This window comes from Rattus norvegicus, chromosome 1 (genome assembly GCF_021556685.1).
Source record: "Rattus norvegicus strain SHRSP/BbbUtx chromosome 1, alternate assembly SHRSP_T2T, whole genome shotgun sequence".
Classification (NCBI taxonomy): domain Eukaryota; kingdom Metazoa; phylum Chordata; class Mammalia; order Rodentia; family Muridae; genus Rattus; species Rattus norvegicus.
The window spans coordinates 63976496-64120664 of NC_141534.1; the positions used below are offsets into that span (position 1 = coordinate 63976496).

A 144169-nucleotide genomic window follows, 5' to 3' on the forward strand; every position below is an offset into this window, starting at 1 on the left:
AAGATGCTCACCTCTAGCACATATCAGCTTTATATGTCAAAGATATCATAATAAAGCTGTTTAAAACATAAAAAGTTATAAGGTAGCTCAAGGGTAGGATTACTGACCCTGAGTATTATATCTAATTACACACACACACACACACACACACACACACACACACACAGAAAGAGCTACAAAAGTTGGAAAAATAAACGAATCTTAAAAATATATAAATAAATGTATAATTATTAAAATCTATATGAGAGTCAATGTTTATCACCCAGCATTGAGGAAGGGGCTTAGAGAAATGAATTATCCCCCTCCAACCTCAAAAAACATACGCACACACACAATCAATGACATGTGTAATTGTACCAGGAAATACCCGTATTTTATAGAATGCCATAATAGAAAGTAAGAACCATCTTTTTTGTTAAGGGTTGCCAATACATTCTTTTTCCAAGGTGTGTGCAGCTGTGCCAGTCTTGTTCACTATGGGATGGAAGAGGTCCATGACCTGTGAGCCTAGAGGTGAGCAGGGGATCTTTGCTCCATTCTGAGACTGAGAAAGGCAGGATGCCCACTCAAGGGTCCATAGCAGGGAAGGTTTTCAAGCTATGACAGTGTTGGAAAAGCCTATACAAGGCACACAGTTAGCAGTGATGTGTTTGCAGGGAGTCCAAGGAACGAGCTTTGTACTGATGCAGGTGGGCAAGCATTTATCATCCACCTCCCACTATGACAGCAATGAGAGTATTGCTTAAGTTTCATTTCATAGATTTGATCCCTGACCAAAATACCAAAAACTGCACCCTTAATGATGTAGCAAATAGAATAGTGGATGCTAGGCCAGGAACCTTTGACTCTTCTAATACCATTGTGTATTTCCGAGCAAGGAAGGAGAGGTATCAATGGACAGCAATCTGTTTCCCCACGAGTACTCTACCACTGAGTTAGTAGCCTTAGCCCTCCTCACCTCTAGAAAAAGGGTGTCACTAAGTTGTCCAAGCTGATCTTAAACTCATGATGTAGACCAGGCTAGCCTTGAAGTTCTGATCCCCCTACCTACTGTGTGTCTTGAGTGTCTGGTATTACAGGCCCATTTCTGTATGGATTAGTAGCCCATGGAAGAGTCCATGATCCCATGAACCTCTAGTTCTCACCCTGTGGAGCTATTGGCCTAAGGGGGAGATGGAGTCCATCTGAAGGGATGGGTCAACAAGACAACTCTGTAGAGTGGGGAACTCATCATTCATATTGGGTCCCTGCTGGGAAGAGGAGAAGTCAAGAGGAGGGAGGAGATTGGTGTTGGGGAATCCTCCTCTTCCTCCTCTCTCTCCTCCTCCTCCTCCTTCTGCTGCTAATGCCGCTGGTGCTATTGCTGTTTCTCCTGTTGGTGCTGTAGCTTCTGCTGGTGTCTTTTCGTTGGCCATGTGTCTGAAATCTCCTCCTGTTTATTCTCAGGACATGACAGAATTTCAAGATGGCACTGTGAGAGAAAAAAAGTCAATTTATTCTAAGCAAAAATCTTATGCGGTAGAATACTTAGATTACCATTTGGAGCTTTGATTGCCTTATTATTTTATTAAATCTTCTCTTCTACTTCTCAGTTAAGATTTTTGAAAGAAATCATTTAGAAATGTTACATATATATATATATATATATATATATATATATATATATATATATATGAATTGCTAGGTCTTAGGAATGAAAAAATCAGTATGCAAACAATATGCATGCATGCAGGATTCTGACCATCAACAATAACCCACAAACTAGGTTGTTGATACTTATTCAGTGACAAACCTTGTTATTAATTTTAAGGCTTACTGGAGTGGGATGTTACATTTGAAAACATAAGACTCTGTTCTGCAGCACTTGTGATTGATGACCACATGTGCTAGAACCAGTAGCCCATGGATGAGTCCATGAGCCCATGAATCTCTAGTGCTCACCCTGTGGGAGCTATTGGCCTAAGGGGGAGCTGGAGTCCATCTGAAGGGATGGGTCAACAAGAAAACTCTGTAGAGTGGGGAATTCATATTGAGTCCCTGCTGGGAAGAGGAGAAATCAAGAAGAGGGAGAAGGCTTGGTGTTGGGGAAACCTCACAAAAGAACTTAGAGAAGATACAAGGTAAGAATTGTGGGGAAAATGGAAACCAGAGACAAGAGGAAGGACCAGCATAGAACAAACTAGAAAGGACAAAGCACGAAGGTACCTGGACTGTGCCTGCTGCTTGTTATCTGGACTCTCACTGTGGCTCATTTCTGGGGTGAGATTCTGTTCTGCCCCAGGCGAGGTTTCTATCTCCTTGGCAAGCAGCAACAAAGCTTTATCAGGGCATTTGCTATATTCCTGGTCCACCCCTTAAAACCTCTGTGCCGGACCCTGCTGGAGATGGGCTTATCCTCTAATGGGGCTCTGTGGGAGAGTAGATTATCTTCTTTTATTTCCTTGTTGCTACTCTTCTCACTGAAGATGCTTGTTGTTTGAATGTATGGGACACTCATGGCACATTTGTGATAGTGGTCCTGTGTAGGTGTCATCGGTAGTGGCCTGAGAAGACCAGCCACAGTGGACCTTCTTCCTCCTTTTGGATGAACCTTCTGGCAATAATGAGATACGTGACCTTGGGAGAATGACACCTGCAAGGTGCCAAGGACTGGCAGGCTTCCACTCCTCTTTCTTTGTAATCTAAAAGCAGCAGCAGGGTCAAGGCTAGGAAATGGGGCTGCAATGGGACTCACTTGCTGTGCCTGGGCTGTGCAGCCATACCCCGGGAGAGCCTGCTGTTGTAGGAAGTAATAAGTTGCCATTTCCTCATTATATTTTCTTTTTATTAGGGAGTATTTTATTACAGAGGCTTGAAACCCCACAGGGAGCAGGATATACCCCTGCAACAACTTGTTTTTGTAATTCTTGGATGATCACAGAATCAAATGGGAGCTTTCCCACTACCATATAATACAAGACCACTCCTATTGTCCACATATCATTCTTCATCCCGTCATACAGAAGTCCAAGGAAGCGTTCCGGGGAACCAAAAGAATACACACCGCAGTGCTGGTTTAGCATTTGTCCAGGTTGTGTTTCGGTGCTAAGCCCAAAGTCGATGACTTTGACCTTTTTGTTTTTATCAATCATTATATTGTCCACTTTCAGGTCTCGGTGAACAATCCCCTTTCCATGGCAGTAGCTCACTGCTGATAATATCTGTTCAAATATTTGCCGGGCCTCATCCTCCTCTATGTGCCCTGACTCTCTGATGTACTGGTAGAGTTGTTGGCCTTCCACCAGCTCCATTATGAGGTATATTCTAGTTTTGTTTTCAATGACATGTAAGAGAGAAACAATGTAGGGGTGGTTGATCTTTCTCATTATGTTTGCTTCTGTCATGGCTGGCCGGAACCACTGCTTGTTCTTTCAGAGAACTTTGACCGCCACTCGGGTTCCTGTGAGCCGGCGGTGGGCCAGGAGGTCCTTGGCATCGCTTCCTTTTCCAATAGTCTTCAGTATTTATATTGGGAATGAAAGGTTCCCTCCTGAGAGATACTGGGATCGGGACTAGAAGGTGGTAACTCCTCCTCAGTCTCTGTAGGCATTTTATCAGTACTAATGCTACCTAAAATAACAAACAAATGGAATGAAATAATGAAAAAGATGGAGCAATTCAGGAACTAAAATTACACATGTGGAACCTAAAAGAAACAAATGAAACAAAAAGAAAAAAGTAATAACAAAGAAAAGACTAGACTAGAAAAATAGAGTAAAATTATGAACAGGGGGAAATATGAAGAATCATAAGTAAAAGCCACCCAAATAACCAACCCCAAAAGAGAAAGCCAAGAGCACACCCATACTAAATGCAATGATGAAAATAAAAATCGTCATACTACAATAGGATTGGGCAGCCAAAGCTGATCAATACTGTGAATGGATTGTTTGAAGAAAAAGGTCAGATGAAAGAAATGAGAGGAGAAAGACTGAGTATAAGACAAAACAAACAAATGTAAAAAGCCAACACTTAAGGGAAAACTCCATTGAATTTCAGGACCTAGTGATCCACAAAAATCCACAACTCTCCAGAGCAAAATACTGAAAATTAAAATTAACCAACCACAAGGAATAAGGCAGTTAAATATCAGTGAACAGTAAACCTTAAACAAAGGCCGAAGAGTCAAGGTGTCACAAAGGGCAAATTTGTATCAAGTCTAAGCCAATGATTGCTTGTACTCAATAAATAGAGAAACAGGAATAATGTAAAAGGATGAAACCGCAGGACATTGAAAATGGAGATAGAGTGAATCATCCGACTGCAGAACCGTAAATAATCAAAGCAATAATATAGCATGTGAGAACATAAAAACCACCACCAAAATGAATCCAGCAATCCATAATAAATAAATAAATAAATAAATAAATAAATAAATAAATAAATAAATAAATAAATAAAACAAAACCACAATAAGGAAATAGCCAGTGGTCTTGAGAATATATGGCCTAATTCTATCTCGTAAACAAATAGAAAAAAAAATCAATCCATAAATAAGCAGCCAGCAGTCTACGTAGGCCTTTAATCTGATATTATGGGGTTGGCATATCAAATTCCTGGGAGCCACTGGAGAGCCAAGACAGGTACTTGGGCAGCTGCAGGCCAGTGAGAGAGCCTGTCTTGAAAATGAGGTTGAGGACCTGCCTCAGGAACAGGAGCCAGGGTGACTTCTAGCCTCTACATTCTTTTGCACTGAGGTGCAGGTAATATAGATACAAGGGGCAAAAGGGGATGGGCACGTGTGTGCACACACAAACACACACACACACACACACACACACAGGCACACACACAGACAAACACCCAGATTCATACAAAACACACTCACGTAGGAACGGGCACACACATACTTACACACAAGTAAACCTGGAAAAATGCACATCAAAGACACACACACACACACACACACACACACACACACAGGGACACACACACACACAAAAGAAGTGGTACACACATACAAACATACACACAAACAAACCTGTAAACTCACACAGTCCTACATATACTGACAAACACACAAGCGAAAGTGTACACACACTCACACACAGGCAAATCTGTCAGCACACACTCTCTTACACACACTGATACATACACATATATACAGTACAGTAAAATCCAATACAACCACACACAGCTCACAAGATACAAACAAGTCGCAGAGGGCTCCACTCCACACCTCCTCTCAAAGCACTCAAAGAAATCCAGGCCTGGCAACAGCTTAACATCTGTTGGCTGGGACGCCTCACAGTCGCTCCTCATTAGGTCACAATAGGACCTGTCATGACATGGTTGGGAAGGGCTTCAAGGCTCTGGCTTCTGTGGGCTATGGAGAGATTTAAGGCTTTTAGAAATCAAAGCCTGTAAGATGTTTACCTCTCCTCGGTTCTCTGTTTTGAATGTTTTCTATGCCTCCTGCTTCAAAGTCGTCATGTCTACCCTCAGGGTGACACTTTTTCATTGAATTCTGAATGATTAGCCTCAAACTGATGGTACACTGTTAAAAAAAATAAAAAAAACAAAGCTGTGTTTCTAAACTGACTCATCAAGATGACACTGATTTTATAAATCCTCAGAAAGGCTCTACGTTATCATCAAACACCTGAGACAAAGCTGCAGGGATAGGCAGAGCACTTGCCTCCCAAGGGTGAGGACTTGAGTTTGAATCCCCAAAACCCCCATCAATGTTGGATGCATCAGCAAAGCCCATAAGCTCAGCATCTGTGCAGTGGGGAGGGGTTGGGGCTTGAAGACAGGTGGTCTGACATGCAGGCGTGAGGACCTGTCAGAGGATGGCCTCTGACAGGACATGGGGTAGTGGTATGCATGGACACCTAGGCACATAAGGGGGTATGCATACACAGGCAGACACTTCCTATCACACAGAGGTTGGCATGATGTATAGAAAACCAAGTCCATCCTGAGTGTAGGGCTCACTTTAAATATTAAGGTCCAGTGATGGAACAGGCATGTATGAGGACAAGGAGCTCTGTGCAACCTGGGACCAGAAGGAACAGAGTGGCTATGCTGACACAGTTGAAATGAATTCTCAATCACAGTCTGTGACAGCCAGGTCACAGGACCCAGTCTGCTGTGTTATTTGTGAGCAGCCAGTGCAGCCAGAAGCTAACTATTGAGCACTGACTGGCCCAAGCCCAGAAAGGGTCTCTGTTTCTCAGAGTGCTGGGGGCAGTGCAGTGTGTAGCGCTTTCCTTCTGAAGACTCTTCTGGGGTTTGGAGTCCCCTGTAGAGGACTCTCATGGCTGCAGACACTAAGCCTGGGAGGAAAGATCCTCATCTGTAGAGTTCACTGAAAGGCCTGAGAGCAGAAAAGGAAAGAAACAGCAAAATGTGCCACCTCTGCTCACTGTGGTTCAGCGTCTGCCTTTGCAGCTGAGCTCAGGTGCCCTGGAGTCCTCCCTAGCCTGAGTCAGTGATCTCAAGTTTAAGTCCCTACTTCCTGGTTTGTAGTATCAAACAAAGCACAGTTTCAGGCAAGAAAAGCTGTGAACACCATCTAGACATTGTTGTCTACATTTGAGGGGGACTGTTGAGCCCCAAAGGGAGCAAGGGTTACAAGGTCAGGTATTATAGGAAGGGCCAGGGTTGGAATCCAAGTTCCAATCTCCCTTTGCTCTGGGCAGAGGGTAGGCCTGGCAATTGGTTCCTGCTGTGTACATGGGGAGAATCAAAGGGTCTTATGGGATCGCTGGCACAGACCTGCCCAAGCATGGCTTAGGGAGCCTCACACCAACTCAATATTTGATGTGTTCCCAGTTTTGTCAACCACCCTCAGCTGTGTGCCATTTTCCCTGCCTCCTGCAAGGGACCCTAAATATCTTCCTATAAAAGGCGATCAAGGAGGAGTTGCACAAGGACAGGTGGGGCTCTGTGGGGAGGTTCACATGGGCTAACACATTAGAGGGCCACAGTCCCTGGATTGATGCTGGATGGACACCCTCCTCTGACATCCAACAGGGAGATCTTCACAGAGATCAAGAGAAGGCTTCTCTGAATAGCTGTGCAGAGCACCTCCGATTCATGGACTTGGAATGACAACCATAGGATGCTTTTGAGGAGCCGATTGTGATTCAAGGGCTCATCTGCCTGGGTCCATGTGCCTCTAGAGATGAGCCCAGGACTTGGCTGTGGCTGGTTATGGGGTCAGATCAGAGGATGGGAGGGGGCTTGTCCTTGGCTCCTGGGAGTAGAGCAATATTTCTTTCCCTGTCCCTACTTTTTTTGCTTTTCTTTCCTTGGCATAAGGAGGGACTGGAAGAAGTCTGTCTATGGGGAGTGAGGCTGGCTGGGAAACTGCTCGCTGTTCTACATTGTCATGCAGCTGGGGGCTTGGGGTTGTTGGCAGGATAACCTCTGCACCATTCCAGTCTGCTTCTCTCCACTTTATCCATGCATCCCTGTCCCTGCGCTGGGAGACCTGGATACAAAAGTCCCACCTGTAGCTTCCAGTCCAGGGATGGAGTCCCTCAGTGAATGGATTCCAGATGGTTCTGTGTAAAGCTGCATCGAACAGGGTAGTTACTGAACATGTGGGTACATGGAGGAGGATACTGCACTGCACCCCACCACATTTCAGATAAAACCAATCCTCATGCTCTGGTACTAATTGGTTCTTTTTATACCTTTCACCATTTTTGCTATTCACTGTACTGTTAAGGGTGAATTTTCCTTGTTTCACTTCTGCAAAGAGACAGAGTTTAGCATTGGAGACTCCCTACAGCCTGGCTGGAAGGGAGGCCTACACCCATGTGTCCTTCTAGGAAAAAGCTCTTTCATAGGATGCCTCCCTGAGTCCCAGGATGTGTGGAGGGCTCTGTGCCCTACCCAGGGTTGACCTCAGTATATTAACAGGAGCAGAGGCTTCTCTCTGATAGAACAGTACCACCCTCCTGCAAGATGTCTATGATGGTTTGTATATGCTTAGCTCAGGGAGTGGCAATATTAGGAGGCGTGGTCTTGTTAAAGTAGGTGTGTCACTGTGGGCATGGGCTTTAAAACCATTTTCCTATCCACATGCAAGCCAATCTTCCCCAAGCAGCCTTCAGATGAATATGTAGACCTCTCACTTACTCTGGCACCATGACTGCCTGGATGCTGCCATGCTCCCAGCTTGATGATACTGGACTGAGTCTCTGAACCTGCAATCCTGTGTCCATTAATATTGTCCTCATAAGAGCTGCATTGGTCATGGTGTGTCTGTTCTCAGCAGTAAACCCCTAACTGAGACAATGTCAATGTTCCCTGCTCCAGCTTCCTGGCTATAGAAGCTTCACACATGACCGGTATTCTCTTGGGATATGGACCTAATAGGCTCTAGGCTGTCTCCATGATCTGAGAGTGTTAGGACATCCTGCTCCTAAGGGCATTGTTACTGTTCCCATGCAATACTGTGAAAACATCAGCAGGCTCATGCTTTCTTACCCCCCCTGAACAAAATGCTGCCTTTTCCAGGAGTGGATCCAACATATCTCAGAACCTCCTCAGGAACTATGTGTTACCCAAGGATTACCTGCACTTGCTTACACACCCCTATTCTGTGTCCTGAAAACTTTTCAAAGCCCATTCATCTGAGACTGGTGAGTTCAGGACAGTAGTCCCAAGTGTCTTGTCCTATGCTGACAGTTCATTCTCATGAGGCATCACTTACCCTTGACAGAGGATTTTTCCAAGGGGCATTGGATGTGCAGGAGAATTGTGTGTGCTGACTCCTGTCAGATCAGCACAGGATACCATCATGGCCCCATTTGCTCTTGATTTTGGAACTCATGGTCTTGGCACTGTCTTGTTGTTATTTAGGTCCCTGTCAGTCCCTAATTGAATTTTAACATGGGAACCCAGGGCAGTTGTCTTCAAAGATATTCCTAGTATGGGCCACATCTTCACCTTGCCAGACATAAAGCACAACAAAACACCAGGCAGGCAGAGAACCCTCAGGGGCTGGAATTGGCATGTTCAAACACTCTGGCTTGACCTTGGCCAGCACAGATTCAGAGAACATCTTCTATGTAGGAAGATCTCCTTCCTCCTCTCAGAGTTTAGGACATCTAGAGGTAGGCTAAGGTGCTGGCACAATGTGAGCAGAGGCAGCACTCTGGGCTTGTTCAGTGTCAAAGCCTCCCTGCCACCCCAGTATCACAGTCACAGCAGCCCATCTCATGAGAATTCTAGGGCTGCTGATATCCTGGATGAATAATCCATGTTCTGCTGCTAGTTTCTTTGCTTCCACATGGACAACTGAGAGAAGGGATTGATTAAGTGTAAGTGAGGAAGCCCTGCAAATATCTACTTGGTGTTAAAAAGACAATGGGTTCTGACTGGCAAGATCTTTGAATTAGATTTTGAAAAATGCCACCTAGGAACAGTTAGTAGGTACTCTCAGGAAGGTGCAGCATAGTGGGCACAATTGGACAGGATCCCTGAGGCTGGTGCAGTGGGACAGGGTCGTTGGGGCAGGTAAAACTGAGTAGGAAACGTGAGCCAGGAACAACCGGGCAGGGACCCTGGTTCAGTTACAACAGAGCAGGAATACTGGGGGAGATGCAAGGGGGCATGAGTCCTGGGGAAGGGATCTTGTATTTGTAGCCCTGTGGCATGTGCAACTGGCAGGGACCCTGGGGCAGGTGCACTGTGACGTGCACCCAAGCTGGAATGTTCAGACAGGTATGTGTTTGCTTCATGCAGCTGCTGTCTGAAGTAGAGAACACTGGCAACTGCCCCAGTGGGGATTTTGGGAACTCCTTCCAAGAATCCCTTAGCTCCTAACTGAGAAGCTATACATTCCACAGATGGACCTTTATTGAGATGAGCAGATTCTAAGGGAGCTGCCTTGAATGAACAGCCAAAGAAAGCAGAAATGAAGAACAAGCAATTGCAGCAGACATGTTCAGTGTGTTTTCGACCAGAAAGTAGGACTGGAAGAAACTGATTAAGTCAAATCTCTTCTCTGTCTATCCATCCATCCATCCATCCATCCATCCATCCATCCACCCACCCACCCACCCACCCATCCATCCATCCATCCATCCATCCATCCATTTCCCTGAGGGAAGTCAGCTTTTATTTCTGAGAAGGTCAAAGCAGTGCTCCCTTGTGGTGACAATGAGGATTGCAGGCAGTGAGATAAGTGGCTATTTATTTATTAATTTATTTATTTATTAATTTATTTATTTATTTATTTATTTATTTATTTATTTATTTATTTCATGATCTGCGATAGACTGCCACTTGTGGCCAGTCCCATCTGCATCAGCTGTACCATAAACCCAGTCTCAGTGTGACACAGAAAAGGCCTAATTGGAAAGTATGTCCTCTCTCTAAGCGACACTGTATAATAACATACTCTGGACTGCAGGTCAGTCAAGGCCTGTGTTTAGGAGACTTGTGGACAGATGAATGTCTGTGAGTCTGGACTTAGACTCTGTGGAGGGCTCAGGTCACCTGACTGTCCTGAAGCTTCCCACTGTGATTTATTTCCCTCCTACAGAGCCAGACACCTGAGCAACTGCATTTCCTGGTTATCCCCTAATCCTCTTACACTGTGCACTGTGTTCAATCTCAGGGAGGGCCTGGGAATCTGAGAGACACCACTGAGCCCTCTGGGCCTGGCTGACTCAACCTGAGGCTACTCTGTGTGTCTTCATTTTGCTCACCCTCCAGAGACCTCAAAAGTCAGCAGTGAGCTTGCTGAGAGGTCAGGAACCTCCATATTGGCCCAAGAGCAACTGTCCTCTTTTACAGGTTCATCCACAGAGCTTGTAATTCTGATTGGTGGAACAGTCAGGAAGAGTGAAAGATGTCATCTCCCAAGGACAAGTGCTGTGCTAGTGGACACTGAGGAACTTCAGGGATCAAACCCTTCCCCATTCTTCTCCAGCCTCTCTTGTTCTTCGTTGAGATGTTTCCTGCAGATCTAAAAGATCCAGGCAATCCATGACATGGGTTTGAACATAATCTCGACATTTTATTCATTGCCTGATAACTAAGACTAGGTAAAATTTATTTATTTATTCATTCATTCATTCATTCATTCAATCAATCATTCGTTATGCATACGTACAGGGTAGCTGTATTTAGAAAGACCAGAGAGGGCATCAGATGTCATTAGAGACATTTGTGAGCCTCCATGTGTTTGCTGGGATTTGAACTCAGGACCTCTGAAAGAGCATTCAGTGCTCTTAGCCACTTATCAATCTTTCCATTTTCCAGGCTAACTTTTTTACTTCCAATAATGTCTTCTTTATTCAGGTTACATCCTAATCCCAGTCACTCTCCCTCTTCCCTTCCCAGTCCCACCTTACAAATCCTTTCTACCATAATGCTCTCCCTTCTCTTTGGACAAGGGGAGAGTCCCTGGGTACCACACCACCCCGGGACATCTAGTCCCAGGTGGCCCGAGCACATTCTGCCCCACAGATTTACAATCAGGCAGTCCGGGTATGGGGATCAGATCCAATGGCAGGCAACACAGACTGAGACAGTCCTGGATCTACTTGTCAGATGACCCACATGGAGACCAAGTGCAGATAGCTAACCCGGCTATGGGGTTGGTTGCACAGGCTCTAGCATACTCCATGGTCCAAGGTATCTGACGGTAGGGGACTTCTTGTAGTGTTTTAACCCAACCAGTTTCCTTGTCACTCTCCCCCCACTCTTCCACAAGACTTCCCGAGCTCCATCTGAGGATTGGCTGTGGCTTTCAGCTGCTGAGTGAAGCCTCTGGAGACAGGTGTGCTACTTTTCTGTCTGCAAGTAAATCAGAAAGAATACCATAAATAGCGTCAGAGGTTGTGTCTGTCACATGAGACAGATCTCACTTTGTGTCAGTCATTGACTGGTTGGTCCCTCAGTATCTGCTTTACCTTTATCCCTACACACTTATTGGCAAGACAGATTTCGAGTTGAAGGTTTTGTGAATGTACTGATGTCTCCTTCCTCTTCTAGAAGTGTTTCTTGTTACAGGAGGTGGCCATTTCGTTTTCATGCTCTGGTAAGCCTGCAAGGGAGGCTTTGTGTTGGGTCCAGTAGTTAAAAGCAAGACCTGGGAAGAGGAACGGCAGAGTTGTGATCTAGGACTTCCTGTAGCAGCCAGCTCTGGGTCCTGGGAGCCTAGGCAGGCTTTGCAGTCATAGAGCTCCATCCACTGCCCAAGTCCCATCCTGACACCTTCTCCATCTCTATTACAGACCATTGTAATTCTGGCATAGTCGCTCTGTCCTGGGCCCGATAGGCCATCCTACCCTGGAAGAACAGAGAGTTCAAGGACGGCCAAATTTCACTTAAGCAAACTTGTTCTCAGACTGTGTGGTTGCTCTGTCTTAGCTCTCATAACACACTTTCCTCTACGTTGCCTTAGGCTGTATCCTCCAAGCATCCCACCATGCATCAGCTCCATATCCTGACGAACCTACCTTAGGGTCCCTGATAATTCCAGATACTTTAATGTTCTCCCAGGATGGACTGTGGCCTCTGGTGTGACTCACATTGATCCTAGAAGTTCTTGGGAGCCTCCATGCGATGGCATAGGATGTCTCTGAATCCGCACTGGCCTGAGGGATTCCATCTGGCACAGGATTATCTCCCTATTGTTGAATTTTGGCTCTTATGTTTTTCAGGAATGGCTCTGCATGTGGTCAACACACACTACCCTGGAAGACCAGAGAGTTCAAGGACGGCCAACTTTCACTTAAGCAAACTTTTTCACAGACTGTGTGGGTCCCATCAGCAGAGAGTAGCCTCCACATTGCAATGATGTGCAAACTTCTGCCTTTCAGCCATGATGGACTTTAGGATCTACCCTGAGGACCCTCCACAAGCCACAGGTGGGTGATGTGTAAATTGGGCATGTTATTGGGTCAGGTCTTCAGTGCAGTGCCTTAAGCTGACAGCCTTTTGGGAGGGCATATGCTTCTCAATTAAATGAACTGGTTCCACTGTTGGCCTGGACTCTGCTGTGTCTGCCGCTCATGCTCTCCTCCAAGTCTCTAACTGTCCCTAACTCTCCTTGACTGGCTGGTCAATCAGTCTTCATACCAGTCTAGAGCCATTCTATAAACACAGAGCCCAGACTGTCCTCTGCCGACGTTTAACAGGGCTGCTGGTTTAGTGTCCTGGGTTCCCTATGGGGGTGCAAACTCAAGTTTCTTAGGTCCCTATGTGTCTGACAAAAAGCCTTTAGAACAAGGTAGATGTGAAGAAATCAGGAAATAAACTCCTGCAGTACTTCATGTCTACCACTGGAGGGCTCTACACTTTTCTGGTTCTGGTGTGCTACTCAGCAAACCCTCTCACTGGAAGGCTCTGTGCCTGAAGCAGAGAACCTCTGCTAAACACAATGTTACCAAGAAACTGGCTGTATCTTCATGGCAGCCTGTAGAAGATTCTCCACCACCCTGAGGACCCAATTGGGAAAACTTAGGTAGGCAGGGTGTGGGAGCCACCAGGGCTGTATGGAGACCTTACCCAGAATTTAATCTCCAGCTGTGCATTCCGATTAACATGACCCACACTCCTATGAAGGTCTCTGGGTGGCTCCTGATATGAGTTGGGGGAGGGGGGAGGACAAGGAAGCTGGGTCAAGACAGAAGCACTGTCCTTACTCACTGCGTCTGGGCTTGTTCCTGCCCTAACTGGGAAGCAGGAACCAAACACCCCCTCCTCATGGGACTGTTCGTGATGAGGCCAGCTGAGGATCTGAACCCTCAGCAAGAAAGACAGGAGCTGTATGTGCCACAAACCAGAGCACAGTGTCCCGCATAAGCCCATCTCTCAAATGATGCCATCTCCTCCCCAGAGTGGCTCCAGTCTGGGTTAGGAGTGGGTCATGTATTCCGAGCTCTCTGATACTCCTGCAAACACAGCAATGGTGCCTTCTCATGCTCATCTATACTGAGCCTAGGGAGCAGCCAGAGGTCATACTCATGGGAATTCAGACTCAGTTCAATCTGCTATCCTGTAGCCCATGAGTCTGGACTCAACTTTAGTGGTCAAGGCCAGTGGTTTATTTCCTTGACAAGACTTTGAGAATGTTAGTGACACATTGTATGCCCTTGGCTGGCCTTCACTCTAATAGCCCTGAGTGACCATTCCAGCCTGCCCTCAGGGATTCAGATCAGCTACCTGTTCCTATAGCTCACCTCCACTGTAGTTCCATGTGTCCTGGCTGCTGCAGCTGCTCCAGAAGCTACCAGATGTCTTCCCACAGAATCCTGTAGTCCCTGTGGGCTCATCCACAGACATCTCACACTCTCCCTGCTGGGAGTTAGGCTGGATGCCTGCTGTGTGGGAGCTGCCTTGCCTTGTGGAGCAGAGTCAGAAGCAGTGGAGGAGATGTTGTCTGTTGCTCTTAATGTCCTCAGGGCCCAGGGCTTGCCTGTGGTGTGGTTGTCGTCCAGCTCCAGTTAATCACTGATATAAATTCAGCCCGTAGAAGCTGCGTACCCCATGTGGCACAGGGAGGACCATGACTGAGGGGGAACCATGCAATCCAGGACCCTGTTGGGATCAGGGAATATTCCAGGTCCCCTCTCACGCAGGATGCAAGGCTAGGAGCTCTGTGTGCCCTGACACAGGGGCATGGGACCGTGACTCCCATGAAATGCTCCTTCATACCTATTACATCATCAGCTTTGAGAAGGTCTTCCTCAGTAAGAACATTCCACACTGCTTGCCTCTGCCATCTGGCTCTCTTTTCCAGGGCTGCATGCCCTCAGGAACATTGACATGTCTTCTATGAAAATTAATATTCTGTTAAATCATTTTGATAAACAGTTCTCAGCATGATATCTGTGTCCAGAAGTAGTCATCAGCAATTCTCACTGGGACAGGGAATCAAAATCTTCCCCCTGCTCTTCATCCTCCTCTTTCTCCTCCTCTTCCTTCTCTTCCTCCTCCTCCTCTTCTTTTTCCTCCTCTCTTCATCTTCCTCTTCCTCCTCCTCCTCCTCCTCCTCTTCCTCCTCCTCCTCCTCCTATGCTCCTCGTTCTCCTCCTCCTGCTGCTGCTGTGCCTAATGCTGCTTCTGCTATTGTTGCTACTCCTGTTGCTGCTGTAATTTCAGCTGGTGTCTTTTCCATTGCCATGTGTCTGAAATCACCTACTGTTTATACTGAGGACATGAAAGAATTTCCAGATGACACTGTGAAATAGACAAGACAATTTATTCCAAGCAAAAAAGACAGTGAGGTAGAATTCTTAGCTTACCATTTGGGGCTTTGATTTGCCTTACTATATTATAACTTCTTTTTTCTACTTCTCAGTTGAGGTCTTTGAAAGAAACCATTTAGAACTACTACCTATAAAATTCAATAGATCACTAGGTCTTAGGAACAAAAAAAAAACCAGTATGCAAATCAATATGCATGCATGCAGGATTGTGACCATCAACTATAAACCACAAACTAGGTTGTTGATACTTATTCAATGACAAACCTTGTTAATTAGTTTTGAGGCTTAATGGAAGGGGATGTTACATTTGAAAACATAAGACTCTGTTCTGCAGCACTTGTGATTGATGACCACATGTGAAAAGATCAGTAGCCCCTGGAGGAGGCCATGAGCCCATGAACCTCTTGTCCTCACCCTGTGGGAGCTATTGGCCTAAGGGGGAGCTGGAGTCCATCTGAAGGGATGGGCCAACTAGAAAACTCTGTAGAGTGTGGAACTCATCAATCCTATTGGGTCCCTGCTGGGAAGAGGAGAAATCAAGAAGAGGGAGAAGGCTTGGTGTTGGGGAAACCTCATAAAGAACTTAGAGCAGATACAAGGTAAGAATTGTGGGGAAAATGGAAACCAGAGACAGAGGAAGGACCAGCATAGAGCAAACTGAAAAGGACAAAGCACAAAGGTACCTGGGCTATGCCTGCTGCTTGGTCTCTGGACTCTCCCTGTGGCTCATTTCTGGGGGGAGATTCTGTTCTGCCACAGGTGAGGTTTCTTTCTCCTTGGCATGCAGCAACACAGCTTTATCAGGGCATTTGCTATATTCCTGGTCCACCCCTTAAAACCTCTGTGCCGGACCCTGCTGGGGATGGGCTTATCCTCAAATGGGGCTCTGTGGGAGAGTGGGTTGTCTTCTTTGATTTCCTTATTGCTACTCTTCTCAGTGAAGATGCTTGTTGTTTGAATGCATGGGACACTCACGGCACATTTGTGATAGTGGTCCTGTGTAGGTGTCATCGGTAGAGGCCTGAGACGACCAGCCACACTGGATCTTTTGCCTACTTTTGGATGAGCATTCTGGCCATAGTGAGATACGTGACCATGGGAGGATGACCCCCGCAAGGTGCCAAGGACTGGCAGGCTTCCACTCCTCTTTGGTTCTAATCTAAAAGCAGCAGCAGGATCAAGGCTAGGGAATGGTGCTGCAACAGGACTCACTTGCTGTGCCTGGGCTGTGCAGCCATCCCCCTGGAGAGCCTGCTTTTGTAGAAAGAAATAAGTTGCCATTTCCTCATTATATTTTCTTTGTTTTAAAGAGTGTTTTACTACAGAGGCTTGGAATCCAATGCTTTTCATGGCATCCAAAATGGCCGGGTCTGGTGTGAGGGGAAGCAGTTCTTCATAGGGACCTATCAATCCGTTCCAGTGTTCTTTGAACCAAGGGTGTTTCATCGCCTTTCTTGCTGTTGGTCTAAAGTTGGGATTTACCCTCAGTAATTTACTAAGGAGGTCCTCCAGTTCTTTTGAAACCCCACAGGGAGCAGGATATACCCCTGCCACTACTTGTCTTTGCAGTTCTTGGATGATCACTGAATCAAATGGGAGCTTTCCCACTACCATACAGTACAAGACCACTCCTATAATCCACATATCATTCTTCGGCCCGTCATACCGATGGCCAAGGAGGAGTTCAGGGGAACCAAAAGAGTACGTGCCGCAGTGGTGGTTTAGCATTTTTCCAGGTTGAAATTGGGTGCTAAGCCCAAAGTCGATGACTTTGACCTTTTTGTTTTTATCAATCATTATATTGTCCAGTTTGAGGTCTCGGTGAACAATCCCCTTTCCATGGCAGTAGCTCACTGCTGACAATATCTGTTCAAATATTTGCCGGGCCTCATCCTCCTCTATGTGCCCTGACTCTCTGATGTACTGGTAGAGTTCTTGGCCTTCCACCAGCTCCATTATGAGGTATATTCTCGTTTCCTTTTCAATAACTTGTATGAGAGACACTATGTTGGGGTGGTTGATCTTTCTCATTATGTTTGCTTCCATCATGGCTGGCTGGAACCACTGCTTGTCCTTTCGCAGAACTTTGACAGCCACCGGGGTTCCTGTGAGCCGGTGGTGGGCCAGGAGGACTTTGGCGTTGCCCCCTTGCCCAATTGTCCCCAATACTTGGTATTGGGAATGGAAGTTGCCCTCCTCAGAGATACTGGGCTCGGGTGTAGGGGTTGGTAACTCCTCCTCAGTCTCTGTAGGCATTTTATCAGTACTAATGCTACCTAAAAATAACAAAAATGGAATCAAATAATGAAAAAGATGGAGCAATATAGGAGCTAAAATTACACTTGTGGTACCTAAAAGAAACAAACAAAAGAAAAAGAAAAAAAAACAAACAAAGACAAAGTAAAAACTAGACTAGAAAAATAGAGCAAAATTATGAAAAAGTTAAAGGGAAAATATGAAGAGTCATAAGTAAAAGCCACCCAAATAACCAACACCAAAAGAGAAAGCCAAGAGCACGCACATACTAAATGCAATGATGAAAATAAAAATCGTCATACTACAATAGGATTGGGCGGCCAAAGATGGTCAATACTATGAATAGATGTTCATTGAAGAAAAAAAAAACAGATGAAAGAAACGAGAGGAGAAAGAATTAGTATAAGACAAAACAAACAAATATAAAAAGCCAACACTTAAGGGAAAAATCCATTGAATTTCAGGACCTAGTGATCCACAAAAATCCACAACTCTCCAGAGCAAAATACTGAAAATTAAAATTAACCAACCATAAGGAATAAGGCAGTTAAATATCAGTGAACAATAAACCTTAAACAAAGGCCAAAGAGTCAAAGTGTCACAAAGGGCAAATTTGTATCAAGTCTAAGCCAATGATTGCTTGTACTCAATAAATAGAGAAACAGGAATAATGTAAAAGGATGAAACCGCAGGACATTGAAAATGGAGATAGAGTTACTCATCCGACTGCAGAACCGTAAATAATCAAAGCAGTAATATAGCATGTGAGAACATAAAAACCACTAAAAAATGAAACCAGCAATCCATAATAAATAAATAAATAAATAAAACAAAAAACAAAACCCCAATAAGGAAATAGCCAGTGGCGTGGCAATATGTGATCTAATTCTTTCTCTTGAAGTCATCCAAAAATCAATCAATCAATCAAGAAATAGGCAGCCAGCCATCTACATAGGCCTTTAAACTGATATTATGGGGTTGGCATACCAAATGCCTGGGAGCGACTGGTCAGCCAGCCCAGATACTTGGGCAGCTGCAGGCCAGTGAGAGAGCCTGTCTTGAAAATAAGGTTGAGAACCTACCTCAGGAACAGCAGCCGGGGTGACTTCTGGCCTCTACACTCTCTTGCACTGAGGTGCAGGTAATATAGATACAAGGGGCAAAAGGGGATGGGCACGTGCACACACAGACACACACACACACACACACACACACACACGCACACACATACACACACGGGCACTCACACAGGCACAGGCACACACACAGGCACACACACAGAAATACACAGAAGTGAACTTATACTCACACAAATTCTTACAAACACCCAGATTCACACAAAACACGCATAGTTACACACAAGCAAAGCTGGAAAAACACACGTCAGACAAATACACACATACACACAGGGATACACATACGCACAAGAAGACATACATACATACAAACACATACACACATACAAACCTGTAAACTCACACACTCCTACACATACTGACAAACACACAGGCAAAAGTGTACACGCACTCACACACAGGCCAATCTGTCAACACACACTCTCTTACACACACTGATACATACACATATACACAGTACAGTAAAATTCGACACAACCACACACAGCTCACTAGATACAACCAAGTCGCAGAGGGCTCCACTCCACACCTCCTCTCAAAGCACTCAAAGAATTCCAGGCCTGGCAACAGCTTAATATGTGTTTGCTGGGCCGCCTCACAATCGCTCCTCATGAGGTCACAATAGGACCTGTCATGACATCGTTGGGAAGGACTCTGAGACCGTGGCTTCTATGGGCTATGGAAAGACTTTAGGCTGTTAGAAATAAAACCCTGTAAGATGTTTAGCTGTCCATAGTTCTCTGTTTTGAATGTTTACTCTGCATCCTGCTTTAAAGTCCTCATGTCTACACTCAGGGTGTCACGTTATCTTTGAATTCTGAAGGATTAGCCTCAAACTGATGGTATAGTTTTCTTTTTTTAAAGACAAAGCTTTTTCTAAACTGACCCATCAAGAGGACACTGTTCCCATAAGTCTTCAGAAAGGCTCTAGGTTATCATCAAACACCTGAGAAAAAGCTGCAGGACTAGGCAGAGACTTGAGTTTGAATCCCCCAAACGCCAAATGGATGCATCAGCAAAGCTCATAAGCTTTCTCTGTGGAGAAGTTAACATGGACCAACAGATTAGAGGGCCAGAGCCCCAACCCATGCTGGGTGGACACTCTCCTCTGACATCCACCACAGAGATCTTTGTACAGAGATCAGGAGAAGGCTTCTCTGAATAGCTGTGCAGAGCACCTCAGGCTCAGGGACTCAGGACTGACACCCATAGAATGCTGTAGTGGAACCCTTTGTGATTCAAGGGCTCATCTGCCTGGGTCCCTGAGCCTCTAGAGATGATCCCAGGACTGGGCTGTGGCTGCTTATGGGCTCAGACAGGGAGGTGCCAGGGGGTTTGCCCTTGGCTCCTGGGAGTAGAGCAGTTTTTCTTTCCCTGTCCCTGCTTTTTGAACTTTTCTTTCCTTGGGAAAATGGAAGGACTGGAAGAAGTCTGGCTATGGAGAGTGAGGCTGGCTGGGAAACTGCTCGCTGTTCTCCATTGTCATCCTGCTGGGGGTTTGGAGTTGTTGGCAGGTTAGCCTCTCCACCATTCCAATCTGCTTCTCTCCATTTAATCCATGCATCTCTGTTTCTTCGCTTCGTGACATGGTTGCACAAGTCCTACCTGTAGCTGCCACTCCAGGGCATAAGTCCCTCAGTGAGTGAATTCCAGATGGTTCTGTCTAGAGAGAAATTGTACAGTGTAGTTGCTCAGTATGTAGGTACATGGAAGAGGATACTGCACGGCATCCACACACATTTCATATAACATCAATCCACATACTCTGGTACTCATCGGTTCTATTTACACCTTTCGCGATTACTGCTATTCACTGTACTGTGAAGTGTGAATTTTTATTATGTTTCACTTCTGCAAAGGAAGAGACAGTGTTTAGCACTGGAGATCCAAAGGCCTAGCTGGAAGGGAGGCCTTGACACACAGGTGTGCTCCTGGGAAATAGCTCTTTCATAAAACACCCCGTTGAATCCCATGATGTATGGATTGCTCTATGCCCTATCTAGGGTTGACCTCAGTGTATATATATATATATTAACTTGAGTAATTTTTATATACATTTCCAGTATTCCCTTTCCCAGTTTCCGTGCAAACATCCCCTTCCCTCCTCCCCATCCTCCCCCCATTGTCGCCCTTCTCCCAACAATCTAGGTCACTGGGGGTTCATTCTTAGCAGGACCCAGGGCTTCCCCTTCCAATGGTGCTCTTACTAGGATATTCATTTTCCATGTTCCCTTCCCCAGCTTCCAGACTTTAGATGACTGGATGCCCTGACTGATTTTTACACAGGATAAAAGTCGGCTACATTTGTGTTTGATTATTAACAGTGCCTCTGGAACTAAACTCAGATCATCAGCTATTCCTTTCACCTCTGAACCATCTCAAAAGCTCACACTATATATTCTGTTCTGTCCTCAGTGTACCATGTATTGCTATAATCACCAGCATTGTTAAAGCAAGCCAAAGGAGATTTATAAAATCTTCAGATTTTGAAATTTACACATAGCTTGTGCTACACATCATTAATCCCCCTTTCATGAGAGAGAAGGTCTCTTTATTGTCCAAACCACCCTTGTGTACAGGGTGAGTTTTAGGACAGCTTCAGTTTGTGGTAACACTCTGTCTCAAATTAAGCACACAACAGCAACAACCCAACCACACTCACACAGAAACACATTCATGGAACACATATACACACACACACACACACACACACACACACACACACACACACACACACACACCGAGCACTTTCCAGTTTCTAACCTTCCCATTCCTCAAGTGAGCATTCAGTGTAACTGTACTTTAATCTCACCTACCTCAGTCCTTCCAGTCTGTAGGCTTCTCTTAAACCCTCAGGAATTGGCAACTGACATCAGGCCGGTTTCTGCTTGCTGGTGGGGAAATTGGGTTGTGTTGCTTTGTTAATCTGTACTCCCTTAGCCAACCTCCCCAGGCCCTGAGAAGTTTCCATTAACCTCCTTCAGAGTACTTCAGTGTTTTTAAGTCATACTCAACAAAGTAAGAAACCATTTGCTTTGATTGCAGCATTTAGGATTGTGTTGAGTAGGTAGCAGCAGAATGTACACTGTTTATGAAGTAGGTCTGTGAGTAAGGGCTAGGTGTAATTTTATCTGCTGAGTGAGTGAGCGTTTGCTCCATATCGTTACCCATTTTGGCTTCTGTGGTATTTTTATTCCTATAGACTAAACGGTTTGAGTTTGTGTTGGCTTCTTCTGTGATTTCAGTATCCAGCACCTCTGGACTTATCCTATAAGTATGACCAGATTAACAGGGCTGTTGATTTTCCATGGAGATGCTTGTTTACATTTGTACTTAATCCACATCTTATGTTCAAGAGGAGGGAGAGCAGCTTGCTGGCTTTGCAGCAACACACATTGACCCAGAGTGAAGGTTCTCTCTGTTACTGATTCGAATTCCTGAATCACCATGACATTTTGCATGAGCTATCCTCCACTGTCTCGGGCATTTGAGTACTCCTTTCCCAGTTGGTGACTCTGTTTGGGAAGACTCAGGAGGTGTGCCCTTGCTGGAGAAAGAATGCCAGTGGGGCTGGGCTTTGAGGTTTTAGTGCTCTGCACCACTCCCTGTGCACTCTCTGCTTTGTACTTGTGATTCCAGATGTGAGTCCTCTGCTTCCTGCTCCTTCCACCGTGCCCTGTAGTCATAGAACTTAACCTATGGTAACAGGTGGTCTGTGAAATAGGATCACTAATCGCCTACATGTTTTATAGTTTGCTGTGCTCATGGCATTTCTGTCACAGAAATACAAAGGTAACTAATGCAGAAGGGGATGGAATAGAGCGGACTCTTGCTCTGTGATACCTGACCATGCCAGTTTGTACTTGTTACTTGTTTTGGAAAATATGCAAGAATTCAGAACTTTGAACTAGAAGTGGCCCAGTGCTCTAAGAAGAGTTTAATGGGGTATACTGGCAGGAGCTTGGGAGTCAGGAGTGCCAAGACCTATCCAGAATATGGAAGCCCAGGACAAGGGGATTCAGAAGGCAATAATATTTGTAACTGGTCTGGGATAATTTGTATGATGCTTTTACAAAAATGTGGCTTCTTTCAGCCCACATCGTAAAAACCTACCTGAGGCTAAATTAAAAAGTAATAAACAAATTTCTTCGATGAAAATTTGAAGAGAGCCCAGTATGGCCTCTGTTATACTGAGGTTATAGGACTTCAATGAAAAAGAGCAAATGGAGCAAATAGAAATGCAAAATATATAGTTTACAGAGAAAAAGACACTGGGAAGATTAATATTATAGCCAATGCCTAGGCCAGAAGAGAGCCTGCAATTACTTAGGAGATTAGAACCTTAATAAGAGACCATGTCTCCTCAGGTGATGACATCACTCAATTAACCTCGTAATCTGTGGTAGAAAGTGAGTTACTTAGGGTTTTCCTGCTATTAACAGACACCATGACCAATGCAAATCTTATAAGAAGAACACTGCTTTGGGTTTGGCTTACAAGTTCAGCAGTTTGGTTCATTATCATCAAGGTGGGAGCATGGCAGCATCTAGGCAGACATGGTACAGGAGGAGCTGGGTGTTCTACATCATCATCTGAAGGCCGCTACTAGAAAACTGATTTTCATGCAGCTAGGACAAGAAACATAAGGGTCACATCAACAGTGACACACTTCCTCAATCAAGGCTACACCTATCCAATGAGGGCTCATCTGCAAATAGTCCCACTCCCTGGGCTGAGCATATTCAAATCAATACAGGAACATTAGGCATTTTCAGTTCCTGAAATCACCTGTGATCAGAAGCTGCTGCTACTGTGGGTCATGGGGCCCAGGGCTTTCCAGAAATCAGGCATCTTCTCATGTACTCTCATCAGTCACTGGGAGTAAGGAAGCTCAGCAAAGGACTGCTGTGTGGGCTGAGAAAACTGAGAAAGTCTGCTTGGGAAGGTGTGTCAATCTTCATCTCCACATGGAGATAGCATGGGGGTTACCTGACCTTACCTGACCAGTTTCCATGTTTGGTACCCCTGGATCATATTCATTGTCAGGTAGGAAAGTGTTATTTGGCACCCAATGTCATGTTGTGCTATCATGTACCCAAAGTTGATAGATGACTTAAGAATGTAGGCTTGAAAGGTATCCAGTTTCTAATCTGGGAAGGAGAACAGCAGGCCTGAGAGGAACAGGCCTCATGTGCAGAGGGATGTACCATCTGTACATGGTTGGGAGAAGCTCAGAGAAGGTTAGTCAAACCTGTCTATCCAGTAGAGGTTAGTTAACTGTGAAACTATCACTAACGGTAAAGGTAAGTTTGAACTCTGAGGAAGAGAAGGTTTGTTGCCATTGTTTGTGGACCATGCTTCAGAGGTGATGAGACACAGAGAAACTGTGTCTTGGGTTCATGCCACGAAGCGTGCTAGCTGAGCACTTCACATCTTAAGTTGTGTATGTCGTCAGGGCCCTTACACAAAGGTGATCTAGTGACAGTGTCTTGCTTTATTTGTAGCAATCACATGAATTTGAATTTCCTACTTGTTCTTGTTCTTAAAAACTCACTGATTAGTTTTAGCTGAGACTCCTGGGAGAATTTTCTCTCACATGCTGTAAGTTTTAAAGATTTGGTGATTAACATAAATAACTATTCATAGGTCAACACAGGGCCCACACTGACCTCACCTTGCTATCTGGAACTGTTACTCCTGAGCCAAGGGTCTCAAGGGTCTCTACCTCAGAAAGAAATGTGGAAAAGTGATTTCATAATCTATTCACATTCCTTGTGTCATCCAGAACATCTGCTAGAATGAGAGGATCCTTCTCTGCTCAGGACAATGTAGCTAATGATTCCCCAGGAGGAAAGAAAGGGCCACTACCTGCCTCTGTGGGGCAGTCCCTGGTGTTCACGGTAATGTCACCCAACAGTCCCACCTTGAATCTGCTATTCCACTTGAGCATGGAGCCTCCCTTTTATTCTGGGAGATAAACAGGAATCTCCAGCTAGGAACAGTGGTCCAAACATGAGGTTAAGTGAAGGCATTTAGAATGGGGTATATACATTAAGGGTCTCTGATTGAATGATTCTGAACTTAATGTACTTCCTACTAGAGTCATTTGTAAGTGATATGTAAGCTTTGTATTAAAATGTACCTTTACGTCCAAGATTTCATGGTAGGTCAATGCCCTACACTCTCTTAAAGATAATTTAAGAACTGCATGAAGAAGAGAAAATACTGATCAGAAAATATTCCTCGGTGTGCAAGACTGGTTTACATGTGCAAGTCTCTGTGCTCAACTCCAAGAGCACACAATATGCATTAGAAAGTAGATGATAAGAACTCTCTTTCCCTCTCTCTCTCTCTCTCTCTCTCTCTCTCTCTCTCTCTCTACCTCACTTTCGATCTATCACTCTCTCATGGGTGTGTGTGTCTCTGTGTGTGTGTGCATGTGTTTGTGAATCTTTGTCTGTGTGTCTGTCTGTCTGTCTGTCTGTCTCTCTCTCTCTCCTGTGTGTGTGTGTGTGTGTGTGTGTGTGTGTGTGTGTGTGTGTGTATGTGAGAAGGTGAGCTGAGGGTCTGCATGCCGAGTTGGAACAAGGATCCCATGTTGATTGACTCCCACCTTGACAAGTATCATGTTGTTGGGATGACCAGCATGTGACTATTGGGACAAGATAGAAGTGTTTAAAAAGCCAACAGTTTTGACCGATTTATGCAAATTAGGGCAGATTTGAGAGTACACTTAAGAGTTTTAAACTTTGTTTGAAAAAACAAAAAACAGTGATCTTGGAATAGTTTCTTTGGAGTATACCGCCAAAGGCCAAATTTTATCTGATTGTTGGTGAGCACCTGTAGGTTTTTGTGTTCCTCATGTAGTATCCCTTAGGTTTGGGTCAGACAATGTAAACCTTATCATTTCCACTGTTTTTAACATCTCAAATGATGTCCCACGTTCTAGGTGCCAATCCACAAATGCCCACTCCTACATCTCCTCCCTCCTCCCTCCATTGTGCCACTATGATGCTGCTCCTAAACTCACCCAACTTTTCGAAACCCACCACCCCAGCCTCCTCCTACGTTCGAGCATCACATCTCCACAGGACCAAGGGCCTTCCATCCCATTGGTTTCAAATAATGCCATCCTCTGATATATATTGGTTGGTGGTCTATTTTCTGGAAGCTCTGGGTCATCAGCCAGCATATATTGTTCTTCCTCTATTGCAGGACCTACTCTGTCACAGGACATCCACTGTTTAAGCACCACCACTACCTCAGGAAGTCCACTGTCTGTGTGTCAACTCCACTGTTACAGGACCACAAGTGTCTCAGCACTTCAACTATCACAGCACTTCTACTGTTCAGGAGCTCAAGAGTCTCAGCATCTCAAGTGTCACAGGACCTCCTTTGTCCAAGAACTGGACTGTCCATGCAACACTACTATTGCAGGACTTCCACTGTAGGAGCACTACAACTGTCTCACGACACCCACTGTCCTATAACCTCCACTATCCCAGGAATTCCACTGTCGTAGCACCACCCGTAGCAACTAAAGTGTTTCAGGACATCAACTGAAGCAAGTTCTCCCATGATTCTGCAACTTCACTGCCACAGGATCTCTACAGTGACAGGAATACCCCTGTATCAGCAATTCCAATTTTGCAGGACCTCCACTGTAGCAGAACCTTCAATTGTGCAGCAGCTCCCCTGTAGGTAGATTGACCTCCACGATCTCAGTGCCTCCACTTTCAAAGGACCTTCACTGTCACAGAACCGGCGCCATTTCAGTGTCTCCACTGTTGCAGGACCTACCTCTTCACAGGATCTGCACTGTTGCAGCAACTGTAATTTCAATTTTTCAAAGTCATTGCTGGTTATTATATTTGAGGCTGAATGAAATGTGATGCTACTTTTGAAAGCATAAGAATTTGTTCTATAGCTCTTGTGATAAATGCCGTGTGTGCTAGGACCACTAACCTATGGAAGATTTCATGAGCTCATACCACTCTCCACCTCACTTTGTGGAAGCTGGTGTTTTTAGAGTGTGATAAACTTCAGGTGAATGGATGCATTCAGCTGCACCACGCTTTAGAGTGTGCTACACAGCAGTCATATTGAGTCCTTGCTGGGAAGAGAAGAAATCCAGAAGAGGGAGAAGGCTTGGGTTGGGGGAAGAATCATAAAATACTTAGAGGATATAAGAAGGTAAGAATTATGGGGAACTGGAAAACAGAGCCAGAGGAAGAATGAGCACAGAGCAAACTGGGAAGGACAAAGTACAAAGGCACGTGGGTTTTGCCATCTGCGTGTTCTCTGGACAATCTCCCTTGGCCTCATTTCTGGGAGAAAACTCTTCCTCCACCCCCTTGTAATGTTTCATTCTTGAAGGAGAGCAGCAACACAACTTCATCAGTGAATTTCCCCATTGTAATTGGTTCATCCTTTAATGCCTCTGGGAAATCCCGAGCTGGGGAATGTCCTGCTCTCTGCTGAGAGACAGCCGGAAAGTAGGTTGTCCTCTGTTTTCTCGTTGCTACAGCTCTTCTAAGTGTGGATGATTGTTGAGTGAAGACACAGGACACTTCTGGTGTGTATGTATGCTTTGTTCACTGTGGGTGTTGTCGGGAGTGTCCTGAAAAGAAGAAGGGCATGCCCAATGACTCTTTGCTTCCTCTTTGACTAGCCTTATGATCATAGAGATACACTAGGCCATTGGAAGATGAGGAGAACAATGTGTCTATGTTGTGTTCACTTCTATTCCTATTTAGTCCTAGAGGGAAATCAGGAAGGGTAGAGAATGGGACCGTAACTGGACAAAGCTGCTGAGCCTGTGTTGTGAAGCAATTCCTGTGTATAACTTGCTGTTACATTAAGCAATAGGATGCCATGTTCTGGTTATACCTTTTTGATGCAATGAATCTATAATATTTTACCTAAAACCTCAATATATTACGTTTCTTCCTCTTTTGGAGTATCTGGTATGGGAGGGATCACTTCTTCATAAGGATTTGTGAACCTCTTCCAGTTTTCATTGACCAGGGGTACATCATCACCTCTGAGACTGTCAGCCCATAGTTTGGATTGACTTTTATTAAGAGGCTAAGCTGCCTCTTCTGACACCCCACAGTGAGCAGGGTACACACCTGCTACAACCTGTCTTCTGAACTGTTGTATGACAACAGAGTCAAATACAACAGTGAAATATAAGCCTACTCCCAAGATCCATACGTTGTTGTTGTTTATTTTTTTACACCATCATAAAGTTGTCCTAGGAAGAGATCAGGTGCACCAATAGGGTAAGCACCATGCTGCCAGTTCAGCATTTGCCCAGGTTTGTCTTGAGTTGAAGGCCAAAGTCAATGCTTTTGACTTTTCCGTTCTTCTCTAACAGAATATAATCTGGTTTCAGGTCACTGTGAACTTATACAGTGCCCATAGCCATAGATAAAGACTGCTAACATTTGCCTAAATATTTCCTTGGCTCCTTCCTCCTCTCGGTGGAAAGATTTTCAGATGTATTTGTAAAGCTCTAAAATTTCAACCAGTTTCACGATAAGTTATTAGAATTGTCTCAGACTCAATTGGAGAAGCAAGATGATGTTGGGGTGGATGAAAAACTTCATTATATTTGCCATGGTCATGTTTGGCTGGCACCATTGCTTCTTCTTTGCATGCACTTTGATAACCCCTGTAGCAGAACTTCCACTGTCCCAGCACCTGAACTATCCCAAGACCTCCACAGTCAAAGGACCAATATTGTGGTAGGGCGTCTGTGGTCAGGCAACTCCTCTGTCTCAGACCCTCCAAATTGCAAGACCTTTACGGGTACTGGAAGTCACTGTCCATAAACTTCCACTGTTGGAGTACCTCAACTATAACAAGGACCTCTACTATTGTACAACCCCCTTGTCATAGCACGTCTATTGTTACAAAGTAGTCCACTGTCAAAGGACCTCCAGGGTCTCAGCCTCTCCACTGTTACAGGATCTCTACTGTCTTAGGACCACTGCTGTTGGAGGACCTCCTGTCTCTCAGCAACTTCAGTTTGTTGGAGCTCTCCTATCAGAGGACATTTACATTTGCTGTACTTCCAGTGTCACAGCTGTTATAAGAACCTCCGTTCTCACAGGACCTCCAGTGCGTCAGTACCTCCTCTATCCAAGGACTTTTATATAGTAGGACCTCTACTGTCCTACAGAATGTCCACTGTCGCTAGATTTCCACTGTCACAACACCGCAACCATTACAAGAACTGCAATTTTGGCATGACCTCCAGTGTTCCAGCCCCCCCAGTGTCATAGGACCTCCACTATCACAGGACGTCCACTGTCTCACCAAGGCCAATTTAAAGGACCTCTACTATAACAGGATATCCACTGTAGCTGGACTTACATTGTTGCAGTACCTCAACTGCTGCAGGACCAACAAGGTTGCAGGACATAGACCCTCTCAGCAGCTAGAATTTGCAGGACCTCTACTGGCACAAAAATTCCACAGTTGCTGGAGCTCCACTGTCACTGCAAATGCACTGTCTCATGATATTCACTGTTGCTGGACCAGTAGTGTGGCAGCACATCCATTTTTGCCAAGCCTCTCCACTGACGCAAGACTTCCACTTTTGTAGCACCTTCATTGTCCAAGCAAACCAACTCCTGCAGGATCTCCATTGTCTCAGGGCATTCACTAATGCCAGCTCTCCAATGTTGTAAGATATCCACTTTCACAACAGCTAGAATCTTAGCAGGACCTCTACTGGCAAAGACAGTCCACTGCTGCTGGCTCTCTACGGTCAGTGCCAATGCACCGATTCATGACCTCCATTGTCACAGGACCTCCACTTTTGTAGGACCTTCACTGTCCAGGCAAACTGCAGGATCTCCAGTGTCTCAGGACATTTACTGGTGCAGAGCCTCCCTTTATTCCAGACTTCAACTATTCCAAGGTCATCTACAATGTCTTAGGACCTCCAATATTGCAGGACCTCAAATGTCCCAGGACCTCAGGTGACATAGCACCTCCATTGTCCCAACACCCTTACTGTCCCAGAACCTCAATTTTCCCACGACCTATTCAGTTGCATGACCTCCAAAGTTGGAAGAACTGCACGGTATGAGAGCCTCAACTGTTGTAGGACCTCCAATGTTGTAGGAACACAATATTCCTACACTTGACCTACACTGTCCATCACCTTCACTTTCCTAGCACCTCCACTCTCCCAGAACCTACACTGTTGCAGGAACTCCATTGTCTGAGCACCTGCATGTCTCAGGACCTCGAATGATCCAGAACCTCTAATGGTGCAGGACCTCCACTGTCACCAGACTTCCACTGTCTCAGGACATCCACTCTATCACCAACTAGACTTTTGCAGAACTTCTACTGGAACAGGATCTCCATTGTGGCTGGTCTTACATTGTCTAAGGCCTCCACTATCACAGACTTTCAGATGAATTTGTAAAGCTGTAGAACTTCAAAGAGCTCCATGAGAAGGTAGACGTGTCTCAGACTCAATTCCTTGGTGAAGCAATATGATGTTGGGGTGGATTAATATCTTCATTATATTTGCCATGGTCTGGTCTGGGTGGCATCCTTGCTGCTTCTTTCCATGCATTTTGATAACCATTGTAGCAGTACTTCCACTGTCCCAGAACCTGCACTACCCTAAGACCTCCCTTGTCACAGGACATCCACTGTGGTAGTACCTCGGCTGTCAGGAAACTCCACAGACTCAGTACCTCCAAACTGCAAGATCTCTACTGGCACAGGAATTCTACTGTCCCTGAACATCCACTGTCACAGCACTTCAACTGTTTCAAGGACCTCTATTGTCGCAAGACCTCCTATATCACGGTTATAAGGACCTGCATTGTCAAAAGACCTCCATTGTCTCAGCCCTTCCACTTTCTCAGGACCTCCAAGCTGCAGGAACTCTACTGGCACAGGTTATCCATTTACACTGCTTTTCCACTGTTGCAGGACCTCAACTGTTATAAGGACCTCCACTGTGGCAGGACCTTCAGTGTCTCATCAACTTCACGGTGAGCAACACCAATGTGCAAGACCTCTACTAGCACAGTATATGCACAGTATCTATACTTAGACTGTTGCAGTACCTTAACTGTTGCAGGACCTCCAATTTAGAACATGCACTCTTTTAGCAGCCAGACTTTTGCAGGACCTCTACTGGCACAATAATTCCTCTGTTGTTGGACCTCCACCGTCAGTTCAATGGCACTGACTCAATGACATCCACTGTTGCAGGACCTCCAATGTTGAAGGATGTTCACTGTTGCAGGGCATTCCCTGTCAAAGGACCTCTGTTGATGCAGGATCTCCACTTTCACTGTTCTAGCAAACCAACTATTGCAGAACCTACAGTGTTGGAACAACTGCATTGTATCAGGAAATTTACTGTTGCATGACCTGTAGTGTGGAAACACCCCCATTTTTACCAGATCTCAGCTGTCCCAGGCCCATCTCCACTGACTGAGGACCTCCAATAATGCAGGACATCCAATATTTCAGGACCTCAAATGTGCCAGGACCTCAACTGATGAAGGATCTCCAATATCGCAGCACCAAAACAGTCACAGGACCTCCATTGTCCCATCACCTTTACTGTCCCAGCACCTCCACTCTCACATGACCTACAATGGTGCATAAACCCCAATGTCCGAGCAACTGCACTGTCTCAGGACCTCGATTGTTCCAGAACCTCCAATAGTGCAGGACCTCCACTGTCACCAGATCTTCACTGTCTTAGAACATCCACTCTATCACCAACTCGACTTGTGTAGAACCTCTCCTGGCACAGCATCTCCATTGTGCCTGGTCTGACATTGTATCAAAACTTCAGCTATCACAGGAATTCCACTGTAGCAGGACCTCCTCTGTCTAAAGACAACCCCTATTGCAGGACCTTTACTGTGCAAGGAACTCCACTGTTGCAGGACATCCATTCTTGCAACACCTGCATTGTCTCAGGACCTCCACTGTACCAATCCCATCTCCAATGTCTCAGGACGCCCACTCTTTCTGGAACTCCACTGTTGCATGATCTTGAATGTAAAAGGACCTTCGCTATCTCAGTGCCTCCACTGTTGCACGAACTACAATGTCTCTCAGTGCCTCCACTGTTGAAGGACCTACAATGTCACGGGTGCTGCACTGTTTTATCAACACCACTATCACTTATTACAAGGCTTTGCTGGTTATTTATTTTGAAGCTTAATGGAGAATGATGTTACTTTTGACAAAATAAGAATTTGTTTCAAACCGCTTGTGATTAATTGCCATATGTGCAAGGATCAGTTGCCCCTAGAAGATTGCATGAATCCATAGGCCTCTAGACCTCACCTTGTGGGAACCGTTTCCTTTTGGTGGTGATACCGTCCTGGTAAAGGCATGGCGTACAGGACAACTCTGAAGTCTGGGGTACACATCAGTCATATTGAGTCCTTGTTCGGAAGAGGAGAAATCTAGAAGAGGGAGAAGAATTGGCGGAAGAATCATACAGTACTTAAAAAGTTAAGACAGAAACGATTTTGCAGAAATGGATACCAGAGACAGAGCTAAGCAACACAGAGCAAACTGGGTAGAACAAAGCACAAAGGTACCTGTCCTTGCCTGCCTGCCGCTTATTTTTTGGATGCTGTCTCCAGCCCTCATATCTCAGGAGAGATACTGTCCTGTCCCAGGAGAGTTTTCTTGCTTGATTGAGCACAGGAACACTGCTTCATTTGGATATTCCTAATTTCTTGGACCATCCCTTGAATCCTCTTAGCCAGCCACTGATGGGGACAGACTCGCCCTCTCCTCATGCACAGAGAGATAATAGGTTGTCTTCTGTGTTCTCATTGATGCTTCTGTTCGGCCTGAGGCTGCTTGTTGAATGAAAGAAGAAGACACTCTGTCATGTATGTTTTGTCCAGGTCATCTGTAGTGGCCTGAGAAGAAAGCCAGTCCCAGTGGTTCTTCAGAAAGCTCTATGACTAGAATATGGACAAAGGCATAAATGAGACCATGGGTTTGACAAGTCCAATGTGTCAATGGTGGGTTGGTTTCCACTCCTCTGCAGTCCAGTCCTAGAGGGACAGCAGCATAATCATTAAGGGTAGGGAATGGAGCCATTACTAGACTCACAGTCTGAGCCTGGGTATGAAGCCCGGCATCAGAATAGCCTGTCCTTCCAGTAAGCAGTTGGATGCCATGATCTGCTTAGACTTTCTTTGATGTAAAGAATCTTTCTCTTGTGTTTTGAATGGAACATGTTGCACTACATCCAAAATTCCAGGGTGTGGCCTGAGAGGTATCATTTCTTCATAGGGATTTGGGAAACGCTCCCAATCTTCTTTGAAACAGGGGTGCATTATCATGTCTGTGACTGATATTTCTGGGTTTGACTGTTATTAAATGCTAAGCAGGTCATCTAGCTCTCTTGAAACCCCACAGTGGTCAAGATGTACACCTGCCACAACCTGTCTTTTCAGCTCTTATATTAAAACAGAGGTAACTTTTTCAGCTACCATAAAATGTAAGACTAACATTCATATGTGGTTCTTTGGACCATCATAAGTATAACCCTGGAAGAGTTCAGGGGCATCAAAAGTGTTAGCACTGTAGTACAGGTTCAGCATTTGCTCTGGTTTGTCTTGGGTACTAAGCCAATGTCGATGATTTTGACTTTATTGTTCTTATCCACCATTTTATTTGTTTTGAAGTCCTGTATTTATTCTGTGCCCCTGACAGTAGATCCAGGCTGCTAATATCTGCATAAGTATTTCCCATGCCTTGTCTTTCACTATGTAGCCATACTTTCAGATACATTTATGAAGACATTGAGCCTCACACAGCTCCATGACAAGGTATCTACTTGTTTTCGTCTCAATTATTGAAGGTGATGTTGGAGTGGTTAACCACAATTGTCATCATTGCCATGGTCATTATTGGATGGCATAAGTGCTTCTTCCTCACAAGGACTTGGAGGCCACTGTAGCAGGACATCCACTGTCTTAGCACCTGCTTTTCCCCACACCTCCACTGTGCTGACTGTCCAAGCCTATTTTGTGCTGTCTTGCCTGGGAACTTCCTGCCTTTGCAGAAGGAAGTAGGATGCCATGGTCTGGTTATAATTTTGTTCAGTTGAAGTGTCCTTAGTTTCCAGCACTTGGAATCCTATATATTCCATTGCTCTTATACTTACAGGGTCTGGCCTGAGGGGGATCGGTTGCTCATAGGGATTTGGGAACTGCGTCTAGCCTTAGTTGAACTAGGGTTGCATCATGACCACAGTGACTTTTGGCCTATATCTAGGGTTGACTGTCATTACGAGGCTAAGTAGGTCCTTCTGACACCACACCAGAGGCACCACACACTCCTGCTACAACCTGTCTTCTCAACTCTAGAATGAAGAGAGAGTCAAATGGAAACTGACTGCCATGAAATATAAACCTCCACCTAAGCGTCAAATTTAGTTCTTTGGAACGTCATAAAATTTGCCAAAGAAGAGTTCAGGAACACAAAAAGTATAAGTACTGCAGTGCTGGTTCATCATTTACCCTGATTGGAATGGGATACTAAGGCCAAAGTTGGTAATTTTGACTTTCCCATTGATGTACAACACAATATTCTTTGGCTTTAGGTGCCTGTGAAATATTGTGTGCCCAAAGCAGTAGCTCATCACAGCTATTATTTACACAATATTTTGCTGGCCTTGCCTTGCAAGGTAGCCATACTTTTGGGTGTATTTGTAAAGCTGTTGCCCTTCAACCAGCTCCATGATTAGATGTATTGTTTTGGTCTAAATTACTTGAAGAATCGAGATGATGTTGGGCTGATCAACCATCATCATCACTTCCATGGTCATTGCTGGCTGGCATTATTTCTTCTCTAATACAAGGACTTTATGGACACTGTCACAGGAACACCAGTGTGGTAGAAACTCTGTTGTCAAATCAACTCCACATTCTCAGGGCCTCCAAATGCAGGGCCTCTCCTGGCACAGGACATACACTTTCCCTGTACTTCTACTCTCACAGAGTCTCAACTTTTCAGGACCTGAACTATTGTAGGACCTTCACTGTTGCAGAAAATTGATTCTCTCAGCAACTAGTATGTTGCAGGACCTCAGCTTGCAGAGAAATTCCACTGCCGCAGGACCTGCAATGTCAATGTAAATCTAGAGTCTCAAGACCTCCACTGTTGCAGGAGCTCCAGTGTTGTAGGATGTCCAAATTGGCAGGGCCATCACTGTCAAAGGACCTCCTCTGTCACAGCCTAGACCTTCAGACTTAACTCTAAAACTAGTGGCATTCAAGTAGCACCATGACAAGGTACTATCTTGTCTCAGACTCAATTCCTTGCGTAGTGAAATGAAGTTAGAGTGGTCAAAAATCATCATCGTTACAGGCACTTTGATGTGCACTGTAGCAGGACATCCACTGTTCCAGTGTGGCTTCTGTCCCAGTACCTCCACTATCACTGGACCTCCAGTGTCATAGGACCTTCTCACTAACAGCGGCTGCATTGTCAGGACCCTCAATTTTCAGGACATCTACTGTCACAGTATGTGTACTGTTGCTGGACTTTCATTGTCACTGCACCTAAACTGTCACAAGGTCATCCAATGTCACAGAGCAGTGTCTCAGCACCTCTACTCTCCCAGGACACCACAGTCACAGGACCTCCAATAACTCAGGAAATCCAAGTTCCATTACCTCAACTGGCACAGCATGTCCACCCACTGATGTTGGAGTTTCACTGTGGTAGCAACTCAACTATCACATGAAGCCCACTATTGAACGACCTCCACTTTTCAGGACATCTATTTCCTCTGAAACTAGAATTGGCAGGACCTCCTCTGTCACAGTACGTCTACTGTCGAAGCACTTCCACTATCACAGGACCTCTAGTGCTGCAAGGCTTTCACTATTATAGCATTTCTATTGTCGCCACACCTCTACTGGCTCTCCTACACCTGTACTGTCCCATCACCTCCTAGGTCAAAGATCCTGACTCGTGCATCAATTGAAGTTTTTCAAGACCTCCACTGTAGCAGCATATCCACTGTCCCAGCTGCTACTCCACTGTCAAAGGACCTGAAATGTCTTAGGAACTCCACTGTTATAGGACCTCAACTGATGAAGCACTTCAACTGTCACAGTACCTCCACTCTTGCAGTACCTCCAAAAACTCAGCCACTCCACTGTCACAAGTCTTCCAATTTGAAGGAACTCGACTGTTGCAGCACCTCCACAGTTGTCGAAGCACCATTGATATGGCACTGGGACCTACATAGCTTCTACTCTATATTCTGAGGACCACAACTGTTGAAGCACATCCACTGTCCCAGGACCTCCATTGACAATGGACCTCATTGTGTCAGGAACACCACTTTTGCTTGGTCTGTCCCTATAACCTCTGGGCTGGCACTAGCTGAGGACAGACTTTCTCCCTACTGAGGCATACCAGGAGAGTAGATTGGCGTCTGTGTTCTTATTGCCATTGTTCTTCTCAGTGAGGCTGATTATTTCGTGTATTCAGGCGACACTGGAGGCATGGGTGCATGTTTCTCCAGTGTGGGTGTCATCTGGGTTGGCCTGAAGAGAGAAGGGCAGCACCAGGTGCTCTTATGCCTAATCATGGACCAGTTTATGGCCGCAGGGAAACAGAAGGCCATTGGAGGATGATGAGACCAGTGTGCTTAGGGTGGGGTAGCTTCCACTCCTCTTGAGCCCAAAGGGAATGAATCATTATCATCAAGGGTAGGGAATAACTGAACTCAATGTGTGAGCCTCTGTTGTTCAGCCTTGCACCTGGAGAACTTGCCAGGACAGTAAGCAACATGATCCCATGGGTTGATTATACATTGTAATATCTTAGGCTCTGGACTCAATATGTTCCATGTTGTCCACAATTACAGGGTCTTGTGTGATGGAGCTCAGTCCTCATAGGGATTTGAGAAAGCCTTCCGGTCTTCCTTTAACCAGCGGTACATCATCACATCAGTGACTGTCATCCTATATTTCATGTTGAGTATCATTAAGAGGCTAAGCAGGTTATCCATCTCTTCTAACACCCAACAGGTGGCAGAATACAATTGCCACAACAAGTCTTTTCAAATCTAGTATGAATACAGAGTAAAGATTTTAACTTTTTAAGTACCATGTAAAACTAAGGTCCAAATGTCATTTTGTGGACTATCATAAAGTTTGCTGGGCAAGAGTTCAGGAGTTCCAAAAGACAAAGCACCACAGTGCCAGTTCAGCATTGCCCTGGTTCAACTTGTGTTCTAAGGCGAAAGAAAGTCTATGATTTTAACTTATCCATTTATGTCCAACATAATCTTATATGGTTTGAGTTCCCTGTGTACTATACCGTGCTCATGGCATTAGCTCACAGTTGCTCTAATTTGCCTAAATATTTGCCTGACTTTATCCTCCTCTACCTTACCCCCATTTTCTGGTGTTTTCATAAAATTGTTGTCCTTCAATGAGCTCTTACTTGGGGAAATAAGATGCTGTTCAGGTGGTCGACCATCATCATTGTCTCTGCCTTGGTCATGAGTGGCTGGCACCATTGCTTCTTTAGAAGCAGTTTGATGGTCATGGGGCTGCCAGGGAGCTGATGGTGTGGTATTGGGACCTTGGTGTTGCTCCTGTGTCCCATGGTCCTTAAGTCTTTGTATTGACAGTGGAAGTATACCTCCTCAGAGATTCTGCTCAGGTCTAGGGTGTTGTAACTCCTCCTTACTATGTGTAAGCATTGTAGTTAAAAACTACAAATATTCCCTAGAAATAACTTAATAACAATAGAATAAAAATGATGAAAAAGATGTAGTGAAATTACTATATGTGTTAACTCAAATTGAGCAAAATGTCTTGTGGATTGCTCTTTGTATTTTTGCTTTCCCAACAGGGTGGACCTGTAGTGCAATAGATCACATATTCAGATGATGTCAGGTGAAATAGTAATTAGCCAAATAAAGGTTACTTCCTCTGATTGGACAATGGAAGGAAAAGGTAGAGCAGAATGCATTGGAAAAGGGAGAGAAAAAAATAGAGATGGAGGATGTGGGCAAGAAGGAGATGGAGGAGGAAGAGGTTGAAAATGGAGCAGACCCCTGTGGCCTGGAGGAGCCACAAATAGCTAGAGATTTCATAAATGGGCAACAGAGTAGTGTAGAGGTGTATTTGTCCAATCTAATCGTACACTTTGTCGTTATATTTTTGAGTTTTCTGTTCCTTCCATTGGCGTTTTTGGTTTGGAGATTTACCCATGTAAATCTGGTTAGTATAAACCTCTGGTATTTTCATTTCAAATGACGAAGGCAAGTCCTGTGAGAGGAACTTTACCCAGCCTTCTGCAGGCCAGCCAGAGGGTGTGGGTGGGATGAGAAATGCAACAGCACTCCAGGCACTTTAGTTAAAATTTGTTTGGTTAAAGTAGCAAACTAACAGCAGGAACCAAGACAAGATGGCTGCATAGAACTAGCCATGGAGGGTGAACCTAACCACTGATACCAGAGCATAGAATGAATTAGCATGGGTTTAATTTAAAACTACATGCAATAGATGACGTCGAGTGTGGTAGTCAACAATCCACTAGGGAGTTAGGATTCTTGTCCTAGGGATGAGAGAATTAGATTCCTGAAATAGCAGAGATGAGTCAAGGGACTCCAGCACATGGGAATCTTAAACACAGGGATAGACAGACCCATATCAGGCTCTGAGTTCTCCTCCTGTAAAAAGAATCAGTATAATGAATGGCTCCAGGCAGAGAGGGAAAGTAAAGGGTGCCTGCTTTTAATAAAGTTTGGTTTAGTTGTTGCTAATTTGATTTAATTGGATAGAAGAGGACACAATTTTGGCCTCAGTCACCTGGGGAATTCCTCCTGAGGTTCAGAGCTAACTCAGGGAAAATGGGCCCAGATTATCTGGGAGCTCCTGCTGTGCAGGGAGAAGCTGAGCTAACAGAAAAACTACAACCTGCAAAGCAGACAACAGAGATTGGATGAGGATAAAATCCTCTAGGAAAGTCTCAGTGTCTCACAGGATGCTCCTGTTCTCTCAAAAGTGGGTTCAATATCCTGGCCTGGCAGATTAGAAAAGGCCGGAAAGAAAGGTTTCTACTGTGCTTGTTTGGTTTAGTTACTTTGTTGAGAATTTAATTTTCAAAATGTGTGTGATTTTGAATTTTCTGGTTATTTTACTATTTTTCTGGGAAAGATGTCAAGCTAAAAATCTTTCTGGTTACTGGCTAAAGGACATGCTAGTTTGGGAGAAAGACCTTATGTTTCTGCTTATAGGAAAAGTAATTAGGCCCTGGACTCCTTCCAGAGATCTCTGGGTCAGAAAGGGCAGAGGGAGCCACCCTGAAGAACTAGAAAATTCTAGAGAACCAAACAAGAAAGGTAAAGATTCCTTATGCCATCCTTCACAAGGCATGAGCAAAGACTTAGGATTGGTTATTATTAAATTTGGCTCATAAAAAGACTATCTTTTCACATGCTCAAACAAAGAGCAATTTCATCTTGAGTAGTCAAGGTATTTTATGTTAAACTGGTTCACAATCGGCTTAGCAATCGAGCCTTAGGATGCAGAGTAACAAGTGCATAGAAGTAGCCATGAAGGCTGCGTGAAACTCTGATGCCTGTGTTTAGCCAGACTTAGTGCTGGGTTATTTTAAAATTGCATGTAGCATAATGTGCTTGAAATGAACTAAAATCAAAGTGAGAAAAATAGAATATATATCATGGAAAGATATCAGGGAAAAGGCTAAAAACAAAAATCCCAAGTAAAATCCAAACAAATAACCAACTTTATAATCTGTTCAGCAGAGTCATGAAGCTCTCTAGAAGGAGACAAGAGAGGATGCAGCTGTTGGGCTATCTCAGGCAAACTCTGCACCAGAGCACCTGTTCAAAGAGATTAGGGCATCATTACTGTACCATGGATGTTTACTGGGAGAGTTGAATGAATTAACAGCTGAGTTGTGGAATTCTATAGATCTATAAAATAATCCGCAGTGGATAATACAAAGTTATGAAATATCTTCCAGCTTCTTAATCAGAACTATAAATTTTCAATGTAGCCCATGGATGCTGAGGGTAACTGTGATTTCAAGGTCATTTCCAATCATCTATGTTAAGTGTTTTGACTCAAGGAAAGTGGCATTGCCATAGATGAAATCAGTTAAAGGCATATTTATTTCTGCTTTGCCAAGTAACTGGACCAAAGTCAGTTCAAAAAGTTGCCATTATTGAGTGTACTTTTTTCCTCTCAGTTACTTCATGTATTTTCTCACTTATTTAAATTTCCATACATCTATACAGTAAAATATGGTCTTATCAACCCTAACTTCTCTCCTCCAAATTCTAAAAGATTTCTCTCAGAATCCCCCTTTTGACTCTATAGCCCTGGTTAGTCTGGGACTGGCTGTGTAAATCAGATTAGTCTAGAACTCACAGAGGTCCGCCTGAATCAGATCCTGGGTTAAAAGTCAGCACCACTAAACCACCCCTCTGTGTGTGTGTGTGTGTGTGTGTGTGTGTGTGTGTGTGTGTGTGTGTGTACAGAAATACACATAAACACATTTTTTTGTATCTCATTAAGCCCTGTTAGACCTGGTCAGGCTTGCATACTGTGTGTACAGCTGTTCACTGGGAGTCGTACCAATGGCCTTCCCCCAAGGAAGAATGAATTTCTATCAGCTGCTGTTAACTGCAGCTCCTCATTTGATGCAAGGGCTTATAATTTCTTCTCCCACCCATGCATGATGTGCAGACAAATGCCACATCTGTCACTTTACTCGGTTAATATATACTAATAAAATGTTGTGTTTTCAAATTTATATGTATATGTATATGTATGTATATATATTGTGCATGTATAATGACACATCGTATATACTCGTAGTGGCTATTCCTGGTTGTGAACTTGACTATAAGTGGAATGAACTACAACCCAGAATTGTAAAGCTCACCTTTGATCCTGATGTTGAGGCTGGGAGATACAAGTTTCTGAACTGCATCTTGGCATGGAGATCATGAGGCAAAGTGGCTAGGAATCTCAGGAGCTTAAGGCAAGGAGGTCTCTGTGTTCAAGGTCACCTGGGACAAAGCAAGTCCCAGATCCAGCTGTGGTTGTATGCACCTTTAACCTGGGACACACCTTCTGCTGGGGATTTACATGAGGACATTGGAAGAAGGAAGAGTCTCTCTTTTTCACCTGCCTGTCTGCCTGCCTTGTGGGACTGAGCCACTGCTAGATCCTTGGACTCCCATTCATACCTGCTGCTGATCATGGTTGGGGAGTTGGACTACAGACTGCAAGTCATCAACAAATTGTCTCTCTGTACAGAGATTACCCATAAGTTCTGTGACTCTAAAGAACCCTATATAAGACAATTCTCTTTTATAATATATAATTTCTATTTATATATTAATGTACAATGTAATTTATTATTTTATTCATAATTTTATTACATACATCCATATATTTATATGTAAATAAAACACAGGTTGTATGCCTATGAAACAGTAACACACTGCATACTTGATGACTGCTGCCTTGTCCCTACTCCCTACTGCAGGGGAGAAAATGGACCAGTCTCACCAATGAAAAAGGTAAACTAAAATGTTAACTACTGGGTGGAAATACAGATGGTGTGCATATAAAATAACATCTTCTTGATTCCTTCTTTAGAAATTTTTCTTCATTTCTTGAAGTCACTTTTTATGATACATTATTATATGATATACTATCTCACAGTTATTATGGTAAGTTATTTTTATTGTTAGTACAAAAGTATACACATAATGTTGTGCTAATTCCAGTAATGTCCGGGTAAGGCTTCATGCACATGACTGCATTGTATAATATTTCCCTATGTGATCCAAAACTCTTTTGTTGTTATATTATGATCTCTAAGCAGAATATTGATGATCCTGAAATTATATACCATACCTAAGTTTTTTCTCAAACATTTCATTAGCTTTCCATAGAATGCTATTGTAAGTGCATTTGACTGTTCAGTTCCAGGGTATGAATTCCAGTAGAGTACTTTCTGGATAATAGTTCCTTACAAAATGCTGTTAACTGCTTCCTCCAAGAAGTTAATTTCTTGTTTTAAAATTTATAAATTATGTTTAAATGGAAGATAGAGAAGGCAGATGCTGGATTATTTAGTACCAAGCTGGTTTTCTGTCCTGATGTGGGTAAGGGCTGGTCACTTGTTATGTTTCTCATTCCTTTAGATTTGTAGCTGTTTTAGACTTTATAAATAATCATTTTGAGTATTCCAAGTCCATAGGCATTTTCTGACCCAATTGTCCATTTTACAGGAGTATTTTTCTTAGAAGTTTGGAACCATAAAATAGAAATTTTCCTAACTAGTCAAGATTCCAGGGTATATGTGGGTAGGATTTTGCTCATTTCCTGCTGTGTGATTTCATTGTGCTGTTCTGACCTTGTTTTTGCATAGGGTGCTGGCCGGTATAAACTGGAAATGTATGTTAAGTCGTTGTCCAAGGCAGTGTTGCAGATGTGGCCAGTATTTGTTTTAAAGGAATCAGTGAAGGGCATTCTGCACTCGAGCTTTGTGAAAAAGTGTGCAGATGCTCATGGCTGTGGATGCTGTGTGGTGTGAAGAACACTGCAGTTCATTGAATATGGTCTGAGGAATGCTGCAGTGCACTGACTGTGTGGTGTGAGGAATGCTGCTGTGCACTGACTGTGTGGTGTGAGGAATGCTGCTGTGCACTGACTGTGTGGTGTGAGGAATGCTGCTGTGCACTGACTGTGTGGTGTGAGGAATGCGGCTGTGCACTGACTGTGTGGTGTGAGGAATGCTGCTGTGTACTGACTGTGTGGTGTGAGGAATGCGGCTGTGCACTGACTGTGTGGTGTGAGGAATGCTGCTGTCTACTGACTGTGTGGTGTGAGGGATGCTGCTGCACTGACTGTGTGGTGTGAGGAATGCTGCTGTGCATTGATGCTGCCTTTTTTCCCCACTGTTTTTTTTTTTTTTATTAACTTGAGTATTCCTTATTTACATTTCGAGTGTTATTCCCTTTCCCGGTTTCCGGGCAAACATCCCCCTCCCTCCTCCCCTTCTTTATTGGTGTTCCCCTCCCCATCCTCCCCACATTGCCACCCTCCCCCAACAATCTAGTTCACTGGGGGTTCAGTCTTAGCAGGACCCAGGGCTTCCTCTTCCACTGGTGCTCTTACTAGGATATTCATTGCTACCTATGAGGTCAGAGTCCAGGGTCAGTCCATGTATAGTATTTAGGTAGTGGCTTAGTCCCTGGAAGCTCTAGTTGTTTGGCATTGTTGTTCATATGGGGTCTCGAGCCACTTCAAGCTCTTCCAATTCTTTCTCTGATTCCTTCAACGGGGGTCCTATACTCAGTTCAGTGGTTTGCTGCTGGCATTCGCCTCTGTGTTTGCTGTATTCTGGCTGTGTCTCTCAGGAGCGATCTACATCCGGCTCCTGTCAGTCTGCACTTCTTTGCTTCATCCATCTTGTCTAATTGGATGGCTGTATATGTATGGGCCACATGTGGGACAGGCTCTGAATGGGTGTTCCTTCTGTGTCTGTTTTAATCTTTGTCTCTCTATTCCCTGTCAAGTGTATTCTTGTTCCCCTTTTAAAGAAGGAGTGAAGCATTCACATTTTGATCATCTGTCTTGAGTTTCATTTGTTCTAGCCATCTAGGGTAATTCAAGCATTTGGGCTAATAGCCACTTCTCAGTGAGTGCATACCATGTGTGTTTTTCTGTGATTGGGTTACCTCACTCAGGATGATATTTTCCAGTTACACCCGTTTGCCTACGAATTTCATAAAGTCATTGTTTTTGATAGCTGAGTGATATTCCATTGTGTAGATGTACCACGTTTCTGTATCCGTTCCTCTGTAGAAGGGCATCTGGGTTCTTTCCAGCTTCTGGCTATTATAAATAAAGGCTGCGATGAACATAGTGGAGCACGTGTCTTTTTTATATGTTGGGGCATTTTTGGGGTATATGCCCAAGAGAGGTATAGCTGGATCCTCAGGCAGTTCAATGTCCAATTTTCTGAGGAACCTCCAGACTGATTTCCAGAATGATTGTACCAGTGTGCAATCCCACCAACAATGGAGGAGTGTTCCTCTTTCTCCACATCCTCGCCAGCATCTGCTTTCACCTGAGTTTTTGATCTTAGCCATTCTCACTGGTGTGAGGTGAAATCTCGGGGTTGTTTTGATTTGCGTTTCCCTTATGACTAAAATTTTGAACATTTTTTAGGTGTTTCTCAGCCATTCGGTATTCCTCAACTGTGAATTCTTTGTTTAGCTCTGAACCCCATTTTTAATAGGGTTATTTGTCTCCCTGCGGTCTAATTTCTTGAGTTCTTTGTATATTTTGGATATAAGGCCCCTATCTGTTGTAGGATTGGTAAAGATCTTTTCCCAATCTGTTGGTTGCCGTTTTGTCCTAACCACAGTGTCCTTTGCCTTACAGAAGCTTTGCAGTTTTATGAGATCCCATTTGTCGATTCTTGATCTTAGAGCATAATCCATTGGTGTTTTGTTCAGGAAATTTTTTCCAGTGCCCATGTGTTCCAGATGCTTCCCTAGTTTTTCTTCTATTAGTTTGAGTGTGTCTGGTTTGATATGGAGGTCCTTGATCCACTTGGACTTAAGCTTTGTACAGGGTGATAAGCATGGATCGATCTGCATTCTTCTACATGTTGACCTCCAGGTGAACCAGCACCATTTGCTGGAAATGCTATCTTTTTTCCATTGGATGGTTTTGGCTCCCTTGTCAAAAATCAAGTGCCCATAGGTGTGCGGGTTCATTTCTGGTTCTTCAAATCTGTTCCATTGGTGTATCTGTCTGTCTCTGTACCAATACCATGCAGTTTTTATCACTATTGCTCTGTAATACTGCTTGAGTTCAGAGATAGTGATTCCCCCTGAAGTCCTTTTATTGTTGATGATAATTTAGCTATCCTGGGTTTTTTGTTATTCCAGATGAATTTGAAAATTGTTCTGTCTAACTCTTTGAAGAATTGGATTGGTATTTTGATGGGGATTGCATTGAATCTGTAGATCGCTTTTGGTAAAATGGCAATTTTTACTATATTAATCCTGCCAATCCATGAGCATGGGAGATCTTTCCATCTTCTGTGGTCTTCTTCAATTTCTTTCTTCAGAGTCTTCAAGTTCTTATTGTACAAATCTTTTACTTGCTTGGTTAAAGTCACACCGAGTTACTTTGGTATTTGGGTCTATTATGAAGGGTGGTGTTTCCCTAATTTCTTTCTCGGCTTGTTTCTCTTTTGTGTAGAGGAAGGCTACTGATTTATTTGAGTTAATTTTATACCCAGCCGCTTTGCTGAAGTTGTTTATCAGCTTTAGCAGTTCTCTGGTGGAACTTTTGGGATCACTTAAATATACTATCATGTCATCTGCAAATAGTGATATTTTGACTTCTTCTTTTCCAACCTGTATCCCTTGACCTCCTCTTGTTGTCTGATTGCTCTGGCTAGAACTTCAAGAACTATATTGAATAAGTAGGGAGAGAGTGGGCAGCCTTGTCTAGTCCCTGATTTTAGTGGGATTGCTTCAAGATTCTCTCCATTTAGTTTAATGTTAGCAACTGGTTTGCTGTATATGGCTTTTACTATGTTTAGGTATGGGCCTTGAATTCCTATTCTTTCCAGGACTTTTATCATGAAGGGGTGTTGAATTTTGTCAAATGCTTTCTCAGCATCTAATGAAATGATCATGTGGTTTTGTTCTTTCAGTTTGTTTATATAATGGATCACGTTGATGGTTTTCCGTATATTAAACCATCCCTGCATGCCTGGGATGAAGCCTACTTGATCATGGTGGATGATTGTTTTAATGTGCTCTTGGATTCGGTTTGCCAGAATTTTATTGAGTATTCTTGCGTCGATATTCATAAGGGAAATTGGTCTGAAGTTCTCTTTCTTTGTTGGACTTTGTGTGGTTTAGGTATAAGAGTAATTGTGGCTTCATAGAAGGAATTCGGTAGTGATCCATCTGTTTCAATTTTGTGGAATAGTTTGGATAATATTGGTATGAGGTCTTCTATGAAGGTCTGATAGAATTCTGCACTAAACCCGTCTGGACCTGGGCTCTTTTTGGTTGGGAGACCTTTAATGACTGCTTCTATTTCCTTTGGCGTTATGGGGTTGTTTAACTGGTTTATCTGTTCCTGATTTAACTTCGGTACCTGGTATCTGTCTAGGAAATTGTCCATTTCCGGCTGATTTTCAAGTTTTGTTGAATATAGGCTTTTATAATAACATCTGATGATTTTTAGAATTTCCTCTGAATCTGTAGTTATGTCTCCCTTTTCATTTCTGATTTTGTTAATTTGGACACACTCTCTGTGTCCTCTCATTAGTCTGGCTAAGGGTTTATCTATCTTGCTGATTTTCTCAAAGAACCAACTTTTGGTTCTGTTGATTCTTTCTATGGTCCTTTTTGTTTCTATTTGGTTGATTTCAGCTCTGAGCTTGATTATTTCCTGCCTTCTACTCCTCCTGGGTGTATTTGCTTCTTTTTGTTCTAGAGCTTTTAGGTGTGCTGTCAAGCTGCTGACATATGCTCTTTCCTGTTTCTTTCTGCAGGCACTCAGCGCTATGAGTTTTCCTCTATACCACAGCTTTCATTGTGTCCCATAAGTTTGGGTATGTTGTACCTTCATTTTCATTAAATTCTAAAAAGTCTTTAATTTCTTTCTTTATTTCTTCCTTGACAAGGTTATCATTGAATAGAGCATTGTTCAATTTCCACGTATATGTGGGCATTCTTCCTTTATTGTTATTGAAGACCAGTTTTAGGCCGTGGTGGTCCGATAGCACGCATGGGATTATTTCTATCTTTCTGTACCTGTTGAGGTCCGTTTTTTGACCAATTATATGGTCAGTTTTGGAGGAAGTGCCATGAGGAGCTGAGAAGAAGGTATATCCTTTTGCTTTAGGATAGAATGTTCTATAAATATCTGTTAAGTCCATTTGGCTCATGACTTCTCTTAGTCTGTCTACGTCTCTGTTTAATTTCTGTTTCCATGATCTGTCCATTGATGAGAGTGGGGGTGTTGAAATCTCCTATTATTGTGTGAGGTGCAATGTGTGTTTTGAGCTTTAGTAAGGTTTCTTTTACGTATGTAGGTGCCCTTGTATTTGGGGCCCAGATATTTAGGATTGAGAGTTCATCTTGGTGGATTTTTTCTTTGATGAATATGAAGTGTCCTTCCTTATCTTTTTTGATGACTTTTAGTTGAAAATTGATTGTATGTGATATTAGAATGGCTACGCCACCTTGCTTCTTCCGACCATTTGCTTGGAAAGTTGTTTTCCAGCCTTTCACTCTAAGGTAGTGTCTGTCTTTGTCTCTGAGGTGTGTTTCCTGTAGGCAGCAGAATGCAGGGTCCTCGTTGCGTATCCAGTTTGTTAATCTATGCCTTTTTATTGGGGAGTTGAGGCCACTGATGTTGAGAGATATTAATGAATAGTGATTATTGCTTCCTGTTATATTTATATTTGGATATGAGGTTATGTTTTTGTGCTTTTCTTCTCTTTGTTTTGTTGCCAAGACGATTAGTTTCTTGCTTCTTCTAGGGTATAGCTTGCCTCCTTATGTTGGGCTTTACCATTTATTATCCTTTGTAGTGCTGGATTTGTAGAAAGATATTGTGTAAATTTGTTTTTGTCCTGGAATATCTTGGTTTCTCAATCTATGTTAAGTGGGAGTTTTGCAGGATACAGTAACCTGGGCTGACATTTGTGTTCTATTAGGGTCTGTATGACATCTGTCCAGGATCTTCTGGCTTTCATAGTTTCTGGTGAAAAGTCTGGTGTGATTCTGATAGGTCTGCCTTTATGTGTTACTTGACCTTTTTCCCTTACTGCTTTTAATATTCTTTCTTTATGTTGTGTGTTTGGTGTTTTGACTATTATGTGACGGGAGGTGTTTCTTTTCTGGTCCAATCCATTTGGAGTTCTGTAGGCTTCTTGTATGCCTATGGGTATCTGTTTAGGTTAGGGAAGTTTTCTTCTATGATTTTGTTGAAGATATTTACTGGTCCTTTGTGCTGGGAGTCTTCATTCTCTTCTATACCTATTTTCCTTAGGTTTGATCTTCTCATTGAGTCCTGGATTTCCTGTATGTTTTGGACCAGTAGCTTTTTCCGCTTTACATTATCTTTGACAGTTGAGTCAATGATTTCTATGGAATCTTCTGCTCCTGAGATTCTCCCTTCCATCTCTTGTATTCTGTTGGTGAAGCTTGTATCTACAGCTCCTTGTCTCTTCTTTTGGTTTTCTATATCCAGGGTTGTTTCCATGTGTTCTTTCTTGATTGTTTCTATTTCCATTTTTAATTCCTTCAACTGTTTGATTGTGTTTTCCTGGAATTCTTTCAGGGATTTTTGTGACTCCTCTCTATGGGCTTCTACTTGTTTATTTATATTTTCCTGGAATTCTTTCAGGGGTTTTTGCGATTCCTCTCTGTAGGCTTCTACTTGTTTATTAATGTTTTCCTGTGTTTCTCTAAGGGAGTTCTTCACGTCTTTCTTGAAGTCCTCCAGCATCATGATCAAATATGATTTTGAAACTAGATCTTGCTTTTCTGGTGTGTTTGGATATTCCATGTTTGTTTTGATAGGAGAATTGGGCTCCGATGGTGCCATGTAGTCTTGGTTTCTGGTGCTTGGGTTCCTGTGCTTGCCTCTCGCCATCAGTTTATCTCTAGTGTTACTTTGTTCTGCTATTTCTGACAGTGGCTAGACTGTCCTATAAGCCTGTGTGTCAGGAGTGCTGTAGACCTGTTTTCCTGTTTTCTTTCAGCCAGTTATGGGGACAGAGTGTTCTGCCTTCGGGCGTGTAGTTTTTCCTATCTATAGGTCTTCAGCTGTTCCTGTGGGCCTGTGTCTGGAGTTCACCAGGCAGGTCACTTGCAGCAGAAAAGTTGGTCTTACCTGTGGTCCTGGGGCTCAAGTTTGCTCGTGGGGTGTTGCTTATGAGCTCTCTGCGGCGGCAGCAACCAGGAAGATCTGCGCTGCCCTTTCTGGGAGCTTCCGTGCACCAGGGTTCCAAATGGAGTTTGGTGTTTTCCTCTGGCGTCAGAGATATGTGCAGAGTGCAGTCTCTTCTGGTTTCCCAGGCATGTCTGCCTCTCTGAAGGTTTAGCTCTCCCTCCCACGGGATTTGGGTGCAGAGAACTGTTTATCCCGTCTGTCCCTTCAGGTTCTGGTGGTGTGTCAGATGCAGCGGTCCTGCTGAACCTGGGCCCTCCTCTGCGGGAACCCAGAGGCCTTAAACAGTTTCCTATTGGGCCAGGGATGTGGGCAGAGGTGAGCAGTGTTGGTGGTCTCTTCTGCTCTGCAGCCTCAGGAGTGCCAACCTGACCAGGCAGTGAGGTCTCTCTCCCACAGGGTTTGGGAGCAGAGAGCTGCTGCGTTTCGGGATCTGCGGGTTTGGGACTCTCGGTAAACCCTGGAAATGCCTGGTCCTGGAGGATTTTTGCCTCTGTGTGTCCTGAGTTCACCAGGCAGGTCTCTTGCAGCAGAAAAGTTGGTCTTACCTGTGGTCCTGAGGCTCAAGTTTGCTCGTGGGGTGCTGCCTATGAGCTCTCCGCAGCGGCAGCAACCAGTGACGCTGCCTTTTTTCTTTTCTCCCTACACCCTTCTGGTGGCTCAGGTTGGACAACTAGGTGCCCATGACCAACTCCTCATTGTGGATGAATTTAGTCTGGTTGGATTTTCTCTGGAAAGGTATGACTAATTGGTCACTTAAACGCATCAACTAATTGGTTAGTTTTAGTGTACTGAAGTGATAGTTTGCATTTAATTTTGAAATTTGAATTCAAAAAGAAGTGATGTAAAAGCTCTTTGTGAAGGTAAAAGCTTACCTTCACTATAACCCTATTTCTTAGAGCACATGATTCTCATTTTGGGTTCACTCATAAGAATGTATATTAGTATAGAACATTTTATTAAATAATTATATAAATATGTACACATATAGTTAGAGCTTGTAAAATCTTTAAATATCTTAATGTTAATGTTATAGAATAGACTATATTTACCTGTTTTATAATTAATTATCATAAGTAATGTGGACAGGACATAATCTTCTGAAAGTCTGGTTTATTTCCCCAAACAGCAACCAGGCTGAGGAACCTAAGCACAAGTATTCTGAACATAGACTCCTCTATGACAGTGACCGCTGTTTCTTTATATTTTCTTCCTAGGGCAGCAGAACTCATGACTACAACCAGTTCCATGGTTACACTGGAAGTTGCAAATCAAGGCATCCTCTCTCACTGCCTGTCCACCTGTCTTACCCAGCCATTGTCCTCCATGGTGCAGAGAGGTAAGAGCTAGTGACTCAAGCCAGGTTAGCCAACATATAGTAATCCTGTATTGAGATATGGCTCCTCCTAAAAGTTATCAAAATCTGGGGCTGGAAAGATGGTTCAGTATTTTACAACACCAGTGTTAGCTCACAACTGCCTAAACCTCTAATTTCAGGGGATTTGAAAACTTCTTCTAAGTTCTTTTGACACCAGTCAAGCATTCATGTGCACACATGCTGGGCAAACACTCATACACATAAATTATTTTTATAAAGTGAGACCCTAAAAGTCCCATGTAGTAGCTCCTACCACAGCTGTTGCTCAGCTTTTCAAGGAAGAAGTTAGTTGAGACTGAGTGCATGATGCTGAGAAATACTTCTGGATCATGATACAGATCAGATCTGATGGTACGGTTTACTAGATATATTCACAGTCTGTTAGGTGCAGTATTGTGAATCCTCTTCTGCCCCTGACTCAGCTTTTATTTTTACTTTTTATTTTTTTCAGTTTTATTTTTATTACGCTACTCAAGTACATTAATACTAAATTAATGAATCTGGGAAAATGAGAATTAGTTTAAATTAGTAAATAAAATGTGAAATGTTTTTTATTGAAAGCATAGTGTCAAAATTATAATTTTTAGCATGGCATTTAAAATACATGCTTTTTAGAAAACCATTTATTTATTTCCTTTACAATCCTGTCTTCCCAGTAACCCACTGTACAAATCTTCCCTCCATCACACTTTTCCTGAAATGGCAAAGCTTGTTTCAGGGTGTCAACTCCCATGAATGCTTTTTAAAAGATTGTAAAACAGATACCTGAGGAAAAAGTATGCCTTTTATGCAGTTTTAAGCATCTGATTGTTTACTTCTTTACATTTCACAAGAACAGACCCCTCTACCTAGACCTGAAGTTAGGAGCTAAATTTCAGGAGTGACAATGCCACAAACAGTATGCATCAGTGTATAGAAAAAATCTTTTTATTCCTTTGTAGACACAGGAACAGCTGGCTACTTGGCCAGTGAGCCATAAAGCAGTGTCAGGTCTGGTTATATAACCATTCCCCAGTTTTTGTTACCTCCTCTGTGAGGAAGAAACATGCATGAAATTTTGCTAATATCTCTGGTGAGTCCCTGAAGTAGTATAGCTTCCTCTTTTCTTTTCTCAGCCTCTTACCCCTTCCAAGGAAGAGCTTCAGGAAGTTTTACCTACTTGAGCTCCATTGAGTAGAGGCTGGCAAGGGTCTCTAGTGTGACAGTGATATGTGGATCCAGAGGTCCTCAGTGGAATCTAGCACATGCAGCCAGGAGCACCTGAACTCTTCCTCCAAGTCAGTTGCCCCTGCTTCCACTCTGACCAAGAGTGGTCCTGGCCATTGGGAAACCCCAGCAGAGGTGCTGCCCACCCCTGTGACTGTCTCCCAGCCCATATGAACAGACCTCCCTCCACCACCTCCTCTACCACAGGTCCACTACACCAGATATTGGTGGCATTTCAGTGGATTTGCCACTCCCCCCTCCTTCTGCAAACAAGGCAGCATCCAAGTCTGCACAGGTGGCTGGGAAAAAAGAGTGAGGAGCAGCAGTGGTGGTCTGAGATATAGAAGGCCTGTCTGGACAAGGAAGCAGAGAGGAAGCACAGGGAGCAGGAGAGGAAAGGGCGACAGATGCACTCTCATTCCCTGAACTTGCTTCCTTCTCATCTTTGACCACACCGACCAAACCAGGAAAACCTTCCACACTGCAGAGGCCCCAAGAAACAGTCATTCTGGTGTTGTAGTCCCTGCAGCAGCCCCCCACTATTGAGCACAGGGATCTGCAGTTCATAATTATCAGAAAAGAGGTACTGTCCTCTGGGGAGTCTGTCTCCAGACCCATAAAAATAAGATGTCAAGAAGAAGCTGGAGAAGCAACAGCAAATGCACCTTGTGGATATGCTAAGCAAGGAGATCCATGAGTTGCAAAACAAGGGGGACGGTAGTGCAGAGGAGACTGACTGCCTGTGGACGCTTATGCTGGAGTGGCAGTTCCAGAAGAGACTTCAGGCCATATTTCTTGCGTTTCTCCCAGGTTCATTTCATAAAACTGTTCAAGAAGCACAACATTTAATGTTTCCATAGTAGAAATTTATAACAACAATGTTTTTGCCCTTCTGGCCTTAGACAGTTCTACAGTGGTGTCTATGGTTAAGTGCCAGGCAGTGAGAACCCAGGAGTGACATTCAGAGGTACACAGGATGACCAGCAGGTGAGGTGCTCCTGGGGCCCAGTGTCCTGAGTGCAGGTCCTCAACCTTACAGCTGCCCACTCCAGCTGTGCCTGGGATGGAGCCAGTGCTACCAACCTAGGAAGCAGCTCAGGGAGTGTGCTTAGTATGTGCCCCATTGCTTCAGTGCATGACAAGGTTAATCTGCAGGAGTAGCAAGGATTTTAGCCAGCTCGCGTTCTGTATCTGAGGAAGAACATGTCTTTAAGAACATCAAGATGCTCACCTCTAGCACATATCAGCTTTATATATCAAAGATATCATAATAAAGCTGTTTAAAACATAAAAAGTTATAAGGTAGCTCAAGGGTAGGATTACTGACCCTGAGTATTATATCTAATTACACACACACACACACACACACACACACACACACACACACAGAAAGAGCTACAAAAGTTGGAAAAATAAACGAATCTTAAAAATATATAAATAAATGTATAATTATTAAAATCTATATGAGAGTCAATGTTTTTCACCCAGCATTGAGGAAGGGGCTTAGAGAAATGAATTATCCCCCTCCAACCTCAAAAACATACGCACACACACAATCAATGACATGTGTAATTATACCAGGAAATACCCGTATTTTATAGAATGCCATAATCGAAAGTAAGAACCATCTTTTTTGTTAAGGGTTGCCAATACATTCTTTTTCCAAGGTGTGTGCAGCTGTGCCAGTCTTGTTCATTATGGTATGGAAGAGGCCCCTGACCTGTGAACCTAGAGGTGAGCAGGGGATCTTTGCTCCATTCTGAGACTGAGAAAGGCAGGATGCCCACTCAAGGGTCCATAGCAGGGAAGGTTTTCAAGCTATGGATAGTCCTGGAAAAGCCTATACCAGGCACACAGTTAGCAGTGATGTGTTTGCAGGGAGTCCAAGGAACCAGCTTTGTACTGATGCAGGTGGGCAAGCATTTATCATCCACCTCCCACTATGACAGCAATGAGAGTATTGCTTAAGTTTTATTTCATAGATTTGATCCCTGACCAAAATACCAAAAACTCCACCCCAAAAACTGCACCCTTAATGATGTAGCAAATAGAATAGTGGATGCTAGGCCAGGAACCTTTGACTCTTCTAATACCATTGTGTATTTCCGAGCAAGGAAGGAGAGGTGTCAATGGACAGCAGTCTGTTTCCCCACGAGTACTCTACCACTGAGTTGGTAGCCTTAGCCCTCCTCACCTCTAGAAAAAGGGTGTCACTAAGTTGTCCAAGCTGATCTTAAACTCATGATGTAGACCAGGCTAGCCTTGAAGTTCTGATCCCCCTACCTACTGTGTGTCTTGAGTGTCTGGTATTACAGGCCCGTTTCTCTATGGATTAGTAGCCCATGGAAGAGTCCATGATCCCATGACCCTCTAGTTCTCACCCTGTGGAGCTATTGGCCTAAGGGGGAGATGGAGTCCATCTGAAGGGATGGGTCAACAAGACAACTCTGTAGAGTGGGGAACTCATCATTCATATTGGGTCCCTGCTGGGAAGAGGAGAAATCAAGAGGAGGGAGGAGATTGGTGTTGGGGAATCCTCCTCTTCCTCATCTTTCTCCTCCTCCTCCTCCTTCTGCTGCTAATGCTGCTGGTGCTATTGCTGTTTCTCCTGTTGGTGCTGTAGCTTCTGCTGGTGTCTTTTCGTTGGCCATGTGTCTAAAATCACCTCCTGTTTATTCTCAGGACATGACAGAATTTCAAGATGGCACTGTGAGAGGAAAAAAAGTCAATTTATTCTAAGCAAAAATCTTATGCGGTAGAATACTTAGATTACCATTTGGAGCTTTGATTGCCTTATTATTTTATTAAATCTTCTCTTCTACTTCTCAGTTAAGATGTTTGAAAGAAATCATTTAGAAATGTTACATATATATATATATATATGTATATATATATATGTAACAATATATATTAATTGCTAGGTCTTAGGAATGAAAAAATCAGTATGCAAAACAATATGCATGCATGCAGGATTCTGACCATCAACAATAACCCACAAACTAGGTTGTTGATACTTATTCAGTGACAAACCTTGTTATTAATTTTAAGGCTTACTGGAGTGGGATGTTACATTTGAAAACATAAGACTCTGTTCTGCAGCACTTGTGATTGATGACCACATGTGCTAGAACCAGTAGCCCATGGATGAGTCCATGAGCCCATGAATCTCTAGTCCTCACCCTGTGGGAGCTATTGGCCTAAGGGGGAGTTGGAGTCCATCTGAAGGGATGGGTCAACAAGAAAACTCTGTAGAGTGGGGAATTCATATTGAGTCCCTGCTGGGAAGAGGAGAAATCAAGAAGAGGGAGAAGGCTTGGTGTTGCGGAAACCTCATAAAAGAACTTAGAGAAGATACAAGGTAAGAATTGTGGGGAAAATGGAAACCAGAGACAAGAGGAAGGACCAGCATAGAGCAAACTAGAAAGGACAAAGCACGAAGGTACCTGGGCTGTGCCTGCTGCTTGTTATCTGGACTCTCCCTGTGGCTCATTTCTGGGGTGAGATTCCTTTCTGCCCCAGGCGAGGTTTCTTTCTCCTTGGCAAACAGCAACAAAGCTTTATCAGGGCATTTGCTATATTCCTGGTCCACCCCTTAAAACCTCTGTGCCCGACCCTGCTGGAGATGGGCTTATCCTCTAATGGGGCTCTGTGGGAGAGTAGATTATCTTCTTTTATTTCCTTGTTGCTACTCTTCTCACTGAAGATGCTTGTTGTTTGAATGTATGGGACACTCGTGGCACATTTGTGATAGTGGTCCTGTGTAGGTGTCATCGGTAGTGGCCTGAGACGACCAGCCACAGTGGACCTTCTTCCTCCTTTTGGATGAACCTTCTGGCCATAATGAGATACGTGACCTTGGGAGAATGACACCTGCAAGGAGCCTAGGACTGGCAGGCTTCCACTCCTCTTTCTTTGTAATCTAAAAGCAGCAGCAGGGTCAAGGCTAGGAAATGGGGCTGCAATGGGACTCACTTGCTGTGCCTGGGCTGTGCAGCCATACCCCGGGAGAGCCTGCTGTTGTAGGAAGCAATAAGTTGCCATTTCCTCATTATATTTTCTTTTTATTAGGGAGTATTTTATTACAGAGGCTTGAAATCCCATGCATTTCATCGCACCAAAATTTCAGGGTCTGGCCTGAGGGGAAGCAGTTCTTCACAACGAACTGTGAACCCCTTCCCGTGTTCTTTGAACCAGGCGTGTTTCATCACCTCGCTGGCTGTTGGTCTATACATTGGATTTACTGTTAGTAATTGACTAAGGAGGTTCTCCAGGTCTTCTGAAACCCCACAGGGGGCAGGATACACCCCTGCAACAACTTGTTTTTGTAATTCTTGGATGATCACAGAATCAAATGGGAGCTTTCCCACTACCATATAATACAAGACCACTCCTATTGTCCACATATCATTCTTCATCCCGTCATACAGAAGACCAAGGAAGCGTTCGGGGAAACCAAAAGAATACGCACCACACTGCTGGTTTAGCATTTGTCCAGGTTGTGTTTCGGTGATAAGCCCAAAGACGATGACTTTGACCTTTTTGTTTTTACCAATCATTATATTGTCCACTTTCAGGTCTCGGTGAACAATCCCCTTTCCATGGCAGTAGCTCACTGCTGATAATATCTGTTCAAATATTTGCCGGGCCTCATCCTCCTCTACTTGCCCTGACTCTCTGATGTACTGGTAGAGTTGTTGGCCTTCCACAAGCTCTATTATGAGGTATATTCTAGTTTTGTTTTCAATGACTTGTAAGAGAGAAACAATGTTGGGGTGGTTGATCTTTCTCATTATGTTTTCTTCTGTCATGGCTGGCCGGAACCACTGCTTGTTCTTTCGGAGAACTTTGACCGCCACTGGGGTTCCTGTGAACTGGTGGTGGGCCAGGAGGACCTTGGCATAGCTTCCTTTTCCAATAGTCTTCAGTACTTTATATTGGGAATGAAAGTTTCCCTCCTGAGAGATACTGGGATCGGGACTAGAAGGTGGTAACTCCTCCTCAGTCTCTGTAGGCATTTTATCAGTACTAATGCTACCTAAAAATAACAAACAAATGGAATCAAATAATGAAAAAGCTGGAGCAATTCAGGAACTAAAATTACACATGTGGAACCTAAAAGAAACAAATGAAACAAAAAGAAAAAAATAATAACAAAGAAAAGACTAGACTAGAAAAATAGAGTAAAATTATGAACAGGGGGAAATATGAAGAATCATAAGTAAAAGCCACCCAAATAACCATCCCCAAAAGAGAAAGCCAAGAGCACACAAATACTAAATGTAATGATGAAAATAAAAATCGTTATACTACAATAGGATTGGGCGGCCAAAGCTGATCAATACTGTGAATGGATTGTTTGAAGAAAAAGGTCAGATAAAAGAAATGAGAGGAGAAAGACTGAGTATAAGACAAAACAAACAAATGTAAAAAGCCAACACTTAAGGGAAAACTCCATTGAATTTCAGGACCTAGTGATCCACAAAAATCCACAACTCTCCAGAGCAAAATACTGAAAATTAAAATTAACCAACCATAAGGAATAAGGCAGTTAAATATCAGTGAACAGTCAACCTTAAACAAAAAAAGAGTCAAGGTGTCACAAAGGGCAAATTTGTATCAAGTCTAATCCAATGATTGCTTGTACTCAATAAATAGAGAAACAGAAATAATGTAAAAGGATGAAACTGCAGGACATTGAAAATGGAGATAGAGTGAATCATCCGACTGCAGAACCGTAAATAATCAAAGCAATAATATAGCATGTGAGAACATAAAAACCACCACCAAAATGAATCCAGCAATCCATAATAAATAAATAAATAAATAAATAAATAAATAAATAAATAAATAAAACAAAACCACAATAAGGAAATAGTCAGTGGTCTTGAGAATATATGGCCTAATTCTATCTCTTAAACACATAGAAAAAATATCAATCCATAAATAAGCAGCCAGCAGTCTACGTAGGCCTTTAATCTGATATTATGGGGTCGGCATATCAAATTCCTGGGAGCCACTGGAGACCCAAGACAGGTACTTGGGCAGCTGCAGGCCAGTGAGGGAGCCTGTCTTGAAAATGAGGTTGAGGACCTTCCTCAAGAACAGGAGCCGGGGTGACTTCTAGCCTCTACACTCTTTTGCACTGAGGTGCAGGTAATATAGATACAAGGGGCAAAAGGGGATGGGCACGTGCGTGCACACACAAACACACACACACACACACACACACAGGCACACACACAGACAAACGCCCAGATTCATACAAAACACAATCACGTAGGAACAGGCACACACATACTTACACACAAGTAAACCTGGAAAAATGCACATCACAGACAAACACACACACACACACAGGGACACACACACACACAAAAGAGGTGGTACACACATACAAACATACACACAAACAAACCTGTAAACTCACACACTCCTACATATACTGACAAACACACAAGCGAAAGTGTACACACAACTCACACACAGGCAAATCTGTTAGCACACACTCTCTTACACACACTGATACATACACATATACACAGTACAGTAAAATCCAATACAACCACACACAGCTCACAAGATACAAACATGTCGCAGAGGGCTCCACTCCACACCTCCTCTCAAAGCACTCAAAGAAATCCAGGCCTGGCAACAGCTTAACATCTGTTGGTTGGGACGCCTCACAGTCGCTCCTCATGAGGTCACAATAGGACCTGTCATGACATGGTTGGGAAGGGCTTCAAGGCTCTGGCTTCTTGGGCTATGGAGAATTTTAAGGCTTTTAGAAATCAAAGCCTGTAAGATGTTTATCTCTCCTCAGTTCTCTGTTTTGAATGATTTCTATGCCTCCTGCTTCAAAGTCGTCATGTCTACACTCAGGGTGTCACTTTTTCATTGAATTCTGAATGATTAGCCTCAAACTAATGGTACACTGTTAAAAAAAATTAAAAAAAAAAACAAAGCTGTGTTTCTAAACTGACCGATCAAGATGACACTGATTTCATAAATCCTAGGAAAGGCTCTAGGTTATCATCAAACACCTGAGACAAAGATGCAGGGATAGGCAGAGCACTTGCCTCCCAAGGGTAAGGAATTGAGTTTCAATCCCCCAAAACCCCCACGAATGTTGGGTGCATCAGCAAAGCCCATAAGCTCAGCATCTGTGGAGTGGGGAGGGGTTGGGGCTTGAAGACAGGTGGTCTGACATGCAGGCGTGAGGACCTGTCCAGAGGATGGCCTCTGACAGGACATGGGGTAGTGGTATGCATGGACACCTAGGCACATAAGGGGGTATGCATATACAGGCAGACACTTCCTATCACACAGAGGTTGGCATGATGTATAGAAAACCAAGTCCATCCTGAGTGTAGGGCTCACTTTAAATATTAAGGTCCAGTGATGGAACAGGCATGTATGAGGACAAGGAGCTCTGTGCAACCTGGGACCAGAAGGAACAGAGTGGCTATGCTGACACAGTTGAAATGAATTCTCAATCACAGTCTGTGACAGCCAGGTCACAGGACCCAGTCTGCTGTGTTATTTGTGAGCAGCCAGTGCAGCCAGAAGCTAACTATTGAGCACTGACTGGCCCAAGCCCAGAAAGGGTCTCTGTTTCTCAGAGTGCTGGGGGCAGTGCAGTGTGTAGCGCTTTCCTTCTGAAGACTCTTCTGGGGTTTGGAGTCCCCTGTAGAGGACTCTCATGGCTGCAGACACTAAGCCTGGGAGGAAAGATCCTCATCTGTAGAGTTCACTGAAAGGCCTGAGAGCAGAAAAGGAAAGAAACAGCAAAATGTGCCACCTCTGCTCACTGTGGTTCAGCGTCTGCCTTTGCAGCTGAGCTCAGGTGCCCTGGAGTCCTCCCTAGCCTGAGTCAGTGATCTCAAGTTTAAGTCCCTACTTCCTGGTTTGTAGTATCAAACAAAGCACAGTTTCAGGCAAGAAAAGCTGTGAACGCCATCTAGACATTGTTGTCTACATTTGAGGGGGACTGTTGAGCCCCAAAGGGAGCAAGGGCTACAAGGTCAGGTATTATAGGAATGGCCAGGTTTGGAATCCAAGTTCCAATCTCCCTTTGCTCTGGGCAGAGGGTAGGACTGGCAATTGGTTCCTGCTGTGTACATGGGGAGAATCAAAGGGTCTTATGGGATCGCTGGCACAGACCTGCCCAAGCATGGCTTAGGGAGCCTCACACCAACTCAATATTTGATGTGTTCCCAGGTTTGTCTACCACCCTCAGCTGTGTGCCATTTTCCCTGCCTCCTGCAAGGGACTCTAAATATCTTCCTATAAAAGCGATCAAGGAGGAGTTGCACAAGGACAGGTGGGGCTCTGTGGGGAGGTTCACATGGGCTAACACATTAGAGGGCCACAGTCCCAGGACTGATGCTGGATGGACACTCTCCTCTGACATCCAACAGAGAGATCTTCACAGAGATCAAGAGAAGGCTTCTCTGAATAGCTGTGCAGAGCACCTCCGATTCATGGACTTAGGACTGACACCCATAGGATGCTTTTGAGGAGCCGATTGTGATTCAAGGGGTCATCTGCCTGGGTCCATGTGCCTCTAGAGATGAGCCCAGGACTTGGCTGTGGCTGGTTATGGGGTCAGATCAGAGGATTGGAGGGGGCTTGTCCTTGGCTCCTGGGAGTAGAGCAATTTTTCTTTCCCTGCCCCTACTTTTTTTGCTTTTCTTTCCTTGGCATAAGGAGGGACTGGAAGAAGTCTGTCTATGGGGAGTGAGGCTGGCTGGGAAACTGCTCGCTGTTCTACATTGTCATGCAGCTGGGGGCTTGGGGTTGTTGGCAGGATAACCTCTGCACCATTCCAGTCTGCTTCTCTCCACTTTATCCATGCATCCCTGTCCCTGCGCTGGGAGACCTGGATACAAAAGTCCAACCTGTAGCTTCCAGTCCAGGGATGGAGTCACTCAGTGAATGGATTCCAGATGGTTATGTGTAAAGCTGCATCGAACAGGGTAGTTACTGAACATGTGGGTACATGGAGGAGGATACTGCACTGCACCCACCCACATTTCATATAAAACCAATCCTCATGCTCAGGTACTAATTGGTTCTTTTTTATACCTTTCACCATTTTTGCTATTCACTGTACTGTGAAGGGTGAATTTTCATTGTTTCACTTCTGCAAAAAGACAGAGTTTAGCATTGGAGACTCCCTACAGCCTGGCTGGAAGGGAGGCCTACACCCATGTGTCCTTCTAGGAAAAAGCTCTTTCATAGGATGCCTCCCTGAGTCCCAGGATGTGTGGAGGGCTCTGTGCCCTACCCAGGGTTGACCTCAGTATATTAACTGGAGCAGAGGCTTCTCTCTGATAGAACAGTACCACCCTCCTGCAAGATGTCTATGATGGTTTGTATATGCTTAGCTCAGGGAGTGGCAATATTAGGAGGCGTGGTCTTGTTAAAGTAGGTGTGTCACTGTGGGCATGGGCTTTAAAACACTTTTCCTATCCACATGCAAGCCAGTCTTCCCCAAGCAGCCTTCAGATGAATATGTAGACCTCTCACTTACTCTGGCACCATGACTGCCTGGATGCTGCCATGCTCCCAGCTTGATGATACTGGACTGAGTCTCTGAACCTGCAATCCTGTGTCCATTAATGTTGTCCTCATAAGAGCTGCATTGGTCATGGTGTGTCTGTTCTCAGCAGTAAACCCCTAACTGAGACAATGTCAATGTTCCCTGCTCCAGCTTCCTGGCTATAGAAGCTTCACACATGACCGGTATTCTCTTGGGATATTGGCCCTTAGGCTCTAGGCTGTCTGCTTGATCTGAGAGTGTTAGGACATCCTGCTCCTAAGGGCATTGTTACTGTTTCCATGCAATACTGTGAAAACATCAGCAGGCTCCTGCTTTCTTACCCCCCTGAACACAATGCTGCCTTTTCCAGGAGTGGATCCAACATATCTCAGAACCTCCTCAGGAACTATGTGTTTCCCAAGGATTACCTGCACTTGCTTACACACCCCTATTCTGTGTCCTGAATACTTTTCAAAGCCCATTCATCTGAGACTGGTGAGTTCAGGACAGTAGTCCCAAGTGTCTTGTCCTACGCTGACAGTTCATTCTCATGAGGCATCACTTACCCTTGACAGAGGATTTTTCCAAGGGGCATTGGATGTGCAGGAGAATTGTGTGTGCTGACTCCTGTCAGATCAGCACAGGATACCATCAAAGTCCCATTTGCTCTTGATTTTGGAACTCATGGTCTTGGCACTGTCTTGTTGTTATTTAGGTCCCTGTCAGTCCCTAATTGAATTTTAGCATGGGAACCCAGGGCAGTTGTCTTCAAAGATATTCCTAGTATGGGCCACATCTTCACCTTGCCAGACATAAAGCACAACAAAACACCAGGCAGGCAGAGAACCCTCAGGGGCTGGAACTGGAATGTTCAAACACTCTGGCTTGACCTTGGCCAGCACAGATTCAGAGAACATCTTCTATGTAGGAAGATCTCCTTCCTCCTCTCAGAGTTTAGGACATCTAGAGTTAGGCTAAGGTGCTGGCACAATGTGAGCAGAGGCAGCACTCTGGGCTTGTTCAGTGTCAAAGCCTCCCTGCCACCCCTGTATCACAGTCACAGCAGCCCATCTCATGAGAATTCTAGGGCTGCTGATATCCTGGATGAATAATCCATGTTCTGCTGCTAGTTTCTTTGCTTCCACATGGACAACTGAGAGAAGGGATTGATTAAGTGTAGGTGAGGAAGCCCTGCAAATATCTACTTGGTGTTACTAAAGACAATGGGTTCTGACTGGCAAGATCTTTGAATTAGATTTTGAAAAATGCCACCTAGGAACAGTTAGTAGGAACTCTCAGGAAGGTGCAGCGTGGTGTGCACTATGGGACAGGATCCCTGAGGCTGCTGCAGTGGGACAGGGTCGTTGGGGCAGGTAAAACTGAGTAGGAAACGTGAGCCAGGAACAACCGGGCAGGGACCCTGGTTCAGTTACAACAGAGCAGGAATCCTGGGGGAGATGCAAGGGGGCATGAGTCCTGGGGAAGGGATCTTGTAGTTGTGGCCCTGTGGCATGTGCAACTGGCAGGGACCCTGGGGCAGGTGCACTGTGACGTGCACCCAAGCTGGAATGTTCAGACAGGTGTGTGTTTGCTTCATGCAGCTGCTGTCTGAAGTAGAGAACACTGGCATCTGCCCCAGACGGGATTTTGGGAACTCCTTCCAAGAATCCCTTAGCTCCTAACTGAGAAGCTATACATTCCACAGATGGACCTTTATTGAGATGAGCAGATTCTAAGGGAGCTGCCTTGAATGAACAGCCAAAGAAAGCAGAAATGAAGAACAAGCAATTGCAGCAGACATGTTCAGTGTGTTTTCAACCTGAAAAGTAGGACTTGAAGAAACTGATTAAGTCAAATCACTTCTCTGTCTGTCCATCCATCCACCCACCCATCCATCCATCCATCCATCCATCCATCCATCCCTCCATCCATTTCCCTGAGGGAAGTCAGCTTTTATTTCTGAGAAGGTCAAAGCGGCGCTCCCTTGTGGTGACAATGAGGATTGCAGGCAGTGAGATAAGTGGATATTTATTTATTTATTTATTTATTTATTTATTTATTTCATGGTCTGCGATAGACTGCCACTTGTGGCCAGTCCCCATCTGCATCAGCTGTACCATAAACCCAGTCTCAGTGTGACACAGAAAAAGCCTAATTGGAAAGTATGTCCTCTCTCTAAGCGACACTGTATAATAACATACTCTGGACTGCAGGTCAGTCAAGGCCTGTGTTTAGGAGACTTGTGGACAGATGAATGTCTGTGAGTCTGGACTTAGACTCTGTGGAGGGCTCAGGTCACCTGACTGTCCTGAAGCATCCCACTGTGATTTATTTCCCTCCTACAGAGCCAGACACCTGAGCAACTGCATTTCCTGGTTATCCCCTAATCCTCTTACACTGTGTAGAGTGTTCAATCTCAGGGAGGGCCTGGGAATCTGAGAGACACCACTGAGCCCCCTGGGCCTGGCTGACTCAACTTGAGGCTACTCTGTGTGTCTTCATTTTGCTCACCATCCAGAGACCTCAAAAGGCAGCAGTGAGCTTGCTGAGAGGAAAGGAGCCCCCATATTGCCCCAAAAGCAACTGTCCTCTTTTACAGGTTCATCCACAGAGCATGTAATTTTGATTGATGCAACATCGGGAAGAATGAATGACATCATCTCCCAAGGGCAAGTGCTATGCTAGTGGACACTGAGGAGCTGCAGGGATCAACCCCCTTTCCAGCCTCTTCCTTGTGATAGTTCCTGCAGATCTGAAAGATCCAGGCAGTACATGACATGGGTTTGAATATAATCTCATTACACTTTATTCCCTGCTCTGAATCTAAGACCAGGTAATTCCTACGTTTGTTTGTTTATTTATTCATTTATTCATTTGATATATATATATGTGTGTGTGTGTGTGTGTGTGTGTGTGTGTGTGTGTGTGTGTGTGTGTGTGTGTGTGTGTGTGTCTGTATACATATATACAATGTCGCTGTCTTTAGAAATACCAGAGAGGGCATCAAATCTCATCAGAGATATTTGTGAGCCACAATGTGGTTGCTGGCATTTGAACTCAGGACTTCTGGAAGAGCAATCAGTTCTCTTAACACTGAGCAATCTTTCCAATTTCCAGTCTAACTTTCTTAATTCCAGTACTGTATTCATTATTTAGGTTACATCCTGATCCCAGCCACTCTCCCTCCTCCTTTCCCAGTGCCACCTTACAAATCCTTCTCATCATAATGCTCTCCCTTCTCTGTAGAAGGGCAGACTCCCTAGGTACCACCCCGCCCTGGGGCATCTACTCCCAACAGTATGAAGCACCCCCTGTCCCACAGATTTACAATCAGGCTGCCCGGGTATGGGGAAGGGTTCCCATGGCAGGCAAGAGAGACTGAAACAGTCCTGGATCTACTTGTCAGATGACCCACATGGAGACCAACTGCAGATAGCTACACCTGGCCCTGGGGTTGGTTGCCCAGGCTCTAGCATACTCCATGGTCCAAGGTATCTGACTATAGGGTACTTCTTGTAGTGTTTTTAACCCCTCTAGTCTGCTCACCACTCTCCCCCACTCTTCCACAAGACTTCCCAAGCTCCATCTGAGGACTGGCTGTGGCCTTCAGCTGCTGAGTGAAGCCTCTCCAGAGACAGGTGTGCTACTTTTCTGTCTGCAAGTAAATCAGAGTAACGTAAGTACTGTCAGAGGTTGTCTCTGTCACATGAGATGGATCTCACTTTGGGGCAGTCATTGATTGGTTGGTCCCTCAATATCTGCTTTACCGTTATCCCTGCACACTTATTGGCAAAACAGATTTTGAGTTGAAGGTGTTGTGAGTGCATTGATGTCCTCTTCCTCTTCTAGAAGTTCTTTCTTGCTACAGGAGGTGGCCATTTCCATCTTCTGCTCCAGTAGGAATCTAAGCTAGAGTCACCCCCATAGACTCCCCCATCCTCTCCCTTACCAGGCATCCAGCAAGTCACCAGAGATCCCTGGACACTCCTGCCCAGACAATTTGTAATCTCACTCCTAGCCCTCTTCCAAACCACTCTCCCTAGACCTGACCAGCATTTCCATCTCCTTTCCTGCCTCTTCTCTTACCCTGTTCCATCACTTCATCCTTCTTAGACTATTTTGTTTCTCCTTCTTGTGAGATCCACACCTCCTCACTCAGGCCCTCCTTCTTCCTTCATGCCTATCAACCTGTTATCCTGCACTTTATGGTTAATGTCCACTTATAAATGACATACATTTTTCTGTGGTTCTGGGTTACCTCACTCAGGATAACATTCTCAAGTTCATCCATTTGCCTACAAAATTCATAATGTATTTATTCTTAATAGCTGACGAGTATTCCATTGTGTAGATATACAATATTTCCTGTATCCATTCTTCAGTAGGGGGACATACAGGTTGTTTTCAGTTCTTGGACATTACAGATAAAACCACTATTAACATAGTTCATCAAGTGTCCTTGTGGGATGGTGGGTCACCATTTGATTATATGTCCCAGGGTTGTTTTGCTAAGTCCAGATGAAAACTGATTCCCAGTTTTCTGAGAAACTGCCAATATGATTTCGAAAATGGATGTACAAGTTTTCAATCCAAGCAGCAATGGAGGAGTGTTCCCAGTATTCCACATCCTCATTAGCATGTGCTGGATGTCACTTTAGATTTTTATTTTATCCATACTGATGCACATAAGTTGGAATCCCAGGGTGCTTTTGATTTGGATATACCTGATGACCAAGGATGGTGACCAGTTCTTTAAGTGGCTCTTGGCCATTCAAAGTTCTGCTGATGAATTTATCTCTGCACCACATTATTAGGTTAGGATATTTGGTCTCTTGTAGTTTCAATTGTTATTTATGTAATTTTAATATTAGCCTTTTGTGCACTATAGGGTTGGTGAAGATCCTCTTCCAACCTGTATGCAGACATTTCTATTAAGTGTTTTGTTTTACTTACAGAAGCTTTTCAGTTTCATCAAGTTTCATTTATTAATTGTTGATCTCAATATCTGAGCGCCATTGGTGTTCTGCTCAGGAAGTTGTCTCCTGTACCAATGTGCTCAAGCCTATTTCTCACTTTTTCTTGTATCAGATTTGATGTATAAAATTTTATTTTGAGGTCTTTGATCCACTTGGACATGTGTTTTGCACAGGTTTATAGATAAGGCTCATTGCATTCTTCCCTATGCCTATATCCAATTAAACCAGCACCACCTGTTCAAGATGCTTTCTTATTTTTTGTCATATGATTTTGCCCACTTTATTGACAATAAGCATCCATACTTGTGTGGGTTTATTTCAGGGTCTTGGATTTCATTTTATTGATCAGCCTGCCTGTTCCTATACCAATACTGTAGTTTTATTGCTATAGTTCTGTAGGACAGCAGTAAATGAGAGATGGTGATTCCTCCCGAAATTCTGTTATTGTTCGGGAATGTTTTAGCTATCCTGGGTTTATTAAATCTTTCACTTGAAGTTGAGAATTTCACGTTAAGGTCTGTAAAGACTTGTTTTGGTATTTTAATGGGTATTGCATTCACTTTCTGATATCTTTCAATTGCTATTTTCAGACATTTAAAATTTTTGTCATACAGATCTTTCACTTTCTTAGAGTTACACTAAGACATTTATATTATTTGTTGCTATTGTAAAGAGCAATGTTTCCCTAATTTATTTGTCAGCCCCTTCATTGTTTGTTTAAAAGAATGGTACTGATTTTTTTTAGTTTATGTTGTATCCACCCACTTTACTGAAGGTATTTATCAAATGTAGGAGTTCTGTGATAGAATTTTTGGGGGCTCTTGTACATACTATGATATCATCACAAATGCCAATATGATATCTTCTTCCCTTCCAATGCATATCTCGTTTTTCACATTTAGTTGTCTTATTGCTCTAGCCTGAACTTCAAGAACTATATTGAAATGTTAGGGGGAGGGTGGCCAGCCATGCCCTGCCCCAGAGTTTATGGGAATTATTTTAAGTTTCTCTCTATTTAGTTTGACGTTGGCTAGTGGACTGCTGTATATTACTTTGTGTTCATGTATTCTTCTGTATCCTTCTCTCTCTGTAAGGTTCACATGATGGACTGTCACGTTTTGCCAAAGGCCTTTTCAGAATCTACTGAGATGATCATGAGATTTTTTTAAATTAATCAATTTATTCATTTAATTTCAAATGATATCCACTTCCTTGTTGCCCCTCCGCAATCACCCATTCCATCCTCCCCATGCCCCTCAGCTTGGCGTCTATGAGGGAGCTCCTCCACTCTCTCCCCTACTCCCGCCTGACCACTCTAACATCCCCCTATGCTGGCACATCAAACCTCCACAGGACCAGGGGCCTCCTCTCCCATTGATGTCAGTGAAAGCCATGTATCTGGAGCCATGGTTCCCTCCATGTGTATTCTTTAGTTTTTGCTTTGTTCTTCGGAGCTCTGGGTGTCCAGTAAACTGATAATGTTTTTCTTATGGGGCTGAATTCCCTCAGGTCCTTCAGTCCTTCACCTAGCTCTTCCAGTGGGGTCCCCAGGCACAGTCTGATTGTTGGCTGTAAGTATCTACAGCTGTATGGGTCAAGTGCTGGTACAACCTCTCAGGGAATAGCAATAGCAGGCTTCTGTCAGTAAGCACATCTTGACATCAGTAACAGTGTCTCAGTTTCGTATCTGCTCATGGGATGGAATCCTAGGTGGAATAGTTTCTGTATGGCCTTTCCTTTAGTGTCTGTTCATTTTTTATTGCTGTCTGTACTTTGGACTTGAACATATCTACGTAAAAATTTTGAGATGATTCTGTGGCCCCATCGCCGATTTGGGGCTGTGTCTATCTAGTGGAGGTGTCTATACAGGTTGTAGGTCCCCCTTGTTGCATACTCAGATAAAGTCAACCGTTTGCATCCTGGGGGACTCTCACTTCCTTAACATCTGGGACTTTGTAGTGGCTACACCCTGTTCATCATTCCCCACTGCTACATACTTTTAATCAATTTCCTGAAACTCTAATTCTCTCATGTCTTTTCTATCACCTGATCCTGTCCTCCCCACAACCCTGCATATTTATTTATCTTCCCCTTCTCTCTTGCTCCCAGGTCCCTGCCTTTCTCTACCTCCTGTGATTATTTTGTTCCCTGTACTATGTGGGAATGAACATCCACACTTTGGTCTTCCTTCTTCTTAAGCTCCATATGGTTTGTGAGCTTTATTGTGGCATATTGAGCTTTTGGGGGTAATAATAACTTATCAGTTTGTACACAGCTTGTGTGTTCTTTTGTGTCTGGGTTACCTCTCTCAAGTTGATAGATTCTAGATCTATTAATTTCCCTGAAATTTTGTGAAGTCATTGTTTATAATAACTTGGTATACTCTAATGTGCAAATGCATCTCAATTTCTATATCCATTCTTCCATTGAGGTACATGTGGCTTAGTTACAACGTGTGGATATTATAAATAAGATTTATATAAACATAAGGGAGCATGGGGCCTTGTTATATGTTGGAGCATCTTTGAGGATTTATGTCTAGTAGTGTTATAGCTAGTTGTTCATGTAGAACTATTTTTAATTTTCCGAGGAAGCACTGCATTGATTTCTAAAGTGATTTTACCAGCTTGTAGTTCTACCAGCAGTAGGGGAGTGTTGCTCTTTCTCCACATCTTTGCCAGCATCTCCTGTCGCCTGTGGTTTTGATCTTAGTCATTGGTGTGCTGTGGATTGTGAGGGTCATTTTGACTTACACATCCCTGATGAGGAAAGATGTTGAACACTTCTTTAAGTGCCTCTCATCCTTTCAAGGCTCCTTAGTTGAGAATTCTTTGTTTAGCTCTGTACACCATTTGAAAAATATTGTTTTTGGATTTTTGGAGACTAACTTCTGAATTTTTGTCTATTTTTTATATTAGCTCTCTATCAAATGTAGGATCAATAGAGACCTTTTTCCAATCTCGGGATTGCCATTTTCTCCTAATGACTAAGACCTTTGCCTTACAGATACTTTTCAATTTTATGAGGTCCCATTTGTCGAATGGTGATTTTAGAACATAAGCCATTGGCATTCTAATCAAGAAATTTCCCCTGTGCCAATGTGTTTGAGTCTCTTCCCCATGGTATATTCAGCGTATCTGGTTTTGTATGGAGGTTCTTCATCAACTTGGAATTGAACATTGTACAAGGAGTGGAGAATAGGTAAATTTGCACTCTTTTCATGCTCACCGACAGTTCAACCAACACCTTTGGTTGAAAATGCTGTTTTGTTATGCTGGATGGATTTGGCTTCTTTGTCACAGATTAATTGCCCATCTGTGTGTAGGGTTATTTTCTGGGTTGTACATTGTATTACCTTGATCTACCTTCCTGTCCCTGTATAAATAACTGCGTTTTTTAAAATTATTTCTCTGTAGTACAGGTTGAAGTCAGGCATGCTGATTCTCCCAGATTTCTTTTATGGTTGAGAATATTTTCCCTATCCTGTGTTTTTTGTCATTCTAGATGAATTTGAGAATTGCTCTAATTCTATGATGAATTGAGTTGGAATTTTGATGGGGATTGCATTGAATCTATAGACTGCCTTTGGTAAGATGGCCATTTTACTATGTTTATCCTGCTGATCCAAGAGCATGGGAGATCTTTCCATCTTCTGCGGTCTTCTCCAATTTCTTTCATCAGAGACTTGTCCCTGTTGTACAGATCTTTCACTTGCTTGGTTAGAGTCACGCTGACGTATTTTATAGTATATGTGTCTAATGTGAAGGGTGCTGTTTCCCTAATTTTTCTCAGCCCATTATTTCTTTGAGTAGGGGAATACTGCTGATTTGGTAGAGTGAATTTTCTATCCAGCTACTTTGCTTAAGTTGTTTATCAGCTGGAGGAGTTCTGGTACAGTTTTTTCTGGTCACATGTTTATACTATCATTTCATCCACAAATAGTGATATCTTAACTTCCTCCTTCCCAATTTCTATCCCTTTGCTCTCTTTTTGTTATCTAATTGCTCTGTCTATAAATTCTCGTAATATATTGTATAGATAGGGGCAGAGTGGGCAGGCTTGCCTTGTTCCTGATTTTATTGGGATTGCTTCAAGTTTCTCTACATTTTGTTTGGTATTGGCTGTTAGTTGTATATGGTTACATATTTACGTAAGTATAAATGTGTATGAACAAATATATATATATATATATATATATATATATTCAGTTTATATGTCCTCTGCCCTTGTAACACTGAATTACAGTAATCAGGGTTGTTCTGGTTCTCAATATTATATGGGGGAAAGTTTGTGGAAATGGTGTACTTTTAAACTACCCCCATAGTTAAGCTTGTTTACATGGCCAAAACATTTAAATTCTGATGCTTAATGAAATTGAGCACCCTTGGTTTGTTATTTTCTTTCTTCCTTATAAGTGTGGGTATGTTGTACCACCATATACATCTGTGTATATAGGTGCGTGTGGAGGCTTGCCCTGATGTTGACAGAAATTATCCTCTACTCTCCCTTGCTCAATGAAAGAGAGTCTCTCAATGGCTAAGCTGGCTGCCTGTTCTTCCTAGCATTTATGTAATCTTCAGTTGATCACTGAGCCATCAGTACTGCACATATTTATTTTTGAAAGTCACAGTCAAGAGTTTATTTTGCCCCTTTTCTGCATGGAATTCTTTATTGGTTTATTACTCTTTTGATATATTTTAAGTTGTACTCATACCTTTTTGGCAAGGTTGGTTATAGGGTTATGCCACAAATCCTGCCCTTTTCTTTGAACTGACATGTAGTTGATGAGCAAAGATTGGATTTTAAAGTTCTGCTCAGACCGTAGAGTAGGTATAGTTTGTTTCAGCCACAATACATAAAATAACTGAAATAATGTGCAAAAATGAACAGCTCCCACTGAAACATTAAAATTTAGATGAAAATTTAGTTAGACTAGTTAGTTGTATTTTTATGCATAATCTTTTGTGTTCTCTTGTCCAGCCAAGATGCACACTTATCTGGCAGTTCTGGAGATCATGAAAACCTGATGTTTAAAGAGCGTCCACACAACTTCTCAAAAAGTCATGATATGTCTGACAAAGTGGAAGCTTCTCGTAAAGTAACAGAGCTTGAGAATGAACTGAACACTAAGTGAGAAGAGAGAGGTCACCTGTACTCAAGCAGGTCTCACCTTGGCAGTCGATTTGTGGGGTGGGCCTGAAGAGGAAGGAACAAATGTCCTTCTAAGTGATGTTTAATTTCTTTTTCTGAAATGGTTGCAATTGAGAGATGTTCCACATCCAAGAAATTTTGTCTTACTTTACCAAGAAAAATCCTGCCTAGTTCTTAGAGATCTGACAAAGGTGAAGTTACCCGTTCTAGTTAGCATTGGCACTCTTGGACCCAGAAGGCAGAATGAAGGGCTTTAAAGATGACAGGGTGTTTCCTCTACCCTACCTTTTCCATTGTCATTCCAAGGGCAGTAGGCCTAGACATTATCTTTTTGTTCTTTCTAAAACCTCCATTTTCCTACCAGACAGTGATCGCCGAAAATTTCAGAGCACTACTGTGTCTCTGGAATGCTGATTCTCCCAGAATTTCTTTTATTGTTGAGAATAATTTCCCTATCCTGTGTTTTTTGTCATTCTAGATGAATTTGAGAATTGCTCTTTTCTGCAGGAGACAGGCCTCTCAGCCTAGGGCATTCCTGTGTCATTGGGGACCCTGTATGCAGGAGACAGGTCTCTTAGGGCAGGTGAAATGTTGCCTGTACGTTCTTTAATTTGCATGAGTTGGCTGCAAGGAGTTGTTAATGTAAGGCGCACAACACATCATTCATCTAAAATGTGAGCCTCCTGATCCAATGTAAATGTTTGAGATTGAATATCTAATTCATAATTTAATTTCCAAAATTCTAGAGAAAGGTTTCAGATTTGATGCTAGGGATTTTATTTTTATCAATTCAAATCACCAGAATACTAATCATTAGTGGAAAGCAAAGGTGACAGTTCTATTAGAGTTAACTAATACTTCAGTGGTTCCAAAGGCTGTAGAGCTCTCACAGCATTACACAGCATTCTTGCAAGCAGGAGCAAAGACGTCCGAGATAAATGGGAGCTCATGGGTGGCTGTCAAACACAGCTATCTCAGAAGTTGTAAATTTAGTAAAGAGATTTATAAACTCTGTCAGGAAAGGAAGAAGCGTGTTGCTGTGCCCCCTGTGACTTAAGTGCTATAAGAACACTTGTGTCAGTTGAGTCTGCATCTCTTTCTCAGCGTAACAGATTTATTTAATTTTAATTCCTGAATTTTGCATCCTCACTCCTCAGTTGAGCTATGGGAGAAAGGCCTGTTTGCTTATTTTGTGTGAAAGGTGACTTTATGATTTCAACACATTTTCTTTTTCAGAATCTCTAATATGGTTTCAGAAGAACTTTCTGTTCCATAGAAATCTGTGCATCAGGGAAATAATCACAATTTTAAATAAAACGGAAGCATTTGAAACCCAAAAATTCTTTTTAATAAGAGCTGTACGATCAATTGTTGAAATACAACCATTAGTATTTTTTACGTTTATCAAGTTTCCTATTTGAAAGCATGTCTTTGTTTTTTCCTCTGTAAGAGAATAGAATGTCCCAGAGAGCTGATGAAGGATTTGCACACTTGTCTTGCCCAGGAAGTGCATTCTCCTTGTGTCTGCAGCACATAGGGAGCCTTTGATAGCATAAAAAGAAGCCTTTGATACCTCCCAAAGAAGAGCAGGTACCTGCTGTCCCTAGTGCATGGGAAGACAGATGCACTCAAGAACCTGCAAGCATCTGAAAACACTGCATGTGTGTTTGTGAGACCTGTAGAGAAGTAGACTTGGCCATCCCTGGACAGTGAGGTCAGATGTGAATAAGTGTTGCAAGAGCACATTGAATAGCATACACTACTGTTGGGAAATGTTTTCCTAAGGCCTGGACTCCCCAAACTACACACTGATAAGCCCATTGCCTTAAAGGTCTTCTGGTCATTCACGTTTCAAATGTAAGTGGCCGCTCAGTACTGATGGAAGGAAGGTATGTTTTATTATCATGGCACAGGATACACTGATCCGTTCCAGCAGGCTGAAGGGTCAGTGGGATGTTGTGTCCCCTCACCCTCATGACTACTGTGCTTTAGCACGGGGAGCAGGACAGTGTCCAAATCTCAGGGTTTGGGTGAAATGTAATGATGGAGTTGGGAAGTTGCTGGTCAAAGGATGTAAAGTTCAGATGAACAGGGAATGACTTTGAGTACTGTTACCTGTAGCCTATGACACTCAGCAGTGTCCTATAAATAATGCAAAGGAACTTTAAGAAAGGGGAAGCATGTTTGAGGGTTTAAAAAGCTTGTGGGGAACTTTTTTGGAAGAACAGAACTTATATGTTGGAATTAGTGTTTGTATTTCTATATTTTAATTTATTTTTTTTAATCTGTAAAGACATCCCTTAGAAACTAGATTTGGTGCTGACCCAGGACCATGTCTTCTTGTGCTCCCTGTCCTGTGTGGGATTTGTGGCTCAGGCCTACTGTGGCCCCTGGTCTCTGTACCACTTCATTTTCTGCCAAATCCTACATGAGTCTTCCTTTGCCCATTCCCAGGTAATAAAGTGATTTCAGAAACAGTTATACTCATGAATTTATTATACAATTAAGCAGAATAGGGTGGTTGATTGACTTGGCAGAAGAAATTTTCATCTCCTAAAGTGTCAGGTGATTGTGTTTGTATAAGAATTTTTTTCAACCTGTTCACTCACAGTGCTGGGAGGTAAGTGCCAGTCTTGAGATTGCCTAAACGTTTTAAACAGTATGTAGATAGTACTGCCCCTACTCGCCCTGTGATCCCAGGCAGTCACATACAGAACAGGATGGGGGATCAGGAGACATCAGCAGACCACAGGTGTGGATAAATGTTAAAGTGTGAGAAATGAACACAGAACCTGCGGGGCCTGATTGAAGGACCCTATAAGACATTGTCTGTGTGGTAGACTCTCCTGAGATGGTAGAGTGGAAGGGGAAGGGCCTCCTCCATTACAAGTCTCAGGGGGCAGGATCGCCAGTGGGCTGGGAAAGTGATGCCTCTAGGTGAGATGGGTATTCAATGCCACAGTAAATTGATTTGTATTTTACAAGCACTGTAAATGCGAAGGATATTGAAAGGTAGCCTGGAAAACTTCAGTGTATGGGCATAGAGCTCATGAGCACGCATGAGTGGCCAATGAACAATACCCGGCCCTCCTCTCTCGGACTTAGCCACGCCCTTCATTAGACCCTGAGGGGATTTTTCAGAACAGAGGTTATGGCAGTTTCACCATCCAATTCCAGTGAGTATGAGGGGAGCCCATGGAGTTTGAAACCACTCCTTTCTGCTCTCAGGGATGTGGGGAAAATAAGAGAATTTGGGTTGGCTTAGTAGCACTATTTTGTGAGTCTTAGCTTGAGTTCCCTCGGGATGGAGACCAACTGCTTCTTTTCCGAATCTTAGGGAAGTTGACCCGTTTTCTCCCAACTGTCCTTATGGCTCCTTCCTCCATCTCCCGCTTGGGGCTTCTCTGGACTCTCATTTGCTGCATCAGCACATGAAGGTTCCCTGACTTGGCACCTCCTTATGCTGAACATCAGCAGACTCCATACTGAGCAGGATTTGGGAGTACAGCTGTTAATACCAATAATTATGTAACCGTACTCGTTGCCCTCTTAGAGCACACCGCAGAAAAATAGATTGATAAAAGTGAACAAAAATATAAACATCATGTGTGGTAATGGCTCCCAAGCAGAGAATCTGAACCTTACAGCAGCCCCACCTAAGATTTATGAACAGGAAACCGGGAAGGGGAATGACATTTGAAGTGTAAGTAAAGAAATGTATCTAATAAAAAATTAAAAAACAAAAACAGACAAATAAACAAAGAAGTCTATGTTGTGAACATAATCAGAAAGATGATCTGATCTGCCTCTTTTGTTTGTGTGTGTGTGTGTGTGTGTTTTACCTTGACTTCCGTAGTCAATGGAGTTCAGATAACTGTAGGAATGCATTTTATGGTTTAGAGGCACTGATAGGATCATTCCTTTACTTATGCTCCCCCTACTAGTTTTCTTACACATATCTCATCAAGATTTAAGCTGTTATGCATCCATAAATCTTAATGCTTACTAAATCATTTTAACTTTCCTATTCTTTTCATCTTCTTAATATTCCTGGTACCTAAATAATACAATCCTGTAAAAGGTGTTTCAAATTTAGCTGGTAGACTGATACGCCTCTTAAAACACATGACTTAGGAAACAAGCTAACCTACATTATGGCTGATTGGTGCATGGGAAAACAGATTAATTCTAAATTAAATATATTAGACTATTTAAAATAGTCCTGCTTTAATATTTGTAATCATATCAAACTTTAAATATAGGATTATAAAGCCTGTGATTTGACTGTACTATACTGCATTCTCCATATAGATTTCTACATAAATTACTGAAAATTTCTTGGCAAAAACTTATTATGTGAGCACCTTTAAAACTAATACCACTGGGGCTTTTCCATTTAATGGGGATATGAACCGTATGTTTAAATACAGGTAAAAGTAGATTTACACTTAGCAGCCAACTAAGTAACCTGGATGTAGTCACTTATATTCAATTGAGTAGTTGCTTGTAGAAGGGAGCACAAACTGCAGATCAGGTATTTCAAGGAGCTCTCTTGGTATAAACTTAGCCCTAGCTAATTTGGCCATAGGGAATTCATGGTCCTTCTGATACTTGATCAGTCCAAGCCAAACTTCCTACACAAAAGGTCAGGATGCAGTTCCTCCTGTCTCTATGTCTTTTTTTTTATTAACTTGAGTATTTCTTATTTACATTTCGATTGTTATTCCCTTTCCCGGTTTCCAAGCCAACATCCCCCCAAGCCCTCCCACTCCCCTTATCTATGGGTGTTCCCCTCCCCATCCTCCACCATTACCACCCTCCCCACAACAATCACATTCACTGGGGGGTTTAGTCTTGGCAGGACCAAGGGCTTCCCTTTCCACTGGTGCTCTTACTAGGCTATCCATTGCTACCTATGAGGTTGGAGCCCAGGGTCAGTCCATGTATAGTCTTTGGGAAGTGGCTTAGTCCCTGGAAGCTCTGGTTGCTTGGCATTGTTGTTCATATGGGGTCTCGAGCCCCTTCGAGCTCTTTTAGTCCTTTCTCTGATCTTATCTGCCTCTTAAAATTCAGTTTTTAGCAGGTGTGCTTCCTGGCCAAAGGAGTCAGATGAGTGCATGAGCAGCCCCTTCGAGGACAAGGCTTGGATTCCCAGGAGCAGACAAGGAACTCTGTGGGCATACTCCAAGGAAACTGGTGAGAACCACAGCCAGCATTTTGGATCTTTGCAAATTTGCCTAAGTGTACATTGAAAGAAGAAACCTCTATTCTGGCAACTAGTGCTACATTCCTTAAGGAGAGCACAGCTCTGCCTGCTTCAAGCTCAAGCTTAGCTATCGGGAAGCTTCCCCCTGGGACTGGACCTTGGCACCTAACTCAGGACCACTTTACCTCACCTTGAGAGATAGACTTCCATCCACCCCAAGATAGACAAGACTTCCATCCACCCCACGACAGAGCTGGGGTTAGAGCAGCGACTTTCAGGCTCTGGAGCACACCAAGAATGCACACTCTAGTGTTTGTGGGCTGCAGGCAGAACTGAGCAGAGGTTTCTGTTGGCTTCCGTTTGGAGGACTGGGGTCCAAGAGTTGGCTCCAGTTCTCCTCCGTTTGTAGGTAGCTGGTTCCTCTTGGTGCCCTGTGGTCTCTCTCTGCACCCTTCATGTGTCTGTGACTTTAGGGTCCCTTTCATAAAGACAGCAATGTCATTACAAGAGAGCCCACCTTTCTGGTTTCCTTGAATGGATCACGTGGAAGGCATTGTCACCTACTAAGTGTCAGGGACTTCATCCTTCACCATATTAATTGGGTTACAACTTGTCCAAGTGAAGGTAGTGAAGAGAGACTCATAGGGTCAGAGCAAACCTGACAGAACTATCTCACCATGCCCCATTCTAATTGGACCAGACTTTGTAAATGTGTCCCAGGTCTTTCTGGCACTGCTGTCCATCATTGTTCTCACAGTATAGCTCTGTCATTTACGGGGGAAAACTGAACAAAAGGCATCTCATCAGAAAGGAAGAACAAGGCAGTAGACTTGTAGATGGAATCCTGTTATAAATGGCAGAGACCCTAAGGAATCTGCTAAAGTTTAGCACTGAACAGTGAGTTATACAAGACCAATGAATGTAAGCTCTGTCAGCAGAAATAAAGCATTTCTATATCCTAGCAGTAAACAAAACAAAATAGGGGAAAATTTTTATGTCGTACACCAACTTTTATAAAAACCAAAAATATTTTGTAAATAATTTCGCCAAACACACACTAAACTTTTAACTATAGCTTCTATTTTTGTTTGAAATCTAGGAAGTAAGTAAATTTCATCAAAATATTGCAGAATAATTCATAATCAACTGAATACATTTAGAAATCAACAGTATATAACTTGTAGGTTTTCATTACTCAGTATATAACTCAGAGGTTTTCAAACTCATATCGTGGGTTCTCTTTACCAATCAGAGTTTAGAAGTGCAGATAATGCTGTCTCCATGTAGTCACACATACTCTGTGAGAAGATTTAGAGAGTTAATTCTCTAACAGGAGGGTCTGCATCCCAGTCTGGAGACAGAATTCCCTTCAAGAGGGTCTGAATCTCCTGCAGGTATGAGTAGCCCCCTCAGAGGAAGGACTGAATCTCCTGCAGGAGAGAATGACAAAAATGAGAGGATCCATAGGAGGAGGGACTTAATTTCTTCTCTGATGGGACTGGAGCACCAGCAGGAATTTGACTCTGTAGTCTGCTAGATTATTTTCAGTATGATGTTCTGAGTTCCCTGAATCCACAGCTGGAGCACTGAGCCACCACCAGGAACACTGCACCTGGACCAGTTGTCTTCAGGGAATTAAATACGAATTTCACTTCTTTGGCTATTAAAATCCCACCATGCTCTAGCTTCCTTCCAACATCCACCCTTCATTGACCACCATCTCAGCTTCTCAATAAATCCTTCCTCTCCTTGATTTTCCAAGACTACCTACGTCTTATGAGCACCTACACACACACACACACACACACACACACACACACACACACACACACACACACACTCACACACCTGGCTTTGAAGGGATGAGATTTTGATTTTTAAGGCTGAAATGTTTCTATGACTTTCTCTGTGAACCCTGCTACCCTGCTTCCCAGGTACTTTCCACGGCACCTTACTGACCGAAAGATAAAAGAGTCTCGAGTGTCAAGCTTGCATCCCTGGTAGTCCTCAGGTCTGGAGCTGATGGGCTCAGAGCCATGGGGTGTGTGTGGGTAGCCGGCCAGGCCTTGCTGAGGCTGACTTCTCTTGTCTCTGCAGTATGTGAAGGAGTCTTCACAACCTGACTGTTGACTTTCTCCTTGCTGAGACTGTTTCTACCATTTCTTGTTCTCTGTTCATTAATGGTGTTTCAGTGTGGGCAGGTAAATGCTGTTTTGAATCATTTTTTTTTTTTGGATCCTGGCTGCAGGTTAAAGAAAAAAAGGTAGTTGAATTGGAAACAGAAAATGCTGTTCTGTCCCTGAGATTGGCATAGGTAATCTCTGTCCTGTAGACTGATTGACTGATGAGACACATGTGAGTGTTTGCTTTGCATGGGCTACTGCAGTTGCAAAAGATTAAAAGAACGGTAGCTATCCTTTGATGGTTGGTCCCCTCCAGTGTGGTGCACATTTAATGAGTCATCCACTAGTGGAACATATATTAATCCTAAATTTTTCATCCTCGTGCTCAGAAGTATTTAAGGAATAATCCATTAATGATACATCCAACAGTTGGGTCTGGACAACTTTGTTGTACTGTTTATGCATGATGAATTCATCCAAATTAATTTTAACCAATCTATAGATATAGTAGTCACCTCCAACACCCAAAGACTTGGTCTAAATACGTGCAAACTCAGGTGATGAGATATGGTTTCTCAGACACCCCCACAGCATGCCACAGTGCAGGGTGCATGCTGAACAGTTCAGGTTCAGATGTTTCCAGTTTGGCTGGGTGTTCAGTGTGCCCTTCACCTTCTCACAGGCTCTTCTGACACTCTTCTTACACAACCTCCACTGACACTCCAGTTGTTTATTTTCCTTGGATTTTTGTTTTGAAGTGTAGTGCTCTTTTTTCAGGGTCCCAGTTCTTGACGGCATTGGATCCCCTGCAGATAAACAGTCTGCCTTGTCTTAAATTGGTACGTGTGTGTGTGTGTGTGTGTGTGTGTGTGTGTGTGTGCGTGCGTGTGTGTAGTCACATATTTCATGATCCTACCCATAGCTGACCCACTCAGAACACATTCACGATTTGGGAACAAGAAATAAAAATAAAGGAGTAAAATGCTGGGTGCAAGGCAGTTGGGAGCAGAGCATCAGGAGGAAGAGTCCAGAGTCCCGGGAGGCAGGGTGTGAAAGTACAGCAGCAGCTTAAAGGGGCTGCCAGTTCTTAGGGTGTGGGGATCAGGTGTGTTAGGAGCACAGGGAGAAGTTGAATGTGATGAGCTTTCAAGTTTAACTACTGTCTGATCTCTGCAGTGCCATCCCTGGAAAAGTGATATAAGTAGTCCCTCGTGCCCTGGTCAAATCACAGACACTTTCACTGTCAGATCCCAGTGTGTTGGGGACCCCTACCCTGGGAAGTCCTCAGGGGTGTAAGGAGCATGCACTGGTTTCCTTTGTGGTGTACTCACCATGAGTGAGGAAATATTTGTCTGCACCTCTTCTGGAAGCAGAGAGAGTAAACATGGGTGACACTCCTGATAGCCTGTCTGTATAAAGTTTTGGCTTCAGTGGTGTTAGCTCTCTGGCTCAAAGATCTAATCTAACAAGTCCTAATATTGCACCGACCAGGGAAATATGAAAGCAATTAACTGAAATACATACTCTGCTATTCTGAATTTGAAACAGGCTTCAACCTGACACTCTTCCTCCTTACCCTCCCCAGACTTCTTACTTTTGTCTACATACATTCCTAGTGGCGTCTCTGAGGACCCAATTCTGACTTGTGACTGGGCCTGGGTCATGCTCATGGGTTGGGGAAGTAACAGATGACTATACTGGGGCCCCTGTATCCATGTAACAAATGAAGTTCCACAGCTCATGATTATAACTCTGGATACAGAACCCATTGCAAGAGAACCTCAGCTGAAATCACGGAACTCACGAGGGACTAAAGACCATTGACTTACAACATGATGTTCATCTTTCTAAACCCCTCAACATTTCACCAAATAACCGGTTATCTAGAGTACACCAGCACACACTGAGAAGTGTAGAGAGAAAGAATTTCATGTCTATGTTCCTCTGCCCATGAGAAAGAAGTTTCAGGACAGTAAACAGGTTTTGAGGGTAAGTTTCTCTTTTATAAACACCATTCTCTCTCTCTCTCTCTCTCTCTCTCTCTCTCTCTCTCTCATCAGTTTTAAATTATTTATTTTTATTTCACATGCATTTGTGTTTTACCTGCATGTGCATCTGTGTGTGGCTGTCAGATATCTTAGGAATTTTGCTCTGAGGGGGCAATTCCAGTTAAAACAGTCAGAACAAGGAGGAAATGCAACATCAACAGTAGCAATCAGGACCCTCTCCCTAGTACCCTGTGGATGTACCTGCCCTTGGGGCTCCAGTCTTCTTTGTGAATGCATGCCATGCATGCACTGAACTACAGCTTTGATGCTGGTGTCCTATGGCTACAACGGTACCTGCATCTTGCCTTGTCTAAAGAATACCTGCATCCAGCCCTGTCTCCAGGCAAGCATGCTGAGGAAGAAATATTAGCCACATGTAAACAACATGGGATTTGTAAGTACACAAAGAATATGATTTCCTATGAAATCTGCATTATAAAAGGAGGGTAGCGTGAAGGAGAGAGATGCTATAGACTAGGACTCCAGTTACACAGTGGTTTCCATATGGATTTGTCAGACATGACTAGCAAGGGTGTTGGGAACCTGTATAGAGTTGGACAAACACAAATGCTTTTCTGTAATGGAATCCAAGAGGAAAACAGGATCAGATGAAAGCTCCTAATCCAAAGATGACCTCTCTTCAGTGAGAAGGCCAGAGTTATGTGTGGCTTCCATCTCAAGATCTCCGGTGGAATGTGTGAGTCAGGTGTCCTTTTGCCTGCTGTTCTCCAGTGCTTTTAACAAGAAGGCTTCCTCCTTCAAATTGGCAAGCTTGAGGGTGGCGAGCTCTGTCCCTGCTGTGGTTGGATTATGGTCATCCAACAAGGGTGTACATGAGTATATGTGCACTGTGTGTATTATGTAGTGCCCACAAAATCCAAAGAGGGTAAGATATTCTAGATCTTGAGTTTCACATGCCTGTGAGCTGACTTGGAAGTGTTGAAAATAAGTGAAGGTCCTCTGCAAAGGCAGCCAGTACTCTGAAATCCTGAGCTGTCTCTCTAGTTCCGGCTCTGTAGGTTTTCTCTTGTCCTGTTGATTACTGTCTGCTTCACTAGCCTGTTCCACAGGAATCAGTCTTATGAATGTGTAGCATCACAACACCAAAAATACTTTAATCTCTGACTGGATGCCCTGACTGATTTTTACACAGGATAAAAGTCGGCTACATTTGTGTTTGATTATTAACAGTGCCTCTGGAACTAAACTCAGATCATCAGCTATTCCTTTCACCTCTGAACCATCTCAAAACTCACACTGTATATTCTGTTCTGTCCTCAGTGTACCATGTATTGCTGTAATCACCAGCATTTTTAAAGCAAGAAAAAGGAGGTTTATAAAATCTTCAGATTTTAAAATTTACATTCACATATAGCTTGTGCTACACATCATTAATCCCACCTTTCAGGAGAGAGAAGGTCTCCTTACTGTCCAAACCACCCTTGTGTACAGGGTGAGTTTTAGGACAGCTTCAGATTGTGGTGACACTCTGTCTCAAATTAAGCACACAACAGCAACAACCCAACCACACTCACACAGAAACACATGCATGGAACACACACACACACACACACACACACACACACACACACACACGCACACGCACACACACGGACACACACACATCACTTTCCAGCATTCAGTGGAACTGTATTTTAACCTCACCTACCTCAGTCCTTCCAGTCTGTAGGCTTCTCTTAAAGCCTCAGGAATTGGCAACTGACATCAGGCTGGTTTCTTCTTGCTGGTGGGGAAATTGGGTTGTGTTGCTTTCTTATTCTGTACTCCCTTAGCTGACCTCTCCAGGCCCTGGGAAGATTCCATTCACCTCCTTCAGAGTACTTTAGTGTTTTAAAGTCATACTCAACAAGGTAAGAAACCATTTGGTTTGATTGCAGCATTTAGGATTGTGTTGAGTATGTACCAGCAGAATGTACACTGTTTATGAAGTAGGTCTGTGAGTAAGGGCTAGGTGTAATTTTATCTGCTGAGTGAGTGAGTGTTTGCTCCATATCGTTACCCATTTTGGCTTCTGTCGTATTTTTATTCCTGTAGACTAAACGGTTTGAGTTTGTGTTGGCTTCTTCTGTGATTTCAGTATCCAGCACCTCTGGACTTATCCTATAAGTATGACCAGATAAACAGGGCTGTTGATTTTCCATGGAGATGCTTGTTTACATTTTTACTTAATCCACATCTCATGATCAAGAGAAGGGAGAGCAGCTTACTGGCTTTGCAGCAACACACATTGACCCAGGGTGAAGGTTCTCTCTGTTACTGATTCGAATTCCTGAATCACCATGACATTTTGCATGAGCTATCCTCCACTGTCTCTGGCATTTGAGTACTCCTTTGCCAGTTGTTGACCCTGTTTGGGAAGATTCAGGAGGTGTGCCCTTGCTGGAGAAAGAATGCCAGTGGGGCTGGGCTTTGAGGTTTTAGTGCTCTGCACCACTCCCTGTGCACTCTCTGCTTTGTACTTGTGATTCCAGATGTGAGTCCTCTGCTTCCTGCTCCTTCCACTGTGCCCTGTAGTCATGGAACTTAACCTATGGTTAACAGGTGGTCTGTGAAATAGGATCACTAATCGCCTACATGTTTTATAGCTTGCTGTGCTCATGGCATTTCTGTCACAGAAATACAAAGGTAACTAATGCAGAAGGTGATGTAATAGAGCGGATTCTTGCTGTGTGATACCAGACCATGCCACTTTGTGCTTGTTACTTGTTTTGGAAAATATGCAAGAATTCAGAACTTTGAACTAGAAGTGGCCCAGTGCTCTAAGAAGAGTTTAATGGGGTATACTGGCAGGAGCTTGGGAGTCAGGAGTGCCAAGACATATCCAGAATGTGGAAGCCCAGGACAAGGGGATTCAGAAGGCAATAATATTTGTAACTGGTCTGGGATAATTAGTATGATGCTTTTACAAAAATGTGGCTTCCTTCTGCCCACATCATAAAAACCTACCTGAGGCTAAATTAAAAAGTAGTAAACAAATTTCTTCGATGAAAATTTGAAGAGAGCCCAGTATGGCCTCTGTTATACTGAGGTTATAGGACTTCAATGAAAAAGAGCAAATGGGGCAAATAGAAATGCAAAATGTATAGTTTACAGAGAAAAAGACACTGGGAAGTTTAATATTATAGCCAAAGCCTAGGCCAGAAGAGAGCCTGCAATTACTTAGGAGATTAGAACCTTAATAAGAGGCCATGTCTCCTCAGGTGATGACATCACTCAATTAACCTCGTAATCTGTGGTAGAAAGTGACTTTCTTAGTGTTTTCCTGCTATTAACAGACACCATGACCAATGCAAATCTTATAAGAAGAACACTGCTTTGGGTTTGGCTTACAAGTTCAGCAGTTTGGTTCATTATCATCAAGGTGGGAACATGCAGCATCTAGGCAGACATGGTACAGGAGGAGCTGGGTGTTCTACATCATCATCTGAAGGCCGCTACTAGAAAACTGATTTTCATGCAGCTAGGACAAGAAACATAAGGGTCACATCAACAGTGACACACTTCCTCAATCAAGGCTACACCTATCCAATGAGGGCTCATCTGCAAATAGTCCCACTCCCTGGGCTGAGCATATTCAAATCAACACAGGAACATTAGGCATTTTCAGTTCCTGAAATCACCTGTGATCAGAAGCTGCTGCTACTGTGGGTCATGGAGCCCAGGGCTTTCCAGAAATCAGGCATCTTCTCCTGTACTCTCATCAGTCACTGGGAGTAAGGAAGCTCAGCAAAGGACTGCTGTGTGGGCTGAGAAAACTGAGAAAGTGTGCTTGGGAAGGTGTGTCAATCTTCATCTCCACATGGAGATAGCATGGGGGTTACCTGACCTTACCTGACCAGTTTCCATGTTTGGTACCCCTGGATCATATACATTGTCAGGTAGGAAAGTGTTATTTGGCACCCAATGTCATGTTGTGCTTATCATGTACCCAAAGTTGATAGATGACTTAAGAATGTAGGCTTGAAAGGTATCCAGTTTCTAATCTGGAAAGGAGAACAGCAGGCCTGAGAGGAACAGGCCTCATGTGCAGAGGGATGTACCATCTGTACATGGTTGGCAGAAGCTCACAGAAGGTTAGTCAAACTTGTCTATCCAGTAGAGGTTAGTTAACTGTGAAACTATCACTAACAGTAAAGGTAACTTTGAACTCTGAGGAAGAGAAGGTTTGTTGCCATTGTTTGTGGACCATGCTTCAGAGGTGATGAGACACAGAGAAACTGTGTCTTGGGTTCATGCCACGAAGCTTGCTAGCTGAGCACTTCACATCTTAAGTTGTGTATGTCGTCAGGGCCCTTACACAAAGGTGATCTAGTGACAGTGTCTTGCTTTGTTTGTAGCAATCACATGAATTTAAATTTCCTACTTGTTCTTGTTCTTAAAAACTCACTGATTAGTTTTAGCTGAGATTCCTGGGACACTTTTCTCTCACATGCTGTAAGTTTGAAAGATTTGGTGATTAACATAAATAACTATTCATAGGTGAACACAGGGCCCACACTGACCTCACCTTGCTATCTGGAACTGTTATTCCTGAGCCAAGGGTCTCAAGGGTCTCTGCCTCAGAAAGAAATGTGGAAAAGTGATCTCATAATCTATTCACATTCCTTGTGTCATCCAGAATATCTGCTAGAATGAGAGGATCCTTCCCTTCTCAGGAAAATGTAGAAAATGATTCCCCAGGAGGAAAGAAAGGGCCACTACCCGCCTCTGTGGCGCAGTCCCTGGTGTTCACTGTAATGTCACCCAACAGTCCCACCTTGAATCTCCTGTTCCACTTAAGCATGGATCCTCCCTTTTATTCTGGGAGATAAACAGGAATCCCCAGCTAGGAACAGTGGTCCAAACATGAGGTTAAGTGAAGGCAGTTAGAATGGGGTATATACATTTAGGGTCTCTGATTGAATGATTCTGAACTTAATGTACTTCCTACTAGAGTCATCTGTAACTGATATGTAAGCTTTGTATTAAAATGTACCTTTACGTCCAAGATTTCATGGTAGTTCAATGCCCTACACTCTCTTAAAGATAATTTAAGAACTGCATGAAGAAGAGAAAATACTGATCAGAAAATGTTCCTCGGTGTACAAGACTGGTTTACATGTGCAAGTCTCTGTGCTCAACTCAAAGAGCACACAATATGCATTAGAAAGTAGATGATATGAACTCTCTTTCTCTCTCTCTCTCTCTCTCTCTCTCTCTGTCTCTCTCTCTCTAACTCACTTTCGATCTATCACTCTCTCATGGGTGTGTGTGTCTCTGTGTGTGTGTACATGTGTTTGTGAATCTGTGTCTGTGTGTCTGTCTGTCTGTCTGTCTGTCTCTCTCTCTCTCTCCCTCTCTCTCTCTCTCCTGTGTGTGTGTGTGTGTGTGTGTGTGTGTGTGTGTGTGTGTGTGTGTGAGAAGGTGAGCTGAGGGTCTGCATGCCGAGTTGGAACAAGGATCCCATGTTGATTGACTCCCACCTTGATAAGTATCATGTTGTTGGGATGACCAGCATGTGACTATTGGGACAAGATAGAAGTGTTTACAAAGCCAACAGTTTTGATAGATTTATGCAAATTAGGGCAGATTTGAGAGTACACTTAAGAGTTTTAAACTTTGTTTGAAAAAACAAAAAACAGTGATCTTGGAATAGTTTCTTTGGAGTAGACCGCCAAAGGCCAAATTTTATCTGATTGTTGGTGAGCACCTGTAGGTTTTTGTGTTCCTCATGTAGTATCCCTTAGGTTTGGGTCAGACAATGTAAACCTTATCATTTCCACTGTTTTTAACATCTCAAATGATGTCCAACGTTCTAGGTGCCAATCCACAAATGCCCACTCCTACATCTTCTCCCTCCTCCCTCCATTGTGCCACTATGATGCTGCTCCTCAATTCACCCAACTTTTCGAAACCCACCACTCCAGCCTCCTCCTACGTTCGAGCATCACATCTCCACAGGACCAAGGGCCTTCCATCCCATTGGTTTCAAATAATGCCATCCTCTGATATATATTGGTTGGTGGTCTATTTTCTGGAAGCTCTGGGTCATCAGCCAGCATATATTGTTCTTCCTCTATTGCAGGACCTCCTCTGTCACAGGACATCCACTGTTTAAGCACCACCACTACCTCAGGACGTCCACTGTCTGTGTGTCAACTCCACTGTTACAGGACCACAAGTGTCTCAGCACTTCAACTATCACAGCACTTCTACTGTTCAGGAGCTCAAGAGTCTCAGCATCTCAAGTGTCACAGGACCTCCTTTGTCCAAGAACTGGACCTTCCAAGCAACACTACTATTGCAGGACTTCCACTGTAGGAGCACTGCAACTGTCTCAGGACACCCACTGTCCTATAACCTCCACTATCCCAGGAATTCCACTGTCGTAGCACCACCCGTGGCAACTAAAGTGTTTCAGGACATCAACTGAAGCAAGATCTCCCATGATTCTGCAACTTCACTGCCACAGGATCTCTACAGTGACAGGAATACCCCTGTATCAGCAATTCCAATTTTGCAGGACGTCCACTGTAGCAGAACCTTCAATTGTGCAGCAGCTCCCCTGTAGGTATATTGACCTCCACGATCTCAGTGCCTCCACTTTCAAAGGACCTTCACTGTCACAGAACCGGCGCCATTTCAGTGTCTCCACTGTTGCAGGACCTACCTCTTCACAGGATCTGCACTGTTGCAGCAACTGTAATTTCAATTTTTCAAAGTCATTGCTGGTTATTAGATTTGAGGCTGAATGAAATGTGATGCTACTTTTGAAAGCATAAGAATTTCTTCTATAGCTCTTGTGATAAATGCTGTGTGATCTAGGACCACTAACCTATGGAAGATTTCATGAGCTCATACCACTCTCCACCTCACTTTGTGGAAGCTGGTGTTTTTAGAGTGTGATAAACTTCAGGTGAATGGATGCATTCAGCTGCACCACGCTCTAGAGTGGGCTACACAGCAGTCATATTGAGTCCTTGCTGGGAAGAGAAGAAATCCAGAAGAAGGAGAAGGCTTGGGTTGGGGGAAGAATCATAAAATACTTAGAGGATATAAGAAGGTAAGAATTATGGGGAACTGGAAAACAGAGCCAGAGGAAGATTGAGCAAAGAGCAAACTGGGAAGGACAAAGTACAAAGGCACGTGGGTTTTGCCATCTGCGTGTTCTCTGGACAATCTCCCTTGGCCTCATTTCTGGGAGAAAACTCTTCCTCCACCCCCTTGTAAGGTTTTATTCTTGAAGGAAAGCAGCCACACAGCTTCATCAGTGAATTTCCCCATTGTAATTGGTTCATCCTTTAATGCCTCTGGGAAATCCCCAGCTGGGCAGTGTCCTGCTCTCTGCTGAGAGACAGCAGGAAAGTAGGTTGTCCTCTGTTTTCTCGTTGCTACAGCTCTTCTAAGTGTGGCTGATGGTTGAGTGAAGACACAGGACACTTCTGGTGTGTATGTATGCTTTGTTCACTGTGCGTGTTGTCGGGAGTGTCCTGAAAAGAAGGGCATGCCCAATGGCCCTTTGCTTCCTCTTTGACTAGCCTTATGATCATAGGGAGACACTAGGCCATTGGAAGATGAGGAGAACAATGTGTCTATGTTTTGTTCACTTCTATTCCTATTTAGTCCTAGAGGGAAATCAGCAAGGGTAGAGAATGGGACCGTAACTGGACAAAGCTGCTGAGCCTGTGTTGTGAAGCAATTCCTCTGTATAACTTGCTGTTACATTAAGCAATAGGATGCCATATTCTGGTTATACCTTTTTGATGCAATGAATCTATAATATTTTACCTCAAACCTCAATATATTACGTTTCTTCCTCTTTTGGAGTATCTGGCATGAGAGGGATCACTTCTTCATAAGGATTTGTGAACCTCTTCCAGTTTTCATTGATCAGGGGTACATCATCACCTCTGTGACTGTCAGCCCATAGTTCGGATTGACTTTTATTAAGGGGCTAAGCTGCCTCTTCTGACACCCCACAGTGAGCAGGGTACACACCTGCTACAACCTGTCTTCTGAACTGTTGTATGACAACGGCGTCAAATACAACAGTGAAATATAAGCCTACTCCTAAGATCCATACGTTGGGTTTTTTTTTTTTTTTTGCACCATCATAAAGTTGTCCTAGGAAGAGATCAGGTGCATCAATAGGGTAAGCACCATGCTGCCAGTTCAGCATTTGCCCAGGTTTGTCTTGAGTTGAAGGCCAAAGTCGATGCTTTTGACTTTTCTGTTCTTCTCTAACAAAATATAATCTGGTTTAAGGTCACTGTGAACTTATACAGTGCCCATAGCCATAGATAAAGCCTGCTAATATTTGCCTAAATATTTCCTTGGCTCCTTCCTCCTCTCGGTGGAAAGACTTTCAGATGTATTTGTAAAGCTGTAAAATTTCAACTAGTTTCATGATAAGTTATTAGAATTGTCTCAGACTCAATTGGAGAAGCAAGATGATGTTGGGGTGGATGAAAAACTTCATTATATTTGCCATGGTCATGTTTGGCTGGCACCATTGCTTCTTCTTTGCATGCACTTTGATAACCCCTGTAGCAGAACTTCCACTGTCCCAGCACCTGAACTATCCCAAGACCTCCACAGTCAAAGGACCAATATTGTGGTAGGGCGTCTGTGGTCAGGCAACTCCTCTGTCTCAGACCCTCCAAATTGCAAGACCTTTACGGGCACTGGAAGTCACTGTCCCTAAACTTCCACTGTTGGAGTACCTCAACTATAACAAGGACCTCTACTATTGTACAACCCCCTTGTCATAGCACGTCTATTGTTACAAAGTAGTCCACTGTCAAAGGACCTCCAGGGTCTCAGCCTCTCCACTGTTACAGGATCTCTACTGTCTTAGGACCGCTGCTGTTGTAGGACCTCCTGTCTCTCAGCAACTTCAGTTTGTTGGAGCTCTCCTATCAGAGGACATTTACATTATCTGTACTTCCAGTGTCACAGCTGTTATAAGAACCTCCGTTCTCACAGGACCTCTAGTGCGTCAGTACCTCCACTGTCCAAGGACTTTTATATTGTAGGACCTCTACTTTCCTACAGAATGTCCACTGTCGCTAGATTTCCACTGTCACAACACCGCAACCATTACAAGAACTGCAATTTTGGCATGACCTCCAGTGTTCCAGCCCCTCCAGTGTCATAGGACCTCCGCTATCACAGGACGTCCACTGTCTCACCAAGGTCAATTTAAAGGACCTCTACTATAACAGGATATCCACTGTAGCTGGACTTGCACTTTTGCAGTACCTCAACTGCTGCAGGACCAACAAGGTTGCAGGACATAGACCCTCTCAGCAGCTAGAATTTGCAGGACCTCTACTGGCACAAAAATTCCACAGTTGCTGGAGCTCCACTGTCACTGCAAATGCACTGTCTCATGATATTCACTGTTGCTGGACCAGTAGTGTGGCAGCACATCCATTTTTGCCAAGCCCCTCCACTGACGCAAGACTTCCACTTTTGTAGCACCTTCACTGTCCAAACAAACCAACTCCTGCAGGACCTCCATTGTCTCAGGGCATTCACTAATGCCAGCTCTCCAATGTTGTAGGATATCCACTTTCACAACAGCTAGAATCTTGCAGGACCTCTACTGGCAAAGACAGTCCACTGCTGCTGGCTCTCTACGGTCAGTGCCAATGCATTGATTCATGACCTCCATTGTCACAGGACCTCCACTTTTGTAGGACCTTCACTGTCCAGGCAAACTGCAGGATCTCCAGTGTCTCAGGACATTTACTGGTGCAGAGCCTCCCTTTATTCCAGACTTCAACTATTCCAAGGTCATCTACACTGTCTTAGGACCTCCAATATTGCAGGACCACAAATGTCCCAGGACCTCAGGTGACATAGCACCTCCATTGTCACAACACCCTTACTGTCCCAGAACCTCAATTTTCCCACGACCTGTTCAGTTGCATGACCTCCAAAGTTGGAAGAACTGCACGGTATGAGAGCCTCAACTGTTGCAGGACCTCCAATGTTGTAGGAACACAATATTCCTACACTGGACCTACACTGTCCATCACCTTCACTTTCCTAGCACCTCGACTCTCACAGGACCTACACTGTTGCAGGAACTCCATTGTCTGAGCACCTGCATGTCTCAGGACCTCGAATGATCCAGAACCTCTAATGGTGCAGGACCTCCACTGTCACCAGACTTCCACTGTCTCAGGACATCCACTCTATCACCAACTAGACTTTTGCAGAACTTCTACTGGAACAGGATCTCCATTGTGGCTGGTCTTACATTGTCTAAGGCCTCCACTATCACAGACTTTCAGATGAATTTGTAAAGCTGTAGAACTTCAAAGAGCTCCATGAGAAGGTATAGACGTGTCTCAGACTCAATTCCTTGGTGAAGCAATATGATTTTGGGGTGGATTAATATCTTCATTATATTTTCCATGGTCTGGTCTGGGTGGCATCCTTGCTGCTTCTTTCCATGCATTTTGATAACCATTGTAGCAGTACTTCCACTGTCCCAGGACCTGCACTACCCTAAGAACTCCCTTGTCACAGGACATCCACTGTGGTAGTACCTCGGCTGTCAGGAAACTCCACAGACTCAGTACCTCCAAACTGCAAGATCTCTACTGGCACAGGAATTCTACTGTCCCTGAACATCCACTGTCACAGCACTTCAACTGTTTCAAGGACCTCTATTGTCACAAGACCTCCTATATCACGGTTATAAGGACCTGCATTGTCAAAAGACCTCCATTGTCTCAGCCCTTCCACTTTCTCAGGACCTCCAAGCTGCAGGAACTCTACTAGCACAGGTTATCCATTGACACTGGTTTTCCACTGTTGCAGGACCTCAACTGTTATAAGGACCTCCACTGTGGCAGGACCTTCAGTGTCTCATCAACTTCACGGTGAGCAACACCAATGTGCAAGACCTCTACTAGCACAGGATATGCACAGTATCTATACTTAGACTGTTGCAGTACCTTAACTGTTGCAGGACCTCCAATTTAGAACATCCACTCTTTTAGCAGCCAGACTTTTGCAGGACCTCTACTGGCACAATAATTCCTCTGTTATTGGACCTCCACCGTCATTTCAATGGCACTGACTCATGACATCCACTGTTACAGGACCTCCAATGTTGAAGGATGTTCACTGTTGCAGGGCATTCCCTGTCAAAGGACCTCTGTTGATGCGGGATCTCCACTTTCACTGTTCTAGCAAACCAACTATTGCAGAACCTACAGTGTTGGAACAACTGCATTGTATCAGGACATTTACTGTTGCATGACCTCTATTGTGGAAACACCCCCATTTTTACCAGATCTCAGCTGTCCCAGGCCCATCTCCACTGACTGAGGACCTCCAATAATGCAGGACATCCAATATTTCAGGACCTCAAATGTGCCACGACCTCAACTGATGAAGGATCTCCAATATCGCAGCACCAAAACAGTCACAGGACCTCCATTGTCCCATCACCTTTACTGTCCCAGCACCTCCACTCTCACATGACCTACAATGGTGCATAAACTCCAATGTTCGAGCAACTGCACTGTCTCAGGACCTCGATTGTTCCAGAACCTCCAGTGGGGCAGGACCTCCACTGTCACCAGATCTCCACTGTCTTAGAACATCCACTCTATCACCAACTCGACTTGTGTAGAACCTCTCCTGGCACAGCATCTCCATTGTGCCTGGTCTGACATTGTATCAAAACTTCAGCTATCACAGGAATTCCACTGTAGCAGGACCTCCTCTGTCTAAAGACAACCCCTATTGCAGGACATCCATTCTTGCAACACCAGCATTGTCTCAGGACCTCCACTGTACCAATCCCATCTCCAATGTCTCAGGACGCCCACTCTTTCAGGACCTCCACTGTTGCATGTTCTTGAATGTAAAAGGACCTTCGCTATCTCAGTGCCTCCACTGTTGCACGAACTACAATGTCTCTCAGTGCCTCCACTGTTGAAGGACCTACAATGTCACGGGTGCTGCACTGTTTTATCAACACCACTATCACTTATTACAAGGCTTTGCTGGTTATTTTGAAGCTTAATGGAGAATGATGTTACTTTTGACAAAATAAGAATTTGTTCCAAATCGCTTGTGATTAATTGCCATATGTGCAAGGATCAGTTGCCCCTAGAAGATTGCATGAATCCATAGGCCTCTAGACCTCACCTTGTGGGAACCGTTTCCTTTTGGTGGTGATACCGTCCTGGTAAAGGCATGGGGTAACAGGACAACTCTGAAGTCTGGGGTACACATCAGTCATATTGAGTCCTTGTTCGGAAGAGGAGAAATCTAGAAGAGGGAGAAGAATTGGCGGAAGAATGATACAGTACTTAAAAAGTTAAGACAGAAACGATTTTGCAGAAATGGATACCAGAGACAGAGCTAAGCAACACAGAGCAAACTGGGTAGAACAAAGCACAAAGGTACCTGTCCTTGCCTGCCTGCCGCTTATTTTTTGGATGCTGTCTCCAGCCCTCATTTCTCAGGAGAGATACTGTCCAGCCCAGGAGAGTTTTCTTGCTTGATTGAGCACAGGAACACTGCTTCATTTGGATATTCCTAATTTCTTGGACCATCCCTTGAATCCTCTTAGCCAGCCACTGATGGGGACAGACTCGCCCTCTCCTCATGCACAGAGAGATAATAGGTTGTCTTCTGTGTTCTCATTGATGCTTCTGTTCGGCCTGAGGCTGCTTGTTGAATGAAGGAAGAAGACACTCTGGCATGTATGTTTTGTCCAGGTCATCTGTAGTGGCCTGTGAAGAAAGCCAGTCCCAGTGGTTCTTCTGAAAGCTCTATGACTAGAATATAGACAAAGGCATAATGAGGCCATGGGGTTGACAAGTCCAATGTGTCAATGGTGGGTTGGCTTCCACTCCTCTGCAGTCCAGTCCTAGAGGGACAGCAGCATAATCATTAAGGGTAGGGAATGGAGCCATTACTAGACTCACTGTCTGAGCCTGGGTATGAAGCCAGGCATCAGAATAGCCTGTCCTTCCAGTAAGCAGTTGGATGCCATGATCCGCTTAGACTTTCTTTGATGTAAAGAATCTTTATGTCTTGTGTTTTGAATGGAACATGTTGCACTACTTCCAAAATTCCAGGGTGTGGCCTGAGAGGTATCATTTCTTCATAGGGATTTGGGAAACGCTCCCAATCTTCTTTGAAGCAGGGGTGCATTATCATGTCTATGACTGATATTTCTGGGTTTGACTGTTATTAAATGCTAAGCAGGTCATCTAGCTCTCTTGACACCCCACAGTGGTCAAGATGCACACCTGCCACAACCTGTCTTTTCAGCTCTTATATGAAAACAGAGGTAAATTTTTCAGGTACCATAAAATGTAAGACTAACATTCATATGTGGTTCTTTGGACCATCATAAGTATAACCCAGGAAGAGTTCAGGGGCATCAAAAGTGTTAGCACTGTAGTACAGGTTCAGCATTTGCTCTGGTTTGTCTTGGGTACTAAGGCCAATGTCGATGATTTTGACTTTATTGTTCTTATCCACCATTTTATTTGTTTTGAAGTCCTGTATTTATTCTGTGCCCCTGACAGTAGATCCAGGCTGCTAATATCTGCATAAGTATTTCCCATGCCTTGTCTTTCACTATGTAGCCATACTTTCAGATACATTAATGAAGACATTGAACCTCACACAGCTCCATGACAAGGTATCTACTTGTTTTCGTCTCAATTATTGAAGATGATATTGGAGTGGTTAACCACAATTGTCATCATTGCCATGGTCATTATTGGATGGCATAAGTGCTTCTTCCTCACAAGGACTTGGAGGCCACTCTAGCAGGACATCCACTGTCTTAGCACCTGCTTTTTCCCCACACCTCCACTGTGCTGACTGTCCAAGCCTATTTTGTGCTGTCTTGCCTGTGAACTTCCTGCCTTTGCAGAAGGAAGTAGGATGCCATGGTCTGGTTATAATTTTGTTCAGTTGAAGTGTCCTTAGTTTCCAGCACTTGGAATCCTATATATTCCATTGCTCTTATACTTACAGGGTCTGGCCTGAGTGGGATCAGTTGCTCATAGGGATTTGGGAACTGCGTCTAGCCTTAGTTGAACTAGGGTTGCATCATGACCACAGTGACTTTTGGCCTATATCTAGGGTTGACTGTCATTACGAGGCTAAGTAGGTCCTTCTGACACCACACCAGAGGCACCACACACTCCTGCTACAACCTGTCTTCTCAACTCTAGAATGAAGAGAGAGTCAAATGGAAACTTTCTGACTGCCATGAAATATAAAACTCCACCTAAGCGTCAAATTTAGTTCTTTGGAACGTCATAAAATTTGCCAAAGAAGAGTTCAGGAACACAAAAAGTATAAGTACTGCAGTGCTGGTTCATCATTTACCCTGATTGGAATGGGATACTAAGGCCAAAGTTGGTAATTTTGACTTTCCCATTGATGTACAACACAATATTCTTTGGCTTTAGGTGCCTGTGAAATATTGTGTGCCCATAGCAGTAGCTCATCACAGCTATTATTTACACAATATTTTGCTGGCCTTGCCTTGCTCTAGGTAGCCATACTTTTGGGTGTATTTCTAAAGCTGTTGCCCTTCAACCAGATCCATGAATAGATGTATTGTTTTGGTCTAAATTACTTGAAGAATCGAGATGATGTTGGGGTGATCAACCATCATCATCACTTCCATGGTCATTGCTGGCTGGCATTATTTCTTCTCTAATACAAGGACTTTGTTGGACACTGTCACAGGAACACCAGTGTGGTAGAAACTCTGTTGTCAAATCAACTCCACATTCTCAGGGCCTCCAAATTGCAGGGCCTCTCCTGGCACAGGACATACACTTTCCCTGTACTTCTACTCTCACAGAGTCTCAACTTTTCAGGACCTGAACTATTGTAGGACCTTCACTGTTGCAGAAAATTGATTCTCTCAGCAACTAGTATGTTGCAGGACCTCAGCTCGCAGAGAAATTCCACTGCTGCAGGACCTGCAATGTCAATGTAAATCTAGAGTCTAAAGACCTCCACTGTTGCAGGAGCTCCAGTGTTGTAGGATGTCCAATTTTGCAGGGCTATCACTGTCAAAGGACCTCCTCTGTCACAGCCTAGACCTTCAGACTTAACTGTAAAACTAGTGGCATTCAAGTAGCACCATGACAAGGTATTATCTTGTCTCAGACTCAATTACTTGCGTAGTGAAATGAAGTTAGAGTGGTCAAAAATCATCATCGTTACAAGCACTTTGATGTGCACTGTAGCAGGACATCCACTGTTCCAGTGTGGCTTCTGTCCCAGTACCTCCACTATCACTGGACCTCCAGTGTCATAGGACCTTCTCACTAACAGCGGCTGCATTGTCAGGACCCTCAATTTTCAGGACATCTACTGTCACAGTATGTGTACTGTTGCTGGACTTTCATTGTCACTGCACCTAAACTGTCACAAGGTCATCCAATGTCACAGAGCAGTGTGTCAGCACCTCTACTCTCCCAGGACCCCACAGTCACAGGACCTCCAATAACTCAGGAAATCCAAGTTCCATTACCTCAACTGGCACAGCGTGTCCACCCACTGATGTTGGACTTTCACTGTGGTAGCACCTCAACTATCACATGAAGCCCACTATTGAACGACCTCCACTTTTCAGGACATCTATTTCCTCTGAAACTAGAATTGGCAGGACCTCCTCTGTCACAGTACGTCTACTGTCGAAGCACTTCCACTATCACAGGACCTCTAGTGCTGCAAGGCTTTCACTATTATAGCATTTCTATTGTCGCCACACCTCTACTGGCTCTCCTACACCTGTACTGTCCCATCACCTCCTAGGTCAAAGATCCTGACTCGTGCATCAATTGAAGTTTTTCAAGACCTCCACTGTAGCAGCATATCCACTGTCCCAGCTGCTACTCCACTGTCAAAGTACCTGAAATGTCTTAGGAACTCCACTGTTACAGGACCTCAACTGATGAAGCACCTCAACTGTCACAGTACCTCCACTCTTGCAGTACCTCCAAAAACTCAGCCACTCCACTGTCACAAGTCTTCCAATTTGAAGGAACTCGACTGTTGCAGCACCTCCACAGTTGTCGAAGCACCATTGATATGGCACTTCCCCTGTCCTGGGACCTCCATAGCTTCTACTCTATATTCTGAGGACCTCAACTGTTGAAGCACATCCACTGTCCCAGGACCTCCATTGACAATGGACCTCATTGTGTCAGGAACACCACTTTTGCTTGGTCTGTCCCTATAACCTCTGGGCTGGCACTAGCTGAGGACAGACTTTCTCCCTACTGAGGCATACCAGGAGAGTAGATTGGCTTCTGTGTTCTTATTGCCATTGTTCTTCTCAGTGAGGCTGATTATTTAGTGTATTCAGGCGACACTGGAGGCATGGATGCATGTTTCTCCAGTGTGGGTGTCATCTCGAGTGGCCTGAAGAGAGAAGGGCAGCACCAGGGGCTCTTATGCCTAATCATGGACCAGTTTATGGCCGCAGGGAAACAGAAAGCCATTGGAGGATGATGAGACCAGTGTGCTTAGGGTGGGGTAGCTTCCACTTTTCCTTGAGCCCAAAGGGAATGAATCATTATCATCAAGGGTAGGGAATAACTGAACTCAATGTGTGAGCCTCTGTTGTTCAGCCTTGCACCTGGAGAACTTGCCAGGACAGTAAGCAACATGATCCCATGGGTTGATTATACATTGTAATATCTTAGGCTCTGGACTCAATATGTTCCATGTCGTCCACAATTACAGGGTCTTGTGTGATGGAGCTCAGTTCTCATAGGGATTTGAGAAAGCCTTCCGGTCTTCCTTTAACCAGCGGTACATCATCACATCAGTGACTGTCATCCTATATTTCATGTTGAGTATCATTAAGAGGCTAATCAGGTTATCCATCTCTTCTAACACCCAACAGGTGGCAGAATACAATTGCCACAACAAGTCTTTTCAAATCTAGTATGAATACAGAGTAAAGATCTTAACTTTTTAAGTACCATGTAAAACTAAGGTCCAAATGTCATTTTGTGGGCTATCATAAAGTTTGCTGGGCAAGAGTTCAGGAGTTCCAAAAGACAAAGCACCACAGTGCCAGTTCAGCATTGCCCTGGTTCAACTTGTGTTCTAAGGCGAAAGAAATTCTACGATTTTAACTTATCCATTTATGTCCAACATAATCTTATATGGTTTGAGTTCCCTGTGTACTATACCGTGCTCATGGCATTAGCTCACAGTTGCTCTAATTTGCCTAAATATTTGCCTGACTTTATCCTCCTCTACCTTACCCCCATTTTCTGGTGTTTTCATAAAATGTTGTCCTTCAATGAGCTCTTACTTGGGGAAATAAGATGCTGTTCAGGTGGTCGACCATCATCATTGTCTCTGCCTTGGTCATGAGTGGCTGGCACCATTGCTTCTTTAGAAGCAGTTTGATGGTCATGGGGCTGCCAGGGAGCTGATGGTGTGTTATTGGGACCTTGGTGTTGCTCCTGTGTCCCATGGTCCTTAAGTCTTTGTATTGACAGTGGAAGTATACCTCCTCAGAGATTCTGCTCAGGTCTAGGGTGTTGTAACTCCTCCTTACTATGTGTAAGCATTGTAGTTAAAAACTACAAATATTCCCTAGAAATAACTTAATAAGAATAGAATAAAAATGATGAAAAAGATGTAGTGAAATTACTATATGTGTTAACTCAAAATGAGCAAAATGTCTTGTGGATTGCTCTTTGTATTTTTGCTTTCCCAACAGGGTGGACCTGTAGTGCAATAGATCACATACTCAGATGATGTCAGGTGAAATAGTAATTAGCCAAATAAAGGTTACTTCCTCTGATTGGACAATGGAAGGAAAAGGTAGATCAGAATGCATTGGAAAAGGGAGAGAAAGAAAAATAGAGATGGAGGATGTGGGCAAGAAGTAGATGGAGGAGGAAGAGGTTGAAAATGGAGCAGACCCCTGTGGCCTGGAGGAGCCACAAGTAGCTAGAGATTTCATAATGGGCAATAGAGTGGTGTAGAGGTGTATTTGTCCAATCTAATCGCACATTTTGTCGTTATATTATTGAGTTTTCTGTTCCTTGCATGGGCGTTTTTGGTTTGGAGATTTACCCATGTAAATCTGGTTAGTATATACCTCTGGTATTTTCATTTCAAATGACTAAGGGAAGTCCTGTGAGAGGAACTTTACCCAGCCTTCTGCAGGCCAGCCAGAGGGTGTGGGTGGGATGAGAAATGCAACAGCACTCCAGGCACTTCAGTTAAAATTTGTTTGGTTAAAGTAGCAAACTAACAGCAGGAACCAAGACAAGATGGCTGCATAGAACTAGCCATGTAGGGTGAACCTAACCACTGATACCAGAGCATAGAATGAATTAGCATGGGTTTAATTTAAAACTACATGCAATAGATGACGTCGAGTGTGGTAGTCAACAATCCACTAGGGAGTTAGGATTCTTGTCCTAGGGATGAGAGAATTAGATTCCTGAATGAGCAGAGATGAGTCAAGGGACTCCAGCACATGGGAATCTAAACACAGGGATAGACAGACCCAAATCAGGCTCTGAGTTCTCCTCCTGTAAAAAGAATCAGTATAATGAATGGCTCCAGGCAGAGAGGGAAAGTAAAGGGTGCCTGCTTTTAATAAAGTTTGGTTTAGTTGTTGCTAATTTGGTTTAATTGGATAGAAGAGGACACAATTTTGGCCTCAGTCACCTGGGGAATTCCTCCTGAGGTTCAGAGCTAACTCAGGGAAAATGGGCCCAGATTATCTGGGAGCTCCTGCTGTGCAGGGAGAAGCTGGGCTAACAGAAAAACTACAACCTGCAAAGCAGACAACAGAGATTGGATGAGGATAAAATCCTCTAGGAAAGTCTCAGTGTCTCACAGGATGCTCCTGTTCTCTCAAAAGTGGGTTCAATATCCTGGCCTGGCAGATTAGAAAAGGCCGGAAAGAAAGGTTTCTACTGTGCTTGTTTGGTTTAGTTACTTTGTTGAGAATTTAATTTTCAAAATGTGTGTGATTTTGAATTTTCTGGTTATTTTACTATTTTTCTGGGAAAGATGTCAAGCTAAAAATCTTTCTGGTTACTGGCTAAAGGACATGCTAGTTTGGGAGAAAGACCTTATGTTTCTGCTTATAGGAAAAGTAATTAGGACCTGGACTCCTTCCAGAGTTCTCTGGATCAGAAAGGGCAGAGGGAGCCACCCTGAAGAACTAGAAAATTCTAGAGAACCAAACAAGAAAGGTAAAGATTCTTTATGCCATCCTTCACAAGGCATGAGCAAAGACTTATGATTGGTTATTATTAAATTTGGCTCATAAAAAGACTATCTTTTCACATGCTCAAACAAAGAGCAATTTCATCTTGAGTAGTCAAGGTATTTTATGTTAAACTGGTTCACAATCGGCTTAGCAATCGAGCCTTAGGATGCAGAGTAACAAGTGCATAGAAGTAGCCATGGAGGCTGCGTGAAACTCTGATGCCTGTGTTTAGCCAGATTTAGTGCTGGGTTATTTTAAAATTGCATGTAGCATAATGTGCTTGAAATGAACTAAAATCAAAGTTAGAAAAATAGACTATATATCATGGAAAGATATCAGGGAAAAGGCTAAAAAGAAAAATCCCAAGTAAAATCCAAACAAATAACCAACTTTATATTCTGTTCAGCAGAGTCATGAAGCTCTCTAGAAGGAGACAAGAGAGGATGCAGCTGTTGGGCTATCTCAGGCAAACTCTGCACCAGAGCACCTGTTCAAAGAGATTAGGGCATCATTACTGTACCATGGATGTTTACTGGGAGAATTGAATGAATTAACAGCTGAGTTGTGGAATTCTATAGATCTATAAAATAATCCGCAGTGGATAATACAAAGTTATGAAATATCTTCCAGCTTCTTAATCAGAACTATAAATTTTCAATGTAGCCCATGGATGCTGAGGGTAACTGTGATTTCAAGGTCATTTCCAATCATCTATGTTAAGTGTTTTGACTCAAGGAAAGTGGCATTGCCATAGATGAAATCAGTTAAAGGCATATTTATTTCTGCTTTGCCAAGTAACAGGACAAAAGTCAGTTCAAAAAGTTGCCATTATTGAGTGTACTTTTTTCCTCTCAGTTACTTCATGTATTTTCTCACTTATTTAAATTTCCATACATCTATACAGTAAAATATGGTCTTATCAACCCTAACTTCTCTCCTCCAAATTCTAAAAGATTCCTCTCAGAATCCCCCTTTTGACTCTATAGCCCTGGTTAGTCTGGGACTGGCTGTGTAAATCAGATTAGTCTAGAACTCACAGAGGTCCGCCTGAATCAGATCCTGGGTTAAAAGTCAGCACCACTAAACCACACCTCTGTGTGTGTGTGTGTGTGTGTGTGTGTGTGTGTGTGTGTACAGAAATACACATAAACACATTTTTTTGTATCTCATTAAGCCCTGTTAGACCTGGTCAAGCTTGCATACTGTGTGTACAGCTGTTCACTGGGAGTCGTACCAATGGCCTTCCCCCAAGGAAGAATGAATTTCTATCAGCTGCTGTTAACTGCAGCTCCTCATTTGATGCAAGGGCTTATAATTACTTCTCCCACCCATGCATGATGTGCAGACAAATGCCACATCTGTCACTTTACTCGGTTAATATATACTAATAAAATGTTGTGGTGTTTTCAAATTTATATGTGTATATATATATATATATATATATATATATATATATATATATGTATGTATGTATATATATTGTGCATGTATAATGACACATCGTATATACTCGTAGTGGCTATTCCTGGTTGTGAACTTGACTATAAGTGGAATGAACTACAACCCAGAATTGTAAAGCTCACCTTTGATCCTGATGTTGAGGCTGGGAGATACAAGTTTCTGAACTGCATCTTGGCATGGAGATCATGAGGCAAAGTGGCTAGGAATCTCAGGAGCTTAAGGCAAGGAGGTCTCTGAGTTCAAGGTCACCTGGGACAAAGCAAGTCCCAGATCCAGCTGTGGTTGTATGCACCTTTAACCTGGGACACACCTTCTGCTGGGGATTTACATGAGGACATTGGAAGAAGGAAGAGTCTCTCTTTTTCACCTGCCTGTCTACCTGCCTTGTGGGACTGAGCCACTGCTAGATCCTTGGACTCCCATTCATACCTGCTGCTGATCATGGTTGGGGAGTTGGACTACAGACTGCAAGTCATCAACAAATTGTCTCTCTGTACAGAGATTACCCATAAGTTCTGTGACTCTAAAGAACCCTATATAAGACAATTCTCTTTTATAATATATAATTTCTATTTATATATTAATGTACAATGTAATTTATTATTTTATTCATAATTTTATTACATACATCCATATATTTATATGTAAATAAAACACAGGTTGTATGCCTATGAAACAGTAACACACTGCATACTTGATGACTGCTGCCTTGTCCCTACTCCCTACTGCAGGGGAGAAAATGGACCAGTCTCACCAATGAAAAAGGTAAACTAAAATGTTAACTACTGGGTGGAAATACAGATGGTGTGCATATAAAATAACATCTTGATTCCTTCTTTAGAAATTTTTCTTCATTTCTTGAAGTCACTTTTTATGATACATTATTATATGATATACTATCTCACAGTTATTATGGTAAGTTATTTTTATTGTTAGTACAAAAGTATACACATAATGTTGTGCTAATTCCAGTAATGTCCGGGTAAGGCTTCATGCACATGACTGCATTGTATAATATTTCCCTATGTGATCCAAAACACTTTTGTTGTTATATTATGATCTCTAAGCAGAATATTGATGATCCTGAAATTATATACCATACCTAAGTTTTTTCTCAAACATTTCATTAGCTTTCCATAGAATGCTATTGTAAGTGCATTTGACTGTTCAGTTCCAGGGTATGAATTCCAGTAGAGTACTTTCTGGATAATAGTTCCTTACAAAATGCTGTTAACTGCTTCCTCCAAGAAGTTAATTTCTTGTTTTAAAATTTATAAATTATGTTTAAATGGAAGATAGAGAAGGCAGATGCTGGATTATTTAGTACCAAGCTGGTTTTCTGTCCTGATGTGGGTAAGGGCTGGTCACTTGTTATGTTTCTCATTCCTTTAGATTTGTAGCTGTTTTAGACTTTATAAATAATCATTTTGAGTATTCCAAGTCCATAGGCATTTTCTGACCCAATTGTCCATTTTACAGGAGTATTTTTCTTAGAAGTTTGGAACCATAAAATAGAAATTTTCCTAACTAGTCAAGATTCCAGGGTATATGTGGGTAGGATTTTGCTCATTTCCTGCTGTGTGATTTCATTGTGCTGTTCTGACCTTGTTTTTGCATAGGGTGCTGGCCGGTATAAACTGGAAATGTATGTTAAGTCGTTGTCCAAGGCAGTGTTGCAGATGTGGCCAGTATTTGTTTTAAAGGAATCAGTGAAGGGCATTCTGCACTCGAGCTTTGTGAAAAAGTGTGCAGATGCTCATGGCTGTGGATGCCGTGTGGTGTGAAGAACACTGCAGTTCATTGAATATGGTGTGAGGAATGCTGCAGTGCACTGACTGTGTGGTGTGAGGAATGCTGCTGTGCACTGACTGTGTGGTGTGAGGAATGCTGCTGTGCACTGACTGTGTGGTGTGAGGAATGCTGCTGTGCACTGACTGTGTGGTGTGAGGAATGCGGCTGTGCACTGACTGTGTGGTGTGAGGAATGCTGCTGTGTACTGACTGTGTGGTGTGAGGAATGCTGCTGTGCACTGACTGTGTGGTGTGAGGAATGCTGCTGTGTACTGACTGTGTGGTGTGAGGGATGCTGCTGCACTGACTGTGTGGTGTGAGGAATGCTGCTGTGCATTGATGCTGCCTTTTTTCCCCACTGTTTTTTTTTTTTATTAACTTGAGTATTCCTTATTTACATTTCGAGTGTTATTCCCTTTCCCGGTTTCCGGGCAAACATCCCCCTCCCTCCTCCCCTTCTTTATTGGTGTTCCCCTCCCCATCCTCCCCACATTGCCACCCTCCCCCAACAATCTAGTTCACTGGGGGTTCAGTCTTAGCAGGACCCAGGGCTTCCTCTTCCACTGGTGCTCTTACTAGGATATTCATTGCTACCTATGAGGTCAGAGTCCAGGGTCAGTCCATGTATAGTATTTAGGTAGTGGCTTAGTCCCTGGAAGCTCTAGTTGCTTGGCATTGTTGTTCATATGGGGTCTCGAGCCACTTCAAGCTCTTCCAATTCTTTCTCTGATTCCTTCAACGGGGGTCCTATACTCAGTTCAGTGGTTTGCTGCTGGCATTCGCCTCTGTGTTTGCTGTATTCTGGCTGTGTCTCTCAGGAGCGATCTACATCCGGCTCCTGTCAGTCTGCACTTCTTTGCTTCATCCATCTTGTCTAATTGGATGGCTGTATATGTATGGGCCACATGTGGGGCAGGCTCTGAATGGGTGTTCCTTCTGTGTCTGTTTTAATCTTTGTCTCTCTATTCCCTGTCAAGTGTATTCTTGTTCCCCTTTTAAAGAAGGAGTGAAGCATTCACATTTTGATCATCCGTCTTGAGTTTCATTTGTTCTAGGCATTTAGGGTAATTCAAGCATTTGGGCTAATAGCCACTTATCAGTGAGTGCATACCATGTGTGTTTTTCTGTGATTGGGTTACCTCACTCAGGATGATATTTTCCAGTTCCACCCATTTGCCTACGAATTTCATAAAGTCATTGTTTTTGATAGCTGAGTGATATTCCATTGTGTAGATGTACCACATTTTCTGTATCCATTCCTCTGTTGAAGGGCATCTGGGTTCTTTCCAGCTTCTGGCTATTATAAATAAAGGCTGCGATGAACATAGTGGAGCACGTGTCTTTTTTATATGTTGGGGCATTTTTGGGGTATATGCCCAAGAGAGGTATAGCTGGATCCTCAGGCAGTTCAATGTCCAATTTTCTGAGGAACCTCCAGACTGATTTCCAGAATGGTTTTACCAGTCTGCAATCCCACCAACAATGGAGGAGTGTTCCTCTTTCTCCACATCCTCGCCAGCATCTGCTGTCACCTGAGATTTTGATCTTAGCCATTCTCACTGGTGTGAGGTGAAATCTCGGGGTTGTTTTGATTTGCATTTCCCTTATGACTAAAATGTTGAACATTTCTTTAGGTGTTTCTCAGCCATTCGGCATTCCTCAACTGTGAATTCTTTGTTTAGCTCTGAACCCCATTTTTAATAGGGTTATTTGTCTCCCTGCGGTCTAATTTCTTGAGTTCTTTGTATATTTTGGATATAAGGCCTCTATCTGTTGTAGGATTGGTAAAGATCTTTTCCCAATCTGTTGGTTGCCGTTTTGTCCTAACCACAGTGTCCTTTGCCTTACAGAAGCTTTGCAGTTTTATGAGATCCCATTTGTCGATTCTTGATCTTAGAACATAAGCCATTGGTGTTTTGTTCAGGAAATTTTTTCCAGTGCCCATGTGTTCCAGATGCTTCCCTAGTTTTTCTTCTATTAGTTTGAGTGTATCTGGTTTGATATGGAGGTCCTTGATCCACTTGGACTTAAGCTTTGTACAGGGTGATAAGCATGGATCGATCTGCATTCTTCTACATGTTGACCTCCAGTTGAACCAGCACCATTGGCTGGAAATGCTATCTTTTTTCCATTTGATGGTTTTGGCTCCCTTGTCAAAAATCAAGTGCCCATAGGTGTGTGGGTTTTTTTCTGGGTCTTCAAATCTGTTCCATTGGTGTATCTGTCTGTCTCTGTACCAATACCATGCAGTTTTTATCACTATTGCTCTGTAATACTGCTTGAGTTCAGGGATAGTGATTCCCCCTGAAGTCCTTTTATTGTTGAGGATAGTTTTAGGTATCCTGCGTTTTTTGTTATTCCAGATGAATTTGAAAATTGTTCTGTCTAACTCTTTGAAGAATTGTATTGGTATTTTGATGGGGATTGCATTGAATCTGTAGATCGCTTTTGGTAAAATGGCAATTTTTACTATATTAATCCTGCCAATCCGTGAGCATGGGAGATCTTTCCATCTTCTGTGGTCTTCTTCAATTTCTTTCTTCAGAGTCTTGAAGTTCTTATTGTACAAATCTTTTACTTGCTTGGTTAAAGTCACACCGAGGTACTTTGGTATTTGGGTCTATTAAGAAGGGTGGTGTTTCCCTAATTTCTTTCTCAGCTTGTTTCTCTTTTGTGTAGAGGAAGGCTACTGATTTATTTGAGTTAATTTTATACCCAGCCACTTTGCTGAAATTGTTTATCAGCTTTAGTAGTTCTCTGGTGGAACTTTTGGGATCACTTAAATATACTATCATATCATCTGCAAATAGTGATATTTTGACTTCTTCTTTTCCGACCTGTTTCCCCTTGACCTCCTTTTGTTGTCTGATTGCTCTGGCTAGAACTTCAAGAACTATATTGAATAAATAGGGAGAGAGTGGGCAGCCTTGTCTAGTCCCTGATTTTAGTGGGATTGCTTCAAGTTTCTCTCCATTTAGTTTAATGTTAGCAACTGGTTTGCTGTATATGGCTTTTACTATGTTTAGGTAGGGGACTTGAATTCCTACTCTTTCCAGGACTTTTATCATGAAGGGGTGTTGAATTTTGTCAAATGCTTTCTCAGCATCTAATGAAATGATCATGTGGTTTTGTTCTTTCAGTTTGTTTATATAATGGATCACGTTGATGGTTTTCCGTATATTAAACCATCCCTGCATGCCTGGGATGAAGCCTACTTGATCATGGTGGATGATTGTTTTAATGTGCTCTTGGATTCGGTTTGCCAGAATTTTATTGAGTATTTTTGCGTCGATATTCATAAGGGAAATTGGTCTGAAGTTCTCTTTCTTTGTTGGGACTTTGTGTGGTTTAGGTATAAGAGTAATTGTGGATTCATAGAAGGAATTCGGTAGTGATCCATCTGTTTCAATTTTGTGGAATAGTTTGGATAATATTGGTATGAGGTCTTCTATGAAGGTCTGATAGAATTCTGCACTAAACCCATCTGGACCTGGGCTCTTTTTGGTTGGGAGACCTTTAATGACTGCTTCTATTTCCTTAGGCGTTATGGGGTAGTTTAACTGGTTTATCTGTTCCTGATTTAACTTGGGTACCTTGTATCTGTCTAGGAAATTGTCCATTTCCTGCAGATTTTCAAGTTTTGTTGAATATAGGCTTTTATAATAAGATCTGATGATTTTTAGAATTTCCTCTGAATCTGTAGTTATGTCTCCCTTTTCATTTCTGATTTTGTTAATTTGGACACACTCTCTGTGTCCTCTCGTTAGTCTGGCTAAGGGTTTATCTATCTTGCTGATTTTCACAAAGAACCAACTTTTGGTTCTGTTGATTCTTTCTATGGTCCTTTTTGTTTCTATTTGGTTGATTTCAGCTCTGAGCTTGATTATTTCCTGCCTTCTACTCCTCCTGGGTGTTTTGCTTCTTTTTGTTCTAGAGCTTTTAGGTGTGCTGTCAAGCTGCTGACATATGCTCTTTCCTGTTTCTTTCTGCAGGCACTCAGCGCTACGAGTTTCCTCTATACCACAGCTTTCATTGTGTCCCATAAGTTTGGGTATGTTGTACCTTCATTTTCATTAAATTCTAAAAAGTCTTTAATTTCTTTCTTTATTTCTTCCTTGACCAGGTTATCATTGAGTAGAGCATTGTTCAATTTCCACGTATATGTGGGCATTCTTCCCTTATTGTTATTGAAGACCAGTTTTAGGCCGTGGTGGTCCGATAGCACGCATGGTATTATTTCTATCTTTCTGTACCTGGTGAGGCCCGTTTTTTGACCAATTATATGGTCAGTTTTGGAGGAAGTGCCATGAGGAGCTGAGAAGAAGGTATATCCTTTTGCTTTAGGATAGAATGTTCTATAAATATCTGTTAAGTCCATTTGGCTCATGACTTCTCTTAGTCTGTCTACGTCTCTGTTTAATTTCTGTTTCCATGATCTGTCCATTGATGAGAGTGGGGGTGTTGAAATCTCCTATTATTGTGTGAGGTGCAATGTGTGTTTTGAGCTTTAGTAAGGTTTCTTTTACATATGTAGGTGCCCTTGTATTTGTGGCCCAGATATTTAGGATTGAGAGTTCATCTTGGTGGATTTTTCCTTTGATGAATATGAAGTGTCCTTCCTTATCTTTTTTGATGACTTTTAGTTGAAAATTGATTGTATGTGATATTAGAATGGCTACGCCAGCTTGCTTCTTCCGACCATTTGCTTGGAAAGTTGTTTTCCAGCCTTTCACTCTGAGGTAGTGTCTGTCTTTGTCTCTGAGGTGTGTTTCCTGTAAGCAGCAGAATGCAAGGTCCTTGTTGCGTATCCAGTTTGTTAATCTATGCCTTTTTATTGGGGAGTTGAGGCCACTGATGTTGAGAGATATTAATGAATAGTGATTATCGCTTCCTGTTATATTTATATTTGGATATGAGGTTATGTTTTTGTGCTATTCTTCTCTTTGTTTTGTTGCCAAGACGATTAGTTTCTTGCTTCTTCTAGGGTATAGCTTGCCTCCTTACGTTGGGCTTTACCATTTCTTATCCTTTGTAGTGCTGGATTTGTAGAAAGATATTGTGTAAATTTGTTTTTGTCCTGGAATATCTTGGTTTCTCCATCTATGTTAAGTGGGAGTTTTGCAGGATACAGTAACCTGGGCTGACATTTGTGTTCTCTTAGGGTCTGTATGACATCTGTCCAGGATCTTCTGGCTTTCATAGTTTCTGGTGAAATGTCTGGTGTGATTCTGATAGGTCTGCCTTTATATGTTACTTGACCTTTTTCCCTTACTGCTTTTAATATTCTTTCTTTATTTTGTGCGTTTGGTGTTTTGACTATTATGTGACGGGAGGTGTTTCTTTTCTGGTCCAATCCATTTGGAGTTCTGTAGGCTTCTTGTATGCCTATGGGTATCTCTTTGTTTAGGTTAGAGAAGTTTTCTTCTATGATTTTGTTGAAGATATTTACTGGTCCTTTGTGCTGGGAGTCTTCACTCTCTTCTATACCTATTGTCCTTAGGTTTGATCTTCTCATTGAGTCCTGGCCCAATGTTTTGGACCAGTAGCTTTTTCCGCTTTACATTATCTTTGACAGTTGAGTCAATGATTTCTATGGAATCTTCTGGTCCTGAGATTCTCTCTTCCATCTCTTGTATTCTGTTGGTGAAGCTCGTATCTACAGCTCCTTGTCTCTTCTTTTGGTTTTCTATATCCAGGGTTGTTTCCATGTGTTGTTTCTTGATTGCGTCTATTTCCATTTTTAATTCCTTCAACTGATTGATTGTGTTTTCCTGGAATTCTTTCAGGGATTTTTGTGACTCCTCTCTATGGGTTTCTACTTGTTTATTTATGTTTTCCTGGAATTCTTTCAGGGATTTTTGCGATTCCTCTCTGTAGGCTTCTACTTGTTTATTAATGTTTTCCTGTGTTTCTCTAAGGGAGTTCTTCACGTCTTTCTTGAAGTCCTCCAGCATCATGATCAAATATGATTTTGAAACTAGATCTTGCTTTTCTGGTGTGTTTGGATATTCCATGTTTGTTTTGATGGGAGAATTGGGCTCCGATGGTGCCATGTAGTCTTGGTTTCTGTTGCTTCGGTTCCTGCACTTGCCTCTCGCCATCAGATTATCTCTAGTGTTACTTTGTTCTGCTATTTCTGACAGTGGCTAGACTGTCCTATAAGCCTGTGTGTCAGGAGTGCTGTAGACCTGTTTTCCTGTTTTCTTTCAGCCAGTTATGGGGACAGAGTGTTCTGCCTTCGGGCGTGTAGTTTTTCCTATCTATAGGTCTTCAGCTGTTCCTGTGGGCCTGTGTCTGGAGTTCACCAGGCAGGTCACTTGCAGCAGAAAAGTTGGTCTTACCTGTGGTCCTGGGGCTCAAGTTTGCTCGTGGGGTGTTGCTTATGAGCTCTCTGCGGCGGCAGCAACCAGGAAGATCTGCGCTGCCCTTTCCGGGAGCTTCCGTGCACCAGGGTTCCAGATGGAGTTTGGTGTTTTCCTCTGGCGTCAGAGATATGTGCAGAGTGCAGTCTCTTCTGGTTTCCCAGGAATGTCTGCCTCTCTGAAGGTTTAGCTCTCCCTCCCACGGGATTTGGGTGCAGAGAACTGTTTATCCCGTCTGTCCCTTCAGGTTCTGGTGGTGTCTCAGACGCAGCGGTCCTGCTGCACCTGGGCCCTCCTCTGCGGGAACCCAGAGGCCTTAAACAGTTTCCTATTGGGCCAGGGATGTGGGCAAGGGTGAGCAGTGTTGGTGGTCTCTTCTGCTCTGCAGCCTCAGGAGTGCCCACCTGACCAGGCAGTGAGGTCTCTCTCCCACGGGGTTTGGGAGCAGAGAGCTGCTGCGGGCCGGGATCCGCGGGTTTGGGACTCCCGGTAAACCCCGCAAGTGCCCAGTCCTAGAGGAATTTTTGCCTCTCTGTGTCCTGAGTTCACCAGGCAGGTCTCTTGCAGCAGAAAAGTTGGTCTTACCTGTGGTCCCGAGGCTCAAGTTTGCTCGTGTGGTGCTGCCTATGAGCTCTCCACGGTGGCAGCAACCAGGAAGATCTGCACCACCCTTTCCGGGAGCTTCCGTGCACCAGGGTTACAGACGGTGTTTGGTGTTTTCCTCTGGCGTCAGAGATGTGTGCAGAGTGCAGTCTCTTCTGGTTTCCCAGGCGTGTCTGCCTCTCTGAAGGTTTAGCTCTCCCTCCCACGGGATTTGGGTGCAGAGAACTGTTTATCTGGTCTGTCCCTTAAGGTTCTGGCGGTGTCTCAGACGCAGCGGTCCTGCTGCTCCTGGGCCCTCCTCTGCAGGAACCCAGAGGCCTTATACAGTTTCCTCTTGGGCCAGGGATGTGGGCTGGGGTGGGCACTGTTGGTGGTCTCCTCTGCTCTGCAGCCTCAGGAGTGCCCACCTGACCAGGTGGTGAGGTCTCTCTCCCACAGGGTTCGGGAGCAGAGAGCTGTTGCGTTTCAGGATCCGCGGGTTTGGGACTCTCGGTAAACCCCGGAAGTGCCTGGTCCTAGAGGATTTTTGCCTCTCTGTGTCCTGAGTTCACCAGGCAGATCTCTTGCAGCAGAAAAGTTGGTCTTACCTGTGGTCCCGAGGCTCAAGTTTGCTCGTGGTGTGCTGCCTATGAGCTCTCCGCAGCGGCAGCAACCAGTGACGCTGCCTTTTTTCTTTTCTCCCTACACCCTTCTGGTGGCTCAGGTTGGACAACTAGGTGCCCATGACCAACTCCTCATTGTGGATGAATTTACTCTGGTTGGACTTTCTCAGGAAAGGTATGACTAATTGGTCACTTAAACGCGTCAACTAATTGGTTAGTTTTAGTGTACTGAAGTGATAGTTTGCATTTAATTTTGAAATTTGAATTCAAAAAGAAGTGATGTAAAAGCTCTTTGTGTTTACTCACCTTCACTATAACCCTAGTTCTTAGAGCACATGAATCTCATTTTGGGTTCACTCATAAGAATGTATATTAGTATAGAACATTTCAATAAATAATTATATAAATATGTACACATATACTTAGAGCTTGTAAAATCTTTAAATATCTTAATGTTTATGTTCTAGAATAGAATATATTTACCTGTTTTATAATTAATTCTCATAAGTGATGTGGACAGGACATAATCTTCTGAAAGTCTGGTTTATTTCCCCAAACAGCAACCAGGCTGAGGAACCTAAGCACAAGTATTCTGAACATAGACTCCTCTATGACAGTGAGCACTGTTTCTTTATATTTTCTTCCTAGGGCAGCAGAACTCATGACTACAACCAGTTCCATGGTTACACTGGAAGTTGCAAATCAAGGCATCCTCTCTCACTGCCTGTCCACCTGTCTTACCCAGCCATTGTCCTCCATGGTGCAGAGAGGTAAGAGCTAGTGACTCAAGCCAGGTTAGCCAACATATAGTAATCCTGTATTGAGATATGGCTCCTCCTAAAGTTATCAAAATCTGGGGCTGGAAAGATGGTTCAGTATTTTACAACACCAGTGTTAGCTCACAACTGCCTAAAACTCTAATTTCAGGGGATTTGAAACCTTCTTTTAAGTTCTTTGGACACCAGTCAAGCATTCATGTGCACACATGCTGGGCAAACACTCATACACATAAATTATTTTTATAAAGTGAGACCCTAAAAGTCCCATGTAGTAGCTCCTACCACAGCTCTTGCTCAGCTTTTCAAGGAAGAAGTTAGTTGAGACTGAGTTCATGATGCTGAGAAATACTTCTGGATCATGATACAGATCAGATCTGATGGTACGGTTTACTAGATATATTCACAGTCTGTTAGGTGCAGTATTGTGAATCCTCTTCTGACCCTGACTCAGCTTTTATTTTTACTTTTTATTTTTTCAGTTTTATTTTTATTACGCTACTCAAGTAAATTAATACTAAATTAATGAATCTGGGAAAATGAGAATTAGTTTAAATGAGTAAATAAAATGTGAAATGTTTTTTATTGAAAGCATAGTGTCAAAATTATAGTTTTTAGCAGGGCATTTAAAATACATGCTTTTTAGAAAACCATTTATTTATTTCCTTTACAATCCTGTCTTCCCAGTAACCCACCATACAAATCTTCCCTCCATCACACTTTTCCTGAAATGGCAAAGCTTGTTTCGGGGTGTCAACGCCCATGAATGCTTTTTAAAAGATTGTAAAACAGATACCTGAGGAAAAAGTACGACTTTTATGCAGTTTTAAGCATCTGATTGTATACTTCTTTACATTTCACAAGAACAGACCCCTCTACCTAGACCTGAAGTTAGGAGCTAAATTTCAGGAGTGACAATGCCACAAACAGCATGCATCAGTGTATAGAAAAATCTTTTTATTCCTTTGTAGACACAGGAACAGCTGGCTACTTGGCCAGTGAGCCATAAAGCAGTGTCAGGTCTGGTTATATAACCATTCCCCAGTTTTTGTTACCTCCTCTGTGAGGAAGAAACATGCATGAAATTTTGCTAATATCTCTGGTGAGTCCCTGAAGTAGTATAGCTTCCTCTTTTCTTTTCTCAGCCTCTTACCCCTTCCAAGGAAGAGCTTAAGGAAGTTTTACCTACTTGAGCTCCACTGAGTAGAGGCTGGCAAGGGTCTCTAGTGTGACAGTGATATGTGGATCCATAGGTCCTCAGTGGAATCAAGCACATGCAGCCAGGAGCACCTGAACCCTTCCTCCAAGTCAGTTGCCCCTGCTTCCACTCTGACCAAGAGTGGTCCTGGCCATTGGGAAACCCCAGCAGAGGTGCTGCCCACCCCTGTTACTGTCTCCCAGCCCATATGAACAGACCTCCCTCCACCACCTCCTCTACCACAGGTCCACTACACCAGATATTGGTGGCATTTCAGTGGATTTGCCACTCCCCCCTCCTTCTGCAAACAAGGCAGCATCCCAGTCTGCACAGGTGGCTGGGAAAAAAGAGTGAGGAGCAGCAGTGGTGGTCTGAGATATAGAAGGCCTGTCTGGACAAGGAAGCAGAGAGGAAGCACAGGGAGCAGGAGAGGAAAGGGCGACAGATGCACTCTCATTCCCTGAACTTGCTTCCTTCTCATCTTTGACCACACCGACCAAACCAGGAAAACCTTCCACACTGCAGAGGCCCCAAGAAACAGTCATTCTGGTGTTGTAGTCCCTGCAGCAGCCCCCCACTATTGAGCACAGGGATCTGCAGTTCATAACTATCAGAAAAGAGGTGCTGTCCTCTGGGGAGTCTGTCTCCAGACCCATAAAAATAAGATGTCAGGAAGAAGCTGGAGAAGCAACAGCAAATGCACCTTGTGGATATGCTAAGCAAGGAGATCCATGAGTTGCAAAACAAGGGGGACGGTAGTGCAGAGGAGACTGACTGCCTGTGGACGCTTATGCTGGAGTGGCAGTTCCAGAAGAGACTTCAGGCCATATTTCTTGCGTTTCTCCCAGGTTCATTTCATAAAACTGTTCAAGAAGCACAACATTTGATGTTTCCATAGTAGAAATTTATAACAACAATGTTTTTGCCCTTCTGGCCTTAGACAGTTCTACAGTGGTGTCTATGGTTAAGTGCCAGGCAGTGAGAACCCAGGAGTAACATTCAGAGGTACAAAGAATGACCAGCAGGTGAGGTGCTCCTGGAGCCCAGTGTCCTGAGTGCAGGTCCTCAACCTTACAGCTGCCCACTCCAGCTGTGCCTGGGATGGAGCCAGTGCTACCAACTTAGGAGGCATCTCAGGGAGTGTGCTTAGTATGTGTCCCATTGCTTCAGTGCATGACAAGGTTAATCTGCAGGAGTAGCAAGGATTTTAGCCAGCTCGCGTTCTGTATCTGAGGAAGAACATGTCTTTAAGAACATCAAGATGCTCACCTCTAGCACATATCAGCTTTATATATCAAAGATATCATAATAAAGCTGTTTAAAACATAAAAAGTTATAAGGTAGCTCAAGGGTAGGATTACTGACCCTGAGTATTATATCTAATTAAACACACACACACACATACACACACACACACACACACACACACACACACACACAGAAAGAGCTACAAAAGTTGGAAAAATAAAAGAATCTTAAAAATATATAAATAAATGTATAATTATTAAAATCTATATGAGAGTCAATGTTTATCACCCAGCATTGAGGAAGGGGCTTAGAGAAATGAATTATCCCCCTCCAACCTCAAAAAACATACGCACACACACAATCAATGACATGTGTAATTATACCAGGAAATACCCGTATTTTATAGAATGCCATAATCGAAAGTAAGAACCATCTTTTTTGTTAAGGGTTGCCAATACATTCTTTTTCCAAGGTGTGTGCAGCTGTGCCAGTCTTGTTCACTATGGGATGGAAGAGGTCCCTGACCTGTGAGCCTAGAGGTGAGCAGGGGATCTTTGCTCCATTCTGAGACTGAGAAAGGCAGGATGCCCACTCAAGGGTCCATAGCAGGGAAGGTTTTCAAGCTATGACAGTGCTGGAAAAGCCTATACAAGGCACACAGTTAGCAGTGATGTGTTTGCAGGGAGTCCAAGGAACCAGCTTTGTACTGATGCAGGTGGGCAAGCATTTATCATCCACCTCCCACTATTACAGCAATGAGAGTATTGCTTAAGTTTTATTTCATAGATTTGATCCCTGACCAAAATACCAAAAACTGCACCCTTAATGATGTAGCAAATAGAATAGTGGATGCTAGGCCAGGAACCTATGATGCTTCTAATACCATTGTGTATTTCCGAGCAAGGAAGGAGAGGTATCAATGGACAGCAGTCTGTTTCCCCACGAGTACTCTACCACTGAGTTAGTAGCCTTAGCCCTCCTCACCTCTAGGAAAAGGGTGTCACTAAGTTGTCCAAGCTGATCTTAAACTCATGATGTAGACCAGGCTAGCCTTGAAGTTCTGATCCCCCTACCTACTGTGTGTCTTGAGTGTCTGGTATTACAGGCCCGTTTATCTATGGATTAGTAGCCCATGGAAGAGTCCATGATCCCATGACCCTCTAGTTCTCACCCTGTGGAGCTATTGGCCTAAGGGGGAGATGGAGTCCATCTGAAGGGATGGGTCAACAAGACAACTCTGTAGAGTGGGGAACTCATCATTCATATTGGGTCCCTGCTGGGAAGAGGAGAAATCAAGAGGAGGGAGGAGATTGGTGTTGGGGAATCCTCCTCTTCCTCATCTTTCTCCTCCTCCTCCTCCTTCTGCTGCTAATGCTGCTGGTGCTATTGCTGTTTCTCCTGTTGGTGCTGTAGCTTCTGCTGGTGTCTTTTCCTTGGCCATGTGTCTGAAATCACCTCCTGTTTATACTCAGGACATGACAGAATTTCAAGATGGCACTGTGAGAGAAAAAAAGTCAATTTATTCTAAGCAAAAATCTTATGCGGTAGAATACTTAGATTACCATTTGGAGCTTTGATTGCCTTATTATTTTATCAAATCTTCTCTTCTACTTCTCAGTTAAGATTTTTGAAAGAAATCATTTAGAAATGTTACATATATATATATATATATATATATATATATATCAATTGCTAGGTCTTAGGAATGAAAAAATCAGTATGCAAAACAATATGCATGCATGCAGGATTCTGACCATCAACAATAACCAACAAACTAGGTTGTTGATACTTATTCAGTGACAAACCTTGTTATTAATTTTAAGGCTTAAAGGAGTGGGATGTTACATTTGAAAACATAAGACTCTGTTCTGCAGCACTTGTGATTGATGACCACATGTGCTAGAACCAGTAGCCCATGGATGAGTCCATGAGCCCATGAATCTCTAGTCCTCACCCTGTGGGAGCTATTGGCCTAAGGGGGAGCTGGAGTCCATCTGAAGGGATGGGTCAACAAGAAAACTCTGTAGAGTGGGGAATTCATATTGAGTCCCTGCTGGGAAGAGGAGAAATCAAGAAGAGGGAGAAGGCTTGGTGTTGGGGAAACCTCATAAAAGAACTTAGAGAAGATACAAGGTAAGAATTGTGGGGAAAATGGAAAGCAGAGACAGAGGAAGGACCAGCATAGAACAAACTAGAAAGGACAAAGCACGAAGGTACCTGGGCTGTGCCTGCTGCTTGTTATCTGGACTCTCCCTGTGGCTCATTTCTGGGGTGAGATTCTGTTCTGCCCCAGGCGAGGTTTCTTTCTCCTTGGCAAGCAGCAACAAAGCTTTATCAGGGCATTTGCTATATTCCTGGTCCACCCCTTAAAACCTCTGTGCCGGACCCTGCTGGAGATGGGCTTATCCTCTAATGGGGCTCTGTGGGAGAGTAGATTATCTTCTTTTATTTCCTTGTTGCTACTCTTCTCACTGAAGATGCTTGTTGTTTGAATGTATGGGACACTCATGGCACATTTGTGATAGTGGTCCTGTGTAGGTGTCATCGGTAGTGGCCTGAGACGACCAGCCACAGTGGACCTTCTTCCTCCTTTTGTATGAACCTTCTGGCCATAATGAGATACATGACCTTGGGAGAATGACACCTGCAAGGTGTCAAGGACTGGCAGGCTTCCACTCCTCTTTCTTTGTAATCTAAAAGCAGCAGCAGGATCAAGGCTAGGAAATGGGGCTGCAATGGGACTCACTTGCTGTGCCTGGGCTGTGCAGCCATACCCCGGGAGAGCCTGCTGTTGTAGGAAGCAATAAGTTGCCATTTCCTCATTATATTTTCTTTTTATTAGGGAGTATTTTATTACAGAGGCTTGAAATCCCATGCATTTCATCGCACCCAAAATTTCAGGGTCTGGCCTGAGGGGAAGCAGTTCTTCACAGCGAACTGTGAACCTCTTCCCGTGTTCTTTGAACCAGGCGTGTTTCATCACCTCGCTGGCTGTTGGTCTATACATTGGATTTACTGTTAGTAATTGACTAAGGAGGTTCTCCAGTTCTTCTGAAACCCCACAGGGGGCAGGATACCCCCCTGCAACAACTTGTTTTTGTAATTCTTGGATGATCACAGAATCAAATGGGAGCTTTCCCACTACCATATAATACAAGACCACTCCTATTGTCCACATATCATTCTTTATCCCGTCATACAGAAGTCCAAGGAAGCGTTCCGGGAAACCAAAAGAATACGCACCGCAGTGCTGGTTTAGCATTTGTCCAGGTTGTGTTTCGGTGCTAAGCCCAAAGTCGATGACTTTGACCTTTTTGTTTTTATCAATCATTATATTGTCCACTTTCAGGTCTCGGTGAACAATCCCCTTTCCATGGCAGTAGCTCACTGCTGATAATATCTGTTCAAATATTTGCCGGGCCTCATCCTCCTCTATGTGCCCTGACTCTCTGATGTACTGGTAGAGTTGTTGGCCTTCCACCAGCTCCATTATGAGGTATATTCTAGTTTTGTTTTCAATGACTTGTAAGAGAGAAACAATGTTGGGGTGGTTGATCTTTCTCATTATGTTTGCTTCTGTCATGGCTGGCCGGAACCACTGCTTGTTCTTTCGGAGAACTTTGACCGCCACTGGGGTTCCTGTGAGCCGGCGGTGGGCCAGGAGGACCTTGGCATGGCTTCCTTTTCCAATAGTCTTCAGTACTTTATATTGGGAATGAAAGGTTCCCTCCTGAGAGATACTGGGATCGGGACTAGAAGGTGGTAACTCTTCCTCAGTCTCTGTAGGCATTTTATCAGTACTAATGCTACCTAAAAATAACAAACAAATGGAATCAAATAATGAAAAAGATGGAGCAATTCAGGAACTAAAATTACACATGTGGAACCTAAAAGAAACAAATGAAACAAAAAGAAAAAAATAATAACAAAGAAAAGACTAGACTAGAAAAATAGAGTAAAATTATGAACAGGGGGAAATATGAAGAATCATAAGTAAAAGCCACCCAAATAACCATCCCCAAAAGAGAAAGCCAAGAGCACACAAATACTAAATGTAATGATGAAAATAAAAATCGTTATACTACAATAGGATTGGGCGGCCAAAGCTGATCAATACTGTGAATGGATGTAGTTTGAAGAAAAAGGTCAGATGAAAGAAACGAGAGGAGAAAGAATTAGTATAAGACAAAACAAACAAATGTAAAAAGCCAACACTTAAGGGAAAACTCCATTGAATTTCAGGACCTAGTGATCCACAAAAATCCACAACTCTCCAGAGCAAAATACTGAAAATTAAAATTAACCAACCACAAGGAATGAGGCAGTTAAATATCAGTGAATAGTAAACCTTAAACAAAGGCCGAAGAGTCAAAGTGTCACAAAGGGCAAATTTGTATCAAGTCTAAGCCAATGATTGCTTGTACTCAATAAATGGAGAAACAGGAATAATGTAAAAGGATGAAACCGCAGGGCATTGAAAATGGAGATAGAGTTAATCATCCGACTGCAGAACCGTAAATAATCAAAGCAGTAATATAGCATGTGAGAACATAAAAACCACCACCAAAATGAATCCAGCAATCCATAATAAATAAATAAATAAATAAATAAATAAATAAATAAATAAATAAAACAAAACCACAATAAGGAAATAGCCAGTGGTCTTGAGAATATATGGCCTAATTCTATCTCTTAAACACATAGAAAAAAATCAATCCATAAATAAGCAGCCAGCAGTCTACGTAGGCCTTTAATCTGATATTATGGGGTTGGCATATCAAATTCCTGGGAGCCACTGGAGAGCCAAGACAGGTACTTGGGCAGCTGCAGGCCAGTGAGAGAGCCTGTCTTGAAAATGAGGTTGAGGACCTGCCTCAGGAACAGGAGCCAGGGTGACTTCTAGCCTCTACACTCTTTTGCACTGAGGTGCAGGTAATATAGATACAAGGGGCAAAAGGGGATGGGCACGTGCGTGCACACACAAACACACACACACACACACACACACACAGGCACACACACAGACAAACACCCAGATTCATACAAAACACACTCACGTAGGAACAGGCACACACATACTTACACACAAGTAAACCTGGAAAAATGCACATCACAGACACACACACACACACACACACACACACACACAGGGACACACACACACACAAAAGAAGTGGTACACACATACAAACATACACACAAACAAACCTGTAAACTCACACACTCCTACATATACTGACAAACACACAAGCGAAAGTGTACACACACTCACACACAGGCAAATCTGTCAGCACACACTCTCTTACACACACTGATACATACACATATACACAGTACAGTAAAATCCAATACAACCACACACAGCTCACAAGATACAACCAAGTCGCAGAGGGCTCCACTCCACACCTCCTCTCAAAGCACTCAAAGAAATCCAGGCCTGGCAACAGCTTAACATCTGTTGGCTGGGACGCCTCACAGTCGCTCCTCATGAGGTCACAATAGGACCTGTCATGACATGGTTGGGAAGGGCTTCAAGGCTCTGGCTTCTGTGGGCTATGGAGAGATTTAAGGCTTTTAGAAATCAAAGCCTGTAAGATGTTTACCTCTCCTCGGTTCTCTGTTTTGAATGTTTTCTATGCCTCCTGCTTCAAAGTCGCCATGTCTACACTCAGGGTGTCACTTTTTCATTGAATTCTGAATGATTAGCCTCAAAATGATGGTACACTGTTAAAAAAAATAAAAAAAAAAACAAAGCTGTGTTTCTAAACTGACCCATCAAGATGACACTGATTTCATAAATCCTCAGAAAGGCTCTAGGTTATCATCAAACACCTGAGACAAAGCTGCAGGGATAGGCAGAGCACTTGCCTCCCAAGGGTAAGGAATTGAGTTTCAATCCCCAAAACCCCCATCAATGTTGGATGCATCAGCAAAGCCCACAAGCTCAGCATCTGTGGAGTGGGGAGGGGTTGGGGCTTGAAGACAGGTGGTCTGACATGCAGGCGTGAGGACCTGTCCAGAGGATGGCCTCTGACAGGACATGGAGTAGTGGTATGCATGGACACCTAGGCACATAAGGGGGTATGCATACACAGGCAGACACTTCCTATCACACAGAGGTTGGCATGATGTATAGAAAACCAAGTCCATCCTGAGTGTAGGGCTCACTTTAAATATTAAGGTCCAGTGATGGAAGAGGCATGTATGAGGACAAGGAGCCCTGTGCAACCTGGGGCCAGAAGGAACAGAGTGGCTATGCTGACACAGTTGAAATGAATTCTCAATCACAGTCTGTGACAGCCAGGTCACAGGACCCAGTCTGCTGTGTTATTTGTGAGCAGCCAGTGCAGCCAGAAGCTAACTATTGAGCACTGACTGGCCCAAGCCCAGAAAGGGTCTCTGTTTCTCAGATTGCTGGGGGCAGTGCAGTGTGTAGCGCTTTCCTTCTGAAGACTCTTCTGGGGTTTGGAGTCCCCTGTAGAGGACTCTCATGGCTGCAGACACTAAGCCTGGGAGGAAAGATCCTCATCTGTAGAGTTCACTGAAAGGCCTGAGAGCAGAAAAGGAAAGAAACAGCAAAATGTGCCACCTCTGCTCACTGTGGTTCAGCTTCTGCCTTTGCAGCTGAGCTCAGGTGCCCTGGAGTCCTCCCTAGCCTGAGTCAGTGATCTCAAGTTTAAGTCCCTACACCCTGGTTTGTAGTATCAAACAAAGCACAGTTTCAGGCAAGAAAAGCTGTGAACACCATCTAGACATTGTTGTCTACATTTGAGGGGGACTGTTGAGCCCCAAAAGGAGCAAGGGTTACAAGGTCAGGTATTATAGGAATGGCCAGGGTTGGAATCCAAGTTCCAATCTCCCTTTGCTCTGGGCAGAGGGTAGGCCTGGCAATTGGTTCCTGCTGTGTACATGGGGAGAATCAAAGGGTCTTATGGGATCGCTGGCACAGACCTGCCCAAGCATGGCTTAGGGAGCCTCACACCAACTCAATATTTGATGTGTTCCCAGTTTTGTCTACCACCCTCAGCTGTGTGCCATTTTCCCTGCCTCCTGCAAGGGACCCTAAATATCTTCCTATAAAAGGCGATCAAGGAGGAGTTGCACAAGGACAGGTGGGGCTCTGTGGGGAGGTTCACATGGGCTAACACATTAGAGGGCCACAGTCCCTGGATTGATGCTGGATGGACACCCTCCTCTGACATCCAACAGAGAGATCTTCACAGAGATCAAGAGAAGGCTTCTCTGAATAGCTGTGCAGAGCACCTCCGATTCATGGACTTAGGACTGACACCCATAGGATGCTTTTGAGGAGCCAATTGTGATTCAAGGGCTCATCTGCCTGGGTCCATGTGCCTCTAGAGATGAGCCCAGGACTTGGCTGTGGCTGGTTATGGGGTCAGATCAGAGGATTGGAGGGGGCTTGTCCTTGGCTCCTGGGAGTAGAGCAATTTTTCTTTCCCTGCCCCTACTTTTTTTGCTTTTCTTTCCTTGGCATAAGGAGGGACTGGAAGAAGTCTGTCTATGGGGAGTGAGGCTGGCTGGGAAACTGCTCGCTGTTCTACATTGTCATGCAGCTGGGGGCTTGGGGTTGTTGGCAGGATAACCTCTGCACCATTCCAGTCTGCTTCTCTCCACTTTATCCATGCATCCCTGTCCCAGGGCTGGGAGACCTGGATACAAAAGTCCCACCTGTGGCTTCCAGTCCAGGGATGGAGTCCCTCAGTGAATGGATTCCAGATGGTTCTGTGTAAAGCTGCATCGAACAGGGTAGTTACTGAACATGTGGGTACATGGAGGAGGATACTGCACTGCACCCACCCACATTTCATATAAAACCAATCCTCATGCTCTGGTACTAATTGGTTCTTTTTATACCTTTCACCATTTTTGCTATTCACTGTACTGTTAAGGGTGGATTTTCATTGTTTCACTTCTGCAAAAAGACAGAGTTTAGCATTGGAGACTCCCTACAGCCTGGCTGGAAGGGAGGCCTGCACCCATGTGTCCTTCTAGGAAAAAGCTCTTTCATAGGATGCCTCCCTGAGTCCCAGGATGTGTGGAGGGCTCTGTGCCCTACCCAGGGTTGACCTCAGTATATTAACGGGAGCAGAGGCTTCTCTCTGATAGAACAGTACCACCCTCCTGCAAGATGTCTATGATGGTTTGTATATGCTTAGCTCAGGGAGTGGCAATATTAGGAGGCGTGGTCTTGTTAAAGTAGGTGTGTCACTGTGGGCATGGGCTTTAAAACCCTTTTCCTATCCACATGCAAGCCAATCTTCCCCAAGAAGCCTTCAGATGAATATGTAGACCTCTCACTTACTCTGGCACCATGACTGCCTGGATGCTGCCATGCTCCCAGCTTGATGATACTGGACTGAGTCTCTGAACCTGCAATCCTGTGTCCATTAATGTTGTCCTCATAAGAGCTGCATTGGTCATGGTGTGTCTGTTCTCAGCAGTAAACCCCTAACTGAGACAATGTCAATGTTCCCTGCTCCAGCTTCCTGGCTATAGAAGCTTCACACATGAGCGGCATTCTCTTGGGATATGGGCTTAATAGGCTCTAGGCTGTCTGCTTGATCTGAGAGTGTTAGGACATCCTGCTCCTAAGGGCATTGTTACTGTTCCCATGCAATACTGTGAAAACATCAGCAGACTCATGCTTTCTTACCCCCCTGAACACAATGCTGCCTTTTCCAGGAGTGGATCCAACAGCTCTCAGAACCTCCTCAGGAACTATGTGTTACCCAAGGATTACCTGCACTTGCTTACACACCCCTATTCTGTGTCCTGAAAACTTTTCAAAGCCCATTCATCTGAGACTGGTGAGTTCAGGATAGTAGTCCCAAGTGTCTTGTCCTAAGCTGACAGTTCATTCTCATGAGGCATCACTTACCCTTGACAGAGGATTTTTCCAAGGGGCATTGGATGTGCAGGAGAATTGTGTGTGCTGACTCCTGTCAGATCAGCACAGGATACCATCAAGGCCCCATTTGCTCTTGATTTTGGAACTCATGGTCTTGGCACTGTCTTGTTGTTATTTAGGTCCCTGTCAGTCCCTAATTGAATTTTAGCATGGGAACCCAGGGCAGTTGTCTTCAAAAATATTCCTAGTATGGGCCACATATTCACCTTGCCAGACATAAAGCACAAAGAAACACCAGGCAGGCAGAGAACCCTCAGGGGCTGGAACTGGCATGTTCAAACACTCTGGCTTGACCTTGGCCAGCACAGATTCAGAGAACATCTTCTATGTAGGAAGATCTCCTTCCTCCTCTCAGAGTTTAGGACATCTAGAGGTAGGCTAAGGTGCTGGCACAATGTGAGCAGAGGCAGCACTCTGGGCTTGTTCAGTGTCAAAGCCTCCCTGCCACCCCTGTATCACAGTCACAGCAGCCCATCTCATGAGAATTCTAGGGCTGCTGATATCCTGGATGAATAATCCATGTTCTGCTGCTAGTTTCTTTGCTTCCACATGGACAACTGAGAGAAGGGATTGATTAAGTGTAGGTGAGGAAGCCCTGCAAATATCTACTTGGTGTTAATAAAGACAATGGGTTCTGACTGGCAAGATCTTTGAATTAGATTTTGAAAAATGCCACCTAGGAACAGTTAGTAGGTACTCTCAGGAAGGTGCAGCATGGTGGGCACAATGGGACAGGATCCCTGAGGCTGGTGCAGTGGGACAGGGTCGTTGGGGCAGGTAAAACTGAGTAGGAAACGTGAGCCAGGAACAACCGGGCAGGGACCCTGGTTCAGTTACAACAGAGCAGGAATCCTGGGGGAGATGCAAGGGGGCATGAGTCCTGGGGAAGGGATCTTGTAGTTGTGGCCCTGTGGCATGTGCAACTGGCAGGGACCCTGGGGCAGGTGCACTGTGACGTGCACCCAAGCTGGAATGTTCAGACAGGTGTGTGTTTGCTTCATGCAGCTGCTGTCTGAAGTAGAGAACACTGGCAACTGCCCCAGAGGGGATTTTGGGAACTCCTTCCAAGAATCCCTTAGCTCCTAACTGAGAAGCTATACATTCCACAGATGGACCTTTATTGAGATGAGCAGATTCTAAGGGAGCTGCCTTGAATGAACAGCCAAAGAAAGCAGAAATGAAGAACAAGCAATTGCAGCAGACATGTTCAGTGTGTTTTCGACCAGAAAAGTAGGACTGGAAGAAACTGATTAAGTCAAATCACTTCACTGTCTATCCATCCATCCATCCATCCATCCATCCATCCATCCACCCACCCACCCACCCATCCATCCATCCATCCATCCATCCATCCATCCATCCATCCATCCATTTCCCTGAGGGAAGTCAGCTTTTCTTTCTGAGAAGGTCAAAGCAGCGCTCCCTTGTGGTGACAATGAGGATTGCAGGCAGTGAGATAAGTGGGTATGTATTTATTTATTTATTTATTTATTTATTTATTTATTTATTTATTTATTTATTTATTTATTTATTTCATGATCTGCGATAGACTGCCACTTGTGGCCAGTCCCCATCTGCATCAGCTGTACCATAAACCCAGTCTCAGTGTGACACAGAAAAGGCCTAATTGGAAAGTATGTCCTCTCTCTAAGCGACACTGTATAATAACATACTCTGGACTGCAGGTCAGTCAAGGCCTGTGTTTAGGAGACTTGTGGACAGATGAATGTCTGTGAGTCTGGACTTAGACTCTGTGGAGGGCTCAGGTCACCTGACTGTCCTGAAGCTTCCCACTGTGATTTATTTCCCTCCTACAGAGCCAGCCACCTCAGCAACTGCATTTCCTGGTTATCCCCTAATCCACTTACACTGTGTAGAGTGTTCAATCTCAGGGAGGGCCTGGGAATCTGAGAGACACCACTGAGCCCCCTGGGCCTGGCTGACTCAACCTGAGGCTACTCTGTGTGTCTTCATTTTGCTCACCCTCCAGAGACCTCAAAAGTCAGCAGTGAGCTTGCTGAGAGGTCAGGAACCTCCATATTGGCCCAAGAGCAACTGTCCTCTTTTACAGGTTCATCCACAGAGCTTGTAATTCTGATTGGTGCAACAGTCAGGAAGAGTGAAAGATGTCATCTCCCAAGGACAAGTGCTGTGCTAGTGGACACTGAGGAACTTCAGGGATCAAACCCTTCCCCATTCTTCTCCAGCCTCTCTTGTTCTTCGTTGAGATGTTTCCTGCAGATCTAAAAGATATAGGCAATCCATGACATGGGTTTGAACATAATCTCGACATTTTATTCATTGCCTGATAACTAAGACTAGGTAAAATTTATTTATTTATTCATTCATTCATTCATTTGTTAAACATACGTACAGGGTAGCTGTATTTAGAAAGACCAGAGAGGGCATCAGATGTCATTAGAGACATTTCTGAGCCTCCATGTGTTTGCTGGGATTTGAACTCAGGACCTCTGGAAGAGCATTCAGTGCTCTTAGTCACTTACCAATCTTTCCATTTTCCAGGCTAAATTTTTACTTCCAATAATGTCTTCTTTATTCAGGTTACATCCTGATCCCAGTCACTCTCCCTCTTCCCTTCCCAGTCCCACCTTACAAATCCTTTCTACCATAATGCTCTCCCTTCTCTTTGGACAAGGGGAGAGTCCCTGGGTACCACACCACCCTGGGACATCTAGTCCCAGGTGGCCCGAGCACATTCTGCCCCACAGATTTACAATCAGGCAGTCCGGGTATGGGGAACAGATCCAATGGCAGGCAACACAGACTGAGACAGCCCTGGATCTACTTGTCAGATGACCCACATGGAGACCAACTGCAGATAGCTAACCCGGCTCTGGGGTTGGTTGCACAGGCTCTAGCATACTCCATGGTCCAAGGTATCTGACTGTCGGGGACTTCTTGTAGTGTTTTAACCCAACCAGTTTCCTTGTCACTCTCCCCCCACTCTTCCACAAGACTTCCCGAGCTCTATCTGAGGATTGGCTGTGGCTTTCAGCTGCTGAGTGAAGCCTCTGGAGACATGTGTGCTACTTTTCTGTCTGCAAGTAAATCAGAAAGAATATCATAAATAGTGTCAGAGGTTGTGTCTGTCACATGAGACAGATCTCACTTTGTGTCAGTCATTGACTGGTTGGTCCCTCAATATCTGCTTTACCTTTATCCCTGCACACTTATTGGCAAGACAGATTTCGAGTTGAAAGTTTTGTGAATGTATTGATGTCTCCTTCCTCTTCTAGAAGTGTTTCTTGTTACAGGAGGTGGCCATTTCGTTTTCATGCTCTGGTAAGCCTGCAAGGGAGGCTTTGTGTTGGGTCCAGTAGTTAAAAGCAAGACCTGGGAAGAGGAACGGCAGAGTTGTGATCTAGGACTTCCTGCAGCAGCCAGCTCTGGGTCCTGGGAGCCTAGGCAGGCTTTGCAGTCATAGAGCTCCATCCACTGCCCATGTCCCATCCTGACACTTTCTCCATCTCTATTACAGACCATTGTAATTCTGGCATAGTCGCTCTGTCCTGGGCCCGATAGGCCATCCTACCCTGGAAGAACAGAGAGTTCAAGGACGGCCAAATTTCACTTAAGCAAACTTGTTCTCAGACTGTGTGGTTGCTCTGTCTTAGCTCTCATAACACACTTTCCTCTACGTTGCCTTAGGCTGTATCCTCCAAGCATCCCACCATGCATCAGCTCCATATCCTGACGAACCTACCCTAGGGTCCCTGATAATTCCAGATACTTTAATGTTCTCCCAGGATAGACTGTGGCCTCCGGTGTGGCTCACATTGATCCTAGAAGTTCTTGGGAGCCTCCATGCCATGGCATAGGATGTCTCTGAATCCGCACTGGCCTGAGGGATTCCATCTGGCACAGGATTCTCTCCCTATTGTTGAATTTTGGCTCTTACGTTTTTCAGGAATGGCTCTGCATGTGGTCAACACACACTACCCTGGAAGACCAGAGAGTTCAAGGACGGCCAACTTTCACTTAAGCAAACTTTTTCACAGAGTGTGTGGGTCCCATCAGCAGAGAGTAGCCTCCACATTGCAATGATGTGCAAACTTCTGCCTTTCAGCCATGATGGAGGGTAGCCTGAGGACCCTCCACAAGCCACAGGTGGGTGATGTGTAAATTGGGCATGTTATTGGGTCAGGTCTTCAGTGCAGTGCCTTAAGCTGACAGCCTTTTGGGAGGGCATATGCTTCTCTATTAAATGAACTGGTTCCACTGTTGGCCTGGACTCTGCTGTGTCTGCCGCTCATGCTCTCCTCCAAGTCTCTAACTGTCCCTAACTCTCCTTGACTGGCTGGTCAATCAGTCTTCATACCAGTCTAGAGCCGTTCTATAAACACAGAGCCCAGACTGTCCTCTGCCGACGTTTAACAGGGCTGCTGGTTTAGTGTCCTGGGTTCCCTATGGGGGTGCAAACTCAAGTTTCTTAGGTCCCTATGTGTCTGACAAAAAGCCTTTAGAACAAGGTAGATGTGAAGAAATCAGGAAATAAACTCCTGCAGTACTTCATGTCTACCACTGGAGGGCTCTACACTTTTCTGGTCCTGGTGTGCTACTCAGCAAACCCTCTCACTGGAAGGCCCTGTGCCTGAAGCAGAGAACCTCTGCTAAACACAATGTTACCAAGAAACTGGCTGTATCTTCATGGCAGCCTGTAGAAGATTCTCCACGACCCTGAGGACCCAATTGGGAAACCTTAGGTAGGCAGGGTGTGGGAGCCACCAGGGCTGTATGGAGACCTTACCCAGAATTTAATCTCCAGCTGTGCATTCCGATTAACATGACCCACACTCCTATGAAGGTCTCTGGGTGGCTCCTGATATGAGTTGGGGGAGGGGGGAGGACAAGGAAGCTGGGTCAAGACAGAAGCACTGTCCTTACTCACTGCATCTGGGATTGTTCCTGCCCTAACTGGGAAGCAGGAACCAAACACCCCCTCCTCATGGGACTGTCCGTGATGAGGCCAGCTGAGGATCTGAACTGTCAGCAAGAAAGACAGGAGCTGTATGTGCCACAGACCAGAGCACAGTGTCCCGCATAAGCCCATCTCTCAAATGATGCCATCTCCTCCCCAGAGTGGCTCCAGTCTGGGTTAGGAGTAGGTCATGTATTCCGAGCTCTCTGCTACTCCTGCAAACACAGCAATGGTGCCTTCTCATGCTCATCTATACTGAGCCTAGGGAGCAGCCAGAGGTCATACTCATGGGAATTCAGACTCAGTTCAATCTGCTATCCTGTAGCCCATGAGTCTGGACTCAACTTTACTGGTCAAGGCCAGTGGTTTATTTCCTGAACAAGACTTTGAGAATGTTAGTGACACATTGTATGCCCTTGGCTGGCCTTCACTCTAATAGCCCTGAGTGACCATTCCAGCCTTCCCTCAGGGATTCAGATCATCATTGGCCAGATCAGGCTCTTTGCTACCTGGTCCTATAGCTCACCTCCACTGTAGTTCATGTGTCCTGACTGCTGCAGCTGCTCCAGAAGCTACCAGATGTCTTCCCACAGAATCCTGTAGTCCCTGTGGGCTCATCCACAGACATCTCACACTCTCCCTGCTGGGAGTTAGGTTGGATGCCTGCTGTGTGGGAGCTGCCTTGGCTTGTGGAGCAGAGTCAGAAGCAGTGGAGGAGATGTTGTCTGCTGCTCTTAATGTCCTCAGTGCCCAGGGCTTGCCTGTGGTGTGGTTGTGGTCCAGCTCCAGTTAATCACTGATATAAATTCAGCCCGTAGAAGCTGCGTACCCCATGAGGCACAGGGAGGACCATGACTGAGAGGGAACCATGCAATCCAGGACCCTGTTGGGATCAGGGAATATTCCAGGTCCCCTCTCACGCAGGATGCAAGGCTAGGAGCTCTGTGTGCCCTGACACAGGGGCATGGGACCGTGACTCCCATGAAATGCTCCTTCATACCTATTACATCATCAGCTTTGAGAAGGTCTTCCTCAGTAAGAACATTCCACACTGCTTGCCTCTGCCATCTGGCTCTCTTTTCCAGGGCTGCATGCCCTCAGGAACATTGACATGTCTTCTATGAAAATTAATATTCTGTTAAATCATTTTGATAAACAGTTCTCAGCATGATATCTGTGCCCAGAAGTAGTCATCAGCAATTCTCACGGGGACAGGGAATCAAAATCTTCCCCCTGCTCTTCATCCTCCTCTTTCTCCTCCTCTTCCTTCTCTTCCTCCTCCTCCTCTTCTTTCTCCTCTCTTCATCTTCCTCCTCCTCCTCCTCCTCCTCCTCCTACACTCCTCCTTCTCCTCCTCCTGCTGCTGCTGTGCCTAATGCTGCTTCTGCTATTGTTGCTACTCCTGTTGCTGCTGTAGTTTCTGCTGGTGTCTTTTCCATTGCCATGTGTCTGAAATCACCTACTGTTTATACTGAGGACATGAAAGAATTTCCAGATGACATTGTGAAATAGACAAGACAATTTATTCCAAGCAAAAAAGACAGTGAGGTAGAATTCTTAGCTTACCATTTGGGGCTTTGATTTGCCTTACTATATTATAACATCTTTTTTCTACTTCTCAGTTGAGGTCTTTGAAAGAAACCATTTAGACCTATTACCTATAAAATTCAATAGATCACTAGGTCTTAGGAACAAAAAAAAAACAGTATGTAAAACAATATGCATGCATGCAGGATTCTGACCATCAACTATAACCCACAAACTAGGTTGTTGATACTTATTCAATGACAAACCTTGTTAATTAGTTTTGAGGCTTAATGGAATGGGATGTTACATTTGAAAACATAAGACTCTGTTCTGCAGCACTTGTGATTGATGACCACATGTGAAAAGATCAGTAGCCCCTGGAGGAGTCCATGAGCCCATGAACCTCTTGTCCTCACCCTGTGGGAGCTATTGGCCTAAGGGGGAGCTGGAGTCCATCTGAAGGGATGGGCCAACTAGAAAACTCTGTAGAGTGTGGAACTCATCAATCCTATTGGGTCCCTGCTGGGAAGAGGAGAAATCAAGAAGAGGGAGAAGGCTTGGTGTTGGGGAAACCTTATAAAGAACTTAGAGCAGATACAAGGTAAGAATTGTGGGGAAAATGGAAACCAGAGACAGAGGAAGGACCAGCATAGAGCAAACTGAAAAGGACAAAGCACAAAGGTACCTGGGCTATGCCTGCTGCTTGTTCTCTGGACTCTCCCTCTGGCTCATTTCTGGGGGGAGATTCTGTTCTGCCCCAGGCGAGGTTTCTTTCTCCTTGGCATGCAGCAACACAGCTTTATCAGGGCATTTGCTATATTCCTGGTCCACCCCTTAAAACCTCTGTGCCGGACCCTGCTGGGGATGGGCTTATCCTCTAATGGGGCTCTGTGGGAGAGTGGGTTGTCTTCTTTGATTTCCTTATTGCTACTCTTCTCAGTGAAGATGCTTGTTGTTTGAATGCATGGGACACTCACGGCACATTTGTGATAGTGGTCCTGTGTAGGTGTCATCGGTAGAGGCCTGAGACGACCAGCCACAGTGGATCTTTTGCCTCCTTTTGGATGAGCATTCTGGCCATAGTGAGATACGTGACCATGGGAGGATGACACCCGCAAGGTGCCAAGGACTGGCAGGCTTCCACTCCTCTTTGGTTCTAATCTAAAAGCAGCAGCAGGATCAAGGCTAGGGAATGGTGCTGCAACGGGACTCATTTGCTGTGCCTGGGCTGTGCAGCCATCCCCCTGGAGAGCCTGCTTTTGTAGAAAGAAATAAGTTGCCATTTCCTCATTATATTTTCTTTGTTTTAAAGAGTGTTTTACTACAGAGGCTTGGAATCCAATGCTTTTCATGGCATCCAAAATGGCCGGGTCTGGTGTGAGGGGAAGCATTTCTTCATAGGGACCTATCAATCCGTTCCAGTGTTCTTTGAACCAAGGGTGTTTCATCGCCTTTCTTGCTGTTGGTCTAAAGTTGGGATTTACCCTCAGTAATTTACTAAGGAGGTCCTCCAGTTCTTTTGAAACCCCACAGGGAGCAGGATATACCCCTGCCACTACTTGTCTTTGCAGTTCTTGGATGATCACTGAATCAAATGGGAGCTTTCCCACTACCATACAGTACAAGACCACTCCCATAATCCACATATCATTCTTCGGCCCGTCATACCGATGGCCAAGGAGGAGTTCAGGGGAACCAAAAGAGTACGTGCCGCAGTGGTGGTTTAGCATTTTTCCAGGTTGAAATTGGGTGCTAAGCCCAAAGTCGATGACTTTGACCTTTTTGTTTTTATCAATCATTATATTGTCCAGTTTGAGGTCTCGGTGAACAATCCCCTTTCCATGGCAGTAGCTCACTGCTGACAATATCTGTTCAAATATTTGCCGGGCCTCATCCTCCTCTATGTGCCCTGACTCTCTGATGTACTGGTAGAGTTCTTGGCCTTCCACCAGCTCCATTATGAGGTATATTCTCGTTTCCTTTTCAATAACTTGTATGAGAGACACTATGTTGGGGTGGTTGATCTTTCTCATTATGTTTGCTTCCATCATGGCTGGCTGGAACCACTGCTTGTCCTTTCGCAGAACTTTGACAGCCACCGGGGTTCCTGTGAGCCGGTGGTGGGCCAGGAGGACTTTGGCGTTGCCCCCTTGCCCAATTGTCCCCAATACTTGGTATTGGGAATGGAAGTTGCCCTCCTCAGAGATACTGGGCTCGGGTGTAGGGGTTGGTAACTCCTCCTCAGTCTCTGTAGGCATTTTATCAGTACTAATGCTACCTAAAAATAACAAAAATGGAATCAAATAATGAAAAAGATGGAGCAATATAGGAGCTAAAATTACACTTGTGGTACCTAAAAGAAACAAACAAAAGAAAAAGAAAAAAAAACAAACAAAGACAAAGTAAAAACTAGACTAGAAAAATAGAGCAAAATTATGAAAAAATTAAGGGGAAAATATGAAGAGTCATAAGTAAAAGCCACCCAAATAACCAACCCCAAAAGAGAAAGCCAAGAGCACACACATACTAAATGCAATGATGAAAATAAAAATCGTCATACTACAATAGGATTGGGCGGCCAAAGATGGTCAATACTATGAATAGATGTTCATTGAAGAAAAAAAAAAAACAGATGAAAGAAACGAGAGGAGAAAGAATTAGTATAAGACAAAACAAACAAATATAAAAAGCCAACACTTAAGGGAAAACTCCATTGAATTTCAGGACCTAGTGATCCACAAAAATCCACAACTCTCCAGAGAAAAATACTGAAAATTAAAATTAACCAACCACAAGGAATAAGGCAGTTAATTATCAGTGAACAGTAAACCTTAAACAAAGGCCGAAGAGTCAAAGTGTCACAAAGGGCAAATTTGTATCAAGTCTAAGCCAATGATTGCTTGTACTCAATAAATAGAGAAACAGGAATAATGTAAAAGGATGAAACCGCAGGACATTGAAAATGGAGATAGAGTTAATCATCCGACTGCAGAACCGTAAATAATCAAAGCAGTAATATAGCATGTGAGAACATAAAAACCACTAAAAAATGAAACCAGCAATCCATAAAAAATAAATAAATAAATAAAACAAAAAACAAAACCCCAATAAGGAAATAGCCAGTGGCGTGGCAATATGTGACCTAATTCTTTCTCTTGAAGTCATCCAAAAATCAATCAATCAAGAAATAGGCAGCCAGCCATCTACATAGGCCTTTAAACTGATATTATGGGGTTGGCATACCAAATGCCTGGGAGCGACTGGTCAGCCAACCCAGATACTTGGGCAGCTGCAGGCCAGTGAGAGAGCCTGTCTTGAAAATAAGGTTGAGAACCTACCTCAGGAACAGCAGCCGGGGTGACTTCTGGCCTCTACACTCTCTTGCACTGAGGTGCAGGTAATATAGATACAAGGGGCAAAAGGGGATGGGCACGTGCACACACAGACACACACAGACACACACACACACACACACGCACACACACACACACAGGCACTCACACAGGCACAGGCACACACACAGGAACACACACAGAAATACACAGAAGTGAACTTATACTCACACAAACTCTTACAAACACCCAGATTCACACAAAGCACGCATACTTACACACAAGCAAAGCTGAAAAAACACACGTCAGACACATACACACATACACACAGGGATACACATACGCACAAGAAGACATACACACATACAAACACATACACACATAAAAACCTGTAAACTCACACACTCCTACATATACTGACAAACACACAGGCAAAAGTGTACACGCACTCACACACAGGCCAATCTGTCAACACACACTCTCTTACACACACTGATACATACACATATACACAGTACAGTAAAATTCGATACAACCACACACAGCTCACTAGATACAACCAAGTCGCAGAGGGCTCCACTCCACACCTCCTCTCAAAGCACTCAAAGAATTCCAGGCCTGGCAACAGCTTAATATGTGTTTGCTGGGCCACCTCACAATCACTCCTCATGAGGTCACAATAGGACCTGTCATGACATGGTTGGGAAGGACTCTGAGACCGTGGCTTCTATGGGCTATGGAAAGACTTTAGGCTGTTAGAAATAAAACCCTGTAAGATGTTTAGCTGTCCATAGTTCTCTGTTTTGAATGCTTACTCTGCATCCTGCTAAAAAGTCCTCATGTTTACACTCAGGGTGTCACGTTATCTTTGAATTCTGAAGGATTAGCCTCAAACTGATGGTATAGTTTTCTTTTTTTAAAGACAAAGCTGTTTCTAAACTGACCCATCAAGAGGACACTGTTCTCATAAGTCCTCAGAAAGGCTCTAGGTTATCATCAAACACCTGAGACAAAGCTGCAGGACTAGGCAGAGACTTGAGTTTGAATCCCCCAAACGCCTAATGGATGCATCAGCAAAGCTCATAAGCTTTCTCTGTGGAGAAGTTAACATGGACCAACAGATTAGAGGGCCAGAGCCCCAACCCATGCTGGGTGGACACTCTCCTCTGACATCCAACACAGAGATCTTTGTACAGAGATCAGGAGAAGGCTTCTCTGAATAGCTGTGCAGAGCACCTCAAGCTCAGGGACTCAGGACTGACACCCATAGAATGCTGTAGTGGAACCCTTTGTGATTCAAGGGCTCATCTGCCTGGGTCCCTGAGCCTCTAGAGATGATCCCAGGACTGGGCTGTGGCTGCTTATGGGCTCAGACAGGGAGGTGCCAGGGGGTTTGCCCTTGGCTCCTGGGAGTAGAGCAGTTTTTCTTTCCCTGTCCCTGCTTTTTGAACTTTTCTTTCCTTGGGAAAATGGAAGGACTGGAAGAAGTCTGGCTATGGAGAGTGAGGCTGGCTGGGAAACTGCTCGCTGTTCTCCATTGTCATCCTGCTGGGGGTTTGGAGTTGTTGGCAGGTTAGCCAATCCACCATTCCAATCTGCTTCTCTACATTTAATCCATGCATCTCTGTCTCTTCGCTTCGTGACATGGTTGCACAAGTCCTACCTGTAGCTGCCACTCCAGGGCATAAGTCCCTCAGTGAGTGAATTCCAGATGGTTCTGTCTAGAGAGAAATTGTACAGGGTCGTTGCTCAGTATGTAGGTACATGGAAGAGGATACTGCACGGCATCCAAACACATTTCATATAACATCAATCCACATACTCTGGTACTCATCAGTTCTATTTACACCTTTCGCGATTACTGCTATTCACTGTACTGTGAAGTGTGAATTTTTATTATGTTTCACTTCTTCAAAGGAAGAGACAGTGTTTAGCACTGGAGATTCCAAAGGCCTAGCTGGAAGGGAGGCCTTGACACACATGTGTGCTCCTGGGAAAGAGCTCTTTCATAAAACACCCCGTTGAATCCCATCATGTATGGATTGCTCTATGCCCTATCTAGGGTTGACCTCAGTGTATATATATATATATATATATATATATATATATATATATATATATATATGTATATATATATATATGTATGTATATATATGTATATATATATATATGTATATTGACTTGAGTAATTTTTATATACATTTCCAGTATTCCCTTTCCCAGTTTCCGTGCAAACATCCCCTTCCCTCCTCCCCATCCTGCCCCCCTTGTCGCCCTCCTCCCAACAATCTAGTTCACTGGGGGTTCAGTCTTAGCAGGACCCAGGGCTTCCCCTTCCAATGGTGATCTTACTAGGATATTAATTCTCCATGTTCCCTTCCCCAGCTTCCAGACTTTAGATGACTGGATGCCCTGACTGATTTTTACACAGGATAAAAGTTGGCTACATTTGTGTTTGATTATTAACAGTGCCTCTGGAACTAAACTCAGATCATCAGCTATTCCTTTCACCTCTGAACCATCTCAAAAGCTCACACTATATATTCTGTTCTGTCCTCAGTGTACCATGTATTGCTATAATCACCAGCATTGTTAAAGCAAGCCAAAGGAGATTTATAAAATCTTCAGATTTTGAAATTTACATTCACACATAGCTTGTGCTACACATCATTAATCCCCCTTTCATGAGAGAGAAGGTCTCTATACTGTCCAAACCACCCTTGTGTACAGGGTGAGTTTTAGGACAGCTTCAGTTTGTGGTAACACTCTGTCTCAAATTAAGCACACAACAGCAACAACCCAACCACACTCACACAGAAACACATGCATGGAACATACACACACACACACACACACGCACGCACACGCACACACACACACACACACACACACACACACAGAGCACTTTCCAGTTTCTACCCTTCTGATTCGTCAAGTGAGCAATTAGTGTAACTGTACTTTAATCTCACCTACCTCAGTCCTTCCAGTCTGTAGGCTTCTCTTAAACCCTCAGGAATTGGCAACTGACATCAGGCCGGTTTCTGCTTGCTGGTGGGGAAATTGGGTTGTGTTGCTTTGTTAATCTGCACTCCCTCAGCCAACCTCCACAGGCCCTGAGAAGATTCCATTAACCTCCTTCAGAGTACTTTAGTGTTTTAAAGTCATACTCAACAATGTAAGAAACCATTTGGTTTGATTGCAGCATTTAGGATTGTGTTGAGTAGGCACCAGCAGAATGTACACTGTTTATGAAGTAGGTCTGTGAGTAAGGGCTAGGTGTAATTTTATCTGCTGAGTGAGTGAGCGTTTGCTCCATATCGTTACCCATTTTGGCTTCTGTGGTATTTTTATTCCTATAGACTAAACGGTTTGAGTTTGTGTTGGCTTCTTCTGTGATTTCAGTATCCAGCACCTCTGGACTTATCCTATAAGTATGACCAGATTAACAGGGCTGTTGAATTTCCATGGAGATGCTTGTTTACATTTTTACTTAATCCACATCTTATGTTCAAGAGGAGGGAGAGCAGCTTGCTGGCTTTGCAGCAACACACATTGACCCAGAGTGAAGGTTCTCTCTGTTACTGATTCGAATTCCTGAATCATCATGACATTTTGCATGAGCTATCCTCCACTGTCTCGGGCATTTGAGTACTCCTTTCCCAGTTGCTGACTCTGTTTGGGAAGACTCAGGAGGTGTGCCCTTGCTGGAGAAAGAATGCCAGTGGGGCTGGGCTTTGAGGTTTTAGTGCTCTGCACCACTCCCTGTGCACTCTCTGCTTTGTACTTGTGATTCCAGATGTGAGTCCTCTGCTTCCTGCTCCTTCCACCGTTTAGGTGTAACAGGTGGTCTGTGAAATAGGATCACTAATCGCCTACATGTTTTATAGTTTGCTGTGCTCATGGCATTTCTGTCACAGAAATACAAATGTAACTAATGCAGAAGGGGATGTGATAGAGCGGACTCTTGCTCCGTGATACCTGACCATGCCAGTTTGTGCTTGTTACTTGTTTTGGAAAATATGCAAGAATTCAGAACTTTGAACTAGAAGTGGCCCAGTGCCACTTCTAGTTTAATGGGGTATACTGGCAGGAGCTTGGGAGTCAGGAGTGCCAAGACCTATCCAGAATGTGGAAGCACAGGACAAGGAGATTCAGAAGGCAATAATATTTGTAACTGGCCTGGGATAATTTGTATGATGCTTTTACAAAAATGTGGCTTCCTTCAGCCCACATCGTAAAAACCTACCTGAGGCTAAATTAAAAAGTAATAAACAAATTTCTTCGATGAAAATTTGAAGAGAGCCCAGTATGGCCTCTGTTATACTGAGGTTATAGGACTTCAATGAAAAAGAGCAAATGGGGCAAATAGAAATGCAAAATGTATAGTTTACAGAGAAAAGGACACTGGGAAGATTAATATTTTAGCCAATGCCTAGGCCAGAAGAGAGCCTGCAATTACTTAGGAGATTAGAACCTTAATAAGAGGCCATGTCTCCTCAGGTGAAGACATCACTCAATTAACCTCGTAATCTGTGGTAGAAAGTGACTTACTTAGGGTTTACCTGCTATTAACAGACACCATGACCAATGCAAATCTTATAAGAAGAACACTGCTTTGGGTTTGGTTTACAAGTTCAGCAGTTTGGTTCATTATCATCAAGGTGGGAGCATGGCAGCATCTAGGCAGATATGGTACAGGAGGAGCTGAGTGTTCTACATCATCATCTGAACGCTGCTACTAGAAAACTGATTTTCATGCAGCTAGGACAAGGAACATAAGGGTCACATCTACAGTGACACACTTCCTCAATCAAGGCTACACCTATCCAATGAGGGCTCATCTGCAAATAGTCCCACTCCCTGGGCTGAGCATATTCAAATCAACACAGGAACATTAGGCATTTTCAGTTCCTGAAATCACCTGTGATCAGAAGCTGCTGCTACTGTGGGTCATGGGGCCCAGGGCTTTCCAGAACTCAGGCATCTTCTCATGTACTCTCATCAGTCACTGGGAGTAAGGAAGCTCAGCAAAGGACTGCTGTGTGGGCTGAGAAAACTGAGAAAGTCTGCTTGGGAAGGTGTGTCAATCTTCATCTCCACATGGAGATAGCATGGGGGTTAACTGACCTTACCTGACCAGTTTCCATGTTTGGTACCCCTGGACCATATTCATTGTCAGGTAGGAAAGTGTTATTTGGCACCCAATGTCATGTTGTGCTTATCATGTACCCAAAGTTGATAGATGACTTAAGAATGTAGGCTTGAAAGGTATCCAGTTTCTATTCTGGGAAGGAGACCAGCAGGCCTGAGAGGAACAGGCCTCATGTGCAGAGGGATGTACCATCTGTACATGGTTGGGAGAAGCTCAGAGAAGGTTAGTCAAAGCTGTCTGTCCAGTAGAGGTTAGTTAACTGTGAAACTATCACTAACAGTAAAGGTAACTTGAACTCTGAGGAAGAGAAGGTTTGTTGCCATTGTTTGTGGACCATGCTTCAGAGGTGATGAGACACAGAGAAACTGTGTCTTGGGTTCATGCCACGAAGCTTGCTAGCTGAGCACTTCACATCTTAAGTTGTGTATGTCGTCAGGGCCCTTACACAAAGGTGATCTAGTGACAGTGTCTTGCTTTATTTGTAGCAATCACATGAATTTAAATTTCCTACTTGTTCTTGTTCTTAAAAACTCACTGATTAGTTTTAGCTGAGACTCCTGGGACACTTTTCTCTCACATGCTGTAAGTTTCAAAGATTTGGTGATTAACATAAATAACTATTCATAGGTGAACACAGGGCCCACACTGACCTCACCTTGCTATCTGGAACTGTTATTCCTGAGCCAAGGGTCTCAAGGGTCTCTGCCTCAGAAAGAAATGTGGAAAAGTGATCTCATAATCTATTCACATTCCTTGTGTCATCCAGAATATCTGCTAGAATGAGAGGATCCTTCCCTTCTCAGGACAATGTAGAAAATGATTCCCCAGGAGGAAAGAAAGGGCCACTACCCGCCTCTGTGGCGCAGTCCCTGGTGTTCACTGTAATGTCACCCAACAGTCCCACCTTGAATCTCCTGTTCCACTTAAGCATGGAGCCTCCCTTTTATTCTGGGAGATAAACAGGAATCTCCAGCTAGGAACAGTGGTCCAAACATGAGGTTAGGTGAAGGCAGTGAGAATGGGGTATATACATTAAGGGTCTCTGATTGAATGATTCTGAATTTAATGTACTTCCTACTAGAGTCATCTGTAAGTGATATGTAAGCTTTGTATTAAAATGTACCTTTACGTCCAAGATTTCATGGTAGGTCAATGCCCTACACTCTCTTAAAGATAATTTAAGAACTGCATGAAGAAGAGAAAATACTGATCAGAAAATATTCCTCGGTGTACAAGACTGGTTTACATGTGCAAGTCTCTGTGCTCAACTCAAAGAGCACAAAATATGCATTAGAAAGTAGATGATAAGAACTCTCTTTCTCTCTCTCTCTCTCTCTCTCTCTCTCTCTCTCTCTCTCTACCTCACTTTCGATCTATCACTCTCTCATGGGTGTGTGTGTCTCTGTGTGTGTGTGCATGTGTTTGTGAATCTTTGTCTGTGTGTCTGTCTGTCTGTCTGTCTGTCACTCTCTCTCTCCTGTGTGTGTGTGTGTGTGTGTGTGTGTGTGTGTGTGTGTGTGTGTGTGTGAGAGAGAGAGAGAGAAGGTGAGCTGAGGGTCTGCATGCCGAGTTGGAACAAGGATCCCATGTTGATTGACTCCCACCTTGACAAGTATCATGTTGTTGGGATGACCAGCATGTGACTATTGGGACAAGATAGAAGTGTTTACAAAGCCAACAGTTTTGACCGATTTATGCAAATTAGGGCAGATTTGAGAGTACACTTAGGAGTTTTAAACTTTGTTTGAAAAAACAAAAAACAGTGATCTTGGAATAGTTTCTTTGGAGTATACCGCCAAAGGCCAAATTTTATCTGATTGTTGGTGAGCACCTGTAGGTTTTTGTGTTCCTCATGTAGTATCCCTTAGGTTTGGGTCAGACAATGTAAACCTTATCATTTCCACTGTTTTTAACATCTCAAATGATGTCCCACGTTCTAGGTGCCAATCCACAAATGCCCACTCCTACATCTCCTCCCTCCTCCCTCCATTGTGCCACTATGATGCTGCTCCTCAACTCACCCAACTTTTCGAAACCCACCACCCCAGCCTCCTCCTACGTTCGAGCATCACATCTCCACAGGACCAAGGGCCTTCCACCCCTTTGGTTTCAAATAATGCCATCCTCTGATATATATTGGTTGGTGGTCTATTTTCTGGAAGCTCTGGGTCATCAGCCAGCATATATTGTTCTTCCTCTATTGCAGGACCTCCTCTGTCACAGGACATCCACTGTTTAAGCACCACCACTACCTCAGGAAGTCCACTGTCTGTGTGTCAACTCCACTGTTACAGGACCACAAGTGTCTCAACACTTCAACTATCACAGCACTTCTACTGTTCAGGAGCTCAAGAGTCTCAGCATCTCAAGTGTCACAGGACCTCCTTTGTCCAAGAACTGGACTGTCCAAGCAACACTACTATTGCGGGACCTCCACTGTCACAGGACTTCCACTGTAGGAGCACTACAACTGTCTCAGGACACCCACTGTCCTATAACCTCCACTATCCCAGGAATTCCACTGTCGTAGCACCACCCATAGCAACTACAGTGTTTCAGGACATCAACTGAAGCAAGATCTCCCATGATGCTGCAACTTCACTGCCACAGGATCTCTACAGTGACAGGAATACCCCTGTATCAGCAATTCCAATTTTGCAGGACCTCCACTGTAGCAGAACCTTCAATTGTGCAGCAGCTCCCCTGTAGGTAGACTGACCTCCACGATCTCAGTGCCTCCACTTTCAAAGGACCTTCACTGTCACAGAACCGGCGCCATTTCAGTGTCTCCACTGTTGCAGGACCTACCTCTTCACAGGATCTGCACTGTTGCAGCAACTGTAATTTCAATTTTTCAAAGTCATTGCTGGTTATTATATTTGAGGCTGAATGAAATGTGATGCTACTTTTGAAAGCATAAGAATTTGTTCTATAGCTCTTGTGATAAATGCCGTGTGTGCTAGGACCACTAACCTATGGAAGATTTCATGAGCTCATACCACTCTCCACCTCACTTTGTGGAAGCTGGTGTTTTTAGAGTGTGATAAACTTCAGGTGAATGGATGCATTCAGCTGCACCACGCTCTAGAGTGGGCTACACAGCAGTCATATTGAGTCCTTGCTGGGAAGAGAAGAAATCCAGAAGAGGGAGAAGGCTTGGGTTGGGGGAAGAATCATAAAATACTTAGAGGATATAAGAAGGTAAGAATTATGGGGAACAGGAAAACAGAGCCAGAGGAAGAATGAGCACAGAGCAAATTGGGAAGGACAAAGTACAAAGGCACGTGGGTTTTGCCATCTGCGTGTTCTCTGGACAATCTCCCTTGGCCTCATTTCTGGGAGAAAACTCTTCCTCCACCCCCTTGTAAGGTTTTATTCTTGAAGGAAAGCAGCCACACAACTTCATCAGTGAATTTCCCCATTGTAATTGGTTCATCCTTTAATGCCTCTGGGAAATCCCCAGCTGGGGAATGTCCTGCTCTCTGCTGAGAGACAGCAGGAAAGTAGGTTGTCTTCTGTTTTCTCGTTGCTACAGCTCTTCTAAGTGTGGCTAATGGTTGAGTGAAGACACAGGACACTTCTGGTGTGTATGTATGCTTTGTTCACTGTGGGTGTTTTCGGGAGTGTCCTGAAAAGAAGAAGGGCATGCCCAATGGCTCTTTGCTTCCTTTTTGACTAGCCTTATGATCATAGGGAGACACTAGGCCATTGGAAGATGAGGAGAACAATGTGTCTATGTTGTGTTCACTTCTGTTCCTATTTAGTCCTAGAGGGAAATCAGCAAGGGTAGAGAATGGGACCGTAACTGGACAAAGCTGCTGAGCCTGTGTTGTGAAGCAATTCCTGTGTATAACTTGCTGTTACATTAAGCAATAGGATGCCATATTCTGGTTATACCTTTTTTGATGCAATGAATCTATAAAATTTTACCTCAAACCTCAATATATTACGTTTCTTCCTCTTTTGGAGTATCTGGCATGAGAGGGATCACTTCTTCATAAGGATTTGTGAACCTCTTCCAGTTTTCATTGACCAGGGGTACATCATCACCTCTGTGACTGTCAGCCCATAGTTCGGATTGACTTTTATTAAGAGGCTAAGCTGCCTCTTCTGACACCCCACAGTGAACAGGGTACACACCTGCTACAACCTGTCTTCTGAACTGTTGTATGACAACAGAGTCAAATACAACAGTGAAATATAAGCCTACTCCTAAGATCCATACGTTGTTTTTTTTTTTTTTTTTTTTTTTTGCACCAACATAAAGTTGTCCTAGGAAGAGATCAGGTGCATCAATAGGGTAAGCAAAATGCTGCCAGTTCAGCATTTGCCCAGGTTTGTCTTGAGTTGAAGGCCAAAGTCGATGCTTTTGACTTTTCTGTTCTTCTCTAACAAAATATAATCTGGTTTAAGGTCACTGTGAACTTATACAGTGCCCATAGCCATAGATAAAGCCTGCTAATATTTGCCTAAATATTTCCTTGGCTCCTTCCTCCTCTCGGTGGAAAGACTTTCAGATGTATTTGTAAAGCTTTAAAATTTCAACCAGTTTCACGATAAGTTATTAGAATTGTCTCAGACTCAATTGGAGAAGCAAGATGATGTTGGGGTGGATGAAAAACTTCATTATATTTGCCATGGTCATGTTTGGCTGACACCATTGCTTCTTCTTTGCATGCACTTTGATAACCCCTGTAGCAGAACTTCCACTGTCCCAGCACCTGAACTATCCCAAGACCTCCACAGTCAAAGGACCAATATTGTGGTAGGGCGTCTGTGGTCTGGCAACTCCTCTGTCTCAGACCCTCCAAATTGCAAGACCTTTATGGGCACTGGAAGTCACTGTCCCTAAACTTCCACTGTTGGAGTACCTCAACTATAACAAGGACCTCTACTATTGTACAACCCCCTTGTCATAGCACGTCTATTGTTACAAAGTAGTCCACTGTCAAAGGACCTCCAGGGTCTCAGCCTCTCCACTGTTACAGGATCTCTACTGTCTTAGGACCGCTGCTGTTGGAGGACCTCCTGTCTCTCAGCAACTTCAGTTTGTTGGAGCTCTCCTATCAGAGGACATTTACATTTTCTGTACTTCCAGTGTCACAGCTGTTATAAGAACCTCCGTTCTCACAGGACCTCCAGTGCGTCAGTACCTCCACTGTCCAAGGACTTTTATATTGTAGGACCTCTACTGTCCTACAGAATGTCCACTGTCGCTAGATTTCCACTGTCACAACACCGCAACCATTACAAGAACTGCAATTTTGGCATGACCTCCAGTGTTCCAGCCCCTCCAGTGTCATAGGACCTCCACTATCACAGGACGTCCACTGTCTCACCAAGGTCAATTTAAAGGACCTCTACTATAACAGGATATCCACTGTAGCTGGACTTACACTTTTGCAGTACCTCAACTGTTGCAGGACCAACAAGGTTGCAGGACATAGACCCTCTCAGCAGCTAGAATTTGCAGGACCTCTACTGGCACAAAAATTCCACAGTTGCTGGAGCTCCACTGTCACTGCAAATGCACTGTCTCATGATATTCACTGTTGCTGGACCAGTAGTGTGGCAGCACATCCATTTTTGCCAAGCCCCTCCACTGACGCAAGACTTCCACTTTTGTAGCACCTTCACGGTCCAAACAAACCAACTCCTGCAGGATCTCCATTGTCTCAGGGCATTCACTAATGCCAGCTCTCCAATGTTGTAGGATATCCACTTTCACAACAGCTAGAATCTTGCAGGACCTCTACTGGCAAAGACAGTCCACTGCTGCTGGCTCTCTACGGTCAGTGCCAATGCATCGATTCATGACCTCCATTGTCACAGGACCTCCACTTTTGTAGGACCTTCACTGTCCAGGCAAACTGCAGGATCTCCAGTGTCTCAGGACATTTACTGGTGCAGAGCCTCCCTTTATTCCAGACTTCAACTATTCCAAGGTCATCTACACTGTCTTAGGACCTCCAATATTGCAGGACCTCAAATGTCCCAGGACCTCAGGTGACATAGCACCTCCATTGTCCCAACACCCTTACTGTCTCAGAACCTCAATTTTCCCACGACCTGTTCAGTTGCATGACCTCCAAAGTTGGAAGAACTGCACGGTATGAGAGCCTCAACTGTTGCAGGACCTCCAATGTTGTAGGAACACAATATTCCTACACTGGACCTACACTGTCCATCACCTTCACTTTCCTAGCACCTCCACTCTCACAGGACCTACACTGTTGCAGGAACTCCATTGTCTGAGCACCTGCATGTCTCAGGACCTCGAATGATCCAGAACCTCTAATGGTGCAGGACCTCCACTGTCACCAGACTTCCACTGTCTCAGGACATCCACTCTATCACCAACTAGACTTTTGCAGAACTTCTACTGGAACAGGATCTCCATTGTGGCTGGTCTTACATTGTCTAAGGCCTCCACTATCACAGACTTTCAGATGAATTTGTAAAGCTGTAGAACTTCAAAGAGCTCCATGAGAAGGTAGACGTGTCTCAGACTCAATTCCTTGGTGAAGCAATATGAATTTGGGGTGGATTAATATCTTCATTATATTTGCCATGGTCTGGTCTGGGTGGCATCCTTGCTGCTTCTTTCCATGCATTTTGATAACCATTGTAGCAGTACTTCCACTGTCCCAGAACCTGCACTACCCTAAGAACTCCCTTGTCACAGGACATCCACTGTGGTAGT

At 43.8% G+C, this 144169-nt stretch overlaps 1 protein-coding gene and 3 pseudogenes across 2 annotated transcripts; all 4 read right to left on the bottom strand.

Annotated features, from left to right (window-relative positions):
- Positions 1 to 12165: 12165 nt before the first annotated feature.
- Positions 12166 to 32007, bottom strand: LOC148007130 (sperm motility kinase Y-like). Its single transcript, XM_087602658.1, has 5 exons — positions 31958 to 32007; positions 21781 to 21881; positions 16197 to 17497; positions 12468 to 12638; positions 12166 to 12297 (listed from the first exon to the last, which is right to left on the bottom strand). The coding sequence occupies exons 1-5, from the start codon at positions 32005 to 32007 to the stop codon at positions 12166 to 12168; spliced, it is 1755 nt and encodes a 584-aa protein (XP_087458784.1).
- A 23334-nt stretch (positions 32008 to 55341) lies between these two features.
- Positions 55342 to 93804, bottom strand: LOC148007131 (sperm motility kinase Y pseudogene; annotated as a pseudogene).
- A 20147-nt stretch (positions 93805 to 113951) lies between these two features.
- On the bottom strand, positions 113952 to 118827 carry LOC148007132 (sperm motility kinase Y pseudogene; annotated as a pseudogene). The gene is made up of 2 exons (XR_015646214.1): positions 115805 to 118827; positions 113952 to 115084 (listed from the first exon to the last, which is right to left on the bottom strand). The product of XR_015646214.1 is annotated as a sperm motility kinase Y pseudogene (transcript).
- A 10883-nt stretch (positions 118828 to 129710) lies between these two features.
- LOC148007133 (sperm motility kinase Y pseudogene) lies at positions 129711 to 131252 on the bottom strand (annotated as a pseudogene).
- Between the last annotated feature and the right edge of the window lie 12917 nt (positions 131253 to 144169).

Coding starts and splice junctions, on each gene's coding strand:
- LOC148007130 (XM_087602658.1), bottom strand. CDS start 32,007: ATGCCTTTACCAGGACGGTATCACCACCAAAAGGAAACGGTTCCCACA. Junction 17,498..21,780: donor TACCACAGAAGCCAAAATGG/GTAACGATATGG, acceptor TGTTATTTTTAG/GTAGCATTAGTACTGATAAA. Junction 12,639..16,196: donor ACCACTATCACAAATGTGCC/GTGAGTGTCCCA, acceptor ATTCAACAATAG/GGAGATAATCCTGTGCCAGA.